General features: G+C 47.3%; 1 protein-coding gene across 1 annotated transcript; it reads left to right on the forward strand.

The window, feature by feature from the left end:
• The first annotated feature begins 21,457 nt into the window (after positions 1-21,457).
• LOC143975964 (uncharacterized) lies at positions 21,458-57,700 on the forward strand. Its single transcript, XM_077478492.1, has 3 exons — positions 21,458-23,588; positions 30,749-30,858; positions 51,695-57,700. The coding sequence occupies exons 1-3, from the start codon at positions 21,472-21,474 to the stop codon at positions 53,740-53,742; spliced, it is 4,275 nt and encodes a 1,424-aa protein (XP_077334618.1). The 5' UTR covers positions 21,458-21,471; the 3' UTR covers positions 53,743-57,700.
• The last annotated feature ends 48,924 nt before the right edge of the window (positions 57,701-106,624 follow it).

A 106,624-nucleotide genomic window follows, 5' to 3' on the forward strand; every position in this document is an offset into this window, starting at 1 on the left:
GGAGAAGGGGGTGGATATTTGGTTGTATGCGTTGCCGGGTTCGGCGATATGTCCAGTGCGGGAGGTGACGGAGTTCATGAGGATTAGACCTGGGGGGGGTGGCCCGTTACTGGTTCACGGGGATGGGACCTTCCTGTCCAGGTTTCAATTCATGGCTGTATTTCGGAAGTGTCTACAGTCGGGGGGGTTAGACAGCTCGCAATTCGCTTCGCACTCCTTCCGCATCGGGGTGGCCACTGAGACTGCCAGATGTGGGTTGGACGAGGCGGCGGTAAAAAGGATTGGGGGATGGGAGTACAGGCGTTTCCGGTCTTATGTTCGGCCACATTTGTTGTAGGCTGGTTTTGCTTCATAATGTTGGGAAAATGGAGGTTGTTTAGTTTTTTGTTCTGTCATTTCAGATGGAGGTCTACCACACCTCGTGTGGATTCTAGGGCACTCGTACGTTTTTTGGGGTGCCAGGATAGCGGATGTCAGGCCGGAGGGAAGGCAGCTGGGGATTTCCCGTAGTGAGGCATGCATCAGGTGGTTGGGGATCCCGGGGATGAAGTGGAGAAGAGTGGTGCCGGAAATCCACCGGTACGCCAGCCTGGATAGGCCCCCCAACGTGCTGGTGCTCCATGTTGGGGGAAATGACTTGGGGGTTAGATCTACTCGGGATCAATAAATACTGTCCTTTCTTGATTAGCTTTCATTGGCTGACAGCTGATCACATGGTAAAGGGCCGCTGTCATTGGCCCTTTGCCCAGATCTGTGATCAGCTAAGTCTGAAGGACTCTACGGTCATAGAGTGTGCCGCCTGCGTGGTCATGGGAGGATGTCCATGGATGCCCTCCCGGCACTGGAAGCCCACACTGTAGCCATCTTTCGGCTATAGGACGGGCAGAAGGTGGTAAAGCCTCCTGGTAGTAAAATAGACCCGGCAGACATATTACCTCACAACATGCTGGTATCCTTTCTCAGCACCAACCCGATAACTCAGGAGAAGACCAATTACTGGCTGTCCCAGGTGGGGAACAAGGTGTGGTCAGTGATTAACCCCCCCAACCTGCTACAAACCTTCCACCACCCCCCAGTTCCCTCCTGAATCGCAGACACATTCCATCCCCCACCGACAGGGGCCGATCGTCACACCGCTCCATCACCCGACCACAATCACAGCTCCATCTCCTCATCAGCATCTCCTGTAACCTTCAGCACATTGGCTCCATCACTAAAGATATGTGGACCTGGTTGGAGGAGATGGGATAGACAACTGAGGAGGAAGACTTCCATTGGTCAGGATCTCCCAGCCAAGACTGCAGATCTACTGATTGAGTTGAAGTCATCTGCTGCCATCCCGGTGTAGCGCCGACTCCTGAAGAGCACGCGCTATGTGTGTTTTGTCATTTAATATTCCTGGAACCGCAGTTGGGTTTTGGGTTCAATTATACTAAATTCTGATCTCAGTACCAGTCTAGCTGGATTGCTGAATTGTGTTCTGCTTGACCATAGGTGAATGGTGTCACCTCTGGTGGGTGTTAGAACACAGTCCAGTTAGGTGCATCGAGTGCAAATTCTTTCTCAGAACCAGCCCAGTGGGAGTGTCATCCTGCTGTGCATTCTGGGGGAGGGCTCTTAAGGTGCTGACATCACGCGCTTCGGGGTTTCAGGTCCAGAAGTGCTTTCTGTCTGTTTGGTCCTCCTGACCAGCCCCCAGGGCTCTCATGGCCTGGGGTGCGGATCCACCCAATTCCGAGTCTCGGGGCTGGCTGGCCCAAGGCAAATTAACTGGAAGGAGGATTCGGAGGTGGTCCGGTGCCGTCTCAGTTTGTGGAGAGGCCCAGCAACTGGAGAAGCATCCAGGGGAGGACTGTTCGGGAGAAGGCCACGCGGAAGGCTGGCTTCTCAGAAAGTGAGGCCCGAAACGGAAAAGACAGAAAAGAAAAAGTAGTGCAGGGCCGGGCATGACCGTGTGTTTAGGGGAGACAATGCATGGGTTAATATGAGGAGATAAGAGAGGAGGGGACAGTGAGTAAAGTCCAAGGGGGGAGGGGTAATATATAAGGAGGAGGCGGGACTGGGCTGGGGAACAGAAAGTTGTGGAGAAAGAAAGGAGGAAGCAGTTTTTTGCTCTGCTCCTCCAACATGGCTGAGATGTCACTGAGATGAGGGCCTTTATGGATGACCAGGTGAGCAGATGGAGGCTGGGAGGTGAGGGTTGCTGTGCATGCAGAGTTGGCGGCCTCTGGCACTCTGTTTTCACCAGGGCCCTCATCTGGGGCCCCGCCCGTGAATCGCAGGACTACTACCTCCTCTGCCTGCATCGCTGCGCGGGGAGGAAGGCTCGGGAGACTTATTAGTATGGCCGTCAGGCTGCTTATGTAAAAAAAAAAAGATTTTTAAGTGGGCGGAGCTCCACGGGTGGGCGTGGCATATACGGGCGGCGCGAGATGGCGCAAGATGGCTGTGGAAGGACAAAGTTGACCTTTCAGGTCACAGTATGTGAGGGCATGTGTGGAACTGTGGCAGGAGGCGGAGTTTCGGGGGTGAGACGGGCACTACAACAGAGGGAGTCCACGGCCCCCAGGACCTCTTTGCCTGGGGGGCTGATGACACCACCAGTCCTGATCTAGGACGACAGGTCGGTAAGCTGACAGTGTGCGAGGAGGAGGAGATGCAGGAATGCGAGCCAGCGATGGAGGAAAGCGAGGTGGCTGTTGGGGTTCCAGTCAGCCCGGTAAGTCAAACAATGTCTAAATGTTTTTCGTTTAAGTTGCATTGCAGGATTTGTTGGGGGGTTGGAAAGGGGGGTGCAATGTCGGTGGCAGTTGCTCCTCCGGGAACAGAGGTGGTGGATGCTGGCCCACAAGTGGCGGGCGGTGTGCCTACCAGTTTTGGGACAGTGGCACTGCGTTGGGGTTGTCAGGTAATGGTAGGAGGGAGATGGTAAGGATTGCAGATAAAAAACAAAAAAAAGTGAGATGTACGGGTGCTTTGAGGGTCCCCTGGGAACACAATTAAATAGGAATTCCGGGATACGATTTGAAAAGGTAAGTGTGTGGAGATCTTCTCGTTATGGCCCCTTTAAAAAGAAAAAAAAAAGGGGGGGGATTTACATTTTAAGTGTATAGGGTCATGCAGGAAGATTAAATGGAAAAGGATGAAGGTAAGAGGAGGTACCGATTGGTTTTGTGGAAGGCAGTCGCCATTATGTGATTGTCATGGGGGGAAGAACCTGAACATGGTTCGGCGTTGTTCTGTTATATGTAGGCCATTGGTGGTGCACATGTTAAAAAGGGGGATCTGATTGGCTACGGGATGATGAGCAGTTTAGACTGCGCAGGTCGGTATGGCCGTCTCTTAATGGGGATCAAAGGATAGCGGCTTCTGGATGCGGTTTCTGTAGTAGTAGAAGCCCCCGAAGCAGTTCCTTTTGGCGGGGTATACCCCCATCTGGGCGGTCGCCCGAAAAGGAAGGGTGGTGGGTGGGCAGTGCAATGTGAGCTCCTGTCAGTTCAGTGGTTTTTGCGTTAAACACGAGTGTAGGGGGTGGGGGGACCCATCCATTGTATTGTCTCTTCATGTGAGGACAATGTACAGGCGAGCCTAGTCACACAAGGGATGACTTTTGGAAGGGGGTGAAAAAGGTTGCAGCCTTTCATAATTAGATAGCCGGATAAGGAAATGGCGAGGTTACTTGCCTCCAGGGTTTTTAATGTTGTCTGCAGTGGGGGTGGTGCCTGAGAAGGAACCAGACAAGTTTTGCCTCGTTTCCCCACTTATCTGTCAAAACAAAAAAAAAATAATGTTCTGTCAGAATCCGATGTGGAGCACTGTGTCCGATACTTCCCGTACACAGCTATAAGGTGGGTTAGGTGTGATGGAAAAGGGGCGCCTATGGTGAACTAGGAATCCGTGTTCCACTTGCTTCCAGTTTATTCGGAGAGCTTTGGCTGCTGGTTAGATGCTGGCAAGAGGAGTTTTTTTACTTGGATCGATGCCGGCCCATGGGGTGCTCAATTTAGTGGGCCATGGTTAGATGTTTAGTTCTTTACCAGAGTGGGGGGGTAGAGACGTGTCAGTCCCTGATTCAATCATACATGGCTTGGACGTTTGTGTGTTGGGCCGCCTTCCTCCGATGTGTGTGTGATTATACTTTATACATTGCAGGGAGGTTCATTAGTGCCATTGGCTGCAAAACACAGGGGGCCGATGAGGGATATTGTACTATTTTTTGTTCTGGCATTGTGATTTGTTTCAGAGGTTATGGAGGGTCATCTGTCGGTGACCAAGTTGGAGGCACTATAGAAGGGGGTGTGTGAGGCCCAGGGATGGTGTGAGGTTGAGTTGAGGACATGACATTAGTTGCTGGGTAAGTTCAATTTCACCTGCCGGTTTTATTCCAATGAGTGGGTTTTGGCCGACGGCTGCCGTCTGCTACAGTGGGGGTTTCAGGCCCTGGATAATTTAAACAGTTAAATGCGGAACATCGGGAGGGTTAGAAGGTTTGGTACGAGTTCTTGGCCACATATAAAGGACGATAGGGGGATGCCAGGTCGATGGGAAGAGAGGTCACGAACACAGCGGGATAAACGGGTTTTGGGGAAAAAAAAAATTTCAGGGGCAATAGAGGGAGGAAATTTGGCCCCAATTTTGTTGGGTGGAAGTGGGGTGTTCATTCGTAAACTTGTGCTATTGGAATTTTTCCAGTGGTTGCGGCTATGGAGCTGGGGTAAGGGTCATGCAGGAACCTGACACGGAGTTGAATTGTGATTAGGTGGGTGTGGTTTACATGGTCAACCACATGTCCGCATTGTCACAACTGGTCATACGGCGGCTGCGCCATTTTGTGTTGCGTTAGGTGCAGTTGAACATTTTCTATATGCTATTCATCTTGCAGGCTTCGGAAACACGGGGGGCTTACTCCTTGCATCCATTTTCGGTGGGAGTTAGCCGGCCACAGAGGGGGAGGAGTTCCCTACTTGGGCTGTATAGGGGAGGTGGCATTGGAGTCACCACGGGAGGTAACAGGGCGGTCAGCAAGTGAGTCCACATGGGTGGCTTACGTGAAGGTATGAAAAGAAGGGTGGGTTGTTCGGTGCAGGAGTCTGAGGTCAAACATGGCTGTGTGGGGGGTAAGGTTGTTGGTGGTACTGTGGTTCCAGGAACTTGGTAAACGGGGTCGGTATCTGCCATTGAGCGGAAACTGGTGGGTTTTTGGCTTTTGTTTAACCCGCGGTGAAGGGTGGATTGAAAAAAAAAAGAGTTTGGGTTGGACAATTAAAAAAAAAAAAAAAGAAAGAATAAAAAAATGATCAAAGGGTTAGAGGGGTGGAGGTGCTGCTGTTTGTTACCAGGATTCAGGGTAATAAAAAAAAAAGGGATAAAACGGTTAGGAAGTTTCTAGGGTTTGGAACAGATGGCATGGGGGGCAGTTCATGTGGCACAAGGCTGGGAAGTATTGGTTGAGGTTCCAGTTCAGGTGGATGTTCTGAAAATACCGCTGGGATGCAAGGTTGGATGGTGCAGAATACGCTTCACGCTCCTTCTGCATCGGGGCGGCTGTAGAAGCTGCCAGATGTGGGTTGGATGAAGCGGTGGTAAGGATGAATGGTAGGTGGGAAGCAAAGCGATTACGCACTTACCTATGCCTTCATGTGGTGGTGGAATAAATAATAAAAAATAAATAAAATAAAGTAAAATAAAACACGAGTGGGGGAGTAGTCTGTACATACGAGCTGTGTTGTTTGTGGTATGGGGGTACATTGGTTTACTTTAAAGTTTAAAGTTGGTGCTGCCCTTGTTTGGCGTTTTTTTCCTCCAGATGGAGGACTTATACGCCTTGTCTGGATTTTCTTTGTTATCTGTTTGTTTGTGGGGGGGGGGGGGGGGGGGCAGGATAGCAGGTGCGAGATCGGTTGGCAGACAGTTGGGTAGTTAGAGGAGGGAGGCATGTGTTCTCTGGCTAGGTGTATGGGGGTTGAGGTGCAGCAAGGTGATATGGGAAGTGGAACGTTAGGCGCAGCAGGATAAACCGCCGGTCATTTGGGTTATGCATGCAAGGGGTAATGCTTTTGGGTTCGAATGATCAGGGAGCTGATCTCGGACGTTAAGTCAGATATTTTACAACTTCGTACAGTTGTCTAACACTCAGGTGGTGGGGAGGTTGTGGCTCAGAATGGGGGGCCTGGTGATCAGGCAAGTGGAGGTGGAAACTAATGTGGGCCTGTAATTGAGGGTGTTAGAATACACCTCTAGGTAGTGGGGATTGTTTTCTGGGTTTTGGGGCTGCAAGATGGGATCCAGCGGGCCCCGGGGGTGTGGGGAGCCCTTAAGGGTAAGGTGTCATCCTTGCGGGCTGTGTTTTGTTGGTCTTTGACGGTGTCAGTAAACATATGTGATGCAAAAGGGGTGGGGGGCTCATCGGTAGTATGTGCCCCTCCGGTGTATTCCAGCGAAAGATTAGCTGGAATACTGTAATGGTTGCACTGCAGGAAGGGGGTTGTCTCCGAGCTGATTATCCGCTGGAGGCCTATCGTGTGGAAAAAGGTCCCACAGTGTATTGGTGGAATATGTGTTGGAGTTCGGGGGTGCCGTCAAAGACCAACAGACTGGAGTTGAACAAGTTATTAAGGAGATGATATTTTGGTATATATTTGATATTGGAGTTATTTATATGGTGTGAATAATAAATAGGCTGCTATGGCCATTTATACTCCAAAATGAAGGTGTGGTCTCATCATTGTAGAAGGGTAAGAAATGGGGATGTTGGAGTACAAGTGGTATAGCAGTAAGAGGCAGGTTGGGTACCTCTGAACTACACTGGTCAAGAGCCTGGAGACATAGTTGAAAGACCCCAAGTGAATCTGGTCTCATATGGTATCGCCGGACCGGCTGCGAGATACTGGTACCGTACGAGGGTTCTCTAAGTTTGTCTACATCCTTCAGTTATTCGAGTGTTCTACACCAAGTCTGTGGCAGAGACTTTATTGAAGTGTTCGCTTTGTCTGAGCAATCTATCGGCTGCTGGCCTGGTGAGAGGAGGACTATCCGATAAGGGTGAGGATCCAGTTGTGAATGGCTATTCTCTGGATTTCCTAATGTGAGAGACTCTTTTCTATTTGACTAAGTTCCAAGAGTACCTGGACTTTCCACCTAAACCCTCCAACCCTTATTGGAGAGACTGAGTTTGGTTGATTCCTTCTTGCACATAAAAATCCCTCAAGCGGATCTGGTGTCGGTCTCTGCAGTTCTTGGGCCATCTACCTCGGGAAATCCCTAGACATACACGAGGTCAAGAATAGTGATGGACGAACTTCCGACGGGACGTTTCGCGAACGTGGACCGCGAACGCGGCCGATAGTTTGCGAACCAGAACGTTCGCGGCGGGCCCCATTGACTTCAATGGGAGGCGAACATCGCAAACCTACAGGTCAAATTTGCAGCCACAAAATAATTACTAGCTGTGCACACATAGTCCCACCACATGGACACTGACATAACACATGTATGAGGTGAATCTGGGATCGACAACTACAAGCATTCTTTTTTTATATGTGAAATTGTTGTGACAATTCAGGACTCAGGAGGGCATGAAGGCAATGGAGGAGAGGGAAGGTCAGGGTAGGCAAAGAAGAGGGTGCAGGAGATGATCACCAGCAGCGTGACATACAGCAATGACACCTGCACCGTGATAGAGTCATCTCACAGCAGAACCGTGATAGAGAGCACTGACATCAGCAGCGTGACATAAAGCACTAACACCAGCACCGTGATATACAGCACTGACAGCAGCACCGTGATAGAGAGTACTGACATCAGCAGCGTGACATAAAGAACTAACACCTGCACCGTAAGCAGCCCCAGGAGGAAGTCAGCATAGCACAGGGATGGTGGGAGCCCCTCATAATAAGCAGCCCCAGGAGGAAGTCAGCACAGCACAGGGATGGTGGGAGCCCCTCATAATAAGCATAGCACAGGGATGGTGGGAGCCCCTCATAATAAGCAGCCCCAGGAGGAAGTCAGCACAGCACAGGGATGGTGGGAGCCCCTCATAATATGCACAGCAGAGGTACAGCCCCAGGAGGATGTCAGCACAGCACAGGGATAGTGGGAGCCCCTCATAATAAGCAGGCCCAGTAGAAATATGACACCGCTCAACCTCTTCAAAGAGGAGGGTACGGGCATATAGTACGGTGTGCTTTTTTTGGACAAGGAAGTGAGCCAAATGAAGAAAGAAGGTCTCTGTGCTCGATTAAAAAAATTGTTTATAGACATATACATGGTCTACTGGTCACATGTGTTGAATTCCTCTGAGATCCATGCCTCATTCATTTTTAGAAATGTGAGGTAGTTAACACTGTCGTGAGCTAGGCGAGTGCGCTTATCGGTCACGATCCCCCCTGCTGTGCTGAACGTCCTTTCGGACAGGACACTGGATGAGGGGCAAGCCAACTTTTCGATTGCAAATTGGGCAAGCTCTGGCCAGAGGTGAAGCCTGCCCACCCAGTAGTCCAGGGGTTCATCACTCCTCAGAGCGTCCACATCGGCCGTTAACCCGATGTAGTCGGACACCTGACGGTCTAGGCGTTCCCTGATGCTGGATCCGGATGACACCTATCGATGGGTCGGCTGAAAGAATGACCTCATATCCGAAGTCACCAACACATCTTCAAACCGGCCTCTTCTTGCACGCGCTGTTGGATTGGTACCCGCAACTCCTTCTCTGGGAGTGGGAATTCCTCCTCTGCCAGCGCACGCAAAAGCAGAATGCAGCATTTCTCGAAGCAAGGCCTGGAAGTGCTGCATTCTGACAGCCCTCTGCGACAGCGGTAACATTTCCGCCATTTTGTGTTTGTACCGGGGGTCTAAGTACGTTGCCACCCAGTACTGGTCCTTGACCCTTATGCTTTTTATACGGGGGTCCCTGTTAAAACACTGGAGCATGAAGGCCCCCATTTGCACTAAAGTGGAAGCGGTGTGGTGGCCTGGCTCCAGCTCATCATCCAGGATAATGTCGTCCTCTTCATTCTCCTCTCCCCATCCACGCACAACAGGGATCCCAGAAAGGTTTAAAGCATGCTCTTCTTGCTCCTCCTCATCCGCCCCGGCACCATCCTCCTCTGACTCCTCTTCAGACTCCTGTTGTTGACTTGTCTCAGATAGAGTGGCCCCCCCTGGGAATTCATCCAGCATTGCGACTTCCTCATCTTCCCGCTCCTGCTCCTCCACAGCTTGATCAATGACACGACGCAATGCACGCTCCATAAAGAAGGCATAAGGTACCATGTCACTGATGGCGCCATGGCTGCGACTGACCAGTTTGGTGATCTCCTCAAATGGCCGCAGAAGTCTGCATGCGTTGCGCATGAGCAGCCACTGGCGCGGTGAAAAAACCCCAGCTCCCCAGAACCGGTTCTGCCGCAGAGTTCATACAGGTAGACGTTAACTGCACGTTTCTGCTGGTGCAGCCTATCAAGCATATAGAAGGTTGAGTTCCATCGCGTCGGGCAATCGCAAATAAGACGTCTGACCGGCAGATTGTGTCGCCGCTGAATGTCAGCAAGGCGAGCCATGGCCGTGTAAGATCTTCTGAAATGGGCCGAGATTTTCCTTGCCTGCCGCAAAATGTCCTGGACCCCAGGGTATTTGACAATGAATCGCTGCACGACCAAGTTTAAGACGTGTGTCATGCATGGCACGTGTGTGATTTTGCCCTGTTTCAATGCGCTAAGCAGATTGGCACTGTTGTCACACACCACTTTACCAACTGTCAAATTGAGCGGTGTTAGCCACTGATCTGCCTGTGAATGCAAAGCTGAAAGGAGTGCCGGGCCAGTGTGGCTCTTGGCTTCCAGGCACAACAGACGCAGCACAGCATGGCAACGTCTCACCTGGCATGTCGAATAGGTTCTGGGGAGCTTGGGCGGCGCAGCGGAAGAGACGCTAGCAGCGGAAAAGGAGGAGTCAGCTGAGGAGGAGAGGGAGGAGGATGGAGTAGGAGGAGGAGGAGAAGAAGAGTCAGGCCTGCATGCAATCCGTGGCGGTAAAACCAAATCTACACGGGTGCCACGGGTTACATGCTTGATGGCCGTCAGAAGGTTCACCCAGTGGGCAGTAAAAGTGATATACCTTCCCTGCCCGTGTTTGCTAGACCACGTGTCTGTGGTCAGATGTACCTTGGCACCGACACTGTGTGCCAGAGATACATTCACTTGCCGCTGAACATGGCCATATAGCTCTGGGATGCCCTTCTGTGAGAAATACTTCCTTCTTGGGACCTTCCATTGTGGTGTTCCAACTGCCACAAATTTTGGAAAGGCCTCCGACTCCACCAGTTTATATGGCAGTAGTTGGCGGGCTATGAGTTCTGACAAGCCAGCCGTCAACCGTTGGGCAAGAGGGTTATCCGGCATCATCATTTTTTTTACGCTCGAACATTAGGCCCACGGAAGCCTGCCCTTTTGCAGAAAAACGTGAGCTTGGCGTGATGGAAGGTGGAGTGGAGGACAATTGTGAGGAGAGAGGAGAAGGAGAAGTAGAAGACGAGGCTGGACGGTGAGAGCCTGGAGTGTGGCTTTGTGTGTTCCGTTGCTCCCACTGGGCTCGGTGATGGCAGCTCATGTGCCTTCTTAAGGCGGCCGTCCCTAGGTGAGTGTTGGGCTTACCGCGACTAATGCGTTGACTGCAAAGATTGCAAATGACTATTGTCAGCACGTTAAAAAAGCCCACACTGCGGAGCCATGTGCCAGTGTCCTGGGAGCGCCAGATGTGACCGTACATGGTCGATGACTCGCTCCTGATACATTTGCAGTCTACTTTGTCCCTCCTGTGCAATGTAAGTTATTCCTGCTTCTCCTCCCTATCTGCTGGTCCATATCTCCTTCTGAACTCCCCTCCTCTTCCTCTCTTGTGGGCACCCACGTGACATCACTAGACACGTCATCATCAACGTCACCTTCCCCACCGCTATAAGTAGAGATCTCGGAGTAGGCAGCAACACCGGGGACCAACCTCCTCCTTGGGCTGATCTGGGTACTGTCGTCAGACTGAGTAGCGGTTGTTGCTACCTCCTCTTCCTGATCCAATGCCAAGAGTGGCTGCGCATCAGAAATGTCTTGATATGGATCAGAAAATAATTCCTGTGACTCAAGCGGAAGGTATGTGGTGGTGGTGGTGTTGTTGGTGGTAGTGTCTTTGGGGGTGCACATAGCAGAGAGTGAAGAAGAGGGTGCAGATCGAGAGGATGAGGAGGGTGCAGAAGAGTAAGGCTGAGCGAGCCACTCAACCAAGTCTGGTGCGTCCTTTAAAGTAATTGAACGCACCTTCTTCAACTTCCCACTTTGGCTCAAGGCTGTTGCTCCTGCCCTACCCCTACCACCCCTGCGGAAGGGCCTGCCTCTTCCTCTGCCTGTCATTTTTTAAATGACCCTGTGACAAAACTCTCAGTCCCTATACTGATGAAGGACTGCTGCAGTATAGGGCAGCGGTCAGCAGTAGTGCACCTCAACCCTATGTATTGTGGACCGATACCAGTCCTTATAGAATAGCAGACTGTACCTCACTCAACCCTATGTACTGTAGCACCCTACACCAGGTTACCAGTCCTTATAAGGACCTTTTGTGGAACAAGTAGGTTGTGACTGATTAGCAGACTGTACGTCAGTCCCTATACTGATGAAGGACTGCTGCAGTTTAGGGCAGCGGTCAGCAGTAGTGCACCTCAACCCTATGTATTGTGGACCGATACCAGTCCTTACGGAATAGCAGACTGTACCTCACTCAACCCTATGTACTGTAGCACCCTACACCAAGTTACCAGTCCTTATAAGGACCTTTGTGGCACAAGTAGGTTGTGACTGATTAGCAGACTGCAGCAGAAGGGCAGCAGTCAAGTATAATATTCTTTCTATATTTGGAAGAAAGAATATTATACGTGTACAAGCCTATTACCATACCACTGATACCAGTCCTGAAAAGAACCTTTGTGGAACTAATAGTAACAGCTACTGATTAAACTGACCCTCACTGCCTCACACACTGCTTCCTGCCTGTCCCTATATAAACTGACAAAACAGAGGCTGCTGGAACAATAACTTGAATAGAACTTTTGTGGACCTGATAGTAACAGCTAATGATTAAACTGGCTGTCCCTGCAGCACACACCGTCCTGTCCCTTTCTCTAAACTGACAAAAGACACTCAGGCTGCTGCAACAATCACTAACACAGCACTGCCTATCCTGAACTACACCTAACACCTATACCAGTCCTGAAAATAACTTTTGTTTACCAAATAGCTAGCGATTTGGGTCACTGCAATCTCTCCCTGCTCCACACAGCAACCTCTCCCCATAGTAACAAAAGAAAGAATGTAAAATGGCCACCGGATCGGGTGTATTTATAAGTTAGGGGGAATATCCAAGTGTCCATGTGCTGTAATGTCTCAATTGGCTGTCCTGTACCCCATGATGGATGTGTCATCAGGTCAAAGTTCTTTTACACAGTAAACACGGAAGTCCGCCGGGCGAACAGCGGCAATAGTCCGCCGATCGGGCGGACCGCGAACAGCCGAAATTCGCCGCGAAACGACCGCCGGGCGAACCGTTTGGCCATCACTAATCAAGAAGGTAACGGTAAGCACAAATCAAATCCTTCGGGGGTCAGTGCTACACCTGATTGAGGTGTGGAATGTTTTACACTCGTATTATCTCAGAGTGATAGTGAAGGGGAAATGAGGAAGATATAGACGGCCCCTGGAAAGCTGCCAGTCCCTCGGGCACCTGCCTGGGGCACCTTGTGGGTAATCCGGCTCTATCCGTATGACTTGTGTTATTGCAGCCAAATACATCAACTTTGTGTTCCTTTGTCTGTGAAATGTTCTAATGATATGAAGGAGAATTCCTGACACAACGTTCCCTCATCTTATTACATGTCCTTTATGTAGCGCCGGTACTCCTAACGAGTACGCTCTATGTGTTTAAATTTATTTTTTTGCTCAAAACTGTAGTAAGTTTTGGGGTTAATTGTGCTAAATTGTACTTTGGCATCAGTTTGGCTGGGCTGTATAGAAGTTCTGCCTGGTCATAGGTGGGGTTGTACACCTGGTAGAGGCTATAGAACGCAGTTTGGTTGGACGCATTGGGTACCAATCTCTATCTGGGAGCCAATCAGTGGGCGCGTTTGTCTCACTGCGTAATCCGGGAAAAGGTACTTAAGGTGCCAAAGTCCCGTGGTTCTGGGTCCAGAGTGACTCTGTGGTCCTGGTCCTCCTGCCCTGCTCCCGGGGGCCCTCATGACCTGGGGTGCAGATCCATCTATTTCCAAGCCTCAGAACTGGCTAGTTCGAGGCGCAGTAACTGGAAGGAGGATTCTAAGGTGTTCCGGTGCCGTCTCGGGTTTGGAGAGGCCCGGCAACTCTACACGTGACCAGGGGAGGACTCTTCAGTAAGAGAGCCAAACACAAGGCTGGCTGTTTGCTAAGAGCCTGGAAGCTGAGCTGCCATGGACATCGATTAACTCCACAATTATTACGGTATGAAAGATTCTGGTACAGTAAGAAAAGTTCCTACTTCTGCTCTTCCAGTTGTAACCAAGTTTCCAACCAAGTCAGTGTGAGAGACTTTGCAAGCTGGAATTACCTGTTGGCTGCTTTTAAGGATTTATCCAACAGATAAAGAATCCAGTTGCTGTTCCCTGGATTGTGTACAGAGAGAGAGACTTTTATTGAAGTCAGCAGTTCCAAGTACCTGAGCTAAACTTTACCCCGATACCCCGATACCTCCTACTCCCAACTTAGAGACCGAGCTTGTTCAATCGTTTTATGCAAAATAAAAATCCTAACAAGGAATTCAAGTGTCGGTCTCTACAGTTACTGGGTTATCAACCCTGAGAACACCTAGACAAGGACGACGAGTACGAAACCCTGGGAACCCCTAGACAAGGACGACGAGTACGAAACCCTGGGAACCCCTAGACAAGGACGACGAGTACGAAACCCTGGGAACCCCTAGACAAGGACAACGAGTACGAAACCCTGGGAACCCCTAGACATGGACAACAAGTATGAAACCCTGGGAACCCCTAGACAAGGACAACGAGTACGAAACCCTGGGAACCTCTAGACAAGGACAACGAGTAAGAAACCCTGGGAACCCCTAGACAAGGACAACGAGTACGAAACCCTGGGGACCCCTAGACAAGGACAATGAGTACGAAACCCTGGGAACCCCTAGACAAGGACAACGAGTACGAAACCCTGGGAACCCCTAGACAAGGACAATGAGTATGAAACCCTGGGAAACCCTAGACAAAGACAACGAGTACGAAACCCTGGGAACCCCTAGACAAGGACAACGAGTACGAAACCCTGGGAACCCCTAGACAAAGACAACGAGTACGAAACCCTGGGAACCCCTAGACAAGGACAACGAGTACGAAACCCTGGGAACCCCTAGACAAGGACAACGAGTACGAAACCCTGGGAACCCCTAGACAAGGACAACGAGTACGAAACCCTGGGAACCCCTAGACAAGGACAACGAGTACGAAACCCTGGGAACCCCTAGACAAGGACAACGAGTACGAAACCCTGGGAACCCCTAGACAAGGACAACGAGTACGAAACCCTGGGAACCCCTAGACAAAGACGAGTACGAAACCCTGGGAACCCCTAGACAAGGACAATGAGTACATAAGGATACTAATGCGCTCTACCTGATGGTTTATGGGACGGCTAAGTAAGTAAAAATATTTATAGGAAGCAGCCAGCACAAAGCGGTGATCTCAGCACCAAATATAAGTGTATAAAGTATTATAAATAAATGCAGCGCTACCTAAAAGTGCATATACATATAAAATGATAATAACCAAAATATATAAAGTGCAAATGAGATATTAACCTACTACGTAATAACTAAAGCATGTATAGTGCAAAAAATCAATCTGCATAAATAATCCAGATGCATAAAAATACAAATAATATTATAGGTGAAAATAAGTGAAAAAAAATGAACATGAAAAAATATATAGTAATTTAAATATTAATTTAAATATCAATCCAGTGATTGTGTATAAAATAATCAATATATCCAAGTGGTTGTCCAATGAAACATGCACAAAAAGCAGAAAAAATATATTTTTAAAAAACAAAGTCCATGCAGAAAGTGTAAGGTGACTTCCAAACGTGACAATCCACTGCAAAACTTCAGTGCCTATTGCGTGCACCACCTATTTCCCCCAGCCTCTCACCTCCAATAGCTGGCAAAATAGACGCTGTATGTGATCAAAATAGCTGCTGGCTCCTTATTCATCCAGTCTAGGGATGAGCCGAACACCCCCCGGTTCGGTTCGCACCAGAACTTGCGAACGACCCCCGCGTTCGGTACGAACGTTAGAACCCCATTGAAGTCTATGGGACTCGAACGTTCGAATTGGAAAGTGCTCATTTTAACGGCTAATATGCAAGATAGTGTCCTAAAAAGGGTTTGGCGACCTGCCTCCTGCCCCAGGGGACATGGGTCACTGCAAAAAAAAGTTTTAAAAACTACCGTTTTGGCGGGAGCACTGATTTTAATGACGATTAAAGTGAAAAAAAAAAAGTGAAATATTCCTTTAAATATGGTGCCTGGGGGGTGTCTGTAGTATGCCTGTGAAGTGCCACGTGTTTCCCGTGTTTAGAACAGTCCCTGCACAAAATGACATTAAACGGAAATAACACCATTTAAAACTGCTTGTGGTTTTAATGTTATATCTGGTTCCTGCAATATGGATGAAAATCATTGAGAAAAATGGCATGGGTAGCCCTCCCTGCCCATTACCAGCCTATTTGGGTCTTGTACGCATATTAAGGGGAACCCCGTACCCATATTAAAAAAAGGAAATGCGTGTGGCCCCCAGGCCCTATATACTCAGAACAGCAGTATACAGGCGGTGCAAACAAGACAGGGACTGTGTAGGTTTGTTGTGTTAAGTTGAATCTGTTTGTCATTTTCAACCGGTACATTTTTAAAGTGTAGCTCCAGTCAAAAAAACTATCTTTAAGCTTTTTGGAAAACATAGGGAAGGGTTATCACCCCTGTATAATTTGTTTTGTCGTCCATCTTTTTTCATCTCACTTGCTGCTGTCTCCTTGCGTTTGCAAGTAGGAGATGTTTGTAAGTTGGATGTTTGAAAGTAGGGGCCTGCCCTATATTATAGCGGTATGTACTGGGTACAGAGCACGCAGACAGCACGCTCTCCTAACACTACTGACTGCAAGCTCTATTATTAACCACTTGTTAGCCCAATGTTTGCATAAAGTGAAAGATGAAGTTATGCTGAGTAAATAGATATCAAACATGTCACTCTTCAAAATTGCACATGCCCGTGGAATGGCGCCAAACGTCGCTACTTAAAAAATCCCCATAGGTGACGCTTTAAATATTTTTTTACTGGTTACATGTTTTGAGTTGCAGAGGAGGTCTAGGACTAGAATTATTGCTCTCGCTCTAACATTCTCGGCGATACCTCACATGTGTGGCACATGCGAGCACATGGGGACATGGGCGCTTTAATTTTTATTTTATTTTTTTATTGTTCATTTTACTTTATTTATTTTAGTTTGACATTTTTTTTCCCAAAAATAAATTTTTGATCACTTTTATTCCTATTACAAGAAATGTAAACATCCCTTGTAATAGGAATATGGGGTGACAGGTCCTCTTTACAGTGAAATCTGGGGGGTCAATATGACCCCACATCTCACCTCTAGGCTGGGAAGCCTGAAATAAAAAATAAAAAAAAGATTCTGGCTTTGATCGTACTGGCGAGTTGGTAGAAGCACCGGAGGGCGGTGAGGGGTGGGGGGCGTCTATGGCTGGGTATTTCAGGGTATCACCGAGTATGGCTGGGTATCTCTGAGTATGGCTGGGTATGGCAATTTATGGCAGGGTATTACAGAGTATTGGCGGGGTATTGGCGGGGTACTACAGAGTAATGGCAGGGTACTGCACTGCAGAGTAATGGCAGGGTACTGCACTGCAGAGTAATGGCGGGGTACTGCACTGCAGAGTAATGGCGGGGTACTGCAGAGTAATGGCGGGGTACTGCACTGCAGAGTAATGGCAGGGTACTGCACTGCAGAGTAATGGCGGGGTACTGCACTGCAGAGTAATGGCGGGGTACTACAGAGTAATGGCAGGGTACTGCACTGCAGAGTAATGGCAGGGTACTACAGAGTAATGGCAGGGTACTGCACTGCAGAGTAATGGCAGGGTACTGCACTGCAGAGTAATGGCGGGGTACTGCACTGCAGAGTAATGGCGGGGTACTGCACTGCAGAGTAATGGCAGGGTACTGCACTGCAGAGTAATGGCGGGGTACTGCACTGCAGAGTAATGGCGGGGTACTGCAGAGTAATGGCGGGGTACTGCAGAGTAATGGCAGGGTACTGCAGAGTATGCACTGGTATTGCAGAGTATTGGCAGGGAATTGAGGGGTTAAATTCGGTGAGCAGAGATGTGGGCACTGCAGATGCAGCCCACATCGCTGCTGACACCGATCTCTTTCCCCTCCGCTGTACCGATCGGTACAGAAAGGGGAGGGAGGAACAGGCGTCATAACATGACGCCGGTTTGTTTCCAAGTGATCACTCCGTCATTTGACGGAGCAATCACGTGGTAAACGGCCGCTATGAGCGGCCATTTACCGTGATGCGCCGGGTCCTATGGACCCGGCGGTCACGGATGCTCTCGAGTGCGCACACCTCGGGGCACGCGAGAGCAGAATTCTGGGAGGCCGTTAATTAACGGCCTCTCTGAGTTAAACAACCGCCCTGAAGCCGTTAATCGGCAATGGGCAGTTGTTAAATGGTTAAAGCTAGATCACTAGCTATATAGGTGAGGTGAATATAGTGGTGTATACTGCAGTCAGGGCACAGACCACAACCACTACACAGCAGCAAGATAGGAAATCAGCCAAAAACGATTGGTGTGTACTGTGTTGAAGGTACACAGAACACCCACTGCTTCAGATGCAAAGTAACACACTACACGAAGCCGCCTCAAAGGCGGCCTTATATAGTGTGGGGCGTGCACTACACAGCCTGAGCTATGATTGGCCACAGGCAGGATGCCTGTGGCCAATCATGGCTCTCCTCGCTGCCGGCGCTGCGATTGGCCAAGCATGCGGGGTCACAGTGCATGCTTGGCCAATCATCGGGCAGCAATGCACTGCGCCAACGCAGTGCATTGTGGTCCGCGCGCGCGTCACTCGAATTTTGACGCGAACGGCCAAAACGTTCGGAATTCGCCGAACGCACGAACGGCCAATGTTCGAGTCGAACGTACGTTCGACTCGAACAGGAAGCTCATCCCTAATCCAGTCTCACTGTGCTACCGCTGTTAGTATCTCTCTGTGAATCACTATGTATACATAGTACATATTCTCCCAATTAATCCAGGATATCCAATAGGCACATAATGGAAGAAGACAGAGGGGCTTTCATCAATGAAAGCCCCTCTGTCTTCTTCCATTATGTGCCTATTGGATATCCTGGATTAATTGGGAGAATATGTACTATGTATACATAGTGATTCACAGAGAGATACTAACAGCGGTAGCACAGTGAGACTGGATGAATAAGGAGCCAGCAGCTATTTTGATCACATACAGCGTCTATTTTGCCAGCTATTGGAGGTGAGAGGCTGGGGGAAATAGGTGGTGCACGCAATAGGCACTGAAGTTTTGCAGTGGATTGTCACGTTTGGAAGTCACCTTACACTTTCTGCATGGACTTTGTTTTTTAAAAATATATTTTTTCTGCTTTTTGTGCATGTTTCATTGGACAACCACTTGGATATATTGATTATTTTATACACAATCACTGGATTGATATTTAAATTAATATTTAAATTACTATATATTTTTTCATGTTCATTTTTTTTCACTTATTTTCACCTATAATATTATTTGTATTTTTATGCATCTGGATTATTTATGCAGATTGATTTTTTGCACTATACATGCTTTAGTTATTACGTAGTAGGTTAATATCTCATTTGCACTTTATATATTTTGGTTATTATCATTTTATATGTATATGCACTTTTAGGTAGCGCTGCATTTATTTATAATACTTTAAGGACAATGAGTACGAAACCCTGGGAACCCCTAGACAAGGACAATGAGTACGAAACCCTGGGAACCCCTAGACAAGGACAATGAGTACTAAATCCTGGGAACCCCTAGACAAGGACAACGAGTACGAAACCCTGGGAACCTCTAGACAAGGACAACGAGTACGAAACCCTGGGAACCCCTAGACAAGGACAACGAGTACGAAACCCTGGGAACCTCTAGACAAGGACGAGTACGAAACCTTGGGAACCCCTAGACAAGGACAACGAGTACTAAACCCTGGGAACCCCTAGACAAGGACAACGAGTACGAAACCCTGGGAACCTCTAGACAAGGACAACGAGTACGAAACCCTGGGAACCCCTAGACAAGGACAACGAGTACGAAACCCTGGGAACCCCTAGACAAGGACAATGAGTACCTAACCCTGGGAACCCCTAGACAAGGACAACGAGTACGAAACCCTGGGAACCTCTAGACAAGGACAACGAGTACGAAACCCTGGGAACCTCTAGACAAGGACAACGAGTACGAAACCCTGGGAACCTCTAGACAAGGACGAGTACGAAACCCTGGGAACCCCTAGACAAGGACAACGAGTACGAAACCCTGGGAACCCCTAGACAAGGACGAGTACGAAACCCTGGGAACCCCTAGACAAGGACAATGAGTACGAAACCCTGGGGACCCCTAGACAAGGACAATGAGTACGAAACCCTGGGAACCCCTAGACAAGGACAACGAGTACGAAACCCTGGGAACCTCTAGACAAGGACGAGTATGAAACCCTGGAAACCCCTAGACAAGGACCATGAGTACGAAACCCTGGTAACGTCTAGACAAGGACGAGTACGAAACCCTGGGAAACCCTAGACAAGGACAATGAGTACGAAACCCTGGGAACCCCTAGACAAGGACAACGAGTATGAAACCCTGGGAACCCCTAGACAAGGACAACGAGTACAAAACCCTGGGAACCCCTAGACAAGGACAACGAGTAAGAAACCCTGGGAACCCCTAGACAAGGACAACGAGTACGAAACCCTGGGAACCCTTAGACAAGGACAACGAGTACGAAACCCTGGGAACCCCTAGACAAGGACAACGAGTACGAAACCCTGGGAACCCCTAGACAAGGACAATGAGTACGAAACCCTGGGAACCCTTAGACAAGGACAACGAGTGTGAAACCCTGGGAACCCCTAGACAAGGACAACGAGTGCGAAACCCTGGGAACCCCTAGACAAGGACAATGAGTGCGAAAACCTGGGAACCCCTAGACAATGACAACGAGTACGAAACCCAGGGAACCCCTAGACAAGGACAACGAATACGAAACCCTGGGAATCCCTAGACAAGGACAACGAGTATGAAACCCTGGGAACCCCTAGACAAGGACAACGAGTACAAAACCCTGGGAACCCCTAGACAAGGACAATGAGTGCGAAAACCTGGGAACCCCTAGACAATGACAACGAGTACGAAACCCAGGGAACCCCTAGACAAGGACAACGAATACGAAACCCTGGGAATCCCTAGACAAGGACAACGAGTATGAAACCCTGGGAACCCCTAGACAAGGACAACGAGTACGAAACCCTGGGAACCTCTAGACGAGGACGAGTACGAAACCCTGGGAACCCCTAGACAAGGACAACGAGTACGAAACCCTGGGAACCCCTAGACAAGGACGAGTACGAAACCCTGGGAACCCCTAGACAAGGACAATGAGTACGAAACCCTGGGAACCCCTAGACAAGGACAATGAGTACGAAAACCTGGGAACCCCTAGACAAAGACAATGAGTACGAAACCCTGGGAACCCCTAGACAAGGACAACGAGTACGAAACCCTGGGAACCTCTAGACAAGGACGAGTACGAAACCCTGGAAACCCCTAGACAAGGACCATGAGTACGAAACCCTGGTAACGTCTAGACAAGGACGAGTACGAAACCCTGGGAACCCCTAGACAAGGACAATGAGTACGAAACCCTGGGAACCCCTAGACAAGGACAACGAGTATGAAACCCTGGGAACCCCTAGACAAGGACAACGAGTACGAAACCCTGGGAACCCCTAGACAAGCACAATGAGTACAAAACCCTGGGAACCCCTAGACAAGGACAACGAGTACGAGCTGCAGGAGGTAATCGGTAAACCCAGAACAATTCAGCAGCTCCTTCAGGGGTTAGTACTACATTTATTTTCCCCAGATAGGGAGATTATTGTCAGGAATCCTCCCATGTATTATCTGTGTTCTTCCATATAAGAATAAATCTCAGCCTCGCCCTGAGACGGAATGTACCAAATTGGTCACACTGGTTAATGAGTGTCAGATACGTTCAGTGTCATTTCTCTCTTCTGCTCTCAGCGATGGCGTCTGCAGATCTGAGGAAGGAGCTGGAATGTTCCGTCTGTCTGAACGTTTATACAGATCCTGTAATGCTGAAATGTGGACATAACTTCTGCCGGGACTGTATTGGTCGTGTGTGGGATACACAGGAGGGGTCTGGAGGTTATTCCTGTCTTGAATGCAGAGAAGAGTTCCAGGATCGGCCTGCACTGCACAGGAACATAACACTACGGAACATAGTGGAGAATTTCCTGTCCACCCATCCGGATCAGGAGGAGTCCGGGGTCTTCTGTACTTACTGTATTCACACTCCTGTACCTGCTGTCATATCCTGTCTGCATTGTGAAGCTTCTCTGTGTGACAATCACCTGAGAGTCCACAGCAAGTCACCAGAACACGTCTTATGTGACCCCACCACTTCCCTGGAGAACAGGAAATGCTCCGTCCATAAGAAGATCCTGGAGTATTACTGCACTGAGGATGAGACCTGTATCTGTATGTCCTGCAGGCTGGATGGAGAACATCGGGGACACCAGGTGGAGACTCTGGATGAGGCCTCTGAGATGAAGAAGAAGAAACTGAGGAATGTTCTGCAGAAACTGATGACAGAGAGAGAGGAGATGGAGAAAAGAGTCCAGAGTCTGCAGGAACATGGGAGGAAAGTACAAGGAGAAGCAGATGATGAGACAGAGAGAGTCACTGTCCTGTTCAGAGACCTCAGGAGACGTCTGGAAGACCTGGAGAAGAGAGTCCTGAGGGAAATCTCCGGGCAGGCAGAGCGGATCTCCGGGATAATCAATGATCTGGTCCAGGATCTGGAGATAAAGAAGGAGGAGCTGTCCAGGAAGTTGCGTCACATTGAGGAGCTGTGTAACGTGACAGATCCACTGACTGTCCTACAGGAATCGGACACAGGTGACTTGTGTGATACTGAGGATGGAGATGATGAGGACAGAGAGAGACATGATAAACTCCTCCATGATGGAGGGGATCTGGATGTGGGGGGGATCTCACACACATTACACACAGGTCTATCTGATATCATGTCTGGGGTAAATGTAGAGAAATGTCCAGGCACACATGTCTATCCACATTCTACTACAAAGGATGAAGGTCACATCAATGCTGAACCATCCAGGGGACCTCCCCAACCCTCCCCCACCATACAACCATCCAGGGGACCTCCCCAACCCTCCCCCACCATACAACCATCCAGGGGACCCCCCCAACCCTCCCCCACCATACAACCATCCAGGGGACCTCCCCAACCCTCCCCCACCATACAACCATCCAGGGGACCTGCCCAACCCTCCCCCACCATACAACCATCCAGGGGACCCCCCCAACCCTCCCCCACCATACAACCATCCAGGGGACCTCCCCAACCCTCCCCCACCATACAACCATCCAGGGGACCTCCCCAACCATCCCCCACCATACAACCATCCAGGGGACCTCCCCAACCCTCCCCCACCATACAACCATCCATGAGACCCCCCCAACCCTCCCCCACCATACAACACTCACACCTCCAGGCTGGAGGACCAAATATTGGGGCTGTACAGCAAACATTGGGGGTGTTGGGGGTTACAGACATATTACTGGATGTGAGAACAGCTGGTAATAATCTACATATATCCGATGACATGAAAACTGCATCCTGGTCATCATCACCTCAGAATCTCCCAGAAACACCAGAGAGGTTTGAGGATTATTCTCAGGTGATGAGCAGTCAGAGGTTCTCCTCAGGGAGACATTACTGGGAAGTGGATGTCGGGGGGGCAGAATACTGGAGAGTCGGGATGTGTTACCCCAGTATAGACAGGAGAAGACGTCAGTCACTGATTGGAGATAATAAGAAGTCCTGGTGTTTGGAGGGGGAGAGGAGGTTGTTTGGTGATCATCTCTCAGTGATACATGACAGTAATCAGATCCCATTACCCGGCGATGTCTCCAGTGGGAGAGTCGGGGTAGATCTGGATTATGAGGCCGGGCGGATCTCCTTTTATGATCTGTGTGACCCGATCCGACATCTCCACACCTTCACCACCACCTTCACTGAGCCCCTCCATGCTGGGGTATATGTAGGGGGAGGGGTATGGAGAGGTCGTATAAAGATATGTGGGGGGGATCAGGAGTGAGAGATCTGCCCAGAGACATCACAAGGTGGATGATCTGATTGGTGATTGGTGGAATACTCATCCAATAGGAGGAAGCAGAGGACAGGAAACATGAGGGATTTATTTATAAAGCTGCAGGTTCCGGGGCCGTCATCTTCATCCTAAACCTCACTTCACTACCTAGTGTGTCACTGACCAGGAACAAGCATGCAGGAGGTCAGATTGTTCAGCCTTCACTGGCTGCATGCTTGTTCTGGGTCAGTGACACACTACATAGTGTAGCCAGGATCAGGATGATGGCCCCGGGGTCTCCACCATCACTGTGTATCTATAGAAGAAATGGGTATTTTCAGCTTTGGATGGAGTGGGGGAGGATTAGAACCTCTGTCAGATTTTTTTTCTCTCTGTTGTTGATTTCCCTTCAATTCTGTCCTCACAGATTCCTTTACACGACAAATCCATGGATCTGAGATTGTTCCTCCCCTTGATGTTGTAATGGAAATTTATAGGTTCTGTATATAATTGTATTCTATTTTATATGTATTGCACAATGCCCTCACTGTGCACACGGCACTAACAATGTTTTCAGTACATGTTTTGCATTCTTTCGAGTTCTGATTAGAATTAGCCTGCCTATGTTACGCCCCTTGTTACCATAAATGTACAATTGTAATATTAATGTGATACCTACCTAATCATGTGTATAAAAGCCTTCACATGCGTCATAATAAAGGAGAACGGTTATTTGGAAAGATGCTGAGCGTATCTTCTGTGTCTGTTCCCTACTGCAGTAGTTATTAATTTGGAACCACTAATCAATATGAGGATAGGAGTTGCCTATCATCAAAATATCCATTTCAGGTGGCGAAGCCAGCCAGGTGGGGTTATCAGGTGACCCTGAGTATCCGAAACGAGGAGCTTGAGACGATCCGGGAATTTCTGTTAATCAGCCTTTTGCTTACATTTGAGTTATCAGACTTCCTTGATCGGTAAGGCATTTTCGGGACAAAGGGTACCTATTTTACTCCCCTTATTCGAACTGTATTGATTGGTGGTTATATGTTATGTTGTCACTGTCTACTGTCCATCGGAGTGTTAGGGAAGGGAAGAATAGTGCTGATCACAGGTATTTGTAGTACATCTGCTAGATAAAGTAGCTTAGAGGCAAGAGGGTATAGGCACACGTAGAGAAGACTGGCCAGTCATTATGGGCATTAAATTAAGTAAGGGAATGAAGGGTAAGAGACCCTCAAAAATGCCCAGCGCAAGAGGAGCGCTATATATGAACCGAAGGTGCGGTTCCGCCTATACTGAGCCCCTAGATTAATGGTTAAAGTGGACAGGGATACACAAAGGGTAACTGGGTTACCACCAAAGTCCACGGGGACAAAGAATCATGCAGAGTATACAGCTAGAGAAACAGCTATTTATGTGAGCAGGACGGATCAAGAGTGACATTAACACGAGACAGAAAGGGACTTTTTGATGTTAAGTTGTGGGATGAATTTGGGGTCAGGCACTACAACTAGTAAAGTCAAGAAACAATAATGAGAGTTAAAACAGAATCCTTTATATGTTGTCAGAGAGGGAAGATGGGATGAGCACTATGGCTGCCCGTCTGATCATAGAAGGTACAGTATGTGAAGTATGGAATTACAATACATTGGATGCAAAGGATATCAGAACACAATAAAGAAAGCAGAAGTTTAAGCAAGGAAGTATTTAAAAAGCGTTAAAAGAAAGTGAGAGAATGATATGCATGTGTTGTGTACAAATGGGAATAATGTAAGCGATTTTAGAGATATATTTGAGTATGTTTGTGAATGCTGGAACCTGTAGTTCTATCGCTTGTGTCATGTACGCAGATGTGACCCCCTCCTCTGCGCTCTCCTGAAAGAATGTGGCTGACATGAGAGATTGGTGATAAGCTGGAAGGACACCATGCCAATTTCAGCCACATTAGACAAAACATTTATAACAAAATGTGCCGGGTTAACGAATCTGATGATAAACAATGTGATCACAATTATTTTTGAATCTCTTTTCCAAACATGGTAAAATGAAGGTTACAAATTAACCGTGTCTTACACAAATTTAATATCCTGTGATAGTGGAAACAGTGCATTAAAAAAAAAAAGAGAGAAATTGAGTAAAATTAAGTAATATGTCCCTCTTTAACCACTTCCCACCTGGCCAATGCACATATACGGCCGGGTGGGAGCCGTCTACTCCTGATAGGACGTTCAGGAACGTCCATCAGGAGGAGCGGGATCGCGCGTGCCCGCGCAGCGGCGCGATCCCGATGCGCCCGTGTCACCCGGACACGGCGCATCTCAGATCGGCAGGAGGGCTCTGTGATTGGCCCTCCTGATCACATGACGGCCGTGTCCAATCACGGCCGTCATGTGATGTAAACAAACAGCCGGTTGCTAGGCAATCGGCTCCTCCTCTCCTCACACAGAAGTCATCGCTGAGGAGAGGAGAGCAGATCGCTGCAGCCGGCTGATGATCAGTGAGTATGAGCTGTTTTTACAGCTTTTTACTCACTGATCACCAGTCTAGTGTACACACAAATCACCACACAGTAAACACACCACACAGTATAAACACAATGTCCCCACACATGTCCCCAAAACATACATGTCCCCAAATAATAAAAACACATGTCCCTAATAATAAAAACATGTCCCGCACATATGTCCCACTAAAATCACATGTCCCAATGATTATCTGCACACATATGTACGTGATCACCTGCACACATATGTACATGATCATTTGCGTACATATGTCCGTGATCACACAAACCAATTATTATACACTTAACGGAATTTTTTTTACCAAAAACATGTAGCAGAATAAATTTTGGCTTAAATTTATGACAAAATTTGATTTTATTGGATTTCTTTTAAAATAGAAAAAAGAAAATATAGTTTTTTTCCAAATTTCCGCTTTTTAGCGCTTATATCGCAAAAAATAAAAAACGGAGTCGTGAATAAATACCACCAAAATAAAGCTCTATTTGTGCGAACAAAATGATAAAAATTTCATTTGGGTACAGTGTAGCACGACCGCGCAATTGTCACTGAAAGCGCGAGAGCGAGGAAAGCTGAAAATTGGGCTGGGAAGGAAGGGGCCGAAAGTGCCCGGTATTGAAGTGGTTAAGGACATTTATCTGTGCATATATATTAGTGTGTGATATTGAAATTATCATATGAATATTAATTTCTAATATGAGTTTAACAATTTTATTAATAAATATAGATATATTGAAACAGGTTTAGACAACCTTTGGTTGGAAATGAAATCCAGGTTAATGGGGAAATTGGTAAAAAAAGGAATTTGTTTAGATTAAGATAACAATTTTGTAATTTTACATTTATTGAGTGGAAAGAAAAAAAAGATTAAGATGAGGTTGTTAATTTGAATACAGCTGCAATAATGTTTAACAAAGCCAAGATGAATGGGATACATAAGAAGTTTTTCTACAGAAATGAAATCTTAAAGTCTGATAATAACTTGATGTGCGGTCCATGATGTGAGAGTAATAATAACATGTAAATATAACAGACCCATCACATCAAGTCCACACACCCTGTTAGGATAGATGCTGTCTGCAGCCAGTTGGTTTATAGTTTTTGATGGCCGAGTGCTTTCTGGTCCTTCATACATATGGTTGGTCCTTTTGTTTTTATGTATTTTTATTTTTGAAATCCAAAGCAGAATGTGTGGATTGTGAAATGATGTGCCCCTTCTCCTTGTAAGTGCAGTGGGTATAAGTAGAAGAATATTTAGGATTTATGGAAATCTCTGGATGACTGCAGGGTATTCTTATCGTTTATTATAATATTGCCAGGAAAAAGTTGTCCTTTCGAAACATGAAATTGGAGTTCTTACACAAACAGCATGATAGGAAACAAGCCATTGTTATATTTATGCAAGCCGGACCCAGTAATGAAGGGTTCACCCCGATATATCAGAGCTGTAACTTTATGCAAAGTTGCTATTAGACAAAGTTACAGATATTATTTTGGTTGAATATTTAATTTTTAATAGTCCGACATTCTGCACAGCAAATATATAGCTAAGTGTTTGTCTAATGAAAGTTTCATAATATGAATTTGTTTTGTGTGTTTATGTACAAATCTAACAATGAAAAATGTGTACATTTGAATCCAGCCACCTTATTGCCTCTATTGGAGGAGGCTGGAGACAAAGAAAAAACACATGTGTTACATTGATGACGTGGGAATCAGCTGCTGTGAGCCCAGTGCAGGACACACTCCCCGGAGACCCGAGTATTTACTTTTTTGTAGTGTTATTCCTGGTTTTATACCGAGGATGAAGTTTATCACCCAGAAGGATTCCCTGTATTCAGAGTCATTGGATCCTTTTTCCCCTATCTCAAGAAGCAGAGCTCCATGTTTTAGAAAAGCCCGTGAGCTATAAAAAGAGTATATATTTATATAGATAGTCCAGATATAGAGAGCTTTTGGTTCCATTTGAAGGGCCAGAAGTTTGTTTTTACTTCGGCAGGTAAACCAATCAAGCGCGCCGAGTTAATTTGATTGGCTGTTTTCAGCCTTCCAGGTTCTTGCTGAGGTAGCCATACTAACAGTAAAACTCACATATGGAAGCAGACCAGGTGACTCTAAAGATGCTGCATTTACAGCCCCGGACACTTGCTGGGTCTGTGCAACTCACAGATTCCATCCTAGTTCTGGCCCAGTATAGCTGGGATTAATCATTCAACTTTAAGGACCCCAGAACGAGAAGCACAAGTGGTCCACAGAGGGCAACTTCTTACGAAACAAGACTTTGGAAAAGGTGATCATTTATGTCTGCCAGACACTCTTTTCCCTCCAGCTTGACACATGGACCGTGTCATCAGTCACAAGTAGTTATGGCTGCCTTAGTAAATGAGCGTGGGATAGAGCCAGGGTTCAACACAGTTGTTTTTATAACATACCACTTCTTGTTTTACCTGTTACCAAAGGTGTTACCAAAAGCTGAACATCCCTTCCAGAGATAACAAAAAGATATATCCAGATGCCCGAGTCAGGAATCTTACAAGTATGTATTTTGTTTGTATGGACATGTTTTCTGGATATCCAGTGGCAAATGCTACTGCAAAGGCCACAGTAAAAAAAAGTGTTCTCAGAAGTAGTTTTTAAGTGCAGAGTGCAGAATCTACAGAGAGTAACAGAGGAAATCATTTTTATAGGAGAGACCTTATTGGAAGTTTTGAGGTTTTATTTTTACACCCCCTGCTGTCTACAATGTAGCGGACAAAGTAGAGTAAGAAACTAGAAAACTTTTGCCTGAATGTTTTATTATATTTTATCAAGCCCGTAGGGGGATGTTGGACTCTCTCCCTATGGGATTTGCTTATATTTTGTCTCCGCAGCTGAAGTCCTCCTTTTGGATCTCACAGAGAATGTTGCTGATTTTTTTTAAGGTTTTTGACAAACTCATTTATGTGTTTTCTCCCCAATTCCAGATCCTACAAGTTTGGAAGGATCTAAAACTAAAGCCAGTTGACATTTATATATAAGGAAATGTTTGGAGACTCAATACAGCATCTATTTCATGTACAGTTTTGCAAAACTTGAAAGAAAAGTCACCTGGATCCACACCAGACACTGCAAAAATGTCTAAATGAAAGAAATCTCTGTGTTTGATTTGTTTCCCTCTTGTGATCACAGTCTAGGGTACTTTTTGATTCAATTACTTTAATTGTAAGGGATATATATATTTGAAAAGTAGTTTAGCCATGTTGAAGTCATATTTGTCTTTTGTACCTCTTCCATTGTATGTAGAATTGTCTGTGTTTACATATGCTGATAAGTCAGCATACCAACAATTAAGCTAGAAGGCCATTCTGGCCACAGGAGTGTACAGCCAGTACTCTGTATATATGTCTAATCAATCATTTGTTTTTCACAGTGAAAAGTCGTTTTGTAATGAAAAAGCTGCTCAGTTATTATTTTGTCCACAATGCAGTTTTTGCCTCTCTGGCCAGGACTACCTCCACCTAAGCATGTGGAGGTTTCAGGTTAAAGGTGATAACAGGTATGGTTAGTGATCAAAATATTCATCAAAAGAGAGGAGACTGTAATGGAAATTTGTAGGTTCTGTATATAATTGTATTCTATTTTATATGTATTGCACAATGCCCTCACTGTGCACACGGCACTAACAATGTTTTCAGTACATGTTTTGCATTCTTTCGAGTTCTGATTAGAATTAGCCTGCCTATGTTACGCCCCTTGTTACCATAAATGTACAATTGTAATATTAATGTGATACCTACCTAATCATGTGTATAAAAGCCTTCACATGCGTCATAATAAAGGAGAACGGTTATTTGGAAAGATGCTGAGCGTATCTTTTGTGTCTGTTCCCTACTGCAGTAGTTATTAATTTGGAACCACTAATCAATATGAGGATAGGAGTTGCCTATCATCAAAATATCCATTTCAATGTGATTGGCTGTGATGATTATCACTATGAATACAGCCAGCGCTAGCCTTGTTCATATTGGTTATGATGTAGAGGGGGGCGGGGATTGTGGACAGGTGACGGGGAGGGGTATATAGTCTCAGGAGGTGGAAATCCTTGACTCTGTATATGGGAATATTGATTAATGATTGGATATAGATAGAATGATGGGAGGGATCACATGATTTACTAATGATGAAATGACATGACTAAGTGCTTATATGCTAATGTTCGGTTCTTTATATAATAACAGGTTCTCTGTCTAGAAGGACTTTACAGAAAGATGTTATTAGAGGAAATTGTTGTTCTCGGGGTCCTTGGAAGGTCTTGTTGGGGAACATAGAGACAGTTGGTCTCCTTCTTCTACAATGAGGGATTTGGGGGTCTGGAGGTGGGACAAGCTGATAAGGTGTTCAGAGATAACAGAAATGAATGTCTCTTGTAATGAATGATGTGCTGCTTGTACAAATTCTTCAGTGAATGTAAAATGTTGATGTTTGGGACGGTCCTCCATGACAACTTGTCCAGGATTGGAGGGTAAAAGCCTCCCGTATGATGAAGAGGTCAGATCCTTGGTCCACCTGCCATGTCTAAGGATCTCCGCACACCTTCATCTCTCTACTTTCTAATCTTTTACTTTTACTTTGTAACTCTTCTCTTCTAAATAAACTTCCAGAACCTTCCCCGGGATCAGAGGTCGTTATTTCCTCATCACATTCCACAAGAACTTTGTAATCCCGATGGAACACGTCCATCATTTTATTGGGACACACAAGGCTTCCTATGGTCAGGATTGTCCTACAATGTTCCATTTTCCTATATATGAGACACAAACACATCACAGAACGGAACAAATATGTCTCCTTTGCTTGGTATGACCCGTGTTCATGTCACTGGAGATAAGAGGTTTATATTCTTACCCATGATCTGTGAACCCCCCTCCCCCGTCTTCCAATACATCCCCCGACCCCATACAAAGAGGAATGAAATAGATGCAAAGAAGACAACCAGCCCCCGAGTTATGTAACAAGCCCCTCCCACTGTGGGAGGAGCAATGTCCGCGGCTCCTCGGATCTAATTTGGTGGAAAAGCCATCAGTTGCCCCTCAGCTGCACAGACATATTGGGGTTTAGTAAAGGGAAATAGACTGAGAACTCTGCAGGGACACTCAGCTTCCCCAGAACTTGGTGAATGTGGTGAAGCTCTGCTGATTTCCATCATCCAATCACGTGCAAGAAAAATGCTTTTTATTTAATATTTCCTTACACCTGATTGGGTATTCCTTACAAATTGAAGCTTCACCACATTCACTGAGCTCCGGGGAGAATGAGGACATCTGGATTCGTAGAGTCCCCGGTCTATTTGTCTTTAGTAAATCCCCCACTCATGTCATTGGTCGGAATTCTGTAATAAATACGTCTTTACAGCTCACAGCAGATTTATCATCTACATTTTTACCATTTAAACCCATTGTAATAAAAAAATACATTGTAACCCATTCCCTCCCCCGCTATAACTGAAATATGGCTACAGAGCGGGGTTAGTTTGCCGGGAGGGGATCGATGGACGTCCTCCAGTGATCACACTGCCCATGTGCCTCCTTAGGACACAACTGATCACAGATCAGGGTAATGGGCTAATCGGTGTCCACCAGTGCTGCCAATCAGTGCCCACCAGTGCTGCCAATCAGTGCCCACCAGTGCTGCCAATCAGTGCCCACCAGTGCTGCCAATCACTGCCCACCAGTGCTGCCAATCAGTGCCCATCAGTGCTGCCAATCACTGCCCACCAGTGCTACCAATCACTGCCCACCAGTGCTGCCAATCAGTGCCCACCAGTGCTACCAATCACTGCCCACCAGTGCTACCAATCACTGCCCACCAGTGCTACCAATCACTGCCCACCAGTGCTGCCAATCTGTATCCACCAGTGCTGCCAATCAGTGCTGCCAATCATGCCCACCAGTGTTGCCAATCAGTGTCCACCAGTGCTGTCAATCAGTACCTACCAGTGCTACCAATCAGTGTCCACCAGTGCTGTCAATCAGTACCTACCAGTGCTACCAATCAGTGCCCACCAGTGCTACCAATCAGTACTGCTAATCAGTACTGCCAATAAGTGCTGTCAATCATGCCCACCAGTGCTGCCAATCAGTGCCCACCAGTGCTGCTAATTAGTACCCACCAGTGCTGCCAATCTGTGCCCACCAGTGCTACCAATCTGTGCCCACCAGTGCTACCAATCTGTGCCCACCAGTGCTGCCAATCAGTACCCACCAGTGCCGCCAATCAGTGCCCACCAGTGCTGCCAATCAGTGCCCACCAGTGCTGCCAATCACTGCCCACCAGTGCTACCAATCAATGCCCACCAGTGCTGCCAATCAGTGCCCACCAGTGCTACCAATCACTGCCCACCAGTGCTACCAATCACTGCCCACCAGTGCTACCAATAAGTGCCCACCAGTGTTGCCAATCTGTATCCACCAGTGCTGCCAATCAGTACTGCCAATCAGTGCTGCCAATCATGCCCACCAGTGTTGCCAATCAGTGTCCACCAGTGCTGTCAATCAGTACCCACCAGTGCTACCAATCAGTGCCCACCAGTGCTACCAATCAGGACTGCTAATCAGTGCTGCCAATAAGTGCTGTCAATCATGCCCACCAGTGCTGCCAATCAGTGCCTACCAGTGCTGCTAATCAGTACCCACCAGTGCTGCCAATCTGTGCCCACCAGTGCTACCAATCTGTGCCCACCAGTGCTACCAATCAGTACCCACCAGTGCCGCCAATCAGCGCCCACCAGTGCTACCAATCATGCCCACCATTACTGCCTTTCAGTGAAGGATATAAATTACCTGTTTGCAAATTTTTAATCACCCCGAGGTGATTAAATACCAGCAAAAGAAATCTCTATTTGTGTAAAAAAAATGATACAAATATCATATGTGTACAATGTTACATGACCGAGTAATTGTCATTCAAAGTGTGACAGCACTGAAAGGTGACAATTGTCCTTGGCAGGAATGGGGGGAGGGGAGTGCTCGGTATTGAAGGGGTTATAATGGTTAATCCAATAACCCTTTCCTGTGGAATTAGGAATACCGCGCAGCGATTGGCCCATTTACTGCAGGAGGCGTGGTCACATTTCCTTGTCTGTGTGACAGACGGAGTGTGCCAGTAAGTCCAGCAGGGGGCAGCACACAGATTTGCAGGCTGAGTGTGGAGTGTGGAGAAGAGATAAGTGAAGGTCCCCCTGCGAGGCGGTGCAGAGTGACGCAGTAGAGTCGCTTCGCCTCGCCTCACACGCAGTTTGTCTCGGCCGTTAGGCGGTGGCATTGTCCACTTTCACATGATAAAGTAAACAATGCTGCCGCCATTCCTCACCTTCTCATCTCCCATGCTGGGGCCAAGGACAGTTTGTTATTCATCACCATATTATTTATGAGAGAGAATGTGCCAAAATACGAGAGAAACATTTCCTTCATGTATGGAGAGTCTTCTGCAGTGCCAATCACAAGACTTCTACACTTACAGCAACATCTACATAAACCATTGAATATTCAGTGGTGGCGCCCTCCTATGGGAGCTGGTGGGATTGGGAGTCCACAGTCCAGGGAAATCCAACCTAACAGAACAAGGAGAAAAGACAGGAGGGGGGAGGGGGGGGGGAGAAAAGCAAACATGATAGAGGCCAGTGGCACTGTGCTAGGCCCAGGAGCCACTATTATCTTTTCTCCTTCACCCTCCTGGTCAAGAAAACTCATCTGAGTGCCCACAAAATGCCCCAAATCATCTCCGTACTACCAGTAGTAGTAGTAGTGGTAGTAGAAGTAGTAGTAGTAGTAGTAGTGTAGTAGTCGTAGTGTGATAGTGTAGTAGTAGTCGTAGTGTAGCAGTTGTAGTGTAATAGTGTAGTAGTAGTAGTCATAGTGTAGTAGTGAAGTAGTCGTAGTAGTACATTTATAGACAGCCAGTAAGTGGTTAAAATGTATGGACTGTCCGGAAATTTACAAACCGTTGGCAGCCCCGCTACAGTGCAGCACCTCACCCCTCCCCCCTCTAGGGTTTTTCTGCAGAAAAGACAGGAAATCATTTCTGCAAACCAACAAATCCGCCTGTTTTATACATTTTCCCCTTTTTAGGGGATTGCAAAAACCACTTCTCCACACCAGAAAAAACAACAAACTGACAGAGCTCCTCCCCATTACCCATAAACCCCACCGGGCTAATTCTCCTGGTCACTCCTCATTATTATTATTAGCTCCTCCCCCCAGTCACTGTGACACTATACAACTATAAAGATATGAGAAATACTCATAGAATGGATTTATATAAAGCACATGGTCAGTATGACGACTCAGCACATTTCTGCTACAAAAGTCTGAACTGAGGATATAAAAGAGGCAGAAATGCAGGAAAATCAAAGGAAATAGAATGTAGGAGAGGATTAGCAAGAAAACGAAACATTACAGTTATGCAAAGACCAGGAACTGAAGAGCTATGAGCCAGAGGGGGAGGAGAAAGAACACCAGTGTCCTACAGGGGATTCTACTTCCTGGTCTGTCACTTCCAGTTCTGATGTCACTTCCTGGTCTGATGTCACTTCCTTTACTCAGTCACTTCCTGTTCTCAGTCACTTCCTATTCTGATATCACTTTCTGTACTGACTCAGTTTCTGTGTTATGTCAAATTAGACCACTCATCTCCTACTCTGAGTCCCTTCCTGTTCTGATGTCACTTCCTGCTCCGAGTCACTTCATGTTCTCAGTCACTTCCTGTTCTGACGTCACTTCTTGCTCTCAGTCACTTCCTGTTCTGATATCACTTTCTGTACTGACTCAGTTCCTGTGTTATGTCAAATTAGACCACTCATCTCCTACTCTGAGTCCCTTCCTGTTCTGATGTCACTTCCTGTTCTCAGTCACTTCCTGTTCTGATATCACTTTCTGTACTGACTCAGTTCCTGTGTTATGTCAAATTAGACCACTTGTCACCTGCTCTGAGTCCCTTCCTGTTCTGATGTCACTTCCTGCTCCGAGTCACTTCATGTTCTCAGTCACTTCCTGTTCTGACATCACTTCTTGCTCTCAGTCACTTCCTGTTCTGATATCACTTTCTGTACTGACTCAGTTTCACTTGTCAGCTGCTCTGAGTCCCTTCCTGTTCTGATGTCACTTCCTGCTCTATAACATATGATTCCTGTAAAACGAAGAGCTGTGATTGGCTCAGGATGTCACAATTGTATTTTTAGTATTTATAGAATATTTGTGTCAATTTAAGACAATTTTATCGTTTCTTTTTCGATGTACAACATTTTGCTGTCATGATGTCACAGAATGTTACAGGTGATGTCACAGACACGCGCGGCTCGATATAAACCTTTTAGTAAGTTCTCATTGGTCTGCAGAAAAGTGATCCTTCCCCCTACTGAACACATTGAGAACTCTTCAGAAGTGTCTCTGTAGGAAAACAAACACATTATAGTGAATACACAGATCCATTCACTATTACAGACATTTCACCTTTCCCTCTCACAATGAACTCCGCTCAGTCCAGACCTGGCTATAAAGGAGGGCAGGGGGGCCAGTTGTCAGTGGGCCGTCATCAGCTGAGACAAAACTTGATTTTGAAGCTTTAACCAATTGCCCTCCGGGAGATTTACCCCCCTTCATGACCAGGCCATTTTTTGCTATTCAGCACTGCGCTACTTTAACTGAGAATTGCGCGGTCATACAACGCTGCACACAAACCAAATTTATATAATTTATTTTTCCCAAATAGAATGTTCTTTTGGTGGTATTTGATCACCTCTGGGGGTTTTATTTTTTGTGGTATGAATGATAAATAAAAAACACTCTCACCATCACCTCGCTTACAGACAAACTCTACACTACAAATCCCAGCATGTCTTCTCTAATCAACTCAACTTTTCCTTTTCCATAAAATCTGTTTTGGAAGTTTGAAAATCCTCCAAAGGTCCAACGCGTTTCAGTTTCTTCTTCTCAGCCTGTATAGATGTATTCTCTCCCAATATACATTGGAATGGGGGCCGTGATCTGGGCTGTTCATTACCCCTCCCCCACCGTGCTGAGTTCCCTCAATATCACGTCTCCTTCTCCTATATGGATTTTGTGCCACTACTAGAGATGGCCGGACACCCCCCCCCGATCGGTTCTCAGTAGAACTCCTAAACAGGGGAAATGTTCTGACCCGAATGGCAAACCCCATTGAAGTCTATGGGAGCCGGACTGGAAAAATCAAAAGCGCCTATTTGGAAGGCTTATATGCAAGTAATTGGCCATGAAAGGGGCTCGGGGGGTCTGTGTACTGCCCTGGTGGACAGGTATCAATCATTGTTTTTTTTTTTTTAAACAATCGTTTTTTCAGGAGCAGTTATTTGAATAATGTGTAGCACCCTCTACCTTAGGTAGGTGCTAGTGTAGGTTTTTGTGTAAGCTGCCAGTGCAGGCAAATTTAGGCAGGCCTCTGCTGTGAGCTAGGCCTGTTTGTTTTTATCGGGGGCTGGGAGTTGTCTAGTATAGCAGTAGGTGACTGACATGTGCTTCAGCTCTTGGGTGCCTCCTCTGTTTCCAGGGAGAATGTTCTGAAAAAGGGGCAGGGCAGAGAGCTGGAGTGACATGGAGTGCATGTGGGAGCCCTGACCAATCCCCAGCTAGGATTGGCAGCGGGCAGGCCTCCTACATATACCTATGGTTAGCCTGTTGGGGGAGGGGTTGTCAGCTGTGTAAACTGGATGATGGAGTGTTAGACTGTCATGTCTGAGGGAACCCCCTTTCTTGAGGGGTGTATCTCAGGCGGGGAGCTCGGGAGCTGGGAGGGAGTCTCTCCTTACACAGTCATGGAGAGGAGTCCTTTAACAGGAGCTGGAAAGGACAGTTGGTCGGCACGTCCGGAGTAAAATCATTCAGGAGGGATCCAGGCCAGGTGTCGGTGAGTGGAAAGCACAGTGGAAAGCTCTGGAAGAGACATTCCAGGAGTTGGATGTAGAGCCAGAGGGAGAGACTGTGGGGGTTATGTGTCAAGTCGCTGCAGCCAGGAGGGCGAGCAGGATTTTCACATCGGACTTGCTGGGATCAGTAGTCCATCAAGTAAATTTATTCTTCTCAATCAAGTTGGTTGCTACCAAAAAGAGGTACTGCAGACCCCGGCCTGCAAAGGGCTGTCAAGGAAAGACACTGGGACTTATTCAGAGTGAGGCCTATGTTCTGATGGTGTGACAGGAGACTAAAGTTGGAAAGTGAAGTAAGAACTCCTAAGTAGTGTGCTGGAGGAGGTGTGCTGAGGAACGGACTGTCAAGTTTAGAGTCAACCATCTTTTGTTCTACTAAGAAGTATATGCGCAGTTACTTTTACTCTGCTGAGAAGTGTGATGGAGCTACTTTAATTCTGCCAAATAATATTCATCCTATGGGCATCCCATGTCCCTTTTCCCCAACCATGTTCAATCCCCTAATAAAAACAACAAAAACAAGCAAGAGACTGTTCATGAAAATGAAAAAATCCTTTAAATATAGTGCCTGGGGGTCCCCTTAGCCTGCCTGTAAAGTGGCACATCTGTAGCCTGTATAGAATCTACTGCAGCAAAAATTCAAAAAGAAAAAAAAAATAGTCAAATTCCATTTAAAATGACTCCTGGGTACAATATCCGGCACCCGACTATTGAAAAAATACAGAAAAAACAGCATGGGGTCCCCACCCAGATTTTAAGGGGAACTCCATGCCAAAATGTAGTGGTCCCTCCAAAATCCATACCAGACACTTATCTGAGCTTGCAGTTCAGGAGGTTGAGAAAGGTGGGGGGATGAGTGAGCGCCCCCCTCCTAAATCATACCAGGCCACATGTTCTCAACATAGGGGGGTGGGTGCTTTGGGTGAAGGGGGTGCTCTGCCCCTCATCCCAAAATACCTTGTCCCCATGTTGATGGGGACAAGGGCCTCTCCCCAACAAACCCTGGCCGGTGGCTGTTGGGGTCTGCAGGCGGGTGGCTTATCGGAATCTTGAAGCCCCCTTTAACAAGGGGAAACCCATATCCCGGGGGTATCAGGTACATCATACCCCTACCCATTCACCCCAAAAAGCAGTGAAACATGAAAAAAAATTATCCTGCTTTCTGCTCCCAGCTGCCGTCTTCCCCCGCTGCCGTCTTCTCCTCGCTGCCGTCTTCTCCTCGCTGCCGTCTTCTCCTCGCTGCCGTCTTCTCCTCACTGCCGTCTTTTTTTTGGCACAGGGCCTGCTATGGAATTTCAGGGGACCCCCACGCATTTTCTTTCTTAATTTTTTTTTCTTAATGCTAACATGACCTGTGTGCAAATAGCCTTAAAAAAACCCATAGAAGTGAACCAGCGTAAAAAAAAAAAAAAAAAAAAAAGTAAAGTTGGGAGGTGCGCCTGTTCAACTTATGCAAATTAATCTACACGGCTTGACATTTACTAAGATTTTGCTGGCGCAGTGAACCAGAGCATTTGAACATGTGCAAATGGCGCTTGCGCATGCGCAGTGAATAAATTAACCTTGCGCAGTTCCAAGTGTATTTGGAGGCACAGCAAGCTTGCTCAGAGAAAGTTACTTTTCCGTTCTATTTTGGGCATATTTGTTACTTGGACAGTCATATCTATACTTCCTCACATCACCCCCATCATATTCGCACTTCCAGCTTCTTTTAATTCTGAGTTGAATAATGCGTGCGGCAAGGCCTATAGCTGCGTACCGATCGCTGCCTCCCATGCACCGGCATGATAATCGTAAAGGGGGAATTGCACTGTGTTACAGGCGTAAATGTTTTGTGAATACGAAAACAGCTGTTGCGCATCGGCGTGGCCCGCAACTCATGGCGCAAACCCTTTGTAAATCAGCCCCAATGCGTTTACAGTGTTATAAAGAGGGGTTAATAAACTGCATGCAAAAATGCTCAAAAATATCAGAGTTTAAAAATGCGAAATATTCCTGAAAAATGCATCGAGCGCAGCTGCATAGATGTGAACCGAGACTGGGACCCCGTTCACACTTGAGCGTTTTTCTTTAGCTCAGCACTCAGCAACGCTCAACAAGTAAAATCCCATTCATATCAATGGCCCCTGTTCACATTTGAGTGTTTTCTCTTCTGTAGCAAAATGCCCAGCACTCAGATAAGTACACGAGCGTCTTTTCAGGCAGATTTGAGTGTTTTTGTCTCCATAGACTTCAATGAAAAACGCCCCAAACAGAAATTTGTGGGGTTTTTCTTCAAGTATTTTCAGCTCAAACAGGAAGCTCCCCTTTTCTATCATCACTCCACACCTTACACAGGTTTCTATTGGGAAAACACCTAAAATATTTGTAAATCTGCTAAAAAAAACCTCCTGAAAAGTCTGAGCTGAGGTGTGACCGTCGCCTTAAACACGGCTTGAAGTGGAGAGCTGGCAGAGAGGTCATCCACATGACAAGGAGGTCTAAGGACTTTCCGGCCGTGTTTATTGGTCGGCGTACAGCAAAAACAAGAAGATTCCCTCGCAGGGGTAAGAATCAGTCCAACACAAAAGTCCAGCAACACCGTTATTAAAGCGTCAGTAAATGGAACTCCCATACTGACACATTATGAAATACTTACCTTAGAACCAAGTCTTCCAGCAGAGCATTGTCACCACTGACACCACTTCCATCATCACCCGCTCTTCTGTCCCAGTTCCCATCCTCCAGGTCATCTGATTTGCCGTGATCACGTCATTCCCACACGTGGGAGTCACGGACAGCGGCACGGAGCTCGGAGGGAACGGCACGGGTATGTCATCCCTTCAGAGCGCATGCGTTGGTCACATCACCGGCTGCATGCAGTGTGAATATCTCCTAAACTGCCCACTTTTAGGTGATCATCGCTGTCCATACAGGTAAGTCTTATTATAGGTCTTATTATAGACTTACCTATAGTTACAAGTAATAAAAGGGCTTCCTCCCACTTTAACCCCTTAAAGACCGCCTACCACATATATACTGTCATGGCGGCTCCACGGCGTGAAGTCCCGTACCTGTACATCATTTCATGTAATAGATATTTTTTCTTGGAAGTGTCCTGTCTGGGAAATCTGGGTGTCCACTATGCGCACATCATCTCTCCTGTACTCCTAAGCACACATTCTGTATAATGATATAATGTACCTTGCCTATCATTCCATTACCCGTATATCCCCAAGTAAACAGACATCACCATATCTTACATTCTCAGCAGCATGCTCTTCTGCCCTCCGCACAGCATGCGCTTGGTTTTTATTCCAACATCACAAAAGCTCTGACAAACAGGAAGTCCTGGCCACACTAGCAAATCGCTTCCTCCATACAAAATGACATCACAGGAAATGACATACAGTAAAGGGGAGGGCACTCACAGGAAGAGAAGGGGGAAGTGCACGCGCCCCGTCTTAATCAGCACGGAGCCCACTCAATGCTGCTCAGAGTAACCAGTATCTAGTGAGCTCATTCTACTTGTTCTTACAGGCTTGAGAAGATCTGCGGGGACATTGCTACTGGTGTTGTCAATATACGGTACGAGTATATTAACAAGGCAGATACCAATGTCCTCTTATTAAAGCAGATATGTATCCAAAAGGGGATAGCAAAGTCTGCAAGAGAGATATAATATGTTTTTCTCGTTATGTGGACTTCACTTCTCTAATACGCATAGTCATTTGAAGGCAAGGAGCCCAGCGCATTGCGCTTGGTACCTACAAACCAGTAAACCTCCACACACATACACAGAGAACACGTCTCCAAGCCCATGAGAAGCTCTTCATACTGACCGTTTTACCGCTGGTGTTGATTCAACCCAAGTGCGCTCTGCTAGAGAGCTCCTCGGTTAAATCAGATACAGGGAGACAGATGACAATCTACAAAACACACATCATAGAATAAATCTTATATAATAAAATTTTCCCAACAGTCCCCATCTACTTTTCTGGCATCGGTACATAGATGACGCTTTATGGGTGAGAATGAGTCTGCAAGAGAGATATAATAGGTTTCTCTCGTTATGTGGACTTTGCTTCTCTAATGCACATAGTCATTTGAAGGGAAGAAGCCCAGCGCATTGCGCTTGGTACCTACAAACCGACAAACCTCCACAGACACAGAGAACACGTCTCCAAGCCCATGAGAAGGTTTTCATACCGACCGTTTTTACCGCTGGTTCTGTTTCAACCCAAGTGCGCTCTGCTAGAGAGCTCCTCATTTAAACCAGACACAGGGAGACAGATGACAATCTACAAAACACACATTCTAGAATAAATCTTATATAATAAAATTTCCACAACAGTCCCCGCCTACTTTTCCTGGCATCGGTATATAGATGACGCTTTCTTTCTATGGAAAGGAGATTCAGAATCTCTTCATTCATTTATGAGTATGATTGATAACAATCAATGGGGTATTCATTTCACTTATGATTTTAGTTTGACTTCAGTAATTTTTTTAGATTTGGTTGTCTTTAAAGATCAAGGGGCGGCTACTCACCAAAACCCTTTTCAAGCCCAAGGACAGAAATGGGGACATTCCCAGAGATAGCTGCCATCACCCCAATTGGCTTAAAGCTATCCCCAAAGGCCAATTCCAATGGGTGAGAAGAAATTGTTCAGGGGAAGAGGACTTTGAAGTCCAAGCTAACATCTTAAAAAAAAAATCACTTTATTGATAAGGGGTATGACCCAAAGTCTATAGAAGGTTTGCAGAATATTACTACCATGGAAAGGGAACAACTGTTAAAGTGGCTGTAAACCCTTTACAACCACTTCTACCTACAGGTAACCCTAGATTAAGGCTCACCTGTAGGTGCTCGAAATATCTCCTAAACCTCCACAGTTTAGGAGATATTTGCAAAAGAGACATTTCTTGGCGATCTTCCTCACTTGTCACTCTCACTCCCCACACAGGCTTGCCTCGTGGGTACCTACCTGCCTTGAATAGCGCCCGATAGTTTGCCCCCGCTGACCCATCTACCTCAGCTCCCGTGGGGGTTTGACGTTTTCCGAATGGCTGGTGGAGCCCAACGGTCAGCCACCATCAAGTGAGTCCCAATGTGTAAGCATGTACCTTGTGTGGAGCTATTATTACCCCACCTTTGTTTCATGTCTGCATTTATTATATCATTATCTTATTATAATTATATGTTTTTTTATTATAGTTACCGTACACGCTTGCTCCTGATGAATGGCGGTTTAGCCACGAAACGCGTAGAGCTAACAAAGTCGTGTTTTATATTATTATACCTAAGCTCCTATAGCTGCTACATATAATTAATTTTATTGAATATCGAGGCCACCCGCCATGCAGGCTCTATTTCATGTTTTAAGGTTTTACCTAAATCTCAATATGGTGTACTGTGGAATTTTGTGTTGTTCATAATACTGTATACACACTTATGTTAACATTATGTATTGCCAGTATCTTTTTATCAATTGTAATTGAATAAACTATGTACATGTTATACTCTTTATGAACTTAATAAATTTTCCCAAATGTTCACCAATTTATTCTATTGCAACTTCGCACCTCATTTAAAGTCCCGCCCCCGTTGCTCTCCCCTTTTGTACGGCGCAGTAATAAAAAAAACCTTTAGACAAGGCGATTGTGCCATTTCTAAAAGAGATTGTGCCATGACTGGTGGCTCCACGAGAGTGACATCATCGCAGCTCCGGCCAATCACAGCGCCGGAGCCGTGAAACCCGGAAGGAAGAGGGTGAAAGATGGACGCTTCATAGAGGCGAGGAAATTGGGGCCATCGCAGGCTTCGGTGTCAGGTAAGTGACACATAATTGGCTACTATGCGATGGATAGTAGCCCATTATGCTTTACCTTTGCAGGGAAACAAAGAGGAAGTAAAACCTGTCAGAGTTCACTTCCTCTTTAATACCTAAGAATAAAAGACTAGGAAGACACGTTGGTTCAAATTTTGAGTGGGCTTTTACTACCACCTTTTCTTCCCAGCATTGGTGGGTGAATAGAATAGTAAAGAAACACTGGAAAGTGCTAAAAGGGGACCAAATTTTAGGCCCGGTGCTACCAAACAAACCTAACATAATATATAGAAGAAGGCAAACTTTAAAGGATAAATTAGCACCCAGTGCGGTTGATTTACCCCCCAAAATCAGTATGTTTGGGGGTCTAAAGGGTTTTTTTCTCTGCAAAATCTGCAAAGTGTGTAAGACATCTCAAACCATTAGGACATCTTCCATTACATCCAAGGTAACAGCTAAGACATTTAGTATTAAAGATTTTATTACCTGTGGAACTGTGGGGGTTATATACCCGCTTACCTGCCCATGCGGGTTACAGTATGTAGGTAGGACCCCTAGGGCACTTAACATCAGGATAGGGGAACACCGGGGTAATATTAGGAGAGGATTCAGAGCTCATAGTGTGTCCAAACATTCCCGTTTATGTCACAATAGGGAGAGCTCCTTACTTAAAGTAATAGCAATAGAAAAATATACCCCACATTGGAGGGGCAATAACCTTAAAAGGCATATTTCCCGCGGTGAGACGTGATGGATATATGACCTCCAGTCTTATAGTCCTTTGGGCCTTAACATTGAGTGGGATATAAATTGCTTTATTGATAATAATTCAATCCCAGATATTGAATACTTATTTACTCGCACATTTCTATTCTTCTTGTGCTTTTCTTGTACTTTCCAAAATATGGATCTTCCTTTCAGTAGAGATCTTTTAATAATGAATTTTTAATTAATTATAAAGATTTAATAATGTTGACTCTATAATGTCCTTTCTATCAATTTATAGTTTGAATTATTTATTTTGAATGTGTATGTTCCTAATATGTTGCTTGGGAAGAATACATATATGTATACCGATTTTTATATATATTCATTTTTTTACAAGAGAGAGGGCCATGGATTATTCAGTCCGGAGTGTCCAAAGGGTGGTTAATACTATGTATTTGGACTAATTTGATTTTTATTTTATTTTTTATTTTATTTTTATACATATGTGTATTTTTGGTATATATACATATATGTTTTTTTTCCTATATATTTATTTTTTTTCTTTTGTTATTAACCTCTTTGGGACTTCTTAACATGTTTTAATAAAATAATACATTTTTGGCTTAATGGCTGCCAGTCCCTCGGGCACTTGCCTGGGGCACCTTGTGGGTAATCCGGCTCTATCCGTATGACTTGTGTTATTGCAGCCAAATACATCAACTTTGTGTTCCTTTGTCTGTGAAATGTTCTAATGATATGAAGGAGAATTCCTGACACAACGTTCCCTCATCTTATTACATGTCCTTTATGTAGCGCCGGTACTCCTAACGAGTACGCTCCATGTGTTTGAATTTAGTTTTTTTGCTCAAAACTGTAGTAAGTTTTGGGGTTAATTGTGCTAAATTGTACTTTGCCATCAGTTTGGCTGGGCTGTATAGAAGTTGTGCCTGGTCATAGGTGGGGTTGTACACTTGTGGGAGGCTTCAGAACGCAGTCTGGATGGACGCATTGGGTACCAATCTCTATCTGGGAGCCAATCAGTGGGCGGGTTTGTCTCACTGTGTAATCCGGGAAAAGGTACTTAAGGTGCTGAAGTAATTGGTTCTGGGTCCAGAAGTTGTTGCTGACTCCGTGGTCTTGGTCCTCCTGACCTGCCCCCGGGGGCCCTCATGGCCTGGGGTGCAGATCCATCCATTTCCGAGCCTCACAACTGGCTAGTTCGAGGCATAGTAACTAGAAGGAGGATTCTAAGGTGTTCCGGTGCCGTCTCGGGTTTGGAGAGGCCCAGCAACTCTACACGCGACCAGGGGAGGACTCTTCAGTAAGAGGACCACGTACGAGGCTGGCTGATCGGTAAGAGCCTGGAAGCTGAGCTGCCATGGACATCGATTGAATCCATAATTCTTACGGTATGAAAGATTCTGGTACAGTAAGAAAAGTTCCTACTTCTACCCTTCCAGTTCTAACAAAGTTTCCAACCAAGTCTATGTGAGAGACTATGAAAGGCCACAATTACCTGTTGGCTGCTAAACCCAAAACTTAAGGATTTATCCAACAGATAAAGAATCCAGTTGCTGTTCCCTGGATTGTGTACAGAGAGAGACTTTTATTGAAGTCAGCAGTTCCAAGTACCTGAGCTAAACTTTACCCCGATACCCCGATACCCCCTACTCCCAACTTAGAGACTGAGTTTGTTCAATCATTTTATGCAAAATAAAAATCCTAACAAGGAATCCAAGCGTCGGTCTCTACAGTTACAGGGTTATCAACCCTGGGAACCCCTAGACAAGGACAAAGAGTACGAATCCCTGGGAACCCCTAGACAAGGACAACGAGTACGAAAACCTGGGAACCCCTAGACAAGGACAACGAGTACGAAACCCTGGGAACCCCTAGACAAGGACAACGAGTACGAAACCCTGGGAACCCCTAGACAAGGACAACAAGTACGAAACCCTGGGAACCCCTAGACAAGGACAACGAGTACGAAACCCTGGGAACCCCTAGACAAGGACAACGAGTACGAAACCCTGGGAACCTCTAGACAAGGACAACGAGTACGAAACCCTGGGAACTCCTAGACAAGGACAACGAGTACGAAACCCTGGGAACCCCTAGACAAGGACAATGAGTACGAAACACTGGGAACCCCTAGACAAGGACAACGAGTACAAAACCCTGGGAACCCCTAGACAAGGACAACAAGTACGAAACCCTGGGAACCCCTAGACGAGGACAATGAGTACGAAACCCTGGGAACCCCTAGACGAGGACAATGAGTACAAAACCCTGGGAACCCCTAGACAAGGACAAGGAGTATGAAACCCTGGGAACCCCTAGACAAGGGCAACATGTATGAAACACTGGGAACCCCTAGACAAGGACAACGAGTACGAAACCCTGGGAACCCCTAGACAAGGACAAGGAGTATGAAACACTGGGAACCCCTAGACAAGGACAACGAGTATGAAACCCTGGGAACCCCTAGACAAGGACAACGAGTATGAAACCCTGGGAACCCCTAGACAAGGACAACGAGTATGAAACCCTGGGAACCCCTAGACAAGGACAACGAGTACGAAACCCTGGGAACCCCTAGACAAGGACAACGAGTACGAAACCCTGGGAACCCCTAGACAAGGACAACGAGTACTAAACCCTGAGAACCCCTAGACAAGGACAACGAGTACGAAACCCTGGGAACCCCTAGACAACGACAACGAGTACGAAACACTGGGAACCCCTAGACAAGGACAATGAGTACGAAACCCTGGGAAACCCTAGACAAGGACAACGAGTACGAAACCCTGGGAACCCCTAAACAAGGACAATGAGTACGAAACCCTGGGAACCCCTAGACAAGGACAACGAGTACGAAACCCTGGGAACCCCTAGACAAGGACAACGAGTACGAAACCCTGGGAACCCCTAGACAAGGACAACGAGTACTAAACCCTGAGAACCCCTAGACAAGGACAACGAGTACGAAACCCTGGGAACCCCTAGACAACGACAACGAGTACGAAACACTGGGAACCCCTAGACAAGGACAATGAGTACGAAACCCTGGGAAACCCTAGACAAGGACAACGAGTACGAAACCCTGGGAACCCCTAAACAAGGACAATGAGTACGAAACCCTGGGAACCCCTAGACAAGGACAACGAGTACGAAACCCTGGAAACCCCTAGACAAGGACAATGAGTATGAAACCCTGGGAACCTCTAGACAAGGACAACGAGTACGAAACCCTGGGAACCCCTAGATAAGGACAACGAGTACGAAACCCTGGGAACCCCTAGACAAGGACGAGTACGAAACCCTGGAAACCCCTAGACAAGGACAACGAGTACAAAACCCTGGGAACCCCTAGACAAGGACAACGAGTACGAAACCCTGGAAACCCCTAGACAAGGACAACGAGTAGGGAACCCCTAGACAAGGACAACGAGTACGAAACCCTGGGAACCCCTAGACAAGGACAACGAGTACGAAACACTGGGAACCCCTAGACAAGGACAATGAGTACGAAACCCTGGGAACCCCTAGACAAGGACAACGAGTACGAAACCCTGGGAACCCCTAGACAAGGACAACGAGTACGAAAACCTGGGAACCCCTAGACAAGGACAACAAGTACGAAACCCTGGGAACCCCTAGACAAGGACAACGTGTACGAAACCCTGGGAACCCCTAGACAAGGACAACGAGTACGAAACCCTGGGAACCTCTAGACAAGGACAACGAGTACGAAACCCTGGGAACTCCTAGACAAGGACAACGAGTATGAAACCCTGGGAACCCCTAGACAAGGACAACGAGTATGAAACCCTGCGAACCCCTAGACAAGGACAACGAGTACGAAACCCTGGGAGCCCCTAGACAAGGACAACGAGTACGAAACCCTGGGAACCCCTAGACAAGGACAACGAGTACGAAACCCTGGGAACCCCTAGACAAGGACAACGAGTACGAAACCCTGGGAACCCCTAGACAAGGACAACGAGTACGAAACACTGGGAACCCCTAGACAAGGACAATGAGTACGAAACCCTGGGAACCCCTAGACAAGGACAATGAGTATGAAACCCTGGGAACCTCTAGACAAGGACAACGAGTACGAAACCCTGGGAACCCCTAGATAAGGAAAACGAGTATAAAACCCTGGGAACCCCTAGACAAGGACAAGGAGTATGAAACCCTGGGAACCCCTAGACAAGGACAATGAGTACGAAACACTGGGAACCCCTAGACAAGGACAATGAGTACGAAACCCTGGGAACCCCTAGACAAGGACAATGAGTACGAAACCCTGGGAACCCCTAGACAAGGACAACGAGTACGAAACACTGGGAACCCCTAGACAAGGACAATGAGTACGAAACCCTGGGAACCCCTAGACAAGGACAACGAGTACGAAACACTGGGAACCCCTAGACAAGGACAACGAGTACGAAACACTGGGAACCCCTAGACAAGGACAATGAGTACGAAACCCTGGGAACCCCTAGACAAGGACAACGAGTACGAAACCCTGGGAACCCCTAGACAAGGACAATGAGTACGAAACCCTGGGAACCCCTAGACAAGGACAATGAGTACAAAACCCTGGGAACCCCTAGACAAGGACAATGAGTACAAAACCCTGGGAACCCCTGCACAAGGACAACGAGTACGAAACCCTGGGAACCCCTAGACAAGGACAATGAGTATGAAACCCTGGGAACCCCTAGACAAGGACAATGAGTATGAAACCCTGGGAACCTCTAGACAAGGACAACGAGTACGAAACCCTGGGAACCCCTAGATAAGGAAAACGAGTATAAAACCCTGGGAACCCCTAGACAAGGACAAGGAGTATGAAACCCTGGGAACCCCTAGACAAGGACAACGAGTATGAAACCCTGAGAACCCCTAGACAAGGACAATGAGTACGAAACCCTGGGAACCCCTAGACAAGGACGAGTACGAAACCCTGGAAACCCCTAGACAAGGACAACGAGTACAAAACCCTGGGAACCCCTAGACAAGGACAACGAGTACGAAACCCTGGAAACCCCTAGACAAGGACAACGAGTAGGGAACCCCTAGACAAGGACAACGAGTACGAAACCCTGGGAACCCCTAGACAAGGACAACGAGTACGAAACACTGGGAACCCCTAGACAAGGACAATGAGTACGAAACCCTGGGAACCCCTAGACAAGGACAACGAGTACGAAACCCTGGGAACCCCTAGACAAGGACAACGAGTACGAAAACCTGGGAACCCCTAGACAAGGACAACAAGTACGAAACCCTGGGAACCCCTAGACAAGGACAACGAGTACGAAACCCTGGGAACCCCTAGACAAGGACAACGAGTACGAAACCCTGGGAACCTCTAGACAAGGACAACGAGTACGAAACCCTGGGAACTCCTAGACAAGGACAACGAGTATGAAACCCTGGGAACCCCTAGACAAGGACAACGAGTATGAAACCCTGCGAACCCCTAGACAAGGACAACGAGTACGAAACCCTGGGAACCCCTAGACAAGGACAACGAGTACGAAACCCTGGGAACCCCTAGACAAGGACAACGAGTACGAAACCCTGGGAACCCCTAGACAAGGACAACGAGTACGAAACCCTGGGAACCCCTAGACAAGGACAACGAGTACGAAACACTGGGAACCCCTAGACAAGGACAATGAGTACGAAACCCTGGGAACCCCTAGACAAGGACAACGAGTACGAAACCCTGGGAACCCCTAAACAAGGACAATGAGTACGAAACCCTGGGAACCCCTAGACAAGGACAACGAGTACGAAACCCTGGGAACCCCTAGACAAGGACAATGAGTACGAAACCCTGGGAACCCCTAGACAAGGACAATGAGTATGAAACCCTGGGAACCTCTAGACAAGGACAACGAGTACGAAACCCTGGGAACCCCTAGATAAGGAAAACGAGTATAAAACCCTGGGAACCCCTAGACAAGGACAAGGAGTATGAAACCCTGGGAACCCCTAGACAAGGACAACGAGTATGAAACCCTGAGAACCCCTAGACAAGGACAATGAGTACGAAACCCTGGGAACCCCTAGACAAGGACGAGTACGAAACCCTGGAAACCCCTAGACAAGGACAACGAGTACAAAACCCTGGGAACCCCTAGACAAGGACAACGAGTACGAAACCCTGGAAACCCCTAGACAAGGACAACGAGTAGGGAACCCCTAGACAAGGACAACGAGTACGAAACCCTGGGAACCCCTAGACAAGGACAACGAGTACGAAACACTGGGAACCCCTAGACAAGGACAATGAGTACGAAACCCTGGGAACCCCTAGACAAGGACAACGAGTACGAAACCCTGGGAACCCCTAGACAAGGACAACGAGTACGAAAACCTGGGAACCCCTAGACAAGGACAACAAGTACGAAACCCTGGGAACCCCTAGACAAGGACAACGAGTACGAAACCCTGGGAACCCCTAGACAAGGACAACGAGTACGAAACCCTGGGAACCCCTAGACAAGGACAACGAGTACGAAACCCTGGGAACCCCTAGACAAGGACAACGAGTACGAAACACTGGGAACCCCTAGACAAGGACAATGAGTACGAAACCCTGGGAACCCCTAGACAAGGACAACGAGTACGAAACCCTGGGAACCCCTAGACAAGGACAATGAGTACGAAACCCTGGGAACCCCTAGACAAGGACAATGAGTACAAAACCCTGGGAACCCCTAGACAAGGACAATGAGTACAAAACCCTGGGAACCCCTGCACAAGGACAACGAGTACGAAACCCTGGGAACCCCTAGACAAGGACAACGAGTATGAAACCCTGGGAACCCCTAGACAAGGACAACGAGTACGAAACACTGGGAACCCCTAGACAAGGACAACGAGTACGAAACCCTGGGAACCCCTAGACAAGGACAACGAGTACGAAACCCTGGGAACCCCTAGACAAGGAAAACGAGTACGAAACCCTGGGAACCCCAGACAAGGAAAACAAGTACGAAACCCTGGGAACCCCTAGACAAGGACAACGAGCACGAAACCCTGGGAACCCCTAGGCAAGGGCAACGAGTGTGAAACCCTGGGAACCCCTAGACAAGGACAACGAGTACAAAACCCTGGGAACCCCTAGACAAGGACAACGAGTACGAAACCCTGGGAACCCCTAGACAAGGACAACGAGTACGAAACCCTGGGAACCCCTAGACAAGGAAAACGAGTACGAAACCCTGGGAACCCCAGACAAGGAAAACAAGTACGAAACCCTGGGAACCCCTAGACAAGGACAACGAGCACGAAACCCTGGGAACCCCTAGGCAAGGGCAACGAGTACGAAACCCTGAAAACCCCTAGACAAGGACAACGACTATGAAAGCCTGGGAACCCCTAGACAAGGACAACGACTATGAAACCCTGGGAACCCCTAGACAAGGACAACGAGTACGAAACCCTGGGAACCCCTAGACAAGGACAAGTACAAAACCCTGGGAACTCCTAGACGATGACAATGAGTACGAAACCCTGGGAACTCCTAGACGATGACAACGAGTATGAAACCCTGGGAACCCCTAGACAAGGACAACGAGTACAAAACCCTGGGAACCCCTAGACAAGGACAACGAGCACGAAACCCTGGGAACCCCTAGACAAGGGCAACGAGTACGAAACCCTGGAAACCCCTAGACAAGGACAACGACTATGAAAGCCTGGGAACCCCTAGACAAGGACAACGACTATGAAACCCTGGGAACCCCTAGACAAGGACAACGAGTACGAAACCCTGGGAACCCCTAGACAAGGACAACAAGTACAAAACCCTGGGAACTCCTAGACGATGACAACGAGTACGAAACCCTGGGAACTCCTAGACGATGACAACGAGTATGAAACCCTGGGAACCCCTAGACAAGGACAACGAGTACGAGCTGCAGGAGGTAATCGGTAAACCCAGAACAATTCAGCAGCTCCTTCAGGGATTAGTACTACATTTATTTATAGGGAGATTATTGTCAGGAATACTCCCATGTATTATCTGTGTTCTTCCATATAAGAATAAATCTCAGCCTCGCCCTGAGACGGAATGTACCAAATTGGTCACACTGGTTAATGAGTGTCAGAGACTTTCACCATTGCACTGTCATTGTCTCTTCTGCTCTCAGCGATGGCGTCTGCAGATCTGAGGAAGGAGCTGGAATGTTCCGTCTGTCTGAACGTTTATACAGATCCTGTAACCCTGAAATGTGGACATAACTTCTGCCGGGACTGTATTGGTGGTGTGTGGGATACACAGGAGGGGTCTGGAGGTTATTCCTGTCCTGAATGCAGAGAAGAGATCCAGGATCGGCCTGCACTGCACAGGAACATAACACTACGGAACATAGTGGAGAATTTCCTGTCCACCCATCCGGATCAGGAGGAGTCCGGGGTCTTCTGTACTTACTGTATTCACACTCCTGTACCTGCTGTCATATCCTGTCTGCATTGTGAAGCTTCTCTGTGTGACAATCACCTGAGAGTCCACAGCAAGTCACCAGAACACGTCTTATGTGACCCCACCACTTCCCTGGAGAACAAGAAATGCTCCGTCCATAAGAAGATCCTGGAGTATTACTGCACTGAGGATGAGACCTGTATCTGTATGTCTTGTGGTTTCATTGGAGAACATCGGGGGCACCAGGTGGAGACTCTGGATGAGGCCTCTGAGATGAAGAAGAAGAAACTGAGGAATGTTCTGCAGAAACTGATGACAGAGAGAGAGGAGATGGAGAAAAGAGTCCAGAGTCTGCAGGAACACGGGAGGAAAGTACAAGGAGAAGCAGATGATGAGACAGAGAGAGTCACTGTCCTGTTCAGAGACCTCAGGAGACGTCTGGAAGACCTGGAGAAGAGAGTCCTGAGGGAAATCTCCGGGCAGGCAGAGCGGATCTCCGGGATAATCAATGATCTGGTCCAGGATCTGGAGATAAAGAAGGAGGAGCTGTCCAGGAAGTTGCGTCACATTGAGGAGCTGTGTAACGTGACGGATCCACTGACTGTCCTACAGGAATCAGACACAGGTGACTTGTGTGATACTGAGGATGGAGATGATGAGGACAGAGAGAGACATGATAAACTCCTCCATGATGGGGGGGATCTGAATGTGGGGGGGATCTCACACACATTACACACAGGTTTATCTGATATCATGTCTGGAGTAAATGTAGAGAAATGTCCGGGCACACATGTCTATCCACATTCTACTACAAAGGGCGAGGGTCACATCAATGCTGAACCATCCAGGAGACCTCCCCAACCCTCCCCCACCATACAACCATCCAGGGGACCTCCCCAACCCTCCCCCACCATACAACCATCCAGGGGACCTGCCCAACCCTCCCCCACCATACAACCATCCAGGGGACCCCCCCAACCCTCCCCCACCATACAACCATCCAGGGGACCTCCCCAACCCTCCCCCACCATACAACCATCCAAGGGACCCCCCCAACCCTCCCCCACCATACAACCATCCAGGGGACCTCCCCAACCCTCCCCCACCATACAATACTCACACCTCCAGGCTGGAGGACCAAATATTGGGGCTGTACAGCAAACATGGGGGGTGTCGGGTGTTACAGACATATTACTGGATGTGAGGACAGCTGGTAATAATCTACATATATCAGATGATAGGAAAACTGCATCCTTCACATCATCACCTCAGAATCGCCCAGAAACACCAGAGAGGTTTGAGTATCCTCAGGTGATGAGCAGTCAGAGGTTCTCCTCAGGGAGACATTACTGGGAAGTGGATGTCGGGAGGGCATTGCACTGGAGAGTCGGGATGTGTTACCCCAGTATAGACAGGAGAGGACGTCAGTCACCGATTGGATATAATAAGAAGTCCTGGTGTTTGGAGGGGATGAGGGGGTTGTGGGGTAATAATCAGCTCTCAGTGATACATGACAGTAATAGGACCCCATTACCCGGCGATGTCTCCAGTGGAAGAGTCAGGATAGATCTGGATTATGAGGCCGGGCGGATCTCCTTTTATGCTCTGTGTAACCCGATCCGACATCTCCACACCTTCACCACCACCTTCACTGAGCCCCTCCATGCTGGGGTATGTGTAGGGGTAGGGGGAGGGGTAGGTTGTATAAAAATATGTGGGGGGGATCAGGAGTGAGAGATCTGCCCAGAGACATCACAAGGTGGATGATCTGATTGGTGATTGGTGGAATACTCATCCAATAGGAGGAAGCAGAGGACAGGAAACATGAGGGATTTATTTATAAAGCTGCAGGTTCCGGGGCCGTCATCTTCATCCTAAACCTCACTTCACTACCTAGTGTGTCACTGACCAGGAACAAGCATGCAGGAGGTCAGATTGTTCAGCCTTCACTGGCTGCATGCTTGTTCTGGGTCAGTGACACACTACATAGTGTAGCCAGGATCAGGATGACGGCCCCGGGGTCTCCACCATCACTGTGTATCTATAGAAGAAAGGGCTATTTTCAGCCTTGGATGGAGTGGGGGAGGATTAGAACCTCTGTCAGATTATTATTTCTGTCTGTGTCTCTGTTGTTGATTTCCCTTCAATTCTGTCCTCACAGATTCCTTTACATGACAAATCCATGGATCTGAGATTGCTCCTCCCCTTAATGTGATTGGCTGTGATGATTATCACTAAGAATACAGCCAGCGCTAGCCTTGTTCATATTGGATATGATGTACAGGGGGCGGGGATTGTGGACAGGCGACAGGGAGGGGTATATAGTCTCAGGAGGTGGAAATCCTTGACTCTGTATATGGGAATATTGATTAATGATTGGATATAGATAGAATGATGGGAGGGATCACATGATTTACTAATGATGAGATGACATGACTAAGTGCTTATATGCTAATGTGAGGTTCTTTATATAATAACAGGTTCTCTGTCTAGAAGGACTTTACAGAAAGATGTTATTAGAGGAAATTGTTGTTCTCGGGATCCTTGGAAGGTCTTGTTGGGGAACATAGAGACAGTTGGTCTCCTTCTTCTACAATGAGGGATTTGGGGGTCTGGAGGTGGGACAAGCTGATAAGGTGTTCAGAGATAACAGAAATGAATGTCTCTTGTAATGAATGATGTGCTGCTTGTACAAATTCTTCAGTGAATGATTCCATCTGTAAAATGTTGACGTTCCCATCTCAGTATTTCCATGTGTAATCTGATCATCATCTCTATCCCCAATACTTCTATGTGTTATTGATGAAAATCTGCAGAACATTTTAATAAAAATCTGTTATTTTATAAAGAAAAGTTTATTGGGAAGAGAAGACAGCAGAGAGGACGGTGCGGTCCCTTCATCCAGAACACAGATTGTCAGGAAGGGTGGAGGAGGGGTGTGTGGTGGTATCAAGCAAAATCAGGAGCGTGAAATAACGGTATTATTACTAACAAATAAGACACACTTATATCACACCTATACCAAACATATAATATATACATTGTATACATCCCCCTACAGAATGTACAGGAAACACCCCTCCATCCTGAGCTCTTAATGGTTACAGGGTAAAAGGAGGCAGAGCTCTGCAGTACTGTGCAAGACCAGAGAGGTTGGTGCAGTTCCACATCTCACCTCTAGTTGTTACACATTCTTCACAGCAGTGACTGTATGATGAATTGCAATGTACACACAGAACTTAGAGCAATGTACACACAGAGTATAGAGCAATGTACACACAGAGTATAGAGCAATGTACACACAGAGCATAGAGCAATGTACACATGGAGTATAGAGCAATGTACACATGGAGCATAGAGCATAGAGCAATGTACACACAGAGAATAGAGCAATGTACACACGGAGCATAGAGTAATGTACACACAGAGCATAGAGCAATGTACACATGGAGTATAGAGCAATGTACACATGGAGCATAGAGCAATGTACACACGGAGCATAGAGCAATGTACACATGGCGTATAGAGCAATGTACACACAGAACATAGAGCAATGTACACACAGAGTATAGAGAAAAGCATACAGCAATGTACACACGGAGTATAGAGCAATGTACACACAGAGCATAGAGCAATGTACACACAGAACATAGAGCAATGTACACACAGAGCATAGAGCAATGTACACACGGAGCATAGAGCAATGTACACACGGAGCATAGAGCAATGTACACATGACGTAGCAATCTGGCTGTATGCTATGCACACAGCCACATCTACTGAGCTCATATAAGCACCCATTTCCATCTTAATGATATAATACTTTAGCTTACCTTCCAACACATTTATCCCAATGAACAGACATGACCATCCTTCTTACGTACTCAGTTCCATGCTTATGCCCCCCCCCCCCCCCCCCGGGTGCCCTGCATCACCTTTTATTATTTCCAAAAGAATGACAAACAGGAAGTGATTGCCCACAACAGGAGAGCACTTCCTCAGTACGGAAAATGACATCACAGGAAATGACACATACATTAAAGGGGAGGGCACTCACAAGAGGAAGTGCACACACCCCCTTTTAGTCAGCATGCAGCCCAGCCAATAGTGATTACAAAGTAAACAGTATCTAGTGAGCTCATTCTACTGGTTCTTACAGGCTTGAGACAATCTGCGGGGACATTGCTACTGGTTGTGTCAATATACGGTACGAGAATATTAACAAGCCAGATACCAATGTCCTCTCATTAAAGCAGATATGTATCCAAAAGGGGATAACGTAGCCACACAGAGATCCAATAATATGTTTATCTCGTTATGTGGACTTCGCTTCTCTAATGTGTATAGTCATTGGAAGACAAGAAGCCCAGCGCATTGCGCTTGGTACCTACAAACCAACAAACATCCACAGACACAGAGAACACGTCTCCAAGCCCATGAGAAGGTTTTCATACCGACCGTTTTTACACCGCTGGTCTCGATTTACCCCAAGTGCGCTCTGCCAGAGAGATCCTCGATTAAACCAGACACAGGGAGACACATGACAATCTATAAAACACACATCCTAAAATAAAAGGTTCACATAAATGTTATACAATCAAATTTCCACAACAGTCCTTCCTTTTTTTGTCATATCCTCCCATGTGTCCCTCGATGAATCTTCATCTTCTTCTTACACCTGGAGATGAATCAGTCCATAGGAGTCCATAAAAAGGAAAACACGGCTTGACATGTAGGTTCTCTTCTTCAGGAGGGATGACATGGGGAGCTGTAGTAGTCGCTGGTCTGTCTGGGATCCTCTGTGTCTTGTTCCTGGGTTGGGCTTCTCATTGAGGAAGATGGGCTCATCTGCTCGGGCTCTGGTCAATCAGGCCACAATAGCACCTCATCATGGCATATAGAAGAAACAAAAACAACATGAGTAAATATACCCCGACTTCCTTCAACTATGATCCGCTGCAACAATAAAAATTAATTCCCAGACCCTTAAAAGGATTCCAACCTTCACTAGCTATAGCTCTGGCTTTGCCCTTTAGGTTTCTTATCCTTCTCCATATGGGCCTGAACTTTGTCCCCAGTATCCCCGATCCAGGTATAGCAATCTTTACTTATCAAATCCCAGGAACCCCCCTTGGATTGTGGGAACTTCCTTGTGGCTTCAACAGTTCCATGAAAACATCCCGTCCTCAATGGATGAGAAATTGTTCAATCGTTTCATAAGCCCCTCCCCCACCGTGTACAAGAAATTCCCGTCCAGCTGTCCCCGACATTCTCACCTTCTCTCCCGCCATCAGAATCGGCCGCGACATAAGATGGTGGGACGAGATTCACCAGCACACATCAACCTCTCGCCTTCGGGGGAATTACCTTATAAGCTGTAGATCCTCATTAATACCAAACTAAAGCTGAGACCCGCTTGTGGGCCACCTAGTTATCCCCATACCAAAACTGGCAACAACCAGAGCGATTGTTCTAATTATAATTCATTTTATCCTCTAGAAATGTATCATTACATTCTATTGTCATGTGTCTGTTTGGATTGTACTAGTTTGTCAAAAACTCCTCACACCGATATGAACGTCCTCTACATATCATGTACATCCATCATCGCTGGGGCCCTAGTAGACCCAACCGCGTGTCCTGTTCACTTTCTTAGCTAGTTGGAAAATACAAATAAAAATATAAATAAAAAGATACTTCTCATCCTTGTCTCGTTCTGCAATCTTCTTTACAACGACCCAGAGAAGCCCGGAATAGGAGAGCAGGGACTAATGGGGGGCTGGGCATGACTAAGGTGACAGGGAGGGGGAAGGGGATAACTCGGTCAGAGAGAGAGCTCAGGAAAGGAAATGGGGGCGGTACTGGGTGTAGAGGAGGAGCCGCTATAAAAGGGGGCGTGGTTAATGAACGTGAGCAGAGGGGAACAGAATAGTGAGAGGAAAGTTGCCCACCCACCTTCCCTGTTGCTGGGGTATTTTGTGTGGTCTTTCTGTGTTCTGTTGTGTTTTTTCTCTTACAGGTTTTCGGGAGATCGGGGTCGTCATAGCACAGTGGCAGCGGGGGTCTTTTCGTCTTTGATGGTGGCAAGTGAACTGATGTGATGGAATGGTGGGGGGGCTCATAGGTGGTATGTGCCCCCTTTTGGTGTATCCCAGCGGAAGGGTGGGCTGGAATACGGAAATGGTGGCACTGCGGGAGGGGGGTTGTCTCCGGGCTGATAAAACGGCCGGAGGCCGGTTATGGTAAAGTTGGTCCCGCAGTGTATTGGTGGAAATGTGTTCAAGTAAAAGGTAACAAAATCGGGTGCCGTCAAAGACCAATTGACTGGGAGAAAACTACTGTTGGGAAAATACTGTACATATGTTAATGAGGTTCATTTTATATATTGGTTAAAAAGATATTGGTTAATAAAAGGCTGCTATGGCCGGTTACACACCAAAATACTCCTGTGTCACCTATTTATTTTAAGGTAAAGGTAAGGGATGGTAAAATGGAAGGAAAAATGTATTTTTAACCTCCTCCCACCCGCCCTGTAGCCGAATGACGGCCTTAGAGCGGGCGAGTTCCTTCGCCTGGCCGTCCCTGGACGGCCTGGTGTTTACTTCCACAATGCGTGCCGCCGGGGGCGCGCATCGCGGAAGTATTGTATGTCTCCCGGAGACAGGCAAATACAGATCGCCGTGAACGGCCAATCAAAGCGGCCGTTCACAGCGCGATCGCAGCTGCCAATGGGAGATGATCTCATATGTAAACATATGAGATCATCTCCCATTGCCGTGTCTCTCCCTCCTCACACAGAGACAGCGTGTGAGGAGAGAGAGGATCTGTGTGTCAGCCCCAGTGCTGTGTGTCAGCCCCAGTGCCATGTGTCAGCCCCAGTGCCATGTGTCAGCCCCAGTGCCATGTGTCAGCCCCAGTGCCAGTGCCATCTGTCAGCCCAGTGCCATCTGTCAGCCCCAGTGCCAGTGCCATCTGTCAGCCCAGTGCCATCTGTCAGCCCAGTGCCACCTGCCAGCGCCAGTGCCATCCGTCAGCCCCAGTGCCGCCAGTGCCACCTGCCAGTGCCACCTGCCAGCGCCAGTGCCATCCGTCAGCCCCAGTGCCAGTGCCGCCAGTGCCACCTGCCAGTGCCACCTGCCACCACCAGTGCCGCCAGTGCCAGTGCCGCCAGTGCCACCTGCCAGTGCCACCTGCCAGCACCAGTGCCATCCGTCAGCCCCAGTGCCGCCAGCCCCAGTGCCGCCAGTGCCACCTGCCAGTGCCACCTGCCAGTGCCACCTGCCAGCGCCAGTGCCATCCGTCAGCCCCAGTGCTGCCAGTGCCAGTGCCACCTGCCAGTGCCACCTGCCAGCGCCACCTGCCAGTGCCATCTGCCAGCCCCATTTGCCAGAGCAATTAGCCAGAGAAAATAGCCAGAGCAAATAGCCAGCACCATCTGCCAGTGCCATCTGCCAGTGCCAGCCCCAATGCCAGCCCCAGTGCCACCTGCCAGTGCCATCTGCCAGCCCCATTTGCCAGAGCAATTAGCCAGAGCAAATAGCCAGCACCATCTGCCAGTGCCATCTGCCAGTGCCAGCCCCAATGCCAGCCCCAGTGCCATCTGTCAGCGACATCTGCCAGCCCCATCTGCTAGCCCCATCTGTCAGCCCCATCTGCCAGCCCCATCTGCCAGCCCCATCTGTCAGCCCCATTTGCCTCCAGTGTCATCTGCCTCCAGTGCCATCTGCCTCCAGTGCCATCTGTCAGTGCCACGTGTCGCCAGAGCCACGTAGGGTCACTTTGTGGACATTTCCATTGTCCTGGTGCTCCAGGGCCTTCAAAACTGTAATAGGTGGTTGAGAAATAAGATGTGTAATTTATGCTCCTAGAACGCCTGATGGTTCTATTTCAATATTGGGCCTCTGTATGTGGCCAGGCTGTGTAAAAGTCTCACACATTTGGTATCGTTATACTCAGGAGGAGTAGCAGAATGTATTTTGGGGGGTGTCATTTGTGGTATACACATGCCATGTGAGAGAAATAACCTATTACATTGAAAATTTTGTGAGAAAAAAAAAAATCTTCATTTTGCAAAGAATTGTGGGAAAAAGATGACAACATCAAAAAGCTCACCATGCCTCTTAGTAAATACCTTGGAATGTCTACTTTCCAAAAAGGGGTGATTTGGGGGGTATTTGTACTTTCCTGACTTGTTCGGGTCACAAGAAATGAGATCGGCCACCAGTACATCAGATGTGATCAATTTTGTGCGATTCACACCACAGCTTGTAGACTCTCTAACTTTCACAAAGACCAAATAATATCCACTAATTTGGGCTATTTTTACAAAAGATATGTAGCAGTATAAATTGTGGCCAAAATTTATGAAAAAAAATGATAATTTGCAAAATTTTATCACAGAAACAAAGAAATATGTGTTTTTTTTCAAAATTTTCGGCCTTTTTTCATTTATAGCGCAAAAAATAAAAACCCCAGAGGTGATCAAATACCACCAAAAGAAAGCTCTATTTGTGGGAAAAAAAGGACAAAAAATTCATTTGGGTACAGTGTTGCATGACTGAGTAATTGTCATTCAAAGTGTGAGAGCACCGAAAGCTGAAAATTGGTCTGGTCAGGAAGGGTGTTTAAAGAGGAAGTAAACCCTGATGGGTGTTACTTCCTCTTTATTTTCCCGGCAAAGGTAAAGCATAATGGAGTACTATGTATCGCGTCGCATCGCGTCGCATTGCATAGTAGTCCATTATGTGTCACTTACCTGACACAGGAGCCAGCGAAGTCGCGCTGTCCCCTGTAGTCCGCCGTATCCATCTTGCTTGTGGCGTCTTGCAGCTCCGAAGCCGCGATGACGTCACTCCTGCGCATGCGCACAGGAGTCGACAAATGCGGCAGCTCCATTTTTGGAACCACCGCGTTCAGTGCGCCTGCACGCCGCTGTCTACGGCGCATGCGCCGTAGACAGCGGTACCCGTTTTCGGGCAAATATCTCCTAAACCATATAGGTTTAGGAGATATTGCTTGGACCTACAGGTAAGCCTTAATCTAGGCCTTAATCTAGGCTCACCTGTAGGTCAAAGTGGTTTGTAAGGGTTTACAACCACTTTAAGTGCCCAGTAAGCAAGTGGTTAAACTCCAGCAACAGAAATCTCTATTTGTGTGAAAACGATACAAATATCATATATTTACAGTGTGACATGACCGAGTAATTGTCATTCAAAGTGTGACAGCGCTGAAAGGTGACAATCGTCCTTGGCAGGAATGGGGGGAGGGGAGTGCTCGGTATTGAAGGGGTTATAATGTTTAATCCAATAACCCTTTCCTGTGGAATTAGGAATACCGCGCAGCGATTGGCCCATTAACTGGAGGAGGCGTGGTCACATTTCCTTGTTTGTGTGACAGACGGAGTGTGCCAGTAAGTCCAGCAGGGGGCAGCACACAGATTTTCATGCTGAGTGTGGAGTGTGAAGAAGAGATAAGTGAAGGTCACCCTGCGAGGCGGTGCAGAGTGACGCAGTAGAGTCGCTTCGCCTCGCCTCACACGCGGTTTGTCTCGGCCGTTAGGCGGTGGCATTGTCCACTTTCACATGATAAAGTAAACAATGCTGCCGCCATTCCTCACCTTCTCATCTCCCATGCTGGGGCCAAGGACAGTTTTTTATACATCACTAGGGATGAGCCGAACACCCCCCGGTTCGGTTCGCACCAGAACTTTCGAACGGACCCCGCGTTCGTTACGAACGTTAGAACCCCATTGAAGTCTATGGGACTCGAACGTTCGAAATGGAAAGTGTTAATTTTAACGGCTGATATGCAAGATAGTGTCCTAAAAAGGGTTTGGGGACCTGCCTCCTGCCTCAGGGGACATGGGTCAATGCAAAAGAAAGTTTTAAAAACGGCCATTTTGGCGGGAGCACTGATTTTAATGACGATTAAAGTGAAAAAAAAGTGAAATATTCCTTTAAATATGGTGCCTGGGGGGTGTCTGTAGTATGCCTGTGAAGTGCCACGTGTTTCCCGTGTTTAGAACAGTCCCTGCACAAAATGACATTAAACGGAAATAACACCATTTAAAACTGCTTGCGGTTTTAATGTTATATCTGGTTCCTGCAATATGGATGAAAATCATTGAGAAAAATGGCATGGGTAGCCCTCCCTGCCCATTACCAGCCTCTATGGGTCTTGTACGCATATTAAGGGGAACCCCGTACCCATATTAAAAAAAGGAAATGCGTGTGGCCCCCAGGCCCTATATACTCAGAACAGCAGTATACAGGCGGTGCAAACAAGACTGGGACTGTGTAGGTTTGTTGTGTTAAGTTGAATCTGTTTGTAATTTTCAACTGGTACATTTTTAAAGTGTAGCTCCAGTCAAAAAATCTATTTTTAAGCTTTTTGGAAAACATAGGGAAGGGTTATCACCCCTGTATAATTTGTTTTGTCGTCCATCTTTTTTCATCTCACTTGCTGTTGTCTCCTTCCGTTTGCAAGTAGGAGATGTTTGTAAGTTGGATGTTTGAAAGTAGGGGCCTGCCCTATATGCTCTGCAGAAATGGCGGAACAAGGTGTTGGTTTTGCCACAACATTGTAAGCCCTCAAAGTGACTCTTGGTGGGCGCTGGAGCGCCCTGCTGTGAACGATTATATCAAGAATTGTAATTACATGCCATTGTTGAACAGTGGTAGAAAAATTGACCTTTGGTGGTTGTGGTGCTGGTGCCACAACACTATAAGTCCTCACAGTTACTCTGGGTGGGCACAGGAACGGGCCCTCCTGTGAAATATTATATCAAGAATTGTAATTACATGTCCCTGTTAAACAGGGGCAGAAAAATTGGGCCTTAGGCACTGGTGCCATCACACTCCAACCTCTGACATATACTCTAGTTTTATTGCAGGAATTAGCCCTGCTGCAAAGCATTGCATCAAAAATTGTACTTAAACACCCCTGTTAAACAGGGGCAGAAAAATTGGGCCTTAGGCACTGGTGCTGGTGCCACCACACTCCAACCTCTGCCATATACTCTAGTTTTATTGCAGGAATTAGCCCTGCTGCAAAGCATTGCATCAAAAATTGTAATTAAACGCCCCTGTTAAACAGGGGCAGAAAAATTGGGCTGCTGGCATCACCCAGAACCAAAAATGTTCTTCCAACATATCAGCGGAGGAGGAAGAGGATAGACAATCAACATAACAGGACAGTCACTCAGCATCAGCATAGGCAGTCTTGAAGGGATGTGATATTTCAAAAAAAATTATTCGGTTACATCAGCTTCAGGTGCTTGGTAGCTGTGGGTGATCCAAGACTGATTCATCTTGATGAAGGTCAGTCAATCAACTGATTCGGTGGACAGGCGCACCCTGTGATCGGTAACAAAGCCACCAGCAGCACTGAAGGTGCGTTCCGAAAGAACGCTGGATGCAGGACAGGCCAGTAGCTCAATTGCATACTGTGCAAGCTCTGGCCAGTGATCCATCCTCAAGACCCAGTAAGCCAGAGGATTGTCGGTGGGAAAGGTGTCCAAGTCTGACCTTTCCCCTAGGTATTCCTGCACCATGTAAATCAGACGCTGGCGATGGGTGCTGGAACCAATCATACCTTGGGGCTGCGGACTAAAAAATTGTCTGAAAGCATCAGTCAGACGGCCACCTTCTCCACCGCTCCTTCTGACCGATGCCTCAGCAACACGTTGTCCAGGACCAGGAGTTTGTAACCTCCCAGTCTCTGGGAACGCGTTGCACAGACCTTTCTGCAAGGCCTCCCGGAGATGTCTCATCCTCTGCTCCCTCTGCGATGGCAAGATAAGGTCGGCAACCTTACCCTTGTACCATGGATCAAGGAGAGTGGCCAGCCAGTAATGGTCCCTCTCCTTGATCCGAAGAATACGAGGATCCTTCCGCAGGCTTTGCAGGATCAGGGAGGCCATGCAGCGTAGGTTAGCTGAGGCATTCGGTCCGGAGTCCTCTGGGTCACTAAGGACAACATGATCCGCTGCTACCTCCTCCCAGCCACGTACAAGTCCACGTGTTTCTTGGGACTGTAAATCATCCCTACAAGACTGCTGCTGATGCTGAGTGCCAGCCTCCACCTCCATGCTGACACAATCATCCTCCTCCTCCTCTTCCTCCTCCTCCTCTTCCTGTGTGATGGCTGGGACAGCAGGAACACTGTCTGGATAAAGGGGGCCTTGAGAGGCAAGGAAGTCCTCCTCTTCCTGCCTCTGTTCTGCCTCAAGTGCCCTGTCCATTATTCCACGCAGCGTATGCTCCAAGAGGTGGACAAGAGGTACAGTGTCACTGATGCATGCACTGTCACTGCTCACCATCCTTGTGGCCTCCTCAAACGGTGACAGGACAGTGCATGCATCCCTGATCATGCCCCACTGGCGTGGTGAGAAAAAACCAAGCTCCCCTGACCCTGTCCTGGTGCCGTAGTCGCACAGGTACTCATTGATGGCCCTCTGCTGCGTGTGCAGCCGCTGCAGCATGGCCAATGTTGAGTTCCATCTGGTGGGCATGTCACATATAAGGCGGTTCTTGGGCAGGTTCAACTCCTTTTGGAGCTCAGCCAGCAGAGCACAGGCATTAAATGATCGGCGGAAATTCACACAGACTTTCCTGGCCTGCTTCAGGACATCCTGTAAGCCGGGGTACCTGCCCAAGAACCGCTGCACCACCAGGTTAAGGACGTGAGCTACACAGGGCACATGGGTCAGTTGTCCCTGTCGGAGGGCGGAGAGGAGGTTGGTGCCATTGTCGCAAACCACCATTCCTGGCTTAAGCTGGCGTGGCGTCAACCCCCTCTCGGCCTGCCCCTGCAGAGCTGACAAAACATCCACCCCAGTGTGGCTCCTGTCCCCCAAACAAACCAGCGCAAGCACGGCATGGCATCGTTTTGCCTGCGTACTTGCGTAGCCCCTGCAACGCCTACGGAGCACCGCTGGTTCTGAGGACAGAGCACTGGAAGAGGCCATGGAGGAAGAAGAAGAGGAGGGGGTGGAGGAGAGAGGTGTGTCACAACCAATAGTAGAATTTTGGAGGCGTGGTGGCGGAACAACCTCCAACACTACTGCACCTTGTCCTGCATCCTTCCCAGGAGCCAGAAGAGTGACCCAATGGGCCGTGAAAGACAGGTAACGTCCCTGTCCATGCCTGCTGGACCATGAGTCAGCGGTAATATGCACCCTACCGCTGACCCCCCTGTCCAGCGAGGCAAGGACATTGCCTTCCACATGCCGGTAGAGAGCCGGAATCGCCTTCCGTGAGAAAAAGTGGCGTTTGGGGACCTGCCACTGAGGAACCGCACATTGTACAAACTCACGGAAGGGGGCCGAGTCTACCAACTGAAAAGGCAGCAGTTGAAGTGCTAGCAATTTAGCCAAGCTAGCATTCAACCGCTGGGCATGTGGATGGCTGGGAGTAAACTTCTTCCGCCGGTCCAGCAGCTGGGGCAGGGACATTTGCCTGCTATAATCGGATGTGGATGTACCACTAGCAGAGTTCCCGGAAGCACTTGGCTGTGACACACCTAATTCTACACCTTCATTCCTCTCAGAGCAGGTTTCAGAGAGGACTGAAGGTCTAGTGGGGTTGGAGATGCCAGCTGATGAGGAGCAAGGAGAGGTCCGCTTTGTTCTTTGGTGTGGGTCTTTGAGGTACGCTTGCCAATGAGCTGCATGGCAGGTCAACATATGTCTGGTCAAGCATGTGGTGCCCAAGCGGCTGATGTTTTGGCCACGCGAGATACGCTTGAGACATATGTTGCAAATAGCAGCGGTGCGATCTGATGCACTCGTCTCAAAAAAGGCCCACACCAAAGAACTTTTAGAATAACGCGCAGAGGAAGCGCTCTGCGCAGGCGGAGCTCTGCGGTGTGATTCAGTCGGTGTGCTGCCCCTAAGCTGGCCCCCGGAGGGCATCCTGCCTCGTTGGACATGTGCCTCCTCCTCCTCCGCCTCCTCCTCCCTCCTTCCAGGCACCCACGTGGAGTCAGTGCCCTCATCATCCCCTCCCTCTTCATCGCTGGAGCAAACCTAGCAGTATGCTGCAGCTTGTGGAACATGACTGCCAGATTGCTGTCCTTCTTGAGCATCCCCTCTCTCTGCATTCACGCTACTGCCTTCCTCTAGCTGAGTGTCATCATCAGAGCCCACCAAACACTGGGCATCCTCCTGGAGCATGTACCCAACACTGTGCTCAAAGAGTTCAGGAGACTCCTCAGGAGGACGTGGTGGGTCTAGGGAAGGAGTCACTGATGATGACATTGAGAGGAGGGAAGACGATGCGTTGGCAGCTGCTTTGCTAGTACACTGAGCATGGGTGAGAGAGGATGAGGAGGATGAAGAGGGCTTGGTCATCCACTCTACCAAGTCATTGGCATGTTGCGGCTCAACATGTCCAGCTGCAGAAAAGAAGGACAGGCATGTCCCATGGCCACGTGCTGATGACAATGCACCGCGTCCACGACCAGCACTGTTGTCTCTAGACACAGAGCCTGCTTGCCCTCTTTTATCGGCTCGCGCCTGTCTGCCTCTCCTTGCTGGCCTTCCAGACATGGTAATGGCCTGAAGGGAGTTGGGTAAAACAGCAGTTGGGTAGTTTATATTGTGCTGGAGGCACACAACACCCACTAACTCCTGCAGATGCCTTTATTATAGAACACCAGAGATAAAGGGGTATATACAGATGTATACTGTGCTGTGCTGGAGGCACACACAACTTCCAATAACTCCTGCAGATGGCAATTGGGCTCAAATAGAGAAGAGCTATGTAGGTGGATATAGCGGTATGTACTGGGTACAGAGCACGCAGACAGCACGCACTATCTCCTGACACTACTGACTGCAAGCTCTATTATTAAAGCTAGATCACTAGCTATATAGGTGAGGTGAATATAGCGGTGTATACTGCAGTCAGGGCACAGACAACAACCACTACACAAGAGCAAGATAGGAAATCAGCCAAAAACGATTGGTGTGTAAGTGTGTTGAAGGTACACAGAACACCCACTGCTTCAGATGCCAACACACTACACGAGGCCGCCTCAATGGCGGCCTTATATAGTGTGGGGCGTGCACTACACAGCCTGAGCTATGATTGGCCACAGGCAGGATGCCTGTGGCCAATCATGGCTCTCCTCGCTGCTGGCGCTGCGATTGGCCAAGCATGCGGGGTCACAGTGCATGCTTGGCCAATCATGAGCCAGCAATGCACTGCGCCATCGCAGTGCATTGTGGGCCACACGAATTTTGCCGAGAACGGCCCAAACGTTCGGAATTCGCCGAACGCCCGAACGGCCAATGTTCGAGTCGAACGTACGTTCGACTCGAACACGAAGCTCATCCCTATACATCACCATATTATTTATGAGAGAGAATGTGCCAAAATACGAGAGAAACATTTCCTTCATGTATGGAGAGTCTTCTGCAGTGCCAATCACAAGACTTCTACATTTACAGCAACATCTACATAAACTATTGAATTCTCAGTGGTGGCGCCCTCGTATGGGAGCTGGTGGGATTGGGAGTCCACAGTCCAGGGAAATCCAACCTAACAGAACAAGGAGAAAAGACAGGAGGGGGGAGAGGGAGAAGAAAAACAAACATGTTTGTGCTAGGCCCAGGAGCCACTATTATCTTTTCTCCTTCACCCACCTGGCCAAGAAAACTGATCTGAGTGCCCACAAAATGCCCCAAATCATCTCCGTACTACCAGTAGTAGTAGTAGTGGTAGTAGAAGTAGTAGTAGCGTAGTAGTAGTCATAGTGTAGTAGTGAAGTAGTAGTAGTAGTGTAATAGTCGTAGTGTGATAGTGTAGTAGTAGTCATAGTGTAGTAGTCGTAGTGTAGTAGTAGTAATAGTAGTAGTAGTGGTAGTACATTTATAGACACCCAGTAAGTGGTTAAAATGTATGGACTGTCCATAAATTTACAAACAGTTGGCAGCCCCGCTACAGTTCAGCACCTCACCCCTCCCCCCTCTAGGGTTGTTCTGCAGAAAAGACGGGAAATCATTTCTGCAAACCAACAAATCCGTCTGTTTTATACATTTTCCCCTTTTTAGGGGATTGCAAAAACCACTTCTCCACACCAGCAAAGCAACAAACTGACAGAGCTCCTCCCCATTACCCATAAACCCCACCGGGCTAATCCTCCTGGTCACTCCTCATTATTATTATTAGCTCCTCCCCCCAGTCACTGTGACACTATACAACTATAAAGATATGAGAAATACTCATAGAATGGATTTATATAAAGCACATGGTCAGTATGACGACTCAGCACATTTCTGCTACAAAAGTCTGAACTGAGGATATAAAAGAGGCAGAAATGCAGGAAAATCAAAGGAAATAGAATGTAGGAGAGGATTAGCAAGAAAACTAAACATTACAGTTATGGAAAGACCAGGAACTGAAGAGCTATGAGCCAGAGGGGGGGAGGAGAAAGAACACCAGTGTCCTACAGGGGATTCTACTTCCTGGTCTGTCACTTCCGGTTCTGATGTCACTTCCTGGTCTGATGTCACTTCCTGGTCTGATGTCACTTCCTTTACTCAGTCACTTCCTGTTCTCAGTCACTTCCTGTTCTGATATCACTTTCTGTACTGACTCAGTTTCTGTGTTATGTCAAATTAGACCACTCGTCACTAGTGATGGGAAGTCCGGATCTTTAAAGTGAATCGGTTCATTTGGAACTGCTCACTGAAATGAAGCGATTCAATGAATGGATTCTTCGGTTCTTCGGATCACTTGCTGAGTCTCCTGACAAGCATAGAACTGAAGCTCTGATTCAACCTTCTTAAATGATTAGAATCAGAAGACGGATTCACACAGAAGGTTGGCAGGTCCTCCTGGGGACGTTTACTTTGATTTAGTTCATCGGCGCAGAGCACAATTGTTGTCAGATTAGCGCAGTGTCATGCATTTTGGTGATACACAAACAGCTGTGTTAGGCTGGGATCACACTTGTGTGATGCGGGAACCCTGCGATTCCACGACGGGTTCCTGCATCGCACCCGACTCGCACGACTCGTTCACAACGACACATGCGAACTGCTGGGGAGTGTCATACAATGTTAATGACACCCCCATTTCAGCTCGCATGTCGCACTGCAAAGTGTCAGTTTGGACATGAATCGGATCACATGAGTGTCATGCGATCCGATTCTGGTGCGGACCAAAAAAAAGGGTCCTGTGTGAGTTTAGTCCGAATGCGATACGATTTCAGCCATACTATCTGTATGGCTGAAATCGCATTGCACGGACATCGCCTGTGATTTTGCACCACACTGCAGTGTGAACCGGCCCTGAGCCGAGGTTTCCACACATTGGATGGATAGGAATGTTACCTGTGAAGTTGCCCCAGAATGCAGTTCACATGCACACAAACCCCGCTTTTCATTTAGGCTCTGTTTCCACTTGTGCAACTTGTCCTGCGACTTGGGACTGCAAAGTCACATGACAAGAAGTACCCGATGATTTCCAATGAGTACCGTTCATATCTGTGCGACTTCAAGTCACAGCCACTTCAGAGTAGTCCCTGCACTACTTTGGTCCCATTGTAATGTGACTTGATGTCCATAAACCTCCAGAATACACAGGCATGGCTTCAAGTCGCAGCAGAATCAATGCAACTTTCACACTAACGCAGCCTGAAAGTTACACAATTCTGCCGCAATTTTGATGTGACTTTAAAGCAACGCCTGTGTATTCCGGAGGTCTATGGAGCTCAAGTTGCATCAAAGTGGGACCAAAGTATCGCAGGGACTACTCTGAAGTGGCACAGATATGAATAATACTCATTGGAAATCATAGAGTACAAAGTCGCAGGACAAGTCAAAATGGAGCCTAAATGAAAAGCGGGTTTTTGTGCATGTGAACTGCATTCTGATGGACCAACTTCACAGGTAACATTGCCAGCCATCAGATTTGCCCATAGTCTTTACAGCGCATGCGCAGGAATGATGATCAGATTTTACTATCATGGGCGAAGTACCCCTGGTAGTAAAATCCAATCGCTAAAGCTATTTTCACACTTGTGCGACTTGAAAGTGAAGTGCTTTTGCCATGATTTTTGCCACGACTTGAAGCAATGTCTGTGTAATCTGGAGGTCTCTGCCACAAGTCGCATCAAAGTTGGACAAAAACTACTTTGAAGTCGCACAGATATGAACTGAACTGGTTGGAAATCATGGGGTGTGACTTGTCATGTGACTTGTCATGTGACTTTGCAGTCTCAAGCCGAGAGACAAGTCGCATGAGTGTGAAAGGGCCTCAGGCTGTCCGTACCACATGATCACTGCTGCTACCTCATTGGTTTAGTGTATTGTTCTACTGGTGGGACTCGCGGTTCTTTCAGTGTAGTGATGTCCAGTTCATGAACGGATCGTTCTTTTGAATCGATTCTTTTCAGTGAACTGATTCGTTTGAAACATTTCACTATGACCTCAGTACATAGCAGAGCAGCAGAGCTGGCAGTGGTAATATGATCCTAGAGTGAGAGAGCTCCGCCCCTCCCTGCAACAAATCAGCTGACTCAAAGCACAGCGACACTCAGGAACTGGATACAAACTTAAAACAAGAGTCAGGAGTTCACAGCACACCGAGATAAAGAATCGTACAAGTTACCGAGATAAAGAATCATACAAGTTACTGAGATAAAGAATCGTACAAGTTACAGAGATAAAGAATCGTACAAGTTACCGAGATAAAGAATCGTACAAGTTACAGAGATAAAGAATCGTACAAGTTACTGAGATAAAGAATCGTACAAGTTACTGAGATAAAGAATCGTACAAGTTACCGAGATAAAGAATCATACAAGTTACTGAGATAAAGAATCGTACAAGTTACCGAGATAAAGAATCGTACAAGTTACCGAGATAAAGAATCATACAAGTTACCGAGATAAAGAATCATACAAGTTACCGAGATAAAGAATCGTACAAGTTACCGAGATAAAGAATCGTACAAGTTACCGAGATAAAGAATCGTACAAGTTACCGAGATAAAGAATCATACAAGTTACCGAGATAAAGAATCATACAAGTTACCGAGATAAAGAATCGTACAAGTTACCGAGATAAAGAATCGTACAAGTTACCGAGATAAAGAATCGTACAAGTTACCGAGATATAGAATCATACAAGTTACCGAGATAAAGAATCGTACAAGTTACCGAATTATAGAATCATACAAGTTACCGAGATAAAGAATCGTACAAGTTACCGAGATATAGAATCATACAAGTTACCGAGATAAAGAATCGTACAAGTTACCGAGATATAGAATCATACAAGTTACCGAGATAAAGAATCGTACAAGTTACCGAGATAAAGAATCATACAAGTTACCGAGATATAGAATCATACAAGTTACCGAGATAAAGAATCATACAAGTTACCGAGATAAAGAATCATACAAGTTACCGAGATATAGAATCATACAAGTTACCGAGATAAAGAATCGTACAAGTTACCGAGATATAGAATCATACAAGTTACCGAGATAAAGAATCGTACAAGTTACCGAGATAAAGAATCGTACAAGTTACCGAGATAAAGAATCGTACAAGTTACCGAGATAAAGAATCGTACAAGTTACCGAGATAAAGAATCGTACAAGTTACCGAGATAAAGAATCATACAAGTTACCGAGATAAAGAATCATACAAGTTACCGAGATAAAGAATCGTACAAGTTACCGAGATAAAGAATCATACAAGTTACCGAGATAAAGAATCATACAAGTTACCGAGATAAAGAATCGTACAAGTTACCGAGATAAAGAATCATACAAGTTACCGAGATAAAGAATCATACAAGTTACCGAGATAAAGAATCGTACAAGTTACCGAGATAAAGAATCGTACAAGTTACCGAGATAAAGAATCGTACAAGTTACCGAGATAAAGAATCATACAAGTTACCGAGATAAAGAATCATACAAGTTACCGAGATAAAGAATCGTACAAGTTACCGAGATAAAGAATCGTACAAGTTACCGAGATAAAGAATCGTACAAGTTACCGAGATATAGAATCATACAAGTTACCGAGATAAAGAATCGTACAAGTTACCGAATTATAGAATCATACAAGTTACCGAGATAAAGAATCGTACAAGTTACCGAGATATAGAATCATACAAGTTACCGAGATAAAGAATCGTACAAGTTACCGAGATATAGAATCATACAAGTTACCGAGATAAAGAATCGTACAAGTTACCGAGATAAAGAATCATACAAGTTACCGAGATATAGAATCATACAAGTTACCGAGATAAAGAATCATACAAGTTACCGAGATAAAGAATCATACAAGTTACCGAGATATAGAATCATACAAGTTACCGAGATAAAGAATCGTACAAGTTACCGAGATATAGAATCATACAAGTTACCGAGATAAAGAATCGTACAAGTTACCGAGATAAAGAATCGTACAAGTTACCGAGATAAAGAATCGTACAAGTTACCGAGATAAAGAATCGTACAAGTTACCGAGATAAAGAATCGTACAAGTTACCGAGATAAAGAATCATACAAGTTACCGAGATAAAGAATCGTACTTGTTACCGAGATATAGAATCATACAAGTTACCGAGATAAAGAATCATACAAGTTACCGAGATAAAGAATCGTACAAGTTACCGAGATAAAGAATCGTACAAGTTACCGAGATAAAGAATCATACAAGTTACCGAGATAAAGAATCGTACAAGTTACCGAGATAAAGAATCGTACAAGTTACCGAGATAAAGAATCGTACAAGTTACCGAGATAAAGAATCGTACAAGTTACCGAGATAAAGAATCGTACAAGTTACCGAGATAAAGAATCATACAAGTTACCGAGATAAAGAATCATACAAGTTACCGAGATAAAGAATCGTACAAGTTACCGAGATAAAGAATCGTACAAGTTACCGAGATAAAGAATCGTACAAGTTACCGAGATAAAGAATCGTACAAGTTACCGAGATAAAGAATCGTACAAGTTACCGAGATAAAGAATCGTACAAGTTACCGAGATAAAGAATCACACAAGTTACCGAGATAAAGAATCGTACAAGTTACCAAGATAAAGAATCGTACAAGTTACCGAGATAAAGAATCATACAAGTTACCGAGATAAAGAATCATACAAGTTACCGAGATAAAGAATCGTACAAGTTACCGAGATAAAGAATCGTACAAGTTACCGAGATAAAGAATCGTACAAGTTACCGAGATAAAGAATCGTACAAGTTACCGAGATAAAGAATCACACAAGTTACCGAGATAAAGAATCGTACAAGTTACCGAGATAAAGAATCGTACAAGTTACCGAGATAAAGAATCGTACAAGTTACCGAGATAAAGAATCATACAAGTTACCGAGATAAAGAATCATACAAGTTACCGAGATAAAGAATCATACAAGTTACCGAGATAAAGAATCATACAAGTTACCGAGATAAAGAATCGTACAAGTTACCGAGATAAAGAATCATACAAGTTACCGAGATAAAGAATCGTACAAGTTACCGAGATAAAGAATCGTACAAGTTACCGAGATAAAGAATCGTACAAGTTACCGAGATAAAGAATCGTACAAGTTACCGAGATAAAGAATCACACAAGTTACCGAGATAAAGAATCATACAAGTTACCGAGATAAAGAATCGTACAAGTTACCGAGATAAAGAATCATACAAGTTACCGAGATAAAGAATCGTACAAGTTACCGAGATAAAGAATCGTACAAGTTACCGAGATAAAGAATCGTACAAGTTACCGAGATAAAGAATCGTACAAGTTACCGAGATAAAGAATCACACAAGTTACCGAGATAAAGAATCATACAAGTTACCGAGATAAAGAATCATACAAGTTACCGAGATAAAGAATCGTACAAGTTACCGAGATAAAGAATCATACAAGTTACCGAGATAAAGAATCACACAAGTTACCGAGATAAAGAATCGTACAAGTTACCGAGATAAAGAATCGTACAAGTTACCGAGATAAAGAATCGTACAAGTTACCGAGATAAAGAATCATACAAGTTACCGAGATAAAGAATCATACAAGTTACCGAGATAAAGAATCATACAAGTTACCGAGATAAAGAATCATACAAGTTACCGAGATAAAGAATCATACAAGTTACCGAGATAAAGAATCATACAAGTTACCGAGATAAAGAATCACACAAGTTACCGAGATAAAGAATCGTACAAGTTACCGAGATAAAGAATCGTACAAGTTACCGAGATAAAGAATCGTACAAGTTACCGAGATAAAGAATCGTACAAGTTACCGAGATAAAGAATCGTACAAGTTACCGAGATAAAGAATCGTACAAGTTACCGAGATAAAGAATCACACAAGTTACCGAGATAAAGAATCATACAAGTTACCGAGATAAAGAATCGTACAAGTTACCGAGATAAAGAATCGTACAAGTTACCGAGATAAAGAATCGTACAAGTTACCGAGATAAAGAATCGTACAAGTTACCGAGATAAAGAATCGTACAAGTTACCGAGATAAAGAATCGTACAAGTTACCGAGATAAAGAATCGCACAAGTTACCGAGATAAAGAATCGTACAAGTTACCAAGATAAAGAATCGTACAAGTTACCGAGATAAAGAATCATACAAGTTACCGAGATAAAGAATCACACAAGTTACCGAGATAAAGAATCACACAAGTTACCGAGATAAAGAATCATACAAGTTACCGAGATAAAGAATCGTACAAGTTACCGAGATAAAGAATCATACAAGTTACCGAGATAAAGAATCATACAAGTTACCGAGATAAAGAATCATACAAGTTACCGAGATAAAGAATCATACAAGTTACCGAGATAAAGAATCATACAAGTTACCGAGATAAAGAATCGTACAAGTTACCGAGATAAAGAATCATACAAGTTACCGAGATAAAGAATCGTACAAGTTACCGAGATAAAGAATCGTACAAGTTACCGAGATAAAGAATCGTACAAGTTACCGAGATAAAGAATCACACAAGTTACCGAGATAAAGAATCATACAAGTTACCGAGATAAAGAATCATACAAGTTACCGAGATAAAGAATCGTACAAGTTACCGAGATAAAGAATCGTACAAGTTACCGAGATAAAGAATCGTACAAGTTACCGAGATAAAGAATCGTACAAGTTACCGAGATAAAGAATCATACAAGTTACCGAGATAAAGAATCATACAAGTTACCGAGATAAAGAATCGTACAAGTTACCGAGATAAAGAATCGTACAAGTTACCGAGATAAAGAATCACACAAGTTACCGAGATAAAGAATCGTACAAGTTACCGAGATAAAGAATCATACAAGTTACCGAGATAAAGAATCGTACAAGTTACCGAGATAAAGAATCACACAAGTTACCGAGATAAAGAATCATACAAGTTACCGAGATAAAGAATCACACAAGTTACCGAGATAAAGAATCATACAAGTTACCGAGTTAAAGAATCAGATCAGTTTTTAGAACACAGTACACTGAAAGAACTGCGAGTCCCACCAGTAAAACAATACACTAAACCAATGAGGTAGCAGCAGTGATCAGGTGGTACGGACAGCCTGAGGCCCTTTCACACTCGTGCGACTTGTCCTGCGACTTGAGACTGCAAAGTCACATGACAAGTCACACCCCATGGTTTCCAACCAGTTCAGTTCATATCTGTGCGACTTCAAAGTAGTTTTTGTACTACTTTTGTCTGACTTTGATGCGACTTGTGGCAGAGACCTGCAGATTACACAGACATTGCTTCAAGTCGTGGCAAAAATCATGGCAAAAGCACTTGACTTTCAAGTCGCACAAGTGTGAAAATAGCCTTAATGATTGGATTTTACTACCAGGAGTACTTCACCCATGATAGTAAAATCTGATCATCATTCCTGCGCATGCGCTGTAAAGACTATGGGCAAATCTGATGGCTGGCAATGTTACCTGTGAAGTTGGCCCATCAGAATGCAGTTCACATGCACAAAAACCCGCTTTTCATTTAGGCTCCATTTCCACTTCTGCGACTTGTCCTGCGACTTTGTACTCTATGATTTCCAATGAGTATTATTCGTATCTGTGCGACTTCAAATTAGTCCCTGCACTACTTTGGTCCCACTTTGATGCAACTTGAGATCCATAGACCTCCGGAATACACAGGCATTGCTTTAAAGTCGCATCAAAATTGCGGCAGAATTGTGCAACTTTTAGGCTGCGTTAGCCTGAAAAGCCAGAAAGTTGCATTGATTCTGCTGCGACTTGAAGCCATGCCTGTGTATTCTGGAGGTTTATGGACCTCAAGTCACATTACAATGGGACCAAAGTAGTGCAGGGACTACTCTGAAGTCGCTGTGACTTGAAGTCGCACAGATATGAATGGTACTCATTGGAAATCATTGGGTACTTCTTGTCATGTGACTTTGCAGTCCCAAGTCGCAGGACAAGTTGCACAAGTGGAAACAGAGCCTAAAATGAAAAGCGGGGTTTGTGTGCATGTGAACTGCATTCTGGGGCAACTTCACAGGTAACATTGCTATCCATCAAATTTGTGGAAACCTTGGCTCAGGGCCGGTTCACACTGCACTGCAGTGCAAATCACAGGCGATGTCCGTGCAATGCGATTTCAGCCATACAGATAGTATGGCTGAAATCGTATCGCATTCGGACTAAACTCGCACAGGACCCTTTTTTTGGTCCGCACCAGAATCGGATCGCATAGCACTCATGTGATCCGATTCATGTCCAAACTGACACTTCGCAGTGCGACATGCGAACTGAAATGGGGGTGCCATTAACATTGTATGACACTCCCCAGCAGTTCGTTGTGAACTGTCGTGCGAGTCGGGTGCGATGCAGGAACCCGCCGTGGAATCGCAGGGTTCCCGCATCACACAAGTGTGAACCCAGCCTAACACAGCTGTTTGTGTGTCACCAAAATGCATGACACCGAGCTCATCTGACACCAATAGAACAATTGTCAATTGACAACAACTGTGCTCTGCGCCGATGAACAAAATCAAAGTAAACGTCTGGAGGAGGACCTGCCAACCTTCTGTGTGAATCCGTCTTCTGATTCTACTCATTTAAGAAGGTTGAATCAGAGCTTCAGTTCTATGCTTGTCAGGAGACTCAGCAAGTGATCCGAAGAACCGAAGAATCCATTCATTTTCATCCATCACTACAGCATCTCTTCCCTCCTCGGACCTCGACCACCTTTATTTACATTTCCACAGGAAGCCACGCCCTGGAGGGTGTGCCTCCAATAGCTGAACACCTCCCACAAAGGCTGTGACCTCATAGTAGTAACAGGATGTGAATGCCCATATAAGGACAATACAATACAGAAGAAGGAACCAATCACAGACATGTCTACATTCAAATAGTCAGTGATACAAACTGACTAAATGCTTTCAATGATGGAAACCATACAAAACCAATGAATGATGACTATAATTCCACTGATAGAAATCCTTAATATACATTGTTCCAGAGTAGGGATGAGCTTCGTGTTCGAGTCGAACGCATGTTCGACTCGAACATTGGTCGTTCGTGTGTTCGCCGAATTCCGAACGTTTGGGCCGTTCGCGGCAAAATTCGTGTGGCCCACAATGCACTGCGATGGCGCAATGCATTGCTGTCTCACGATTGGCCAAGCATGCACTGTGACCCCGCATGCTTGGCCAATCGCAGCGCCAGTAGCGGGAAGAGCAATGGTTGGCCACAGGCATCCTGCCTGTGGCCAATCATAGCTCAGACTGTGTAGTGCACGCCCCACACTATATAAAGCTGCCTTTCAGGCGGCCTCGTGTAGTGTTTGTTAGCATCTGAAGCAGTGGGTGTTCTGTGTACCTTCAACACAGTTACACACCAATCGTTTTTGGCTGATTTACTATTTTGCTCTTGTGTAGTGGTTACTGTCTGTGCCCTGACCGCAGTATACACCACTATATTCACCTCACCTATATAGCTAGTGATCTAGCTTTAATAATAGAGCTTGCAGTCAGTAGTGTTAGTGCGTGCTGTCTGCGTGCTCTGTACCCAGTACATACCACTATATACACCTACATAGCTGTTCTCTATTTGAGCCCGATTGGCATTTGCTGGAGTTATTGGAAGTTGTCTGTGCCTCCAGCACAGCACAGTATACATCTGTATATACCCCTTTAACTCTGCTGTTTTCTTGTTATTGTCTGCGTGCCCTGACCGCAGTATACACCGTGATATTCACCTCACCTATATAGCTAGTGGTCCATCTTTAACAATAGAGCTTGCAGTCAGCAGTGTCACTCAGGAGATAGTGCGTGCTGTGTGCCTGCTCTGTACCCAGTACATACCGCTATTATCCACCTACATAGCTGTTCTGTATTTGGGCCAGATTGACATCTGCTGGAGTTATTGGAAGTTGTGTGTGCCTCCAGCACAGCACAGTATACATCTGTATATACCCCTTTAACTCTGCTGTTCTATAAAAAAGGCATCTGCAGGAGTTAGTGGGTGTTGTGTGCCTCCAGCACAATATAAACTACCCAACTACTGTTTTACCCAACTCCCTTCAGGCCATTACCATGTCTGGAAGGCCAGCAAGGAGAGGCAGACAGGCGCGAGCCGATAAAAGAGGGCAAGCAGGCTCTGTGTCTAGAGACAACAGTGCTGGTCGGGGACGCGGTGCATTGTCATCAGCACGTGGCCATGGGACATGCTTGTCCTTCTTTTCTGCAGCTGGACATGTTGAACCGCAACATGCCAACGACTTGGTAGAGTGGATGACCAAGCCCTCTTCATCCTCCTCATCCTCTCTCACCCAGTCTCAGGGTAGTAGAAAAGCAGCTGCCAACACATCGTCGTCCCTCCTCTCAATGTCATCATCAGTGACTCCTTCCCTAGACCCACCACGTCCTCCTGAGGAGTCTCCTGAACTCTTTGAGCACAGTGTTGGGTACATGCTCCAGGAGGATGCCCAGTGTTTGGTGGGCTCTGATGATGACACTCAGCTAGAGGAAGGCAGTAGCGTGAGCACAGAGAGAGGGGATGCTCAAGAAGGACAGCAATCTGGCAGTAATGTTCCACAAGCTGCAGCATACTGCCAGGTTTGCTACAGCGATGAAGAGGGAGGGGATGATGAGGGCACTGACTCCACATGGGTGCCTGGAAGGAGGGAGGAGGAGGAGGAGGAGGAGGAGGAGGAGGAGGCACATGTCCAACGAGGCAGGATGCCCTCCGGGGGCCAGCTTAGGGGCAGCACACCGACTGAATCACACCGCAGAGCTCCGCCTGCGCAGAGCGCTTCCTCTGCGCAGAGCGCTTCCTCTGCGCGTTATTCTAAAAGTTCTTTGGTGTGGGCCTTTTTTGAGACGAGTGCATCAGATCGCACCGCTGCTATTTGCAACATATGTCTCAAGCGTATCTCACGTGGCCAAAACATCAGCCGCTTGGGCACCACATGCTTGACCAGACATATGTTGACCTGCCATGCAGCTCGTTGGCAAGCATACCTCAAAGACCCACACCAAAGAACAAAGCGGACCTCTTCTTGCTCCTCATCAGCTGGCATCTCCAACCCCACTAGACCTTCAGTCCTCTCTGAAACCTGCTCTGAGAGGAATGAAGGTGTAGAATTAGGTGTGTCACAGCCAAGTGCTTCCGGGAACTCTGCTAGCGGTACACCCACGTCCGATTATAGCAGACAAATGTCCCTGCCCCAGCTGCTGGACCGGCGGAAGAAATTTACTCCCAGCCATCCACATGCCCAGCGGTTGAATGCTAGCTTGGCTAAATTGCTAGCACTTCAACTGCTGCCTTTTCAGTTGGTAGATTCGGCCCCCTTCCGTGAGTTTGTACAATGTGCGGTTCCTCAGTGGCAGGTCCCCAAACGCCACTTTTTCTCACGGAAGGCAATTCCGGCTCTCTACCGGCATGTGGAAGGCAATGTCCTTGCCTCGCTGGACAGGGCGGTCAGCGGTAAGGTGCATATTACCGCTGACTCATGGTCCAGCAGGCATGGACAGGGACGTTACCTGTCTTTCACGGCCCATTGGGTCACTCTTCTGGCTGCTGGGAAGGATGCAGGACAAGGTGCAGTAGTATTGGAGGTTGTTCCGCCACCACGCCTCCAAAATGCTACTATTGGTTGTGACACACCTCTCTCCTCCACCCCCTCCTCTTCTTCTTCCTCCACAGCCTCTTCCAGTGCTCTGTCCTCAGAACCAGCGGTGCTCCGTAGGCGTTGCAGGGGCTACGCAAGTACGCAGGCAAAACGATGCCATGCCGTGCTTGCGCTGGTTTGTTTGGGGGACAGGAGCCACACTGGGGCGGATGTTTTATCAGCTCTGCAGGGGCAGGCCGAGAGGTGGTTGACGCCACGCCAGCTTAAGCCAGGAATGGTGGTTTGCGACAATGGCACCAACCTCCTCTCCGCCCTCCGACAGGGACAACTGACCCATGTGCCCTGTGTAGCTCACGTCCTTAACCTGGTGGTGCAGCGGTTCTTGGGCAGGTACCCTGGCTTACAGGATGTCCTGAAACAGGCCAGGAGAGTCTGTGTGCATTTCCGCCGATCATTTAATGCCTGTGCTCGGCTGGCTGAGCTCCAAAAGGAGTTGAACCTGCCCAAGAACCGCCTTATATGTGACATGCCCACCAGATGGAACTCAACATTGGCCATGCTGCAGCGGCTGCACACGCAGCAGAGGGCCATCAATGAGTACCTGTGCGACTACGGCACCAGGACAGGGTCAGGAGAGCTTGGTTTTTTCTCACCACGCCAGTGGGGCATGATCAGGGATGCATGCACTGTCCTGTCACCGTTTGAGGAGGCCACAAGGATGGTGAGCAGTGACAGTGCATGCATCAGTGACACTATACCTCTTGTCCACCTCTTGGAGCATACGCTGCGTGGAATAATGGACAGGGCACTTGAGGCAGAACAGAGGCAGGAAGAGGAGGACTTCCTTGCCTCTCAAGGCCCCCTTTATCCAGACAGTGTTCCTGCTGTGCCACCCATCACACAGGAAGAGGGTGAGGAGGAGGAAGAGGAGGAGGAGGATGATTGTGTCAGCATGGAGGTGGAGGCTGGCACTCAGCATCAGCAGCAGCAGTCTTATAGGGATGATTTACAGTCCCAAGAAACACGTGGACTTGTACGTGGCTGGGAGGAGGTAGCTGCGGATCATGTTGTCCTTAGTGACCCAGAGGACTCCGGACCGAATGCCTCAGCTAACCTACGCTGCATGGCCTCCCTGATCCTGCAAAGCCTGCGGAAGGATCCTCGTATTCTTCGGATCAAGGAGAGGGACCATTACTGGCTGGCCACTCTCCTTGATCCACGGTACAAGGGTAAGGTTGCCGACCTTATCTTGCCATCGCAGAGGGAGCAGAGGATGAGACATCTCCGGGAGGCCTTGCAGAAAGCTCTGTGCAACGCGTTCCCAGAGACTGGGAGATCACAAACTCCTGGTCCTGGACAACGTGTTGCTGAGGCATCAGTCAGAAGGAGCGGTGGAGAAGGTGGCCGTCTGACTGATGCGTTCAGACAATTTTTTAGTCCGCAGCCCCAAGGTATGATTGGTTCCAGCACCCATCGCCAGCGTCTAATTTACATGGTGCAGGAATACCTAGGGGCGAGGTCAGACTTGGACACCTTTCCCACTGAAAATCCTCTGGCTTACTGGGTCTTGAGGATGGATCACTGGCCAGAGCTTGCACAGTATGCAATTGAGCTACTGGCCTGTCCTGCATCCAGCGTTCTTTCGGAACGCACCTTTAGTGCTGCTGGTGGCTTCGTTACCGATCACAGGGTGCGCCTGTCCACCGAATCAGTTGATCGACTGACCTTCATCAAGATGAATCAGTCTTGGATCACCCACAGCTACCAAGCACCTGAAGCTGATGTAACCGAATAATTTTTTTTGAAATACCACATCCCTTCAAGACTGCCTATGCTGATGCTGAGTGACTGTCCTGTTATGTTGATTGTCTATCCTCTTCCTCCTCCGCTGATATGTTGGAAGAACATTTTTGGTTCTGGGTGATGCCAGCAGCCCAATTTTTCTGCCCCTGTTTAACAGGGGCGTTTAAGTACAATTTTTGATGCAATGCTTTGCAGCAGGGCTAATTCCTGCAATAAAACTAGAGTGTATGGCAGAGGTTGCAGTGTGATGGCACCAGTGCCTAAGGCCCAATTTTTCTGCCCCTGTTTAACAGGGGCGTTTAAGTACAATTTTTGATGCAATGCTTTGCAGCAGGGCTAATTCCTGCAATAAAACTAGAGTATATGGGAGAGGTTGCAGTGTGATGGCACCAGTGCCTAAGGCCCAATTTTTCTGCCCCTGTTTAACAGGGACATGTAATTACAATTCTTGATATAATATTTCACAGGAGGGCCCCTTCCTGTGCCCACCCAGAGTAACTGTGAGGACTTATAGTGTTGTGGCACCAGCACCACAACCACCAAAGGTCAATTTTTCTACCACGGATCAACAATGGCATGTAATTACAATTCTTGATATAATCGTTCACAGCAGGGCGCTCCAGCGGCCACCAAGAGTCACTTTGAAGGCTTACAATGTTGTTGCAAAACCAACACCTTGTTCCGCCATTTCTGCAGAGCATATAGGGCAGGCCCCTACTTTCAAACATCCAATTTACAAACATCTCCTACTTGCAAACGGAAGGAGACAACAGCAAGTGAGATGAAAAAAGATGGACGACAAAACAAATTATACAGGGGTGATAATCCTTCCCTATGTTTTCCAAAAAGCTTAAAAATAGTTTTTTTGACTGGAGCTACACTTTAAAAATGTACCAGTTGAAAATGACAAACAGATTCAACTTAACACAACAAACCTACACAGTCCCTGTCTTGTTTGCACCGCCTGTATACTGCTGTTCTGAGTATATAGGGCCTGGGGGCCACACGCATTTCCTTTTTTTAATATGGGTACGGGGTTCCCCTTAATATGCGTACAAGACCCAAATAGGCTGGTAATGGGCAGGGAGGGATACCCATGCCATTTTTCTGAATGATTTTCAACCATATTGCAGGAACCAGATATAACATTAAAACCGCAAGCAGTTTTAAATGGTGTTATTTCCGTTTAATGTCATTTTGTGCAGGGACTGTTCTAAACACGGGAAACACGTGGCACTTCACAGGCATACTATAGACACCCCCCAGGCACCATATTTAAAGGAATATTTCACTTTTTTTTTTTCACTTTAATCGTCATTAAAATCAGTGCTCCCGCCAAAACGGTAGTTTTTAAAACTTTTTTTTGCAGTGACCCATGTCCCCTGAGGCAGGAGGCAGGTCGCCAAACCCTTTTTAGCACACTATCTTGCATATTAGCCGTTAAAATTAGCACTTTCCAATTCGAACGTTCGAGTCCCATAGACTTCAATGGGGTTCTAACGTTCGTGCCGAACGCGGGGGTCGTTCGCAAGTTCTGGTGCGAACCGAACCGGGGGGTGTTCGGCTCATCCCTATTCCAGAGAATAATGTATACCTGGATTATTCTACACCTCCTTGTGGATGGAAGGTTATCCACAGATGTGCGCTGCCCATCTCCATGTGGTGATCAGACACAGCAGAGACAATGAGCGCACATCCGCCTACAACCAATCCCTGCAGAGCAAGCATATGCCCCCAGACCATCGTCTGTACAATGTACAGGGGCCCTTTTACTGGCGGACATACCCCCACTCCACAAACACCTCTTTCCAATCCCAAGAAGTTCTCCACTACCTAACGGATCTCACCCAGCGTCAGTCTGCCCCAGTCAGCTCTTTTAGAGAATGAACACAGGAGGACTCTTATGACAATACATATAAAAATACATATAAAATTTTCCACAACAGCTCCTCCTCTTTGTCATGTGATCCCATGTGTCCCTCCATGACTTCCCATCTTCTTACACCCGGCCTTACAGTCCATAGGAGTCCATAAAAAGGAAAACACGGCTGGACATGTAGACTTCTCCTCAGGAGGGATGACATGGTGAGCTGTAGTAGTCGCTGGTCGGTCTGGGATCCTCGGTGTCTTTTTCTTGGGTCGGCCATCTTGGGCTCATCTGCTCGGGCTCTGGTCACGCGTCCAATCAGGCAACAGGAACGCCTCATCACGGGATATAGAAGAATAGAAACAAAAACAACATGAGTAAATATACCCCGACTTCCTTCAACTATGATCCACTGCAACAATAAAGATTAAATGCCCCCAGATTCCCAGACCCTTAGAGGATTCCAACCTTCACTATCTATAGCTCTGGCTTTGCCCTTTAGGTTTCTTATCCTTCTCCATATGGGCCTGAACTTTGTCCCCAGTATCCCCGATCCAGGTATAGCAATCTTTACTTATCAAATCCCAGGAACCCCCCTTGGATTGTGGGAACTTCCTTGTGGCTTCAACAGTTACATGAAAACATCCCGTCCTCAATGGATGAGAAATTGTTCAATCGTTTCATAAGCCCCTCCCCCACCTCCCCCACCGTGTACAAGAAATTCCCGTCCAGCTGTCCCCGACATTCTCACCTTCTCTCCCGTCATCAGAATCGGCCGCGACATAAGATGGTGGGACGAGATTCACCAGCACACATCAACCTCTCGCCTTCGGGGGAATTACCTTATAAGCTGTAGATCCTCATTAATACCAAACTAAAGCTGAGACCCGCTTGTGGGCCACCTAGTTATCCCCGATACCAAAACTGGCAAGAAGCAGAGCGATTGTTATAATTATAATTCATTTTATCCTCTAGAAATGTATCATTACATTCTATTGTCATGTGTCTGTTTGGATTTTACTAGTTTGTCAAAAACTCCTCACACCGATATGAACGTCCTCTACATATCATGTACCTCCATCATCGCTGGGGCCCTAGTAGACCCAACCTCGTGTCCTGCTCACTTTCTTAGCTAGTTGGAAAATACAAATAAAAATATAAATAAAAAGATACTTCTCATCCTTGTCTCGTTCTGCAATCTTCTTTACAACGACCCGTCACCTGTCACACACTTCTCTAGAATTAGAGGAGTTCCTATTATTGGTTTGAAAAATTGTCATTCTCACCTCTCCCATCCCCCCTTTTTCCTCCTCATTACAACCTGGAGGAAAACACGCAGGGTTTAGAATGGAGCAGAAACAAAACCAGTGAAATATCCTATGATACTTTTACCTTCTTATACACTTTCAGAAACTCCTCGCACCTGAAAAGTCACTTATAAACAAAAGTTATTACTCCGTCCTTCATAGACAACACAACATTCGTGTAGATCGGTAAATTGCCATTGACCTTCCTCAAAACCGATAATAACTAAACCCCTCTGTAACCCTTACTTTTATGTTCTTACTAAAATACAACCCCCGCCACACGTAAGATGGCCGCCGCGGTGGGTTCAGACATCTTCTTGTTACCACAAACAATGAGAATTCTAAAACCTGAGACAAACACTTAGATACAAATGTGGGGGAGATATTTCATAGATCCCAATCAAATATTACAAATTAAAAACAACCAAATAGAATTCTGTCTTCACTTTTAGCGATAGAAAAAAAAAAAAAAAATACATCCAATGGGAAAGACAGGAGAAGATCTCAGAATATTGTATGGACCGGCCACACAAACTTCTAAAACGGGCGTGAGAATTCCAACCACAATTCCTCCTCTGAGAATCACAAAAACAAGAACTACAAATCCATCAACTCCCTCAGCATTACAGATTTCTGAAGCCTCAGTCCCGATACATCAACTCCAGAGGGATACCCAGAATAGTATCCTCCGACCACCTATGTCACTCTTTAAAGGTCTAATGGCCTTTAGCCCCAAAACTAGGATCCTTATGTACTGTGCAGCCGTCTGACTGCGGGAAGCCTCCAATCCTTCCCTTGCATGGACCTCCTAGTGCCCATGGCGATTCCAATCGGCTTATCGTCTTACCCCTGCGTCCAGGGAAACCGCTGCACCTACTTTGGGGACCACCACCAGGTGTCGTCTTCTGCGGGGGATCAACAGACTACAGCTAGTCCCCCAACTAGAAACCCCATCCGAGGTGTTATCACCCCCCGAATTAAGTCTCTACTCCTCACCGTGTATGTGTACACAAGCGTTTCCTTTGTACCCCCATACACTGCGTCGCCAGATTTAGCCACACAGAAAACACAATTACTCCCGCTTACTCTACAGAACAATGTGGCTTCTCTCTCTGTACCTCGATATTACAACAAACAACATGGAGGCCTCCTGTTTGCTCTCTACCCAAAACTGTATTACAGTATAAACCTTAGAAAAAAACTGAAATTATAATTTAAAACACTCTTTCAAACACCAGTATTTCCCATTGTCCTAACGTGAGTCAGAAGACCCCCGACTCCTCCCACCAACTTCCTGTGTCTCCAAAAGGTTGTAGCATGAACCCAGCAAACAAGTTCATTTACATATCAATGTTACAGGAAAAGGGAGGGGGAGGGGGAGCCTCGCCCCATATGCAGGCTATACAATACAAGCCTAACAAAAAACAATGAATTGCCCTCTGTGAAACTTCCATACATTTGTAATACAAATAACACACCGCTGTGTACAAAACCTCAGTTCAAGCTAGTTTCACCCTCCACTGAAATTCAATGCAAAATAGAGATTTACACTGAAAACCAAAAATTCACTACAGAAAATGCAATAGCTTAACTGAAAAATCACATAAAAGGTACAAAAATAGAATTCACTTAAAGGAAATGGCGACTAGAGAGAAGGTGGCGGCCCAGACCACATGGTCTAGGAACAAGATGGTGGCTCGTGTCACATGGTTTCACACACAAGAGAATGGTGTCTGCACCTTCCCCTATAGGAAGACTCACAGATTTTCAAAATGGCCACCAAGCCTGGTCACATGGCAGACAACAAAAGCTAGGCTACAACAAAATGGCGATTTTTCCCACCAAAACAATCATTTCTCCCCACAAACTTACACATTTGAAAATGCACACTTAAACAGACACACAGTTCAGGAACAGTTCCACTGAAAAGTATGTCATCTTACCACACAATTGAGAATGCACACTTAGTAACACATGTTATCCAATGAAACAAAACACCACATAAAACCACAATATAACACAATATATCCCAGGCCAGCTCAAACATCGCCTCTTTTCTCAAACAAAGTTCAATTCTGGCATCAGCTTCCATAACAAGCCATAACAAGCCATCGTTTCCCTTCCCACAGGGCGTAGCCCGTTCAACACAAAACATTTCCTATTGTCCACAACATGGGGTAGCTACCTTGGCTGCCCCTCCCCCAGGCCACATGGCACACAAACTTGCAGTTACAAACTGCTCTACAAGACTCATGCAGTCTACTTGTTCCATACATAAGTAAAAATCTAAATTCATCCATTTCTCATTCAGTTACTTACACAACTTGTTACACAACATGCAGTTTCCATACACATACACTCGAACTGATCCAAATCACACACACCTTCTCACACACACACACACACGCACACATGCAAACTTCATCAAACTTCCAGCATTATCTCAAAAAGACGAAAACGTTGTTCTTTTCGCAAAGCAGGACCTCCCCAATGCATCACATAGCTTAATGATCCAATTGCAAAAGGAGGTTCTGTTTACTCCTACCTGGCTCGCCATCTGATGTAGAAATCTGGCTGTATGCTGTGCACACAACCACATCTACTGCTGTGCTCATATAAGCACCCACTTCCATCTTAATGATATAATACTTTAGCTTACCTTCCAAACCACTCATCCAAGTATTCAGACATGACCTACATTCCTACATTCCCATTTCAGCCTGACTGCTCCTCAGCCAGGCCCCTCTGGTTCCCCATTAAAGAGACATCACCAGCATTCTTACATTCTCCAAACGGTCAGTATGTCTGTGCTCTCTGACCTCAACAAATCTTTTATTACATTTCCACAGGAAGCCACGCCCTGGAGGGTTTGCCTCCGACAGCTGAATCCCTCCCACAAAGGCTGTGACCTCACAGCAGCAACACAGGATGTGAATGCCCATATAAGGACAATACAATACAGTAGAAAGTACCAATCACAGACATGTCAACATTCAAATAGTCAGTGATACAAACTGACTAAATGCTTTCAATGATGGAAACCATACAAAACCAATGAATGATGACTACATTTCCATTGATAGAAATCCTTAATATACATTGTTCCAGAGAATAATGTATACCTGGATTATTCTACACCTCCTTGTGGATGGAAGGTTATCCACAGATGTGCGCTGCCCATCTCCATGTGGTGATCAGACACAGCAGAGACAATGAGCGCACATCCGCCTACAACCAATCCCTGCAGAGCAAGCATATGCCCCCAGACGATCGTCTGTACAATGTACAGGGGCCCTTTTGCTGGCGGACATACCCCCACTCCGCAAACACCTCTTTCCAATCCCAAGAAGTTCTCCACTACCTAACGGATCTCACCCAGCGTCAGTCTGCCCCAGTCAGCTCTTTTAGAGAATGAACACAGGAGGACTCTTATGACAATACATATAAAAAATACAGGTATCCCTTGTTTAACATGGAAAATACATTTCTCAGGCTGGGGAATGAGTCTTTAGTCGGGCCAATACCGAACAGATATGCTTCTGATGTGTTTCAAGATTGGGAGAGTATATCAAAATATCCCCTAAATATACAAGCATGAAGAGACCCAACATGTCCCGGAAAATGTCATTCATGAAGTTGTGTAAAAGACGGCTGGTGCATTCCTGAGGCCGAAAGGCATGACAAGACATTGGTAATGACCATCCTTGGTGTTAAAGGCCGTCTTCCATTCATCGCCCGCACGGATTCGCACCAGATTATAGGCTCCCCTTAAATCCAGTTTGGAGAAGATTTTGGCTCCCTGGATTGGAGAGAACAACTCTGTGATGAGGAGGAGAGAATACCGATTGGGAACAGTTATTTTATTCAGACCTCTGTAATCAACACAAAGTCTCCGTCCTCCATCCTTCTTCAGGACAAAGAAGCATCCTACTCCTGCGGGAGAAGTGGAGGGACGGATGAAACCCTTAGCGAGGTTTTCCTGGATGTATTCTTGCAAAGCAAGATTCTCTGGTTCAGACAGTGGAAAGACTCTCCCTCGAGGAGGTGTAGTGTCAGGCAAGAGGTCAATGGGACAATCATAACTGCGATGAGGAGGTAAAGGGTCAGCAATCCCTTTAGAAAACACATCCCGAAAGTCCTTATAACAAAGCGGAATCTGTTCCATTCCCACTTGACAGGTAGCAAGTGGAACAAGGTGCTGGATGCAGCTCTTTTTACACTGATTGGACCAAGCCAGAATATCTCTTGTTGGCCAGTCAATTACAGGATTGTGCTTCTGAAGCCAAGGAAGGCCTAGGATCAAAGGAGTGGATGGAGAGTCAATGACAAGACATGAAATCTTCTCCCAATGCAAAGCCCCCAATTGTAACTGGAAAGGGTTGGTGGATTGGAGCACTAGGTCTTGTGAGAGAGGCCGATTATCCACGGAGATCAGGCGGACTGGGCAATCTAGAGCATGAGTTTCCAGGGACAAAGAGGTGATCAGAGTCTTATCAATAACATTCTCAGCTGCTCCAGAATCCACCAAGGCCAGCAGTTCATGAGCCCCTGTCCCAAAGTGAATGACAGCGGGTAAAAGTATACGATTGTCCCCCTGGGGAGATGAGAGTAGACCTAAGGTGACCTCCCCGCAATCACCTAGGTCCTGGCGTTTCCCGGACGTGTAGGGCACGAACGGAGCATATGACCCTTGAGGCCACAGTATAAGCAGAGTCCCATATTACGCCTGCGTTTGTGTTCCTGGGCCGATAACCGGGTGGAGCCCAACTGCATAGGTTCTTCCTCAGATTTGGCACTGGAGGTGGAATAATCAGGTGGTAAGGAAGGTATATAGTTTGTCACAGCCATTGTTTGTTCTCGCCTCCTCTCTCGCTGGCGGCTGTCAATTCTAATGGCTAGACACATAGCCTCCTCCAGTGAGGCTGGGTAAGAGAAGTTGACCAGAGCGTCTTTAATAGCATCTGAAAGGCCAATTCTAAACTGGCTGCGGAGAGCGGCATCATTCCAGCCAGATTCCGGGGCCCACCTGCCAAACTCTGAGCAATACATTTCAGCTGTGGTAGTTCCTTGTTTTAAAGCGGAGGTCCACCCTAAAGTGGACCTTCCGCTCATTGGAACCCTCCCCCCCAATTGGCACCTTTCAGGGGGGGGGTGCAGGTACCTGTACAGTACAGGTATCTGCAGCCACTTCCGGTGTAGATTCTGCAGAAGGTACGCCCCTTTCCGCAGAATCTACGCCCCTTTCCGCAGAATCCACGCCCCTTTCCGAAGGTCCCCCGCTGCCTGCTGGGAAACACACGGATCCCAGGGACAGCGGGAACCATCCTTATTGCGCAGCGCGACTCGCGCATGCGCAGTAGGGAACTGGGAAATTAAGCCGAAAGGCTCCACTTCCTGATTCCCGTACCCAAGATGGCGGCGGCAGCACCCGAGAGACGATCGAGAGATCGGCTTCGGGTGCCGACATCGCGGGCGCGCTGGGCGGGTAAGTGTCATTATTTTAAAAGTCAGCAGCTGCAGTATTTGTAGCTGCTGGCTTTTTAAAAAATGGCGGATTCCTGGCGGACTCCCGCTTTAAGTTACGCAGGGTGGATTCTGCAGTAGCAGCACGATCCGGATCATCATATAGCAACCCGAGGGCTTCAAAGAAGGCATCTACTGTTAGCAGGGCTGGATGGTTTGGTTCCAGGTTGAAGGCCCAGGCCTGGGGGTCACCCTGTAGTAGAGAGATAATGATTTGAACCCTCTGAGTTTCAGGGCCAGACGAGGATGGCCTCAACTTCAAATATCATTTGCAGCTGTTTTTAAAGTTGCGAAACCCTTTACGGTCACCGGAAAACCGGTCGGGCAAAGGGATTTTTGGTTCCGATGGAGTTTTTGTAGTGGTGGTAGTGGAAGGAGATTGCACCTTGGTGAGCTCTGTGGCCATTTCCTGAGCTTGATGGGATAAACGGCAAAGTTCTTGTGTAAACAACGGAGCCTGTTCAGGATTCATGATAGGTTTCCCTTTATGTACGGCTCGGGATAATGTCAGGCTAGGAGCAGATAACAGGTAACAGTTCAGGTGTGCTGATTATACAAAGAGTTCAAAGAACAAGAGCGCATACCATGAGCAGGTCTAAGCAGAGCAGGTCAGCTGGGACTTGTAGTTCACCGCTGCAGATGAAGGTAGATGTTAGCTGGACCTTGTAGTTCACCGCTGCAGATGAGGATAGACGTTAGCTGATGCTTGTAGTTCACCGCTGCAGATGAAGGTAGATGTTAGCTGGACCTTGTAGTTCACCGCTGCAGATGAGGATAGACGTTAGCTGATGCTTGTAGTTCACCGCTGCAGATGAAGGTAGATGTTAGCTGGACCTTGTAGTTCACCGCTGCAGATGAGGATAGACGTTAGCTGATGCTTGTAGTTCACCGCTGCAGATGAGGGTTCTGTAGTAGAATCAGGCAAAGCGTAGTCTAGGCAAGCTGGGTCATACACAGGTAGATCAGAGTCCAAACGGTACCGGATCAGAAGCGAGCAAGGAGGGTCACACAAGCCGGTCATACAGGAAAGACACAGAGCAGATATCAGCCGGATCAAACACAAAAGTGAACTCTAACAGGAGCACTGACTGAACGCTCATACAGGTGATATAAAGGTGAGCTGACCAATCACTGTTGTTTCCCAGACAAAGGCTGTGCCAGGTGGGCTGTGCTGGGTCCTAAAGGCAGTGGCAGAATTATAGGGGTCGCCAAGATTGCCATGGCGACCGGGCCCCCTGTACTTCTGCGATAGGAGGGGAGGCTGAGAGGAGCTCCACAATCATCAGCCGAACTGAAATCAGCTCTGTGCGGGAGCTCCTCACATTAGGCTTAGTGAAAGCAGTGTGTGCTCTTTGTCTCCCCCTAGAGTGCAGTACCCGCCAGGAAGAGGTAAATGTCTGCTGTTTTTTTCTAATAAGCCTATCTACTGTATGTATGTGTGTGTGAGCATGTATGTATGTGTGTGTGTGTGTGTGAGCATGCTTCTATGAGTGAACATGCTTGTATGTGTGTGTGTGAGCATGCTTGTATGTATGTATGTGTGTGTGTGAGCATGCTTCTATGAGTGAACATGCTTGTATGTGTGTGTGTGAGCATGCTTCTATGAGTGAACATGCTTGTATGTGTGTGTGTGAGCATGCTTCTATGAGTGAACATGCTTGTATGTGTGTGTGTGAGCATGCTTCTATGAGTGAACATGCTTGTGTGTGTGTGTGTGTGAGCATGCTTGTATGTATGTGTGTGTGTGAGCATGCTTCTATGAGTGAACATGCTTGTATGTGTGTGTGTGAGCATGCTTCTATGAGTGAACATGCTTGTGTGTGTGTGTGTGTGTGAGCATGCTCGTGTGTGTGTGTGTGAGAGCATGTATGTATGTGTGTGCGTGTTCATATATGTATGTATGTGAATGTGCATGTGTGTGTGTGTATGTGTTTATCAGTGGCGATGCATCCAAAAGGGTGCACAGGTTCCACCCCCTCTATGACCAATGGATAGATTCATGCATAGCATAGCAGGAATCTATCCATGGCCCCCCCGCTGCCACCCCCATATTTAGGTGTCTGGTCCCTTTTGGGGTGTCGGGTGCCTGAATTACAGCGGCGGGGGAGGGGGTGTTTTTGCAGCACCTGATTAGAGCCATGGGCTTTAATAGGCTTCAAAATAGGTGAACTGCGAGTGCCATGCTTGACGCTCACAGTCTGCCCGGGTGTGTTAGAAAAGTGAATTAATATTCACTTTCCTAACACTGAACCGCCTCTCCACCAATCAGGTGTGCGGGTCTTTTACCCATCACTTGATTGGCTGAAACGATAGACACAGCTATTGGACGCCCATCAGGAGGAGAGGACGGGAGATGAGGATGGCAGTAGCTGCATGGAGAACCCCGCTCATGGCCGTTACCCGCTGCCCCACCAAGACAGGGTAAGTGGCAGGCAGACAGTGAGCGGGCAGTGGGGATTCACAGTGGCAGCATTTGATGGGCACACTGGCGGCATTTGATGGGCACAGTGGTGGCATTTGATGGGCACACTGGCGGCATTTGATGGGCACAGCGGTGGCATTTGATGGGCACAGCGGCAGAGTTTGATGGGCACAGCGGTGGCATTTGATGGTACAGCGGTGGCATTTGATGGTACAGTGGTGGCATTAGATGGGCACAGTGGCTGTAATTGATGTTTTTTAAATCGGTTCCTTTATATGCAGCCACCCACTTGGGACGGGGCCCTGGTGTTCCACCATCGGGCTCGGAGAAAAGAGCCCTGTCCGGAGGTCGGGGGGGGCCCGCCATGGTTTCCTGCATCGGGGCCCTGAAGGTTCTAGTTACGCCACTGCCTAAAGGGATTCTAGTACTGACAATCGGTACATAGATGACGTTTTCTTTCTATGGAAAGGAGATTCAGAATCTCTTCATTCATATACAGTGCCTTGTGAAAGTATTCGGCCCCCTTGAACTTTTCAACCTTTTGCCACATTTCAGGCTTCAAACATAAAGATATAAAATGTTTATTTTTTGTGAAGAATCACCAACAAGTGGGACACAATTGTGAAGTGGAACGAAATCTATTGGATTTTTGAAACTTTTTAACTAATAAAAAACAGAAAAGTGGGGGTGCAAAATGATTCGGCCCCTTTACTTTCAGTGCAGCAAACTCCCTCCAGAAGTTCAGCGAGGATCTTTTTTCAGTTTAATACTCTTTATTCCATTTTCCTTCACTTTTACAAAACATCATAAAACATGTCAACATTTTAAAAAACAATAATATATGACTATTACAAGAATAATTTCTCATACTATTTACAATCATTCTTATCTTCCATATTCCGTGTCTCCTTAGTTATCATCCTTTTATCGCTATCCCCTCCCCCCTCCCTCATTAACATTGCTATTCTACTGCACTTTTCTTTTCTCTCTTTTCTTTTCCCTTCCCTTCTCCTTACCCTTTCCTCCTCTCCTCTCTCCTTTATTAACTATTTTTCTAATATGTTTTTGGGAGATTTACTCATGGCATAAATTAAAGTCTACCTTACCTTTCTTAGTTTTAATCTTATCTCTCTCCTACTCATTTCTAATCTATAGGATCCTCCATCTCATTTCCCCAAGGCCTCCATATTATTTTGAACTCTCTAAGATTCCCCTTTTTACATATACTGTCTTCTCCTTCCATATTAATTCACTGATGACTTGGATCCATTCACTCGCCAATGGGGCCCTCTCCGCCGGCCATCTTTGTGCAATTATTCTACGCGCATTGGAATAGCGCTGACGTTTCTTATATTAGAAGGGCGGGGCCACCCATCACCTGACTCCACCCCCTCTGACGCTGGTGAGGAGAGCCAGGGATTCCCTAATGACGTATGGGTGACCCCGCCCCCTCTGATGTAACGGAAACCTGCGTTACATCAGAGGGGGGTGGGGTCACCCATACATCACTGGGGAACCCCATAGCTTTCCTCACCAGCGTCGGAGGGGGCGGGGTCAGGTGACAGGTGGCCCCGCCCTCCTAATATAAGAAACGTCAGCGCTGGGATCTCCGCAATGGAGACAGAAGGCGGATGTATGGACAGCGCTGGACTGAGAGATCCCCCGTCGCTGGATATGATCATCCATCGCTGGCCCCCCGGAGACCCGTCGCTGGATAGCAAGAGTGGATTAGCACCGCTGGAATCTTTTTTTTATTTTTAATAAAGGAATTTTTTAAAAGTGTGTTTGTCTTATTTAACCATTTTTACACTTTCTTTGTGAAATGGTAGGGGTACTTTTGTACCCCCTTACCATTTCAAACAGGGGGGGGCGGGATCTGGGGGTCCCCTTGTTAAAGGGGGCTTCCAGATTCTGATAAGCCCCCCGCCTGCAGACCCTCACAACCACCGCTCAGGGTTGTGGGGATGAGGCCCTTGTTACCATCAACATGGGGACAAGGTGCTTTGAGGGGTCACAGACCCCCAAAGCATCCTCCCAATGTTGAGGGCATGTGGCCTGGTATGGTTCAGGAGGGGGGGCGCTCTCTCGTCCCCCCTCTTTTCCTGCGGTCTGCCAGGTTGCGTGCTCGGATAAAGGGTCTGGTATGGATTTTTAGGGGGACTCCACGTCAAATTTTTTTTTCAATTTGATGCGGGGTTCCCCTTAATATCCATATCAGACCTGAAGGGCCTGGTAATTGAATTTAGGGGAACCCCTGGGGCAGGACCCGGGTCCCCAAACACTTTTTAGGACAGTAACTTGCATATTAGCCTTTAAAATGAGCACTTTAGATTGTGAACGTTCGAGTCCCATAGACTTTAATAGGGTTCTAAAGTTCACAGGAAGTTTAGGTCTGTTCACAGGTTCTGGTGCAAACCGAACAGGGGGGTGTTCATCTCATCCCTAATCCCCATCTCAAGTATGAAAACGCAGAAATCCACCTCTATCCTGACTTTTCGGCAGATCTACAGAAGAAGAGGAAAACCTTCCAAGACATCCGTCGGCCCCTCAGAGAAAAGTCCCTGCCCTACAGTATGTTATACCCCAGCCGGCTAAGAGTGGTACACGCTGGCACCACCAAGTTCTTTGACTCCCCGGAGGAGGCGGACTCCTGGTTCTCTACCCTGCGGTAAACTCTTCCCCTTGGATGTGGCTCATAGTGCCCGCCTAGTGCAGCATTTTGTCCTGAGAGGTCTTTCCTTTTTACCATAGGTATAAATGTTCTCCTGCCAACTACTGTCATTATTTTTTACATCCTGGAGTAAACGGAGCAATGAAGACTAGAAGAAGGTTTACACCTGTGGACGTTGTCCCCCTCCCCCCTTTTTTTTGTTCTCTTTTTCTTTTTCTCCCCGAGTCTGTCTCCAGCTCCAGTACTGTAAGTCGCACTTCCCAGGTAATTGGGAGGTTGAACTACCTGGTTCTTCTTGCCCTGCGCTAAGTTTTGGGCACGGAGTGTTCCGGTTTTTTGTTTAGGGATGAAGCTGACCCGTTCCAATAGTTCTGGGGGGTTGGCAGGGGTTGTTTGCTTGCTGCTGAATTATCATACTTTGATACTACTTACTTATATATATATGAAGGTAATATTGTCCATGTGTGGGTGTTGGGTGTCCTATCCTATTGGGGGGTGGGGGGTAGGGGGGCAGAGCGGATTGCTCTCCCCCTTCCTCTGGTGGGCTACCCTGTTATGTATATATCTGCTAGATGGAGCTTAGATTGGTGTCATGGAATGTGCGTGGTCTCAATAGTCGTTTTAAGAGAGCGCTAATGTTTAAGTATCTACAGGCGCACAAGCCGCACATTCTCTTCCTCCAAGAGACCCATCTGATGGGCAGCAGACACTTGGCCCTCCGCAGGAGATGGGTGAGACAGTCCATTCACGCCACATATTCTAATTATTCTAGGGGGGTGTCCATTCTTCTGAACAGATCCCTTAATTGCCAGGTTGAACAAGATCCGGGGGGAGGATTTGTCATACTACTATTGGCTGTGGAGGCCCAGATGTTTGCGTTTGTGAACATATATGTTCCGCCCCCTTTTCCAACATCGGTGCTTCATGCGGTGTGTGACAAGTTGGCTCCTCATACGGTAGCGAGGCTTATCTTAGCGGGTGATTTCAATGGCATACTGGATCGGACTCTAGACACCTCCAACCCAACCAGACTGCCGGATCCAGATCTGGGACACTGAGCCACGGCCTTGCAGCTCATGGAGGTGGAAAAATCCACAGGTGCAGCGCTTCTCCCATCTGTCTGCGGTCCATCGCTCGGGCTCCAGAATGGACCTGGCCTTTTGCTCCCCGGCTATGCTTCCATATGTAGCCTCGGCAACGTACTTGCCATGCGGGGATATCAGACCATTCCCCTCTAGAGGTCATTCTGCAGCTTTGAGAGAGGGGGAGCAGAGGGGGTTGGAGACTTGCGACCCGCTGGCTGCGAGATGAGAGGGTGGAGGAGGGTATGCGGGGTAAAATTGATCAGTATTGGGTCTGTAATGACGATGTGTCCACTGCACAGGTGACGTGGGACGCCTTCAAGGTGACTATAAGAGGGGACTACATATCTGCAATAAAGGCTGCCAGGGTGGACTGTGCCTCTGAGACTAGGGACCTAGAATCGGAGGTGCGTACGGCTGAAGAGAAGTTTGCAGCGGATCCCTCTCCTGGGGCATACTCCTCCCTGGCACAGGCTCAAAGGGCGCTCTCTATACACTTATCTAATGTGACAAACTCCTCGGAAAGGTCATTTAGAGCCAGAATATTTGAATCGGGGGGACAAGAACGGGAGGCTTCTGGCCGGCCTGGTGGCTGACCCCAAATTTCAAACGGTTGTACCCGTTATACACACTGAGACGGGGGGGGGGGGGGTGACTTCTGACCCATCTGCCATCCTTAATGAACTTCTTACATTTTACTCCTCTCTATATAAATCCACTACTACGCAGATATCCTCTGAGCACCTCTCCTTCCTCGGCGGACTGTCCCTGATTGGCCTGACGGGGGAGGATGTGGCCCTATTAGAAGCTGACATCTCGATTGCCGAAATAGAAACGGCAATTCACTCATTACCACCTAATAAGACGCCGGGTCCTGACGGACTCCCAGGAGACTGGTACAAAATGTACATTGCCGACTTGGCCCCACGGCTTCATAAGCTGTATGCCCTTAGTTTAGAGACAGGATCCCTCCCTGATTGGATGTCGCAGGCCCACATAGTCCTTGAAAGCCAAGAAAAGATTCCTCCTATTGTTCAGCATACCAGCCCTATATCCCTCCTTAATTATGATCTAAAAATACTGAGGAAAGTGCTGGCCACCAGGCTGATGGGGATCCTCCCGTTTTTGGTTGACATCGATCAAACTGGTTTTATGCCGGGGAAATCGACTGATGTCAATATCCATAGAGTCTTCACTCATCTGCAAATCCCTTCTACGGACCAGGACACCAGGGTTCTGATGGCCCTGGATCTTGAAAAGGCATTTGACTCGGTGTCCTGGACCTACATGGAGGAGGTACTCAAGTTATATGGTTTTGGCCCCACTTTTAGAAAATGGATCCGACTATTATACCAGAAACCGACAGCACAGATTAAACTGGGAGGTAGGCTGTATTCCTCATTCCCGGTGGAGTGGGGCACCCGACAGGGTTGTCCTCTATCCCCAGCCCTTTTCTCCTTGATGGTTGAGCCCTTGGCGGTCGCGCTGAGTTCCTCGGGCGCCGTTTGGGGGGTGCGGGTGGGGTCCTTGGAGGAAAAGATTGCACTCTATGCTGACGATATTATCATCTTCCTCCGAGATCCTGGACTGGGCGGCGCTGGAGCTTCTATCGAGCTTTTCTGCTGTGTCGGGCCTTAAGGTCAATGGGGACAAGTCCCAGATCCTACCGGTGGACCCGGAGGCTAGGAGGCTGGCGGACTCCTCGCTCCCGCTACAGTGGGCAGAAAAAATTAAATACCTTGGTATTATCATTTCTCCCAGAATACAAGACTTCTGTAAATTAAATCTTCTTCCTATCCTGCAAACTACGCACAATAGGCTGAAAGTATGGGCCAGTCTTCCCCTTACCCTGATAGGTCGAATTCATTGAATTAAAATGAAACTCCCCCCTCTCCTGTATGTAATGCGCCATTCTCCGATGTGGATACCCAAGATCCATTTTTTCGACGCCTAAATTCTCACATAACTAGTTTTTTGTGGGGCACTACACCTCCCCGGTTCCGCTTGTCCATACTACAAAGACTCTGGACGCAGGGGGGCCTGGCATGTCCTGATTTTTTCTGCTGGCACATGCCCACGGCTGGTTTGCCTCGGATGCCACCAACGCAGCAGTTGCCTTGGAGGCCTCCATTGTGGGATCATTTGAAGCACTGCGGAACGTTTTGTTCAGGGGTCCGAGAGCTCCGCACCCTCTCATTACCTCGATGAGGACGGTGCTGAGGGCGTGGTCTGTGGTGGTCGGCCGCCAGGTCGGCTGAGTCCCGGACTTACTCTCCTAATATTCCATTGTGGCTTAATCCCTCCCTACCTGAATTTTACTCTATACCAGACCCGATCGTGTGGGCGTCGAGGGGCGTTCGGTATATCCATCATATTTGTGAGAATGGTACGTTACTGACATTCTACCAGCTGAAATCTAGATTTGACTCACCCAATACACACTTTTCCCGGTTCCTGCAGCTTCGTCATGCATACAAGACTCAGTTCGGTGACTCTCCTGTAAACCTATATCAGTGTAACCTGGAACTGCTCCTGTGTCAGGAGACATTGCCCAAACCTTTATCCACTATTTACAAGGCTCTGCAGCCCTCTGCTCATAGTGGATTAGAAAAACTCCGAGACTTTTGGGTGGCGGAGCTGGATGGGGAGGACTGGGAGGACATTTGGGACTCCCCCTTCAGATACTTGGTCTCCTCTAGAGACCGGCTGATCCAATTTAAAATATTGCATAAATTTTACTATACTCCATATAGGCTTCATAAAATATACCCTGACTCCACCCCACAGTGCTGGCGTTGTCGGGCGGACTCGGCGGGGTACATCCACATGATCTGGTCCTGCCCCCGAGGTGCAACACTACTGGTCACTAGTCGTCTCCTTTATTACTAAACTAACCACGATTCCTATACCTCAGACGATTGAGATCTGCCTGCTTGGTTTGGTAGACGAGGTGGTCCCCTCGAGGGCAGTTCGCACATTACTGAGTTTGTTACTTTTTTACGCCAGGAAACTGATTGTGCTCCGGTGGAGGGTCCCCTCGGCGGCCCTCACCCCAAGTGCATGGAAGTCATTAGTTAACCTTGCAATACCCTTGTATAGGGAAGTATATTCTAACCGGGGATGCCCTCAAAAGTTTCAAAGGGTTTGGAATGTCTGGTTGGAGTCTGAGACAACAACTGCGGAACAGGAGAACCCTGTGGGATTGTCAGCCCAATCTAGCTCATAGACGACTCCCTCAATGGTTCCATCTGGGGCCATGGCACCTGAGCCACCCGACTGCCAGTAGACACCCGCTGATGGACCTTTGTTTTGGTAGACTGCCTACAGGGAATTAATAAACTTATGTCAAACATTGGAAAAAGTATTTCTCCTGTCAACTTTAGCAGCAAGCTCCGGGGTTTGTTTTTCCCTCTGTTCTTAGGGTCAGGCTGATAGAGTTAGGTTGTTATGCCTCACCTACTGTTTTACTGTTTTATGTTAAGCGAGCCCGGGAATGCCCAAAGGGCTCTGCTTTGTAAACTTTTATTTGAAAATAATAAAAAGAATTTATAAAAAAAAAAAAAAGATGGACGCTTCATAGAGGCGAGGAAATTGGGGACATCGCAGGCTTCGGTGTCAGGTAAGTGACACATAATGGGCTAGTATGCGATGGATAGTAGCCCATTATGCTTTACCTTTGCAGGGAAACAAAGAGGAAGTAAAACCCGTCAGAGTTCACTTCCTCTTTAATACCTAAGAATAAAAGACTAGGAAGACACGATGGTTCACATTTTGAGTGGGCTTTTATTACCACCTTTTCTTCCCAGCATTGGTGAGTGAATAGAATAGTAAAGAAACACTGGAAAGTGCTAAAAGGGGACCAGATTTTAGGCCCGGTGCTACCAAACAAACCTAACATTATATATAGAAGAAGGCAAACTTTAAAGGATAAATTAGCACCCAGTGCGGTTGATTTACCCCCCAAAAATCAGTATGTTTGGGGGTCTAAAGGGTTTTTTTTCTCTGCAAAATCTGCAAAGTGTGTAAGACATCTCAAACCATTAGGACATCTTCCGTTACATCCAAGGTAACAGCTAAGACATTTAGTATTAAAGATTTTATTACCTGTGGAACTGTGGGGGTTATATACCCGCTTACCTGCCCATGCGGGTTACAGTATGTAGGTAGGACCCCTAGGGCACTTAACATCAGGATAGGGGAGCACCGGGGTAATATTAGGAGAGGATTCAGAGGTCATCGTGTGTCCAAACATTCCCGTTTATGTCACAATAGAGAGAGCTCCTTACTTAAAGTAATAGCAATAGAAAAATATACCCCACATTGGAGGGGCAATAACCTTAAAAGGCATATTTCCCGCGGTGAGACGTGATGGATATATGACCTCCAGTCTTATAGTCCTTTGGGCCTTAACATTGAGTGGGATATAAATTGCTTTATTGATAATAGTTCAATCCCAGATATTGAATACTTATTTACTCGCACATTTCTATTCTTCTTGTGCTTTTCTTGTACTTTCCAAAATATGGATCTTCCTTTCAGTAGAGATCTTTTAATAATGAATGTTTAATTTACCACTAGGCCCCCGCGCTATATCCGAAAAAGACGGCTACAGCGCGGACGCCTATTGCCGGGAGGCCGTCCCTGGACGTCCTCCTGTTTACTTCCGCAATGCGCAGCCAGTCACAGATCGCTGTAAACGGCCAATCACAGTGGCCATTTACAGCGCAATCGGTGTGCCCAATGAGAGATGATCTCATATGTAAACATATGAGATCATCTCTCATCACCGGCTCTCCCTCCTCACACAGACAGCATGTGAGGAGGGAGAGATCAGCGGCCGCAAGTAAAATATCTCCCCAGTGTGCCACCTGTCAGTGCCATCTGTCCCCAGTGTGCCACCTGTCAGTGCCATCTGTCCCCAGTGTGCCACCTGTCAGTGCAATCTGTCCCCAGTGTGCCACCTGTCAGTGCAATCTGTCCCCAGTGTGCCATCTGTCATTGCCATCTGTCCCCAGTGTGCCACCTGTCCCCAGTGTTCCATCTGTCATTGACATCTGTCCCCAGTGTGCCACCTGTCAGTGCCATCTGTCCCCAGTGTGCCATCTGTCATTGCCATCTGTCCTCAGTGTGCCACCTGTCAGTGCCATCTGTCCCCAGTGCCACCTATCAGTGCCATCTGTCCCCAGTGCCACCTATCAGTGCCACCTGTCAGTGCCATCTGTCCTCAGTGTGCCACCTGTCAGTGCCATCTGTCCCCAGTGCCACCTATCAGTGCCATCTGTCCCCAGTTCCATTTGCCCCAGTGCCACCTGTCAGTGCCATTTGCCCCAATGCCATTTGTCAGTGCCATCTGTGCTCAGTGCCACGTATAAGTGCTATCTGTCATCAGTGACACGTATAATGACATCTCTGATCAGTGCCACGTGTCATCAGTGCCACATAGTGCCATCTGTCATCAGTGCCATATCACTGTCACGTGTCCTCAGTGCCACATATTAGTGCCATCTGTCATCAGTGCCACGTATCAGTGCCATCTATCATCATTGGCACTTGTCAGTGTCATGTGCCATCTGTTATCAGTGTCACGTGTCATCAATGCCACGTATCAGTACCATCTGTCATCAGTGTCAGTGCCACATATTAGTGCCATCTGTCATCAGTGTCAGTGCCACATATTAGTGCCATCTGTCATCAGTGTCACGTGTTTCACTTTGGGAGGTTGCTTTGGAGTCTCCGCGGGATGGATTAGGAGGTCGGTGAGCGGAATGACTTGGTCGGCATACAGCAGAGTGTGGAGGGAATGGTTGGCTTTTTCACGGCTGGCGGATGCCGAGCTGGGGGGGGAGACTGATCGCGGTTTGTTGGTATTGTATTTCGTGTCTAGGCAGATGGAAGGGATGGGGTCAGTATCTTCGATTGAGCGGAAGCTGGCAGCACTGGCATTTTGGTTTAAATTACGGGGCGAAGTGGATGTTACGAAGGGCTTCTGGGTGCGGCAGGCCCTGAAGGGGTACCGGAAAGGTAATCTGCAGGGGGATGGACGGAGGCCGGTGACTTTTTCTATTCTTCAGGTGATTTGCGATCAATTGGGGGGGTTGTGTGCGTCGGGTTACGAGGAGCAGCTGTTCCGAACGGCGTTCTCCCTAGCGTTTTTTGGGGCTTTTCGGGTAGGGGAATTGGTCAATCCGGCAAAAAAGGTTGGGGGGGGTCTGTTGGGACAGGATGTGGCGTTGCGGGATGATAGCGTGCTGTTGAAGCTCCGCAAGTCTAAGACGGACCAGCGGGAGAAGGGGGTGGATATTTGGTTGTATGCGTTGCCGGGTTTGGCGATATGTCCAGTGCAGGTGGTGACGGAGTTCATGAGGATTAGACCTGGGGGGGTGGCTCGTTGCTGGTGCACGGGGATGGGACCTTCCTGTCCAGGTTTCAATTCGTGGCAGTATTTCGGAAGTGTCTACAGCCGGGGGGGTTAGACAGCTCGCAATTCGCTTCGCACTCCTTCCGCATCGGGGCGGCCACTGAGGCTGCCAGATGTGGGTTGGATGAGGCGGCGGTAAAAAGGATTGGAGGATGGGAGTCCAGGCGTTTCCGGTCTTATGTTCGGCCACATTTGTTGTAGGCTGGGTTTGCTTCATAATGTTGGGAAAATGGAGGTTGTTTCGTTTTTTGTTCTGTCATTTCAGATGGAGGTCTACCACGCCTCGTCTGGATTCTAGGGCACTCGTACGTTTTTTGGGGTGCCAGGAGAGCTGATGTCAGGCCGGAGGGAAGGCAGCTGGGGATTTCCCATAGTGTCACGTACCTGGTGGTAGAGCCCGACTCGCAGGAGGAGACCTCTCTTGCAGCTCCGACTCGAGAGCCCTGGTAGTGTATACAGGTGACTCAGGAGTCAAGAGGAGCACGAGTGTCTGGCAGGATCAACAGCTGGGTAAGGAATGCTGGATCGGAGGGGAGCTGGAAAGCAGGCAGGTGCAGGAAGCTGAAGCAGGACAGCAGGCAGAGAGGTTGTAGCCGGACACAAGTGCAGGAGTTCTGGCAGAGGTAGGACTTCAGGCAGATGCTGGAACCAGTACAGGAGATGGGCAGCGGATGGCACCGGAACAGAAGGCTGGAAGCAGAGTCGTCAGGCAAGCCGGGTTGGAGGTCAGGCGGACAGCAGAAGTACCGAGGATCAGGCAGGTGGATGGTCGGACGAGCCGGGTCAGTAAGTGGACAGGCAGCAAGGTACCAAAGGGATAAACAGAAGGGAGGTCAGGCAGGCCGAGGTCAGATGCAGGCGGATAGCAGGAGCAGTAGGTAAACAAGCCGGGTCAACAGGTCACAGGAAGCAGGTTCTCAGGATCAGGGTACTAGCACGCTGTAGATCAGACAGCAAGAACTGGATGTGACCAACAGGACTAAATAGCCCGCCTGGCGCCAACGAGCGCACACACGCGCGCACACACGCGCGCACGACCGCACGCACGCACGCGCACAAGCGCACGGACGCGCACGCGGGCACGGACGCGCACGCGTGCACCCGCGGACGCGCGCACCCGCGGACGCGCGCACCCGCGGACGCGCGGCGGAAGGTCCGGGCTGATCGCTGCTGGCAGGATCTTCGTGACACATAGTGAGGCATGCATCAGGTGGTTGGGGATCCCGGGGATGAAGTGGAGCAGAGTGGTGCCAGAAATCCACCGGTACGCCAGCCTGGATAGGCCCCCCAATGTGCTGGTGCTCCATGTTGGGGGAAATGACTTGGGGGTTAGATCTACCCGGGATCAATAAATACTTTACTTTCTTGATTAGCTTTCATTGGCTGACAGCTGATCACATGGTAAAGGGCCGCTGTCATTGGCCCTTTGCCCAGATCTGTGATCAGCTACGTCTGAAGGACTCTACGGTCATAGAGTGTGCCGCCTGTGTCGTCATGGGAGGACGTCCATGGATGCTCTCCCATCACTGGAAGCCCACACTGTAGCCATCTTTCGGCTATAGCACAGGCAGAAGGTGGTAAATCCTCCTGGTAGTAAAATAGACCCGGCAGACATATTACCTCACAACATGCTGGTACCCTTTCTCAGCACCAACCCGATAACTCAGGAGAAGACCAATTACTGACTGTCCCAGGTGGGGAACAAGGCGTGGTCAGTGATTAACCCCCCCAACCTGCTACAAACCTTCCACCACCCCCCATTTCCCTCCTGAATGGCAGACACATTCCATCCCCCACCGACAGGGGCCTATCGTCACACCACTCCATCACCCGACCACAATCACAGCTCCATCTCCTCATCAGCATCTCCTGTAACCTTCAGCACATTGGCTCCATCACTAAAGATATGTGGACCTGGTTGGAGGAGATGGGATAGACAACTGAGGAGGAAGACTTCCATTGGTCAGGATCTCCCAGCCAAGACTGCAGATCTACTGATTGAGTTGAAGTCATCTGCTGCCATCCCGGTGTAGCGCCGACTCCTGAAGAGCACGCGCTATGTGTGTTTTGTCATTTAATATTCCTGGAACTGCAGTTGGGTTTTGGGTTCAATTATACTAAATTCTGATCTCAGTACCAGTCTAGCTGGATTGCATTGTGTTCTGCTTGACCATAGGTGAATGGTGTCATCTCTGGTGGGTGTTAGAATGCAGTCCAGTTAGGTGCATTGAGTGCAAATTCTTTCTCAGAACCAGCCCAGTGGGAGTGTCATCCTGCTGTGCATTCTGGGAGAGGGTTCTTAAGGTGCTGACGTCACGCGCTTTGGAGGTTTCCGGTCCAGAAGTGCTTTCTGTTTGTTTGGTCCTCTTGACCAGGTCCCAGGGCTCTCATGGCCTGGGGTGCTGATCCAGGCCATGAGAGCCTGGCTCGAGGCAAAGTAACTGGAAGGAGGATTTGGAGGTGGTCCTGTGCCGTCTCAGTTTGTGGAGAGGCCCAGGAACTGCAGAAGCATCCAGGGGAGGACTGTTCGGGAGAAGGCCACGTGGAAGGTTGGCTTCTCAGAAACAGCCTGGAGGCATAGTTGAAAGACCCCAAGTGAATCTGGTCTCATATGGTATCGCCGGACCGGCTGCGAGATACTGGTACCGTACGAGGGTTCTCTAAGATTGTCTACATCCTTCAGTTATTCAAGTGTTCTACAACAAGTCTGTGGCAGAGACTTTATTGAAGTGTTCGCTTTGTCTGAGCAATCTATCGGCTGCTGGCCTGGTGAGAGGAGGACTATCCGATAAGGGTGAGGATCCAGTTGTGAATGGCTATTCTCTGGATTTCCTAATGTGAGAGACTCTTTTCTATTTGACTAAGTTCCAAGAGTACCTGGACTTTCTACCTAAACCCTCCAACCCTTATTGGAGAGACGGTGTTTTGTTGATTCCTTCTTGCACATAAAAATCCCTCAAGCGGATCTGGTGTCGGTCTCTGCAGTTCTTGGGCCATCTACCTCGGGAAATCCCTAGACATACACGAGGTCAAGAAGGTAACGGTAAGCCCAAATCAAATCCTTCGGGGGTCAGTGCTACACCTGATTGAGGTGTGAAATGTTTTACACTCGTATTATCTGAGAGTGATAGTGAAGGGGAAATGAGGAAGATATAGACGGCCCCTGGAAAGCTGCCAGTCCCTCGGGCACCTGCCTGGGGCACCTTGTGGGTAATCCGGCTCTATCCGTATGACTTGTGTTATTGCAGCCAAATACATCAACTTTGTGTTCCTTTGTCTGTGAAATGTTCTAATGATATGAAGGAGAATTCCTGACACAACGTTCCCTCATCTTATTACATGTCCTTTATGTAGCGCCGGTACTCCTAACGAGTACGCTCTATGTGTTTAAATTTCCTTTTTTGCTCAAA

Source organism: Lithobates pipiens, unplaced genomic scaffold (assembly GCF_037356315.1).
Source record: "Lithobates pipiens isolate NorthernLeopardFrog02 unplaced genomic scaffold, aLitPip1_a1.2 Scaffold_13, whole genome shotgun sequence".
NCBI classification, from domain to species: domain Eukaryota; kingdom Metazoa; phylum Chordata; class Amphibia; order Anura; family Ranidae; genus Lithobates; species Lithobates pipiens.

Excerpts from the sequence above, each read along its gene's own strand:
- LOC143975964 (XM_077478492.1), top strand. The coding sequence starts at position 21,472 with ATGGCGTCTGCAGATCTGAGGAAGGAGCTGGAATGTTCCGTCTGTCTG. Across the intron at positions 23,589-30,748 it reads ATATGTGGGGGGGATCAGGA|AACCTTCCCCGGGATCAGAG; the intron begins GTGAGAGATCTG and ends ATAAACTTCCAG. Across the intron at positions 30,859-51,694 it reads GACACACAAGGCTTCCTATG|AGACTTTCACCATTGCACTG; the intron begins GTCAGGATTGTC and ends AATGAGTGTCAG.